Consider the following 124,878-nt stretch of genomic DNA (forward strand, 5'->3'; position numbering starts at 1 on the left):
TATGTTTGTCACTTTTTGTACTTTACATATTCATTTTCACTGTATTACTATGATTACTGTGATATTTTCTATCTCAGTAATCATAGTTCAGTGACAGAGACCAAATTGGTCTCTGTCACTTTAAATTTTCAGAGTTGGCTGGTTGTGAAGCGCATGCGCACTTCATAACCAGCCAGGACGTCGAGGAGGAAGGAGCTCCGTCGATCCGGTGAGTATATGGGGAAGGGGGGGGTGACTGGGGGACGGGGGTGACAGTGGGGGTGGGGGGCGACTTGGGGGGTGGGGGGACATCACTTTTTATCCCCTGTCACCAATCATTCATGGTGACAGGGGATAAAAAGTGCCGGGAGCACATGGCACAAGCGATCAGCGGTATATAGTATATACCGCTGATCGCTTGTACCGGGACCCCACAGGGGGGTCCCCGATGACTGCCCCATGCTCTCCGCTACCTCCGGTGGCGGAGAGCATGGGGCTTTCATTCATTTTAACCTTTTAATCGCTGTGAACCGACGTTAGTCGGTTCACAGCGATAGCGGCGGCCATCTTGGAAATGATGGCCGCCGGGGGAGGGGGGTTAGTTATCGGGGCACTAGGGGGGTCTGATCTGAGGTCTGGGGGATACTTATTTCATCTCCCCCCGCCGTAGATTCACGGCGGGGGGAGATGAAAGGTGGCGGCGGCACCGGTACTCTCATTTACCGAAGGTCGCCGCTATAACGTTAATAGCGGCGATCGTCGGTAAGGGGGGGGGGCCGGGACGGACCTCACACACTGCCCCAACCCCTCAGCTACCTCCGGTAGCCGGGGGGATGGGGTGGGGGCCGGCCCCGCAGCCTTATTCTCTGCCATCGCCGTAAAAAGCTGATGGCAGCAGAATAAGGCCCATTAGTGACCGCCGTAGAAAGCCGTATCGGCGGTCACTAAGGGGTTAAAAGTCACCATGGGAAAGTAACTGTCAGGATTCAAAGCCGCCGGCGTCCCGGGTGATGCGCAGGGTCGGTTGCTGGGGGCGCGCCAACGGCGTCCCTAGCAGCCGGCCTGCTGCTATGACGCTGCGGCTGAGCTGCGCTCCTGGTTCTGAGTCATCAGGAGCGCGCGACCGGGCTGGAGAGACGCCTGCGGCGTCCCTGGTGCAGGACTGGTTGCTAGGGGAGCGCCAACGGCGTCCCTAGCAGCCGGCCTATTGTGAGTGCGCCGTGGCGCTTTGATAGCCGCAGCTGGGCTCACTCTGCCCCAGCTGAGCGGCATAAATCATTAGGTGACTGATGGCTAATCGCCCCAGTCATAACTCCTCTGTGCACTGGGCCTGGAGTTGCAGCTCCAATCAGGGAAGGGGGCTGGAACTCCAGGCTGTATAAGTATTGTTCCCTGTCCTCATTTGAGCACCTGCGATAGAGCCTAGTACTCCTAGTGTCCTCTTGACCTCGCGTTCTTTCCTGACTTTGCTATTCTCGTTTACCCGACTATTTTGGCTTGTACCTTGACTATCCCTTGGATCTCGATTTTGTACCTTGTTTACCGGCTGTTACCGACGCGGACCTCTGACCTCCCCTTTTTGTCTGTACGTCTTGTCTTCGTTTCTGTGTTTTCACTTACACCAGGCTAGGGCACGGCTCCAAGTTGTCCTCAGTCGTTTAGGGCTGTAGAGGCAAGCAGGTAGGGCCAGTGGGGACGGGTGTCAGGGCTGCACTCGTCTGTTGTCGTTCCAGAGCCCCTTCCTGACAGTAACCATCAGTTCATACAGAGTAAAGAAAACCGACAGCTATTGAGTACGTCCATAAAAATAATTAACATGCTCGTTATTTCCATTTTATTATTTTTAATTCTTTATTTTTTTTGTTACCTATGCACGCATTGTTTTTTTTTGCTGGCCATAAAATGTAAAAATAAAACCATTTTTCTATTAGATCAGAGGTGTCAAACTTAGGCCCTCCAGCTGTTGCAAAGCTGCAATTCCTATCATGCCTGGACAGCGAAAGCTTTAAAGGGGTTATCCAGCACTACAAAAACATGGCTTCTTTTGCCTCACTCTTCTCTCCAGTTCAGGTGTGGTTTGCAATCAAGCTCCATTTACTTCAATGGAACTGAGTTTCAAACCCCACCCAATCTGGAGAGAAGAGAGGTGCAAAGTGGCCATGTTTTTGTAGCTGGATAACCCCTTTAACTTTAGTTTTGGCTGTGCAGGCATGATGGGAATTGTAGTTTTGTGACCACTGGAGGGCCTGAGTTTGACAAAGGAGTTATAGATCAATTTAAAAAATGAATTGCCTATCCCAATAAATCACTGGAGTGCTATATTCAGACATAGTATTTTCTTCAGTTGTTTGGTTGTTTTTTCAACCAAAACCAGGAGTGGAACTCACAGGGTGTAATAATAATAATGGAAATATTTTGTGTTTTCAACCTACCCCTGGTTGAAAAACATTGACCAAAAGACTGACAGAAATACTATGTGTGATCATAGCGATGAGTGACAAACTAAAAAAAATGAAGCAAAAATACAATTGTAATTTAAAATTGCCCATATAAATAAATAAAAAAAATAATTGAAATGTATTGTTGTTACAAGACCTATAACTTTTTTGCTTTTTGTCTGACAGAGTTATGTGTGGGCTTTTTTTTCACAAGAAAACTTGTAATTTTCATTGGTTCCATTTTAAAATACATATTTCAGCTTTTTTATTTAAAATATTTTTACAGTAGTCATGGGAGTTTATAAAAAAAAAAAATGAAACTATGTTATTGTATGGGTCGTGACATGTGGTAATAAATATGTGAACTTTTATGTTTTGTTGAGAGAGGGAATGTATTTTAGATATTTAGGGGAGTGGGTTAGCAGATATTTCTTTACATTTTATCTACAGTACATTGTATTTTTGTACATTTCTACTAGTAGATCACTACTATAATATACACTGCGCTAGCTGTCATGAAAAATATCCCCCTTTTTTTTGCTTGGTCCCTTTCTCCTCTGTGAGTTACGCAAGACCTCTGTGCCCACTCCTTCTTTAAAGCATAACTATAAAATATTTTGACTATTCGGTTTTAGTTAGCTTAGGTCATGATAAAAATGTTGCAATATACAGTAATATGCTAAAATGAACAGTTTTTTTAAATACATGAAGCTGAAGTTCCTGTCAGCTCTTTGTCTGCTCCTGTGTTATTTCTGCAATCCTGCTGGACACGCCCCTCCCTGGAAGTCTGTCCTTAGTGTACGGACTCTGACAGCAGCATCAGATAACAGCCCTGACACAGACAGAACAAAACCTCCTCCCCCACCTCCTAGCAGCACATCCCCCCCCCCTCACAGAGGTCACTAAGCAGAGCTGATGTCCCAGTTGTTGTGTGAGGAGCAGCGCAGGGGAGGAGATGGATGGAGGGATAAGAACCCAGTGCTTCAACCAGGAGGGACATGCCAGCCATGACTACAATGTACTGCATGAGGGAGAGTGGGTGAGTCCCTGAGAGGAGGACTACAAGTCCCAGCACAACACAGCTGTAGTCCTTCCATAGTACATATAACATTCACTATCAGATGTCTGCAGCAGGTGACCCACCTCCATGGCTGACATTATCCTACAGTGTAATGAGAGCAGATGACTGTATCTAATCCCACTGTGTGTGATACCATCTGCTGGGGCTCTGTATCTAATCTTACATTGTCATACTGTATACTGGGGCTCTGTATCTGATCCCACTGTGTGTGATACATCTGCTAAGGTTCAGACTGCAGTTCAGCTCAGATACTGGGGCTCACCAGCTAATGCTCTGACATCTGTGTTGTGTTGCAAGATCCTCCCAAGAACTTAGGACACATGTTCAGGATTCCTGGGCAAACATATTATTTATCTGTGTGTGCGCCTTTAGGTCGTGCACATAGATGAAGGGAGGGGGCAGAGGGAATGCTCAGACATAGTTTCTGTGTTTTGGGCAGAGGGGAGCACAGTAAGATTTTTGAGGAGACTGATAAGGTAATAACGGGTACTAAAAAGACTAAGTCTCCAGGAGGGGGGATTATTGAACATCTGTTATACTTAACTGGTTTACCCCTCTATTTGTATGTAACCTAGAGAACACATGGAATAATGGGGCGCCATCTAATGTTAGTTGGGGCAGGAACAGACACGATGTCAGGAAATATTTTACTGAAAGAGTAATGGATGCAACGCACTTCTGGCAGATGTGATCGGAAAAACAACATTAGGGTACAAACCCACTTGACGTATTTGCTGCGTGAATCAGTCTTAAAAATAAGCAGGCAAAACGCAGGTTGGCTTTATACAATTGTTCTGCGTTAAAATACGCAATTGCGTATTTTTGAAGCGTGAAGCTACATGCGTTTTTCGCACAGGTTGTTAACAACTGATGCTTTGCTAACAACAAGCTTCACGCTTCAAAAATACGCAATTGCGTATTTTAACGCAAAACAATTGTATAAAGCCAACCTGCGTTTTGCCTGCTTATTTTTAAGACTGATTCACGCAGCAAATACGTCAAGTGGGTTTGTACCCTTAAGCAAATTTTCACAGGCCTAGGATAAACATATGTATACTAAGATGTAAAAAAGGATTTTGATATGCGACACCGTTTCCTATATAAAATTATAATCTTTCAAGGGATGTCCAGTCTGGGGTCTCTAGTAAGAAGAATCTGGTCTAGAGTATGTATTAAGAGGGAGTTTCAAGTCGCTGTAGTGTCTGGTTTAGGGTCTTTATTAAGGGGTCAGGTCTGGGATCCGTATTTCAAATCTGTATTTCAGTTTTCACGTGATTTGTCCTTATTTAGCGGATGTGAAGGTATCTGATTTTTGGAGGTTTGCATTTTTTCTGGAGTCTGACAAGCTTTATATTTGCTCGGGGTGGGGGTAAATTTATTTTTGAGGCTATAAGTCTAGGGTGGGGGCACAGTTTGAACAGCACAGAGCTTATGGTTAAATTCCTCTGACACTGGCTATTTTGTAAAAGAGTTTTGTTGTTTTTTTTTGTTTGTTTTGTTAGTTTGTTTTGTTTATACAGGTGTCAGTGGTTCACTTTAATAAAGGTGTTGTTGACCAACAACTATACAGCTATCATTTCTGAATCAAGTCTGTATCCTTAATTGCTGCTGTCAAGGCTTGCTGCTTCTAAGGTCTTCTGTTTCTGTCCTCTGCACTCATGATTTATCACAAAAAATACACTACATGTTCTCAGTCATTTATCTGTAACTTTATAAAAACACGGAACAATATAGCATTAGTTTTCTCCTCAGTTATATGCTAGGTGAACAAGTCATTGTCAGGTACTTTGACAAATCCACTAGGAAAATGACCCCTATCTGTATGATGGGATTCATGATTCAGTAGACACTGTGCAGAAGTGCAATACTGAATACAGCTAGTCTTTTACACTCTTTATATCATTTGTATGCAGCATTTGCTTGACTTTTTAACTTGGTTTTCCATTAAGACACATAAAGCTGAACGGGCTTTTCAGTTTTTATCCATTATCTCTTAATCTTCCATATACTATGGAAGAAAATCTGTATCCAGGTCTGATAATTACCACAGAAACTTGATAAATAACATTATAATAGCACAATACACATTATTACTCTGATTCATGGCACTTTTGTTAATTATTGCAGTATTTGTCTAAGCCGCTCCAAAGTGAAAACAAAAGGGCATCCATTAAAGACATCCCTTCACACCCTGACTATTCTTATCATTTCGGAAAAAAACACTGTTCTTATGTTGTCTATTGAGGAAGTGGCACAAAACTAATGAGTTATCCTAGCTTAAAGTTATCCTTGTGCTCAAAATTAACAGTTTAAGACCAACTTCAGATGTATTTTATATATAAAAGATTTGCCAAGTTTAAAGGGGTAGTGCGGCGCTAAAAAATTATTCACAGAATAACACACATTACAAAGTTATACAACTTTGTAATGTATGTTATGTCTGTGAAACACCCCCTTCCCGTGTCCCACCACCCCTGCCCGTGTACCCGGAAGTGTGTGGTGCATTATACATTACCTGATCCGTGTAGAGGGCCGCGTCATCAGCTTCTCAGCCATGATTGGCTGAGCATAACTGTGCTCAGCCAATCGCGGCTGAGCACAGTTGTGACGCGGCGGAGGGGGGGCGGCGGCAGGGAATCGGCCGTCTGTCCGAAGATGACGTTTGGCACAAAATGGCGGACGGCCCTCGACACGGATCAGGTAATGTATAATGCACCACACACTTCTAGGTACACGAGCGGGGGGGGGGGGGGGGGGGGACACGGGAAGGGGGCGATTCACAGACATAACATACATTCCAAAGTTGTATAACTTTGTAATGTGTGTTATTCTGTGAATAATTTTTTAGCGCCGCACTACCACTTCAACTTTCATTACTTAGACTTGCATTTTATACTCTGGAGTATTTTTTAAACATGAATATATTATCAACGTAAAAAAGAAAATCGGGGCTCTGTCAGGACTGGTTAGGGTACACATAGAAGACAGACATGTGCAACCCTGACGCTGCGTCACGCCCACTGTCCCTGCCTACCTGCCTCAACTTGCATCGTAAGCAGCACGGGACAGCTTAAGACGTATGAACATTACGCCAGAGGCAGGTGCAGATTCGCCCCTTCTCCCTGGCATATGCCTCCCGTGCGCCTAGCTTGCCCGATGGGCGGGCTGGCGGAGTGTGATGAGGTGGGGAGGAGCCGTGGCCTCCTCCTGCGCCTCATTTATCATGATTTACACCTGCTCGCAGGTGCAAATCATGACGCAAATCAGCAGGTGCAGGTTTAGTACACCGGGCACAGATTTGTGCGTCCAGCCGGCCGGATTCACTAAAAGGCGTACGCCTCTTAGTGTATCCTGCCCGGGGAAAGGGGGCGGGGCTTTATATAAAACAGGCGTTTTAGCTCTTTTCCAAACTCCTGGTCTGAGTCATTTCTTCAGCACGGTGTTAAAAAAAAACATGTTTTTGCTTTGAAACAATGTGTGTTTTTGACACACTCACTACAAACTCACTACAAAAGAGACCTTATAGTCCCACTATTGTAGCTGCAATTGTTTAACTGTTTTGGTGCGGTTGGTTTAAGGTTCAGTTTAGACAAACCCAAACTATTTGTGAAAGTTTGGTGAACCTTGCCAAATTGAACTTTTAAAAGTTTGCTTATCTTATGTAATAATAATGATAATAAAAATAAAATACATCCTTTAAAATGAATATTTTGTGCAACTTTGTAATTATATGAATGGGTATATACATAGAATACCGTATATTCCTGTAAAACACAGTTTACTTATTGTAATAAGGCTAGCTTCACATCAGCATAATACAGCTGTTTTATGGCTGCAAATTCTGGCCCGACTGCAAGTATAATGAGCCAAATTTACAACATCATAAGGATCTATGATAGTCTAAAAGTTTATTTCTATTATGAATGTTTTTACTATTTATCTTTTCTGCACGGAAGTCACAAAAATGCTGCAAGAAATACAACCCTTTTATCTGGAAACAGGGTAAATGCTTAGCATTCCTATTGATTGATTGTTTCAAATAATAAATCATCACAAATGAACTGTTTTGTTCCTGAGATATTCAAACCATTATCAAGAAACAAAGCGACTTTGTCAGCCATCCATAGCAAGAGAATGCTCTCATCTATTAATTATCAGTTGGAGACAAAGATTCGTACTACGGTGACACCAGGAATTAAAAGTCGTCACATCCCTCTGCATTCATTTGGACAGTTAATTTACTGGAAACATATATTAAGGAAAGTCAAATTAAAAATCATTATTTTGTCATATCATTACTGAGAAGTGAGCTAATTAACAATATAAAAGTCCACATATATTTAACAGTACATTTAATGCGTGATATAAAAGGGCACTTCCTTGTAATGAAAATGTTGGATTAGTAGGTTGGTCATAGTAGTTCAATTATCCACAGGTCCGAAAGGCTGGCTGTCTTTGACTCGTAACTTATGTTGTAAATGTCAAGTACTTATCAATTGATGTTCCACAGAAAGTAGTGTGTCCAAAACTTTTTTTTATATGCAACAGAAAAGAAAGCTTAATGTCAAAAGCTCATAACTTATATGTAAATCAATTCCTAGTACAATAAATAACCGATATCTGTGTAAATTTAGCACCCTATAATCTAGAAACCCTCATGTACCTAGAATTATTATTATGGTTGTAATTAGTATTTATTTTACAGCATCGTTGACTTAAATAGCTCTGTACATATGAAAAAGAGGTGTTTAAATATGTAGCTCAAACAAATGGTCAAAAAAAAAATTCCACTAATTTTCCATTTATAGTGATGCCACTATAGCACCAATGACAAAGGTCCTATTTAGGCTTCAGATTGATTGCCCTCTCTTAGCTGTGTAAGAGAATTTTTTTTTTAAAAAAAGATGATAAGTAGATAGGGCCATGGAAGAACAAACTAAAATTGGTTGCCAATATCCTTTCTTGCCAACGTTAACTAATTTTATTTTTGGCATATGTAAAAACATTTTGTGTGACAAGAATGCTTGAGCACCTTATACACAAGCAAAACACTTTTGTGTCATATAGAAAATATGAATTTTTATTATTTGCCTCTACTAAGGTATGTTCTATAACGTCATTAAAGGCACTCTGTACCCACAATCTGCCCCCCCCCCTCCCCCCCAAAAAAACTTCTTGTACCTTTGGAAATCTGCTTTTAATCCAAGATCTGTCCTGGGGTGATGCAGTTATTGTCCTTAAAAAACAACTTTTAAACTTGCAGCCCTGTGTCAAATTGGTGTGGCCTAGAGTGTCTACACCCTAGAATTGCACTGCCCCTGCATCCCTCCTGCCCTCTTCATCATAAGGAATGCCCAAGGCAAGGATTCTCCTATTCATCAACTGTGTAAACACTGCACATGTGCTGGATTGTTAAGGCACCTGTGCAGTGTGCAGACAGATGATGAATAGAAGAAATTCTGCTCCGGGGTGTTCCTTATGATGAAGAGGGTGGGGAGGAGGGATGGAGAGGGGTTACAAGCCTAGGGTACAGACACTCTAGGCCACGCCAATTTGACAGCGCTGCAAGTTTAAAAGTTGTTTTTTAATTAAAAGCAACTACTCTACTGTATCTAAAGGTATCAGCGGTTTGGAGAGGGCACATTGTGGGTACAGAGTCGCTTCAATGGCACCTCAGGCTTCTCTGGCAACCCCCTGAATGCTGAAGCAGAGCTTATGTATTCAGCAGTGCAGCACCTGTTATGTTGAACTTAGACGAGGGTTTCTAATTGGAGCTACATGTTCCATATTCAAGCTCTTCTAAAAGGCCACCAAACTTGTTAGTAGGACAACATCAGCATCACCCTTACCCCCTGATATTTATATTACTGCAAATGCTCACAATTATGTAACAAAAGAGGAAGATCAACTTCCACATCTTGTTCTCCACCTTCAAGTGCACAAGGAAGTGTAGACGGATGAAAAACTAATATTTGATTTGATTTAGTGAATGAGACAGTGTTGTCTTGGAGAATGACACAAACTTTTCTTAGGCATAGCAAGGGAATGTCAGCCATGAAGATGATGATTATGATTCTGGCCATGATCTGCTTGCTACATGTCTGACCAGGAGGCCCCTTTCCATTCTCCAATTAGTCACAGGCCTGCCATCTCTGCTGCTGCAAACACCTGCTGCTGTAAAATGGGCAAACACCACAAACATAAATATTGCTGTCGATAACACCTATTGCTATAACTGTTTGCTATTTAAATCAGCTCCTTAACCCCTTGCCTCCGCAGCCTGTTTTGGCCTTAATGCCCAGGGCCTATTTTTCAAATTTGACCTGTCTCTCTTTATGTAGTTATAACTCTGTGGTGCTTTTAACTATTGCTGTTATTCTGAGATTGTTTTTTCGTGACATATTCCTCTTTATGTTTGGGGTATACTTTGGTTGATACACTCAGTAGTTTTTTGTAAAAAACACATTTGCGCACAAATTAGAAAAATTTACAATTCTTTATATTCAAAATTCATAGTCATGCCACATAAACGTATTATTGCTGCGACATCTACAACATGTGTACCGTCATTTGAACGTCCTTTTACTTTTTAGAATGTTAGAGGGCTTCGAAATTTTGCAGCGATTTTTCAAATTTTCAGGAAAATGTCAAATTCTGATTTTATTAGGGAGCAGTTCAGTTCTGAAGTGAATTTGTGGGGCCTGTATGTTAGTTACCCCCATAAATCCCTCCACTGTAAAAAACTGCAGCCCTCAAAGTATTCAAAGTAACATTTCATAAGTTTATTAACCCTTTAGGTGTTTCGCAGAGATTTAAGCAAGTTGGAGGAGAAATTTAAAATTTTCATTTTTTTTTTTGGAGGATATTCCATTTTAATCCATTTTTCCCTCTAACACAGCAAATACACCGAAAAATGGAACTCACTATTTATTCCCCTTATTTCAATGATTCTATAAATCTCCCATATGTGGCCACAGTGCGTCACCTGACTCAACCACAGTTCTCAGACATGACAGAGACCTGGTGAATTTTGGGGTCTTTTTTTTATTTCAGTTGAAGTTTCTATTGGTACTATTCAGGGGGACATGTGACACCCTGATCAATATTTAATTTTTAATGAGGTGGTAGGAATAAAAAAAACACAATTTAGCAGGTGTTGTTCATCATTTTTTCGTACGCCGTTTACTATACGTCACATATGACATGTTATCCTTATTCGTCAGGTTAGTATGATTACAGTAATATCCATTTTATATAGCTTTTGTTATATTTTATGACATTTATACTATAAATACTGTTTGTGTCTTGTATATTGTAACAGCGGTAAAAGTTTTCTTTTTTCGCAAATGGAGTTACGTGAGGGATTTTTTTTTGTGGCATAAGCTGACATATTTACTGGTACACCTTTTGGGTACATATGTCGGTTTGATAGCTTTTTTCTATATTTTAAAGAAGGCGGGATTAACAAAAAAATTTCATTTTGGTTAGTTTTTTTGTTTCTTTTTTATGGCGTTCATCGGGGTGGGGATAATTGATGTAACGGGTTAATAGATGGGATCATTACGGATGCGGCGATACCAAATGTGTGTATTTATAGGGGATCATTTAAAAAAGCAGGGATGGGGAATGTGTATATTTATTTATGCATTTATTTAGTTATTTAATTTATGTGTTTTAATTAATTTACTTATGTATGTATTTAGTTATTTGTGTGTTTTTTTATTACATTTGCAGGTATATATATAATGCATTACAGCACATGATGTGTGCTGTGATGCATTGTATAGTGAATGAATGAGCTGTCAATGTAACACACTGACAGCTCATTTATTCCAACGAGCAGGTCCCGGTCTCAGTGCAGGGACCTGATCATTGAGCACAGGGAGGGGGGGGGGGGAGGTGCCGGCACTGGGGGGGCAAGAGGAGGTCGAGGTAGCCGGAGAGGGGGCACACAGGGAGGGAGCGAGAGGGATCTGGGAGGGGGGATGACACGGGGGGACGAGGACACGGGGACGGAGAGGAAGCCAAAGCCGGTTCGGGCAGGGGGTGGATGTGGAGCCGGATCACCGAGGAATAGCATGGGAAGGGAGCGGGAGCCAAAGCCAGATCGGCAGGGGGCGGGGGAGCATGAGCACGGAGAGGGAGAGGGAGCCGGATCGTGGTTGGGGGAACAGCAGAGAGCACGGGGAGTACGGACCGGGGGAGACGACCGGGGGAGACAACAAAAGGGGGGCCTGGGGGAGGATAATGGCAGTGGCGGCAGGAGGAGGCAATGTGCTGCAGCCTCCTCCCGCCGCCCGATCCACGGGAGACACCCAATCTCCCTATAGATGCAGCGGTCGCAACGACCACATCGTTTATGGGGTTAACTGTCCAGGGGGAGAACGGCTCCCCTGCGGAATCGGGCAGCAAGAGGAGGCTATGTGACACAGCCTTCTCCTGCTTCCCGATCTCAGCTAGGGACAGCGGGGGGAGGCAGGGAAACCATGACGTCCAGGGATGTCATGATGCGTTCTGGCACTGCTTTCATGACGTCAGTGGACGTCATATTGGGGGAAAGGGTTAAAAAATTATTTACTATTGTTCTGAGCCAAACAAACATTTATAAAGCGCCATTAAATTCAGCCTGTGTTTAAACTTAGCTCTTCTACTTGCCAATAGCACCGTACACTGACTCATCTAGTTGTGTCTCCCTAATTATTTGTATTGTTTTCCATGAAGCAAACATCTATGCAACACCATTACCACAGTGGCTCAGTGGTAGAAGTGTTGCATTGCAGTGTTCAACTCCCTCCATAGACAACAGCTGTAAGGAGTTTGTATGTTCTCCCTGTGGTTTTATATGCTTCTTCCTATACTCCAAAGCATGCAAGTACTTTAATATGGAAGTTAGATTTTTAGATTGTGAACCCCAATGGCAACAGCCAGGGCAGGCCTTAAAGTATATGGCTCCCTGTGCGGAATTTGCTTTCATCATAGACACAAACACACACACACACACACACACACACACACACACACACACACTTTCATCCCGAACGCAGCAGGAGAATCTTAGCAGGACATGAGACCAGATTTTATACAGGTAATGTGTTCATATACTGTGTAGGGAGTTCTCTGCTAATCATTATTAGCCTCCTTTAGAGCTCCACAACACACTGTATAATGCCCTCACAGGTATCAAGTGCCCCAAAACACATAAAATTATCTTTGTAATTTTGTTGCCAAGAAATATAACCACATTGCAGTGATCACATATTACCTCCATACTGCCACTGAACAAAACAGAAAGACATTACCAATATTGCCACTATATTATAGCTAAATAATACCACCACACCATGGCCACTATCAAGAGATCAAGAGAGACCGCTATAAGAGAGTGTAGTTAAATCCAGTTATTCACAGTGGTGTCTTCTCTAAACACAGTCGTTTACTTTTCCTTTTTCTCTCCATTCAGCCTGGTCCATCTTCTCCTGACCATGAATCCTCTCTCCAGAATCTGCAAAAAAAAAGCTGTTAAGGCTCCTTGCTCCAACACATATAGTACTAAAAAAACACCTAAAACCCCTTATGATATTGGACCCCCCTCCTCCAGCCCCTAATTAGTCAGTCCCCCTCTTGCAGTCCTTATTTAATCAGTTCCCCCCATAGCAATCATTTATTATTAGTCCTCAGTTCTCCCATGCAGCATACATTTAGAATAAGTGACGTCACCAAGATAGGTAAGTATTAGGTACGGACTGCAAAGATTGTCTGTACATTTTTCTAATAGGGACACATAAATTTACATGATACAGTAGGTTCTCTTTAAATAATAATTTAACTCTTCTTGCTGGTAGTACAGTGGGCCAACAGTGTTTGACTCCACACAGCAACCCCCATTTTCTGCATTGTCCATCATGTTTCACACTGTACTGTTACTGCTGCTGTCACTGTAACTACTAATACCCTGCTGCTGCTGCTATCACCATCCACATAACCACAATTCCAGCCTTATCCTGTAGTACCAACTCATCTTGTTTCATACTGTACCACTGCTGCTGTTGCTGCCACTGCTAGCTCTACACAAATCTGACAGTAACTTTGACATTGCTAATTATTTATTAATTTTAGGAAGCTTGAAAGGGGTTGGATACAATGCTAGGAGACCTCTGAGTGTCATACACAACTTCACTGAGCAATCGGGACAGTCATGAATCCGAAACGGCCTCCAAATCCAAATGGAAATAAATGGCCTATTAAATAACATCTGATGCAAAATGAACTTCCAAAGCATTGCCCCTTACCAATGATAAATGATGTACTCTTCACACAGGTTCCTTTGTAGGGTTAATTTACCAACACTTCTTTTAGTATTAACACTGATGTATCCGCTACATAAAACTAAATTGGAATGTAATGATTTCTTAATAAAGTGATGTACACATTGATCACAAGGGGAAACACATAACACATTGGCTGTAGAGCAAAGAAAAGGCAATTATTTTGCAAGCTTTTAATTGTACCTTAGTGACTGGTTTTGGAAAGAGTCAGATGTTATATGATAATAGAATATTTGTACATGGAAGAAATATTTTGTTTGTAAGTGACTGTAATAATCAATCGTTACATATATAATTGTTTCTTCATTATGGCTTCTGCTGAAATTCATTATCTACCACTTATTGCCGTTTTCATCTAAATGGGACCATATCTATTATTGACAGAGGATATTGCAGCAATTTTCTCAGTGATTAAAACTGGCAGTTTGTTTTGTTGTTATACTTAGTAAACTGAACTCAGACTTGATGTATTCATTGTCAGGGGGGAATAAGAGAGGTTAACTTGGGGAATATAATTAATACAACAATATCCAACAACAAAAAAAAATCCAGGGGATGAGAACTGTAAGTTTGTTTTGTCTACTTTATGAACATGTACAAGGTGGAAACAGACCTAAGCAAGTGTTCTTTAAATGTCACTGTCGTTATAAATTTCAAAATCTAAATGATGTGAAATAAATCAAGTTTGCAATATACATTCATTATTTTTGTTGTTGTTTTCATGCTGTAAAACAAAGCTGAACTTACCAGAAATCCAGGTCCAGACTCCAGAAGGGAGATTTTCTGACTTGTGCTTGGTTGAACAGACTAAACACAGGAATTCCGGTCAGTACAGAGACTGCCTTCTCTCTGTAAGCATTCAGATGGCCGGGGATACGCAGGACTTCCTGTTTTCTGACGGTTTCCTGTTTCTTTAGAAAAAAAAAAACAGTCAGAAAACAGGAAGTGCCGTGTTTTCCATGATAAAAAAAATAATAAAATAATAAATGTAAATTGCAAACTTGTTTATATCACATCTACTGTTGATTTAGATTTTGAAAGTTATAACAGGGACACTCTAAGAGCAATAGAAGAGACATGTATATAAAAAAGAATGAGTATAGTAGAGGGGAGAGAAGTAAGGATGTACAGAGGCAGGAAAGTCACAGACTGTCACAATACTCACAAGAATAGTGTAAAGGTGAATAGTTAGAGTACAAAAAGGGAAATCAAGAAATGTCTTGAGGTTCTCCAGGATACCCAAATGGCTAGGAAAGCATCATGTGTTCTGTTTGTCCTGATCAAATTGTGCAAACCTTTGGATTTAGCTGGCCTTGGCTATTCCTTCTTATATGGAGGGAGAGTTTGTCTGCATTCATTTAAAGGAGAACTCCAGCAAAAATTTTTATTAAACTATTGTATTGCCCCTAAAAGGTTATACCAATCACCAATATACACTTATTATGATAAATGCTCATAAAGTGCTTTTTTTCCCTGCACTTACTACTGCATCAAGGCTTCTATTCCTGAATAAAATGGTGATGTCATGACCCGACTCCCAGAGCTGTGTGGGCTGTGGCAGCTGGAGAGGATGATGGCAGAGGGATGCTCAGTGTCCCTCCAGTGCCCTGTCTCCTTCAGTGTCCCCCTGCCATTATCCTCTCCAGCAGCCACAGCCCGCACAGCTCTGGGAGTCGGGTCGTGACATAACCATGTTATCCAGAAAGTGAAGCCATGATTCTGCAGTAAGTGCAGGGAAAAAAGCACTTCATAAGCATTTCCCATAAAGTGTATATTAGTGATTTGTATAACTTTTGGCGGACAATACAATACTTTAATAAAAATTTTCACCGGACTTCTCCATTAAGAGGGATCAGCAGGTTGACTGCAAAAACAAGATGAAGAAGAAACTTTCAACTCTTTTAATGAAGAATAAATGGACAAAGAGATAAATTGCTGAATAATAAGCACAATTCGGAACCAGAATGTTGTGATAGGCGGACAATTTCGCCAGATGTGCATGAAGGTACCTAGATGTTGTCAGAGTTTTTTTTCAAAGATAGTTTGTAGGTAAAAACCAATAAAGGTGTCCTACACCATCTGGTCAGCAGCTTATAAGGATTCTCTTGGATCACATTTAGAAGCCATAGGAGCTTTACAGTATTGAGTGTACTTTACTATCTGTGAAAGTCGCATGCAAGTCCTTCCCCCAAGAAGTGATATAGGTTGGTTTGCTTAAAGAATAACTATTGACCAGGTTGTAGTACAGCACTGGAGGTTTTCTTACCCGTAGGACTTAGGAGAATATAGTGGGAATATTGTTAGTATTGTAAAGAGATAGGGTCAAAAGAGGATAGAATATTGCTAAGTGCATTATTGCCTGCTATTTTTTTGCAATGAAATATTGTCAACAGGGGGATGCTTTCTAATAAGTGGGGTAAAAATGGGGGAGATGTTTTTAATAATAAAGAGGATGAGGCTAGCAGGAAGGCAAGACACTGGGACTGGGGCCAGAGTGGGGGATTTAGATCTTCCCACTTTAATTATACTCTTACCATACTGATGACTGGGTCCTCTTCTTGAGTTAGTAGCAGGAAACCATATCCTGTGGATGCTTAACAAAAGTACAAAACAGAGGAATACAGGGCCCAATAATTCTGTAAATATAGTAATAACCTCTAATCTACTCTGTATTATAACATGTTAAAATGCAAATGAGTGTACATTATAAAGTCAAGTCGATTGAGTCATGTCCCCGTAGTAATCATTGCAACCAGAGACTGAACATGACAACAGAAATTAAGGCACAGGAACAATATAAATTTTTAAAGTTATTTATTTTGGAATTATTCAAAAAAAAATAGCATAAGTGGCAACCATTCTAACTACGCAGCACTGCGGAACCTGTAAGAGCTGTGGAATCTGTTGGCACTATACAAATATTATTATTACCATAATGCTTAAGCAGAATGTATGGATATCATTATGTCTTCGAATAATACTTGGTTTAAATATGACATTTATTTAATGAATTCATCCAGAGACAATCATTTACACTGACACTGGATGAATTCCAATTTTCACATCTAATGCAAGGCACAGACGCACATCATACTCCAGGTTACATTAGGTCATACACTACTGTAGTCAACTTGTTATCTGTTAATTGGTGACACTACATAAGAAATATTTTCTATTGTACGATAATAGCTGACAAACAAACTTGACAGAGGTGAAACTTATGTAAAATAGTTGTTATAACAACTGCTATAACAGTACCACGTGTCCTTCCAATGCTCAGGACCTTAATACTAGGTTTTCTAGGGTTACTTCAATACTTTAGCACTATGATAAATATCCTACAGCCATAACCCTATCAAGTATACAATTCTTTCATTTTAATACATTTTCTTCATGGCAACAGGTGCTTAGTGCCTAGAGCCCTAAAGACATGAACATGGCAACCACTGCACTGTATAAATGATGTTATATGTACCACTTTAGTACAAACTGAAGAACAGGGTGATACTCATAACTAAAATGTATAAGTAACTGGTATTTGAAGATATCTACTAATCTCAGCAAAACCATAACATTGCAATATCTATCTATCTATCTATCTATCTACAGTATCTATCTATCTATCTACAGTATCTATCTATCTATCTATCACATCTTTAAATACACATAATTTGGAACAATACACTGTATACAGTATATTGCCAGTATATTACAATTCTGAGTTGTGGCAATGCTTTTCTTAACCCAAATTCAGTTTGCAGTCCTAGTTCTATATGTATATATATACCACCACTAAGGAGTGTTGATGCACAAGCACACATGCTTCCCAGGCACCCCCACCCCCCAAATGGGTACACCAGTAGGAGGGGGGGGGGGATTTAAATCAACCAGTGTCAGAAAGTTATAGAGTTGTAATTGACTTCTATTTAAAAATCTTATCATCTGCTATATGTTGTGCAGGGAGTGGTGTTTTCTTTCCAGTGTTCTCTGCTGCCACCTCTGTCCATGTCAGGAACTGTCCAGAGCAGAACAGTTTTTCTACTGCTCCGGACAGAGGTGGCAGCAGAGAATACATGAGATTTTTTAATAGAATAAAATTGCAAATCTAAATACTTTTCTGACACCAGTTGATTTGAAAGGAAAACAGATGTTCCACTTCCTATTTATGTAGTTGCTCCTTCTCCTTTTAACAGTGTACCCTGCTCTCATGCAGGTGGGGTACTGTAGGGAGGGAAACATGGTTGTCATGGGCTCCAGGGAGTCTGTTTTTACAGCACTCGGATACCCCTGAAATACAATATCCTATGAATGTTGCATCTACTCAGGTACTCATGATTTCCAAATTGTATTTAGGAAAAACTACTTTTACTGGTTTCCAATTGGGATTATCATTCAGACATCTGAGATAAGAACAGGACTGTCATTCCTCTCCCAAAGGGAAAAAAAGATAACACAAAAGAAAACTCCTGTCATTTATCACTAGAAACATCCAAGTAAAAGCACAAATACTATAATAACGTGTAAACATTTCCTCATCTCTTGATATATTCATGGTGCATGTTACATAAGGATGCTGATATCGATTGAATCATTTATTTGCACTATGACACTGTGTGATTCAGCATACCTAGAAGAATCCTATCTATCTCTTTAGAGATAATTACATTTTCTGTACTTATCAAGATATATTAAACTTAAAAAAAAAGCATGCTGTTATACGTGGAGGAGAAATATGTTTCTGGAGAAGACAATGGGTGGCTTACTTTGTAGAAACAAAACTCTATCAAGTCCAGCAGGGAAACTTATGCAGAATCCATAGCAATGAGTTTATGTAATTTATATTGTATTTTCTTTGTTATACTGTAGATCATGCACTGAATACAATGTAAATGCTTTCCACTGTCAAAATCGTGCTTTCTTCAGCTTTTGAAGCAATCTTCTTGGTTTTGATAGACGAGTGTGTTTATCACGCTGGGCATTAAACCAGAGTTGATGTATGATCGCAATGCCACACAGCCAATGAAGTCATGGCTGATATGTAAAAACACAAAAGAGGTTGATTAAGGCCATGTTTATAAAATGTGTTTAAAAAAACTCTAAAAAACTGCTCCTTTTTCATCATTTTATTTTTTTTTTTGCTTAGTATTATTTAGTGGTTGTATTGCATCTTTTTTGGTGGGTTTTAGTGCAGTTTTCCACAAAAAACGGTGTCAACATGTACAAAAATCTCACCAAATAAAGAACAGGGGTTTTTGGGTTCTCCCATTGATTACAGTGTGAATAAGGCCTAACACCAATCTCACATGGCATTATTATTTTTTTTAAGGTGTTTACCATGCAGGATAAATAATGGTATAGTTCTATAGTTTGAGTTGCCTATGCAGGTGGTGATATACCAAATATGTGTTGTTGTTATTATTATTATTATTATTATTATTATATGCTTAAAATAGGGGAATTCATGCATTTTGTTTCTAAACAGTTAACAGTTTGTTAAACTCTTCTTTCCCTTGCATCCCATTGGCATCACAACATATGGGGTATAATCGACCCTGCGAGCCCCTGGAACGAAGGCATTTTAATTAAAGTAATTTCAACAAACTTTAATCCCCTCCACTTCCTCAGTCTTTTTTTTTTTTTTTTACTTTGGAGGCTGTTTCTTGGGCTCTATGGCACATGCAGTACCTCCAGAGAGAAGTCCTGGCAGTATGGAATCGCAGGATAGAAGACCTAAAGACCCTCCATGTCCTGTCCACAGAAACAAGAACGTCCTTAACCTGGTAGAGACAAGTAAAGCACGGAGCATCTATAAAAGAGCCCCAGTGGGTCACCATTAGCATGCATACTTTAGGAACAGGTTGGGGTGCTCATCTGGAGGACAGGACAATCTCGGACACTTAGACGTCTCAAGAAACATCTCTTTCTTCCAATGCAAGAGAGCTCAAGGCTATCTACCTAGTGCTCCTGCATTTTGCTCCTATCATTATACAGAAAGCCGTGAGAATCAGGATTGACAATATGGCTTGTGTGGCTTATGTCAACAAGCAGGGAGGTATCACCTGGTACATCACCTGAAAATTTTCATATGGGCAGGATAGAGAATATCCAGGCTATTGGCCCTACATATCAGAGGCATCCACAACACAATGGCAGATCATTTTAATCAGAGTTTGACAGTTCCAGGGGAATGGTCTATTTCAGAGAGGGTATTCCTTTAGCTGACGCTCAAATGGGGTCTTCCACAAATAGACTTTATGGCGACAGCAAGGAATGCCAAACTGAGGAACTTTTGTTCCCTCTACATTGTTCCCTGGCTTACATTTCAGCTGGTTTCCTCTGTCCTTCAATGTCTCAGCTCCTAGATTTCCTTCAAGAACGCTTTGATAAAGGTCTTGTACCTAATTCAATTAAAGTACAAATTGTGGCCAATTCTGCCCATCTAAACAAAAGACTGTTCCAGATCATAGGAGGTAAAAAAAAAAATTGTAAAGGCCATTATAAGATTAAGACCCAAATAATTTTTTTGCAGTTTTGCATCATATTTTATGGAAAAATGAAAACTGTTATTACTAAGTACAGTACAATTGGTGTTGGGGAAAAAAAACCTCATATGGGTCCATAAGTGAAAAAATTCAGGCAATATAGGTTTGTCAACAAATTTGCCAAAATACTTTGAGCTTACAAGGGAACAAGAAAATAGCTCTGGACTATGATATGTAACTTAAAGAGAACCAATCATGAGCAAAAATGAAAAAAATGGTTTTTTTTCTAATTAGATGTCAATTGTGATTTTATTAATATTTGTAAATATAATTATTTTTATTGCTTCGTTTTTGTACTGTACTCTTTTTCATTTCCTGTCTCGAGCCGGATCTTTTCAAAAGAGCCGGCTCGAGATAGGGAACTCCCGGCATACCGAGCGGCGGGAAGGGCTCCCATGAGCCTTTGTCCGCTGCTCTGTGAATACCCAGCGATCTCGCGCTATACAGCGTGAGATCGCTGTGTATGTCTGTCCTGACTCACTCTGTTAGTGTAACCATGAAGATACAGACTGCCTTTGCAGTCTGTATCTTATACTTTACCTGATCTTCTTGTTCGCTGCAGTAAGGCCGGCGCTGCCATCTTGATTACGTCACTTGCGTTCCAGCGGTGGAACGCAAGTAATGTAATCAAGATGGCGGCGCCGGCCTTACTGCCGCGAACAACAGGATCAGGTAAAGTATAAGATACAGACTGCAAAGGCAGTCTGTATCTTCATAGATATACAAAATGAAGGTACAGACTGCCTTCTGCAGGAAGGCCGACGCCGCCATCTTGTTTACATTACTTGCGTTCCACCGCTGGAACGCAAGTGACGTAATCAAGCCTTACTGCAGCGAACAAGAAGATCAGGTAAAGTATAAGATACAGACTGCAAAGGCAGTCTGTACCTTCATAAATGGACAAAACGAAGATACAGACTGCCTTTGCAGTCTGTATCTTATACTTTACCCAATTCTGGGCGCCGCTATCTTGATTACGTCACTTGCGTTCCACAGCGGTGGAACGCAAGTGACATAATCAAGATGGCGGCGCCGGCCTTGCTGCACCGAAAACCAGGAATTGGGTAAAGTATAAGATACAGACTGCAAAGGCAGTCTGTATCTTCATAGATAGACTTAGGGAGAGATGTACTTTGATAATAGGGAAAGTGATTTTTAGGTGATAGGTTCTCTTTAAGAATAATTGTATTTCAATACTGAGTTCAATAGTAGACACCAGTGTTTAGAAAAAAATATTTTTTTAAGGAACCATCATGGATAAACAATGGAATCTGTCAGGTTATGTTGTAGCTACTATTTTATCTTCAAGTTACTCCATAATTTATGGGAATCGATACATGCATTTGCTCTACTGTTTGTGTGTTATGCTGTTGAATAAATAGGTCATTCCTATCAAAGACCTATACTTATCAAAGGTTTCATACAGAAAATGTACAGAAACAAGTATTGGAAAATCTTCCAGGTTTATCAAAGGAAAGATCACCCGAACTTTCACACAAAGTTGTTCTTTGATACATGTTTTTCCAATCTTAGTGTCAGTTTTCATAGTCACAAATTGTATATATAAATAGATAATGATGGGAATTTAAAAACCCCTTAGATAAAATTGATCAATTCGGTATCAGATTTAGGCACTGTTCACACAGGTCCCAAAGACAGAGTGGGGAAAGGCCATAATGTGGTCATCGTCCAGCTCATTCTACTGATCGGTCAAGGTCTGAGCACTCAGAGCATGACCAGTGCAAACTTTTGATATATGCTTTTTGAAATCCCTAATGTTATGAAACAGGTTGGGATCTGCTAACATACACACCATTATAACCTAGTAGATGCATTAATAAATCTCATATCACATTTTTTAGATCGCATTCAAATCTGGTTTTGTGTGACCTCCTTTTCTGCTGCTAGATGCATTTAATTGAATACATATGTATGACTCACATATATATGACCTTTGTACAATCTTAACCCTCTCCCGCCGGTGCACAGTAAATTAATGTTGCTGCAGACTAATTAGGCTTACATTAAATAATGTACCCTGGATGGCATAGGCACAGAAGCTGTGCCTATGTCAGCTGTGGCGTGTCCCGGCTGTCAGTGATAGCCAGGGATCCACCACAACTGTCAACATCCAAGCCGTGCTCCAGTGCTGACAGTTAATGCTAAAGAGACTGTCGTCAGCATGATCACAGCATCTATAGGGCTTCAGACAGAGAAGTCTCTTTCTACAAAGGGAGAATTCTCTTTCTACAAAAAAGAAAAGAAATGTTAAGGGCACTCATCATTAAAAACGTATTCTTTATTCATTATCTTCTTAAAACCGCCATAGCAGGACAAACAGGAGAGCAGACTCCTAATCCTTCTAATCAGCGTGGCAGCGTGACAGTGGTTTAACGTAACCAAGGGTACACTTCTACAGAAGTGTACCCACATTACGCGAAACAGCTGTCACGCTGATTAGAAGGATTAGGCGTCTGCTCTCCTGGTTGTCCTGCTATGGCGGTTTTAATAAGATAATGGATAAAGAATACATTTTTAATGGTGAGTGCCCTCTACATTTCTTTTTTTTTTTGTGGATATCTACTATGCATCATTGCATATACAGTAGAGGCGAGCACCCCATACTTTTGTGCGAACTCATATTATTGAAAAAACCTTTAATCATAAAATTTACCTATTTTAATTTCACTAGTACCAGTGGCTGTATCTTTTTCATATATTCAAGAATTCTCTTTCTAGTAACCATCAGGGCTCTGCAATGTGATCACAGAGTCCCAATGGTAGCCAAGGACACTGGAAGCCTCAGTATTTTGGTCAGTATTTTTCAACCCCTGGATGCAGGTACTTCATCTCTTAAGCCCCCACAGTTGAGTACCTAAGGGTCCATTTACACAGAGAGATTATCTGACAGATTATCTGCCAAAGATTTGAAGCAAATGCCAGGAATGGATTTAATAAGAGGAAAAACCTCAGGCTTTCCTTCACGACCTGTTCTCTGTTTATACTCTGTTTCTGGCTTTGGCTTAAAATTTTGGCAGATAATCTTTCTGTGTAAATGGACCCTAAAGGCCCTATTCCACGGAACGATTATCGGCCGCATTCAGCCGATATGGGCCGTTTTGGCCGATAATCGTCCCGTGGAATAGGAGGCAACGATCAGCCGACATCGTTCATGCCGGTTGATCGTTGAAGTCGTTTGTCTTTCAACATGTTGAAAGACAAACGACTTATGAAGCAGCGATCTGCTGCTGCCGCTGCTCCACAGCAGCAGACCACCGCTATATCCTATGGGCTGCCCGGATGATCAACGATCACCCGGGCAGCCCCCCTGCAGCTTCCCCCGGCCCTTCCTGGACTCACCCGCTCACTGCAGCTACATGGAATAGCAGCGTCAGCGAGCGGTAAACAAGGAGCAAATGAGCGCTGACAGCGCTCGTTTGCTCCTCATAGTCGGGCCGTTTAATACGGCCTTAGGAGTCTGAATAGGTCGCTCCTCCTCCCTCCCTTGCAGGCAGTTCACTGTCACCACTGACAGTCGAAGCTGTATATCTCAAGTCTCCAGTATAAGTCTGAAGTATACCAGCTTGGAAAACAGTGATTTTTTTTCAAGTCTCCAGCATTCTTCAGTTTACCTGCGTATAGTAGTGATTTACCTAAAGTTTAAAGAGTATTCCAAGTATAAAAGTACTCATCAAGCACCAACCTCACTACAAGGGATCTCAGTCGGTGTTCTCAAACTACCTGTGTTGCACCTCAAAAAGAACTGTTATAATGTGTACCATGCCTATAAGAAGATTTTACAAGTAAAGTTGCACTTGCTTAAGTTCAAGCTGGACTGTAGTTCCTCGCACAACACCTGCACCTACTGTGATCACTGGTAAGTGACCCACAGACTCAAGGACAGATTAAGGCCCTGGTGCTGCTCCCGCCAATCTGTCTCTTCCTTTTGGGGAATCTGACTCCTTAACAGGCCGGCCCTATACTGAAGACTGCAGACTACACTGGTAACCTGGTACGCCATCAGCGCGTCCTCCAGCCCACGGCCGAATAACTAAGGATGCCATCAGCGCGTCCTTGTACTCAGCTGCTGCAGCCGCTGCCGCATGCTTGATTCAGGAGCTAGGAGTGCCGGCTGCCCTGGCTCCTGACACCTACACTGTTCTACGGGTGTGTGTCTGGTACCCAGGGGGGGGTCTATACCACACAGGCCCTGTTACAAGAGCTGAACAGGTACACCACCTGCCCTAGCTAATACCATCTGGCTGCCCTGGCTTACCAGACAAGCACTTATCCATTCATTCTCCACTTTTATGAAATGGTCTGAAAAAACCTAATGAGACAGGATGGGGGTTAGAGATCCCCCCCCTTTTTTTTTAGACATACTGTAGGTATAGGTCCCAGAGGTACTGTAGGAGCTACATCTATCAGATATTTATGGCAGATGCTGTGAATATGCCATAAAAATGCATGATGGAAATAATCTGTTAAATTAACTTTCCAATGCATCCTAATAAATACTGTATAAGGCACAAAATGGATAAAAACAACCATACCTTGACCTGAAGATGTTAATGGTTCTAGAGAATGTACGAATTAGGGACAAAAATGCACCCACACACTTTCTCTAGTGCAAAAAACTGAAAAAAGAATATGATAGGATTACAAGTACTATACAGCTAAAAACAGTACAGCTGTGTAACAACACAAGTAAATAGTTTTCTTACTGCTTTATATGAGAATTATTTATGTTGGGTTTATATCAGCATGATGGCATATTGTTAATAACGTCCAAGAAGCGGTAACACAGTGGGATACCATAACAGTGCAGGAGTTGTGGGAGTGCAGCAATTCGACAGAACGTTCAAAGCACTCTACTATAGTTATTGTATATAACATCTAAGGAAAATACTTTCCACCCACCAGTAATATTGTGGTGTTTCCTATCATAAAATCTAACGCAATTGGTTTTTATAGATTTTACACGCTACTGTTAATGGTTTCAGTCTTTTATGAATTAGAGAGAATTATTAACCAAAGTAGAAAAAAGGTTGTTTACCTGCTGATGTTCTGGCATTTTCTATTCAGTCGTAGCATTTTAGTGAGAACAAAAAGGGCATCCATATTGATTGTCACTTTTGAATTAAACATAAATCTTTTCTTTCTTTCTGAGAGGATGTCACATTGCGGGATCGGTGCACTGATCAGCAATGACATGAAAGAACTCTCTACAATAAAGCTATCTACATTCTGCCCTCCCGGTGGATATTGAATAACACTGGTTACTATGTATGTTATGAAGGAGCTACGAGGTGATAAAAGGTGCAGCAAATTGTAAAGACTAGAGCAGACACAGAGCTGATTACTGGCATTCAATTCAAACATTCAATCGATTGATAATTGGTAAATGTCTGCAATCAACCAAAAAACAGAAAAATTGCCTCAGCTGATCGCATCTTTTGTAAAGCCCTGTTTACCAGCTGCACCATGCCACACAAATGATGCAGGGATCATTTGTGTGGCCCAGCCACTTGATTAACTGTACTGTTTAAAGGCGCTGCAAGTAAGCCCCGATTTTACTAATCGGCGATCATTTGCCCTGTCTAAAAGGACTTAAAGACAACAGAGGGATGTGTCAAGGCTACGCTGGCTAGTGAGTATTGTCCTATTCTCAGCCCTGAGCCCCAACAGGGACAAGAATTGGAATCTCATTCCTTCTCATAACATGTTTGTTAAAAACTTGCTTTTTAATTAATATGTTGCAGAGAAATGCAGATGGTCATAATATAAATAGGTACCAGTCTCTTCTACAATTCTTACATAAGTCTTTGGCCCCGTTAACACAGAGCAAGAGACGCGGAATTCCGTGGCGGAATTGTCCGCCGTGAAATGCCGCAGACCTCCGTGTCATAATAACACTCTATGGGAGGCGTGCGCTGCATCTCTTAGCGCTGAAGAATAAACATGTTCATTCTTCAGCGCAGAGAGACCCTGAGCGATGCGGGGCGCATGCCTCCCATAGAGTGTCATTATCACACAGAGGCTGGCGGCATTCCACGGCGGACACGGAATTCCGCCTCTCTTGCTCTGTGTGAATGGGGCCTTATTGTAAACCTGTGACTTTAGGAACTAACAAATTGGTGATGTCTCTTCTAGGAAAGACTCTCTTCTAGGAAAGACCATATCTAAAAGAGAGGATTCTAGCAACACAGCCTCTTGGTTTTGCAAATAACCAATGGACAAGCGCATAATGGAGATTTGAGGCCCTTTCCTTGCCAGATAGATGATATGGGCAATAAAGACACTAGGCCCAACATTTAAAAGTTCAATGATCGCACCTGATGATTACTTGAACCAGCTTAAATACTGTACACCACAATGTAACTCAAGTAACACATCAAGATTCCACCTACAGTCAGCTCCTGTGCTCACCATTAATGTCCAGATGGTGATTTCTTCAGAGAAGAGTAAACTTCTCACAATTCATTCTCTAGGAATCAAGTCCCCTGGGAAATTCTCATTCACTTTTTTAAAACGACCCAGCTCATAGACCCGAACTTTTCCAGACATTTGGTATGTGGTCCAAAACAAGATGCTTCTTCCCTGTGGCTAAATCCTCTTGGACAAGCCCAATAGTTTAGCAGTTTCAGGCCTGCTCACATCCCTAGTATTCTACTACTGCTCAGGCTCTGCAGGGCAGATGACCTTATTACTCTGCATCTAGTGATTCAGTTCTGCTGACTCAGAGTTTCTCTAATGGCATAGAAGGTGAGGCTTTTTATTAAATGCTGAATATTCTGGCTTTGTAAAACATCTTTCAAACAAATGAAAGTAAATTATTTTAATTAATGTCATATGTATTTCCTGATCAAATAGAAAAAAATTGTGAAATCACCTCGTAATTTGCATTTCTAATTAAAATACCGACAAAAGTCTAAAATTGAAAATAGACTGAAGTTAAAGGGAAAATGCTTCGAAAATTCCCAGAGATGTGGGAGTTAGTAAATTGGAAGAAAACATGGTCAATGTCAATTGAAACAAAGGAAAGAATTATAAAAAGCATTTATGATGGGACAACTTGTCTGAAACGAAAGTCAATGTTTGTGATGAAAAGGAAACAAGGTTACAATGATCTAAAAACCTGGACTATGGATGACTAGAGTCGTAATTACTCTCATAATTTGGAATTCCAAATTATGCCAACCACCTGGCTATGCATAGTAAGACGCCTTTCACACATCTGACTATTCTGTCCACATTTGCCTACAGCATGAAAGCAAACCCATTTATTTCTATGGCCCTATATGCACAGCCATATTTGTTATGAATCTGTGTTGAAACCATGACACATGCCGAGAAAAATGGGAAAGCAATTGTGCGGCCCATATTTATGGCAGAGATCACCTATCTTTAAAGAAGGGTCTTGCTAATGCAGAAAGGTTGTAGACATTTGTAGGTGTACATCTAACACTATTCTAGAAAAATGTTAGGCCTAAATAACACATCTGTAGTCCTGCCTGTAGCTGTTGACTACAAATGTGTAAATGGGGCCTAATTTTTTTTCTAGAATAGTGTTTGAAAAGCAATAACGCATGAGCCACATGGGATGTCATAGCAATACTATATAATAGGTTAACATTATACCAGAGGTAACAAAGACTGGAGTAAAGCCATATCACACGGACATTTATTTCATAGGAGACTTCACCTCCTTTATTTAGTGACTCTTAACATTATCTGTGATATTTTAAAGAAACTTTACCACCTACACAAGGTTGGGACCAGTTCTCTAGAGCCTAAAATTAGACTTGACGGATTTTATTCGCTAAAGAAAAAGTGAAGTGGCAACCTGTCTCGACCAAACTCTTCGATGAGTTAAAAAAAAAAACTAAAGGCTGAAAATTTTTGCATATTTATTCTCCAAAATGATGAATACTTCTTTTCTCAGAAACATTTCCTGTCAGTGAGTTCAGAAATGCTCTTGTAATTTTATGAATTTTTATTCTCTTTTCTGAAAGATTTCATTCCTATCCTATATTTATCCCTATCTAGACAGTTTATCCTGTTCATTGACTTGCAATAGCAAACCACCCCAATTTAATATTATGTATGGTTTAGACTTAAGTAACAGATAGATGGCTGTGTCAGAGTTTCAATATATTACAATTCTAAAACATTCAATTTTGTTATAAAATATGTATATAAATAACCAAACGTGGGCATGCCTTTGGGGGAATTACAAGGGAAAATATTCAAAAATAGTTTAGTCTGCACAGTTATATGGATTTAAATATGTTAAAAAAAGGTCGGCCTACCGCTTTGCTATAATTTGCAGAAGGAATAAGATGACTGGACCTGGAATCACCACTCGCCCTTGTTAATCAGAATATTCAGAAGAGTAGAGGGAGACCAGAAGATCTGGAGATTTTAGATTTAATCCACAGTGGCAGGCAAAAAATCAGGGAACGGCATCTGTAGGGGGGGGGGAGGTATGGGACACTCTCAAGGCATTCTGAAGATGACTGTTAACAGAAAAGGTAATAAGAACTAGGAAGCATAAAAATCGGGAAGAGAAGCAAATGAGAAAAAAAAGGTGGAAAAAACAGATATGTTTCAGCTTGATTAAAGATTTGGGTGATAAAAGTAATTGGGAAATAGCCATAGCTGGGTATCAAGAAATACTGGAAACCAAGTCAAAGGAATTGATAAAGTCCCAGTAGCAGATCTGTTTCTTGGAAGGGGGCAGGGCAGGTAGCTTTTTGGCCTATATGAGAAGAAAAGAATAATCAGAAAACAATTGCCGTAGTTAAAAAAAAATATGGGAGGGAAGGTAGTGAATGATACAAAGAAAGTGGGAAAGTTTTTTTTTCAATTCTACATTTATATAGCTCCCAGCAAAACATACAGTAGAGGAGGAGGTCCTGGGAGAGTATAATGACTTATGTGAATTACCTTAAATATTGCAAGAATCTGTGGGAAGGTCAGCAATATTCATTAAAAGGGAACTCCACATAAGGAATACTGTTTTTCTATTTAAAGTATATTAAAATTTATATAGATGTGTCTATATAATGTATTACCGTATTTGTGCGGTTCTGCCACACTGGTAGCTGATAGACATTCAGAAAGTGAAGAAAACTGGCCTTTGTGCCAATCCACATTGCTTCCTGCTCCTTCTGCTATTCCTCCTTAGGAGACAAAGATCCCATGCCTCTGTCTCACATTGTGTGTGTTTGCTGAGCACAGGCTGATGATACAGACAGGGGGCAGGGCATGATGTCACAGGAGGCTTGGCTGGATCCCCCAATGCCCTGAGTGATTAACCATCTCTGACCAGCCAGAAGCAGCTGTTGCAACTTCACTGTTTGTGCAACACTCTGCAGTGAAATTAGGGCTATGTTCACACATGTTGGAGTGTCATTGCAGTACTACAGCGTATTCACAAAAATGATGCAGTAACACAATTAAATGATGGTAAATGGCACAGAGGATCAGAGCCAGCACTGCCAATCCCACCTGGGCAAAAGATGAGGTATAAATAGTATATCCCATGTAAGATAATATCGGATAAAGTCCTTATTGTGGGGCTCAAGAAAAAGTTAAAATATGCTTAATCATAATATGTTTGTGGAGATGAAAAGAAAAAAAAATAATTCAAAAAGTTCTTTACTTTATTCAAATATCGGCGTTATAGGTAGTAACAGTGCACTGTGTGGCTGGGACCACAATAAAATGATATAGTACAGCAATTAATTCAGTAACACAATGAAACTGCAATGTGTGAACAAGGCCTAGAAGTTCTGAAACAGATTTGGGCGGGGAATGGGCAAAGTGGAGGCCTCTGAACAGCTTAGGGAAATCAATGTATTCTGGAACCTATAGTACTGTGTACAACGGCTCAACCAGGAAGTAAAGCAACACAATACAGAGCAAACCCCCCAAAGCAAATGGATTTTTGGTAGTTTCAGAACTGGGTTAGACAGTTTAGCAATGCTATATGCTTCTGGAGCTGATTTTTTTTTTTACCTCTACCTGGAGTTCCCATTTAATGGAGCACTGACAGAAAGTTTTCAGTTTTCCAGGGGTCCTCTCTCCACCCTCGTCTTTGCCCTGTTTATAGAGCCTATAGCAAAGACACTAAGGAATATAGAGGAGTTTAAAGAGTTTGAATGGGATGGAAGAGAGGAAAAAGTCTGTATGCAGATGATATCTTAGTATATTTGGGTAACACAAATTATTTGTTGGAGAAGATTATGAAGGTCCTTGAGGACTATGGCAGAGTGTCAGGCCTGAGGATTGGACAAAGTCGACTTTATTGCCATTAGATGGAGAGATGGAACATGAAAGGCTAAGGGTGTAAGGATGAAACATTTAAATATCTAGGAATAGTTGTGGCAAAGAAAGTTAGGAGGTACCCTCGGTTAAATGTAATACCTATACTTAAGATTAAGGCGGTAATTTAAATCTGGTTAAACCATCCTATGCCCATATCAGATAGAGTGAGTAATAAATAGCCCGATGTGGTTGGGGGAAAGGATTTTTGGATAGTTCGGAGCCTTGATTAGGAGCCTTACGATATAGAGGTAAAAGAACCAAGAATGCAGATGGATCACTTATATAAAGAATAAGGGGTTATGGCAGTACCAGATATGGAACTATATTTTCTAGCCTCACAACTTGAATTTCTGATTGAGGAGATGGAAAAAAGGGGGGGGGGATTTTAATCGGTTAGATCATGGGTCTCCAAATTGCGGCCCTCCAGCTGCTGCGAAACTACAACTCCCATCATGCCTGGACAGCTAAAGCTTTGGATTTGGCTGTCCAGGTATGATGGGAAATGTAGTTTTGCAACAGCTGGAGGGCCGCAGTTTAGAGACTCATGAGTTAGATTCTGACTGTTCAGACCGCAACCTATCAGGAGAAAAAGCCAGGAGAAATCTGTGCTCAGTGCATTCCTCTCCGACTGTGTCACGTGAGGAGACGGTTGCATAATATAAGTCTTTTCACGCAGCAGCAGCATAATTGTCTCCCCTCTCATTCCTCTGATCAGTCGTGGGTCTGAACACTCGAACCCTGACCTATAAAAACTTTTCACCTGTCTTCCTGAGACATCAGTTTTTGTTTTTTGGTTCATGACATGTACACTTCAAGTTCATTGCCCGTATCACTATTTACCAAAATCTGCAGACAAACTACTGTATAAACCCAGAGAACAGGCGGGCATATCAAGAGAAAAAGGTGTGTAAGCAGGACATCCTAAGTTATTTAACAATCCTCTTGAAATAGGAAGACAGGTTAACCTGAGAGTAATGTTTATTGTGTACACTTATTTTTATATTATAATGTTAGATTTTGTATGGCTGGTATTATTTAATTGCCAGTGTGCATATTTTCAATGTAAGTTCATTTTTTTTTAAATGGTCTAACTTTCTCTAAAAGAACAAGTGGAACGCTATGGAGCCGTGAGTCAGAAGAATATCATATTTGAAAAATATTGGAAAGAAACTAGGAGGCAGGTTAATGATTTGAAGTCGCTGACAAAATTGGATTTGAAATTGGCTCTTGAACAAAATCCTTTTCATGTGTTCCTGTACTTCCATTGCTCGCAGCTGAGAGGGGTCGGAAAGCAGCGAGCTCACGGGGTTCTGTTATAAGGTCAGCATACTGACTCACCATTTATTAAAAAGGGTTATCTGAGTATTCAATTACATTAAAAAAATATAACTTTAGATAAAGCAAAGAGTTTCTATAAATACTTCAACGTATGTTATGAAGAGTGAATTCCCCTATGATAGCTTGTGTATAAAGGTTTGGATGCAAGAAGTTGGACTCCCTAGGGCTGCATTCAATTTTTGCAGCCACTGGTATTTAAATGCCAAATGATTAGGCTCGAGCATGCCGAAGTTGCGCTCAATCTATACTATCTCTGCCTTCTTCCTGACATGCGCCGCTATCCCCGGAAATGATGTCCTGCGCCCCAGCATATTTAAATGGCACATGACAGCCATTCCCCCTGAGGAAGTGCGAAACTTGAAACGTACATTGGGGAGACGCTTTACTGAACCCTTTACTGGCTCTCAGCATGTATGGTTTTTAGGGGGTAGTTTAGTAGGGTTTAAATTCTCCATTGTGGGAAGCCTGGACTTGGACTTAAACCTCCCTGTTTTATATTACTCTATTTACTGCACTTACTATATGTGGTGTAGTTGACTGTTGTAGCCTATGTTACCTGCCCCACCATGTCAGTTCTATTTGGAATGCCATAAAACATCATGTTATGCCATTTTAAATTTGGATTATGTGATTTGTGATTTACAAATAAAGATATTGTGTATTATATTTAGTCCTTTTTTGTATACAAGGTTTTAGTACGGACTAATATATGGTATGATGGACATACAGTCAGTATTTTGCTAGTATAGGTTGGAGATGTCCAGGGGAACTTATGCGTATAATTAAGTACCAATTATGTTTTCATGGTTTTCAGGGGAATAAAAAACTTCCCTCACTGCATCCCCTTGCATAAAAAAAATAACAGACAGCATAAATGTCATGTTATGAAGAGAGCTTTATTAGTAGGAAAAGGGTCTGATCAGGAGGCCAGGAGAGGACATAGCAACTGAGACTCACATTGGAGTCTGTTGCGGTCACATGGCACAGAAGCGGGAGAGAAGACATTTGTGCACACTTCTTCCTGCCCGTTCTGGTGATCGCTCGGGGTCTGAGGGTATTCAGAGACTGATCAAAACTTTTGAAATGTCTGAAATGTCAACATGTCAAAAAAAAATAAAATAAAGTTTTTGACAGTCCATTTAAAATTCACGGCTTTATTGTACATTTATGATGCAAGACGAGACCTTACTGCTATTATGTACAGTACTCTAGTATTTTACAGCAATGACGTCTTCCATCATGGATCTACTATTGTTGTGAATATCTATCTACTAAGTTGTGAATAAGAATAGAATGGAACAAGGTGCTGTACTTTTACCTGTGAAATTCTATATATGTACTTAGTCATAGATTTAGATTATTTACAGTTACATAAATGCAAATATACACTCACAGCTATTATTGCTCTACATTTGCTGTACACATATTAGCAGAACAGCATGTCAACGCTCACTATCAAATCTAAACTGCAATCTTGCAGGACTGGAAAGCACAGACTAAGGCTATGTTCACACTACGTAAAAGTACAGCCGCACTTTAGGCAATGTGGAGCATTGCCTACATTTCTATGGGATCCCGGCAGGAGTGTATACACATCGTATGCTCTCCAGCCGGGATCTGGTGCGGGGCCGCAAATAACTGATATGTCAGTTTTCTGCGGCCGCAATTCAATGAATTGCGGCCGTAGGAAAGCCTGTCAGCCAGAGCGGCAGCCAGCCCTTTCAGCCGGAGCCGCTTGCTTCATTGTGTGCTGTAGAAGGTTCTAATGCGGGCGTGCGCTAAGTACCGGAACGGCCAGTCTCTTACTGTGAACATAGTCTAAAAAGTATATTGTATTTATACACAGGATAGACAATGTAAACAGAGGAACTCTCCTCCCAATAGCATAATGTACATAATTCAGAAACTGGCTCTAAGATTATATAACATGCTATAACCAGGGATCAAAGCAAGTATCACTACTCAGCTGCTGTATGTGCATTGAAGGGGTGTTCATACAGGAAGTTATAGCAGTACAGAGAGTCACGGCTCAATGTGTCCGTCAATCAAATTACTGCCTTCTCTGTGAGCTCAGATTATTGAGACCTCCTGTGTTAAGTCTCCTTTTATTCAAAAAGACTAAACACAGGAAATCCTGTGTTTCCCATGATAACTAAAAAATATATATATATATTATTGTTAACTGCAAACTATGTGAACGCATCCTGAAAGTTATAATGACAGTGACACATTAAATAGCTTTAAAGTGACTCTGTACCCACAATCTTACCCCACAAACCACTTGTAACTTCGGATAGCTGCTTTTAATCTAAGATCTGTCCTGGGGTCCGTTCGGCAGGTGATGCAGTTATTGTCCTAAAAAACAACGTTTAAACTTGCAGCCCTTGCCAATCTGTGCCCTAACTTTAAGACACCTGTGCAGTGTTCAGAATGGAGAAAATGTTCCAGTGGCACTCCTAATGATGACGAGGGTGGGAAGGAGGGATGGAGGGGTGGTGCAAAGTTAGGGCACAGATACTCCTGTTTGGCAAGGGCTGCAAGTTTAAAAGTTGCTTTTTTAGGACAATAACTGCATCACATGCCGAACGGACTTCGGGGGGGGGGGGGGGGGGTGGAGTCAGATTGTGGGTACAGAGTCACTTTAAGTCTTAAAATGGCTTCAAATGCAGTATAGCTCCATGTATTGTTTTATCTATTTAGCTGTAATTGCATTATCCAGATCTTATACACTGAAAACAGGTGCTGACTAACGGTAACAAATAGCTGCAATGATAGTGCTTATCGGGTGCGTCACACTGGTTTCCTCATACCTCGCGCAGCCTAAAAGATATTAATTGTTATTTAAATACATATATTCTAAAAACAAATGCAGTCATACTTTAGTTCCCAAACACCTCAGTGTTCAAACACTTTGGTGTTCAAACTAAATTCCCCCCTGAAGTTTTGTTCGGTACTAGAACAAAATCAGGGGAGATAACTGTTTGCTGAACTATTATTCTAAATGGTTATTTCCTGCAGTGGAGGCACAGAAAGAGATGCAGGAGTGGGCGGCAGTTTGAACTTGCTGCACGTCTGCCCGTTAGAATTTGGCACCAAATTCAAACAGGCAACGGCCGAGTTCTAACAGGACAGACCAGTGGGAGCTGCACCAGCTGTGGGGATTCCTCTTCAGGCTGCTGGTGTCCTGGCTTGAGGACGGACGTCAGTGGCCTCGAGAGGAGTCCCCATAACCCTCCCCCACCGGCTCACCCAGCAGCCGCCAGTTATATCATTCACGAGTCGCCGCTGCTTCTCCCTGCTGCGGGGAACAGCTCCTCTAGCCTGCCCCACTGCACCTGCTCATTTGGCAGCCAATGATGACACATTCCCGGGGCTGCAGCCACTTCTCTCCACCCCGGGAATACCTCTGTCGGGCTGCCCCAGTTACAGCCACCCATTAGGACTGTGAGGACTCTTTTCCAGGCCGACAGTATCCATGCTCGTCCTGAGTCCCCGTAGCTTCTGCAGTTCTTACCACTCTGTCCAGTTAGAACATAGCACGAGCCAGATTGAATTTGGCACCGAGTTCTAACAGGGGCAGGACTATTTACTGCTAGTCTTTACACTCTGTGGTCAAGCGCTCTGCATCTGACCCATGAAGTGCAAACAACATTTAAACATATTTACATTGTTCCCTATGAGGGGACACAGCTCGATTCTTGAGCTACTGGTTCTTGAACAGCCTCCCAGGACTGAATGATTTCGAGAACAGAGGTTTTAATCTATTCTGAAAGGTTGGGCCAATGTCCCATTTGCTGATATGCTCATGAAATAGCTAACTCTTCCACCTAATTCAGCTACGTGGACTTATCTAAATAGCCCCATAGTTATTCCACTCACATAGCAAAAGCTTGGTTGAAATTGGTTCCTTGGTTGAAATATAAACATTATTTTCCAAAATTGTAGGAATGGGTCACTTTAGGAGTTGTTCATCAGTAAAATGCAGCCTAAAATGCCCGAGTTAGTGATTGGTATAATATTTCTGTTAGTAAGGTTTTTTTCTTCTTCTCTCTGTTCCGGTCTTTGGCTGTTCACTCCTTACTCCAGCAATAGCTTTACTTTACTCCTCTATAACCATCTAGTAGTTTCACTCCTATGGTCCCTGGAAAGCACAAGGGTCATGGGTATCCCAGGTACTCGCCACCTCACTCATTATAGTGCAGCATCTTCCTTACTTAAAGAGTTCCTGTCCTTAAAAAAGAAAATTCAAATGTCTTCCTGCTGGTTCTTCTGATCAGTCTAAACACTCAGGGGGGAGATTTATCAAACATGGTGTAAGGGAAACTGGCCCAGTTGCCCCTAGCAACCAATCAGTTTCCACTTTTCATTCCTCACAGACTCTTTGGAAAATGAAAGGTGGAATCTGATTGGTTGATAGGGGCAACTTATGGTGCGTTTACACAGACAGATTTATCTGACAGATCTTTGAAGCCAAAACCAGGAGCAAACTATAAACAGGGATCAGGTCATAAAGGAAAGACTGGGATCTAGCCTCTTTTTAAATCCATTCCTGGCTTTGGCTTCCAAAATCTGTCAGATAAATCTTTCTGTGTAAACGCACCCTTAACCCTTAGACGACCCAGGGCGTATAGTTACGCCATGGAAGTCTGTCCCCAGACGACCTAGGGCGCCCTGGGTGTTTCTCCCGCTATGAAGCGTGCTCCGGAGCGGAGCGCGCTTCATAGCAGGTGGGGGCCGGCTGCAATCAGCAGCCGGGACCTCACCGGTAATGACACGCTGCAGCGATCGCGCTGCCGTGTGTCATTAACTCCTTAAACGACCGCGGCGTTTTAGTGTAAGTGACATGGAGTCCCCTGTCACTTATCGATCGGGACCCCGGCAGTGTGACTGCGGGGGTCCCGATCGGTAAAACGGACTGCCGGAGGTCTCTTACCTGCCTCCCTGCGGTCCGATCGGCGATCTGCTACACTGAGCCTGCACAGGCAGGCTCAATGAGCAGATCGCCGATAACACTGATCAATGCTAGGCCTATGGCATAGCATTCATCAGTGTAGAAATCAAACTAATGTATGTAAAAATCCCCCAAAGGGACTTCAAATGTGTAAAAAAAAAAATTAAAAACACTAACACACTACCCCAAAACCCCTCCCCCAATAAAAGTTGAAATCACCCCCCTTTCCCATTATATAAATAAAACATATAAAAATAAATAAACAAATAAACATATAATATACCGTAGCGTGCGTAATTGTCCGATCTATTAAAATATAACAAGCGTCATTGCGAACGGTAAACAGCGTACACGAAAAGAGGGAAAAAAGTGCGCGGATTACCGATTTTATGTTACATTATATATAAAAAAGAAATTAATAAAAAGTGATCAAAACGTCAGATCTTCACAAATATGGTATTAATAAAAACTAGAGATCATGGCAGAAAAAAATTACACCCCATACAGTCCCGTAGGTGAAAAAATAAAACCGTTATAAGCATCACAATAGTCCCATTTTATTTATAATTAATTGCCAAAAAAAAGGATTTCATTTAAAAAAAAATATACAACATTAGAGAATCTGTGTAACCTGCATATGTTTGTGTTCGGGCTGACCTATAGAGTAATAGTATCATGTCGCTTTTACCATATAGTGCATTATGTAGACACAGGAACCCCCCAAACGTTACCATATTGCATTCTTTTTTACAATTTCACCTATTTATATCTTCATAAATAATATATTTGGAATTCCGTCATACATGTTATGGTAAAATGAATGACGCCATTACACAGTACAACTATTCCTGTAACAAATAAGCCCTTACATGGCCTTGTAGATAAAAAAACTGAAAGTGCTAGAGCTCTTAGAAGGGGAGGAGGGAAAAACGGAAACACTAAGATCAAAATTTGCGCGGTCCACTGGGTCATTTTGGGCCTGGTCCTCAAAGGGTTAAATGGTGCGTTTACACAGACAGATTTAACTGACAGATTTTTGAAGCCAAAGCCAGGAACAGACTATAAACATTGAACGGGTCCGAAAGAAAAGACTGAGATTTCTCATCTTTTTAAATCCATTCCTGGCTTTAGCTTCCAGAATCTGTCAGATAAATCTGCCTGTGTAAACGCACCATCAGCCAGTTTAATTTTACACCATGTTTGATAAATCTCCTCCTCAGACCAATCAAAACTGTTGACATATCTTTGTGACAGATCAAAAGTTGTTTTCTAATTACAAGTTAAGGAACTAGTTATTGTTGACAGCATTACTAAATACCACACAGGTATCACACCACAGCACGATCTCTTCCACTTTGTTTCCCTATCTACTACCTAAAGAAGATTTGTCAACACCTGCATTGGACCCCAGGTGCTGACAGTATAATGTAGGTCTCTGTCCCCTTGTGTGCATATTGCATGTATTAAATCCATCAGTGTTGTAGATTTGATATAGTGTTGCCAAATATATGGCTCGGTGTTATTCGGCATGCCTTACCACTACTTCTGCTGAATATTTACCAGTGTCCGGCCTCCTGCTTCACCCTGGCGTCACCTTCTTCTGCCCATGCACAGTTGCTGGCAAGGGCCGCACACGCCGACTTGCCAGTTTCTGCCCGCACCGCTGAGCTCTCTGTCGCGTCCCCCTGATAACCGCAATTGCACTGTAGGTTGGAGGAGCATCACGCGCACATTATGCATCCTAACTGGGGGCACTGGCTTCAGGGCCTCATCGCATGCGCGCCCCTAACAGCAATAACCCTTTCATCCCTACCAGCTTATATATACATAGATATTTACAATAAATATTTAAAAAAAAAAAAAGAATTTCTTTTTCTGATTACTCCAACTAGCAAAATGCACAGACAGATTATGTTCACACAACGTAAGTTCAGTGGGAATCACGGCTGTTGTTACAAGGGCCGTGATTCCTACGGAACGTACATAGTGCTGACTTCTGAGGGAATCCTGGACGGAGTGTATAGACATAGTATAAACTGACATGTCAGTTTTCTGCGGCCGCTAATCATTGAATAGCAACCACAAAAAACCCTGTCAGTGCAGACAGTGGAGCAAGCGGCTCAGGCTGCTCGCTCCATTTAGTGCAGTGGGGAGTCCTGATGCGGGCGCACACGGATGGGCATCAGTACTGCAGTGCCGGCCAGGATGATCTTTTCAGAGACCGGCCGTTCCATGACGTAGTGTGAACATAGTCACAAGCTGTTTGTAGTTTATCTTTGTTGTTGATTGGATCTATATCCAAATTTTGATTCAAGTGTTTCGCGTCTGATTTATTTTTTAAGACCATGTTAGCAAATGATGAGAGAATGTAAATGCACAATCTACACAGCTGTGGAGTGTTCAGAGCTATTTTTAATAGATTTTCATTAACAGAATACCAAAGTTGTTAAAAAGTCAAAAGATGTGTAAATTACAAATTGGCCCCAAAGGGATTATAGTTGAGAAAATGAATATCTTACTTATTTCTTTACTGTCATCTATACAGCACATTTCTACCTAACTATGGCTCCGAACTGTTAACCATTTATTTTGCATTGTTGGATAAAGAATGGTACATATGGAAGAACTGTCTTTAGGTTTACATTATAAATACATTTCCAAATATGGAGCCATTTTCCTTTCATTTTAATAGCTTTGTTTTGTAGTAGAAATGTAGTACCATACTGCCCCATAAAAAACATTTGACATGACACAGAGAGTTTTGATCGGTCAGGGTCTGAGTGTTCAGACTGCAACTGATCAGGAGATACACCTGCTCTCAGGTTGTATGTGGTATTACTATTCAGCTCCATTTACTTCAATGGAACTGAGCTCAAAACCACACCATTACTGGAAAAGAAGGGGCTGCAGCACTTCTTCAATACTGAGACTCCTGCTCGGTATTTCCCTGCATAGCTGCACCCTGCCACCCACTGGCAGGGAAACTAGAGCACAGCTTCATTGTGCCCATCTGTACACAAATAAAGATAGTGTATGCTGCAGTTTTAACATACTGCAGAAATGTAGTTCACATTTCCATGTGAACAAATGCATAGGTTAAACTGTACCAAGGGCAACATCTGCAATGAGTTTGTATGTTCTTCCAGTGTTTGTAACGATTTCCAACAGGTACTCCGGTTTTTCTCCTAGACCCAAAACATACGGATAGGCAGATTTAGATTGTAAGCCATAATGGGGACAGGGACCAGAGTTGACAAACTATGTAAAGTGCTGAAGAATCAGTTGGTGCTATAAAAATAAAAGCAATATTATTATTGATATTATTATTATTGGTTTAACCATAAAGTGGTACCTCGGTTCTCAAACTTAATTGGTTCAGGAGAGCAGTCTGAGAACCGAGCATTGTCTTTCCATAGGAAATAATGAAAATGTGTTTATTTGGTTCCAACACCAACAAATAATTACCTACAGTACCATATATTACATTGACAAGTGCCCAGTTTAATCACTACAGGACATTACAGAACAGCCCTATACTGTACCGGACATTATACACAAGAAACATTCAACGAAACCAGAAATTATAGTAAAGTAGTCACTAACTCCTCACTCATCCTTTACGGTATAGAGTCCTCCCCCCCCCATCCCAGCTCTGTAACATATATGAGATGGTGGTGCACTGACTGTACTACTACTACTACTACTACTACTGTGCTGTATATGCACTCCAGCAGTATTATACAATACAGGATGGGAGATGGTGGTGAACTGACTGTACTACTATTGTACTGTATATGCACTCCAGCAGTCTTATACAGTACTGTACTGTATGTGAAGCATGGTTTTGTTCCATTAGCCATTCATAGTGGTGAAAGATGAGAGAGAAGCTGTTAAATTACTTTCATTCACAGCATGAACCCTCTGTAGGAGAGTGGAGGAACATAGCCCGGGCTCTCTTCTTCTCTCCTGTGCATAGAACCAGTTAAGTTCAACCCCACTTGCTGTTTTCTGTTCTTGTTTTTATGTTTCTAGAAATTAACTGAGCCTAACAACATGCAGTGGACAGCAGATTTCATGAAAGTGACACACCTAGTCTCACTCCCTGCGGCGGGCCCCTGCTAAGTGACAGCCCGATCAGCCAATCACTGTGCTGTCCAGTGATTTGCTAAGCTTGGTGTCACCGATACATAGGACTGCAGGTAAACATCTGTTCTTTTGGAGAGGGTCTCTGTAAAGTTTTGGGTGCTGGTTATGATGCTGTCACTCTTGTCTCTTCTTTGCTTTGTTCCCAGAAATGTCCTGGAGACTTTGTTGGGGAATAAATGGCTCAAAACTCCTGAACATCTGCTCTGAAAGCATTAAAGGGATTGTCCAGCGAAAATCTTTTTCTTTCAAATCAACTGGTGTCAGAAAGTTATATAGATTTGTAATTTACTTCTGACTAGCAATTCCCATTAAAAACCTCTCCTACTCTGGAAAGTTCCTGTCTCAACCAGAGAAGTCAGCAGAGAGCCATGTGTCTAAATGAAAATAAAACAACACTTCCTGCAGGACATACAGAAGCTGATAAGTATAGGAAGACTTGAGATTTTTAAATAGAAGTAAATTACAAATCTATATAACTTCCTGACACCAGTTGATTTGAATGAAAAAGATTTTCTCTAGACAACCCCTTTAAAGAGTGCCGCTGCTTAGGACATGTGCTTGTGCCAATTTCTGAGAGGAGTTAGACTTCCGAGAGGATTTAGGCTGCTGGATATAATGTCATTATATAGGAAATAATGACTGAAAACTCAGGGTAACAGGGGCCCACAGGAGACCATAGGTCAAGCACGGCCGATCCCCGGTGTCACTGTATTAACCTTGAATTACCCCGCAGGCCATTCGATGATTATGACGATGTCAGGAGCTCCTAAACGCTGTGTCAGTACAGTAGTACAAATATTTAAAAAGGACCCTGAGATGCTCGCTCAACACTAGTAAGGAGTCATTTTAGGTAAATGAAGTAATTTACATATATGTTGTTAGGAATCACATAAGCTAATGGAGGGAAATTATTTAAAATAACAGTGACCATTTCAATAAAAATATGCACATAAAGGGAGATTTATCAAAGGGTGTAAAATTTAGACTGGTGCAAACTACTGACAGCAACCAATCACAGCTCAGCTTTAGGCAGTGCTGAAAGGAAAGCTGAGCTGTGATTGGTTACTGTGGGTAGTTTGCACCAGTCTAAATTTTACACCCTTTGATAAATCTCCCCCTTAAATGTAGGTAAATAGGCATTTCCCCTAATATATATATATATATATATATATATATATATATATATATATATATGTGTGTGTGTGTGTGTGTGTCATTACATTATTAAATTGTTAAAAAAACAGTTGGGTTCACAAACAGTATTGAGCCACTAAGGCTTCCATGCTAATCATTTTTACCGTTCCGAAACAGCAAACCTAACTTATAGTAGCCCATATAAATGTAATAATAGTAATTTTTATTTGGGGTGGAAATTCTTTTGATGCTTCTATTCTGATGTCTATGTCTGATATAACTAAAATAATTCCAAATGTTTAGGATTTGAAATCATTTTCTAGATGTTATTAATTAATTTTAGCAAAACAAATACTTTGGAGTCAATACATTTCTAATATTGCTAACATAAATCTTTTTTATTGTTTGTTACTCTCCTACTGCTCCCTCAATAAAACCAGACATTTTTGTGGCATTGCTATAGACACCTTTCTATTATCTTTATATCTGTAGAATTATGGATTTATCGCCTTCATTTTCTTATACATATGATTCACATCACTGTTAGTTGTTTTTATGAGACCTATGTTGCTTTCCTTTTATATCCTGCAGTGTATGATATAGATAGCATTGCCTGAGGAAAAACACGAAGAGAACCCTAGGAGATTAAAGCACAAGAAACGAGATGAAAGTCATCATAGGTTCACCTTGTAGGGAATTATTTTCAGTTGGATCTGTTTTAATTTCAACTACTCAGCTACTACTTTAACATTTTAATTGTTGTTTTCTTGTTTGTTTTTTTAATTTGCAGGAAATTTAGGTTGTTTTTTGCATCTTTTCCAATCTGTCTTGTTATAATGTTAGTAAATTGGTACTTGGATTAGAAGTAAGAATTTTAGAGTATGCTCACTATTTTGGAACAGACCAACAAAAACCTGAAATCTAAAATGAACTTGTCAAGAAATATGTTAAAGTATATTAAATGTTCTATATGAAATTGTGCATTTGTGACTGTTTAAAACAATCACATTAGGCTTCCATCCCAATAGCGGCAGCTTGAAATAAGACTGTGTAGACAAAGTACTGTACTTTACATTGTCTGCTATGGGTAATTGGACCGCAGGCACACGCTAATGTGCCCCCATTCCAATAAAAAAGAAGTGATGTTAACTGGGCCAATACTGCAGTACCGCCTGGGTTGAATATCTCAGACAGCGGCCGTTCTGTGACAGGGCTGTGTCACAGAACAGCTGCTCAAAAACATAAAACTTTCTCAAGTCTCCTTGAAAATGTCTTGTGACAGACAGAACGCGTGGGGCTTCCCGGACCCCGACATGGACTCCCTTCTCCGGTGATATTGATTCACAGTTTTGGCTCTTGTTTTGCCATTCTTGCTTTGTGTCCATAGGTCACAGGTCTACATACACACATATATTGTTTATGTATTTACCTCTTTTCATTTATTGTGGGCCATCATTATTAGCTGTAGGAGGGGTTGTAATATTTGGACATGTCATTAAGTTCTGGTACCGTGTTTATCTGACACGGTCCTTTGTTTGTTGTGTTTTTAAATTATTTAATTGTGTATGTCTTGCACTTGTAGTTCTATGTTCTAATAAAGCATATTTGTTTAGACTTGAGCTTACGGTCTACTATTAATTAAATCTTTTTCTGTGTGGATGTGCCACCATTTGTGCTTTCTGTTTTCTTTTCTGGGTCACAGAACAGCTGCTGATTTGCCATGTGTGAACATGGCCTCATAGTCCTTTATAGAACCAAACTTCATTGAGATAAAGGCCCTTTCACAAGGACCGCTCATCTCCAATAGCTTAGCCAATAATTGTCCCATGTAAAAAAGTGTCAAAAGTCAGAGGCAAATGCCCACTATTCGGCTGATTTTCTCTTTTGTGCGGTGGTAAAATTTATCTTTACCACCCACACATCTCTTTGTATTAATACGGAATGTGCGGCTGATAACACTGTATGTAAATGGGTGCCTTGTAGAGGCACTGTAAATCTCGCAGATTAGCACTCTCTTGCAGCCATAGATGCAGCAATTTAAAAGGATCTATAGAATGTGGTTGGGGTTCACTGACAGTGAAAATGTTTTTTAGAGGTTCCACCAGGTTAATGAGTAGTTGAAATGAACCTTGCTAATAGTGATGGGCGAATAGCGAAATATTTAAATATTCGATATTCGTACGCATATCTCCTGATATTAGAATATTCAATCGAATATTCAATCCCATTAAATTCTATGGGAACAAGTATTCGATTATTGAATAACATCTATTTGACCACTTAGAGGTCACCAAGTCCACAATGACACCTCAGGAAATGAGGCCAACACCACTGGAATGCAACTGGGACAGCAGGGGAAGCATCTGACACCCCAAAATCGCAGGTAATAAAGTCACAAGTCAATGTTATACAGGTGAATTACCTGGTTATTAGAGATAAGTAAATGGTGAAATATTCAATTCGATTGGATTAGATTCAAATAGCTCCCGATATTCAACTATTCGAACGAATATCGAACCCCATTATAGTCTATTGGAGAAAAATCCTTGGGTCCTGGAAATCAATATTCGACGAATTGGAGGTCACCAAGTGCACAATGAAACCTCAGGAAATGATGCCAACACCTCTCTATGCATATGGGACAAGAGGGGAAGCATGCATAGATGTCTCTGACGCTGCCTAATCGCACCATTTCGCCAAATTCTGGGCAACAGCATGGCACTGTTCACACAGTGAACCATTAAAACAGAGGTGGCATATAAACCATCTCAAAATTGGTGACAGCAAGCAAGGTTACTGTGTGTTTCCATTCATTGACAGTAAACAAGAGTACTGGGTGTTTCCATTCATTGCAGCAAACAAGGACACTGGGTGTTTCCATTCATTGACAGCAAACAAGAGTACTGGGTGTTTCCATTAAGTGATAGCAAACAAGGTCGCTGGGGGTTTTCACTCAGTGACAGCAAACAAGGTCGCTAGGTGTTTCCACTCAGTGACAGCAAACAAGGTCACTGGGTGGTTCCACTCAGTGACAGCAAACAAGGTTACTGGGTGTTTGCATTCAGTGACAGCAAACAAGGTTACTGGGTGTTTGCATTCAGTGACAGCAAACAAGGTTACTGGGTGTTTCCATTTAGTTACAGCAAACAAGGTTACTGGGTGTTTCCACTCAGTGACAACAAACCTGCTGGGTGTTTCCATTCATTGACAGCAAACAAGAGTACTGGCTGTTTCCATTAATTGACAGCAAACAAGAGTACTGGCTGTTTCCATTCATTGACAGTAAACAAGAGTACTGGCTGTTTCCATTCATTGACAGCAAACAAGGCCACTGGGTGTTTCCATTCATTGAAAGCAAACAAGGTTACTGGGTGTTTCCATTCAAATATGTAGTAGCAAATCTACAAAGGGTAGTGCAAGCACTCTGCTCACCAAGTGCTTTGTACTGCTGATACATGCTAGACTGCACAATCTAAAAAAAAAAAAAAAAAAAAAAGTAGTACGTGTGTTCATCCAGTGCTACATGCTGCTACATCATACATAAATACACCGGGTGGTACAAGCAGGCTGCTGTGCTACTATAATAGACTCTGTTTACCAAGTGCTACTTGCTACATAATACAGCCGTCCAGCTGTACCTATAAAATATTCATACACCCTTTAATAACCAGGTAATTCACCTGTATAACATCGACTTGTGACTTTATTACCGGTGATTTTGGGGTGCTAGATGCTTTCCCTGCTGTCTCAGTTGCATTCCAGTGGTGTTGGCATCATTTCCTGAGGTGTCATTGTGGACTTTGTGACCTCCAAGTGGTCGAATAGATGTTTTTCAATAATCGAATACTTGTTCCCATAGACTTTTATGGAGATCGAATATTCGATCAAATATTCGAATATTAGAAGATATGGGTACGAATATCGAATATTCCAGATTCGTTACGAACTTTCTCAAAGTTCGGTTTGGTGACAAACCGAACTTTTTGCGAAGTTCGTAATGAATCTGGTTTGTTACGGTTCGGTTCGCTCATCCCTATTAATGAGTAATGCGCACATCACTGGTACAGTGTAGAGGATACTGTAGTTTGGTTTGAAAGTTGAAAGTTATAAAATATAAAATTACAGAAAATTGTAAATTTAAACCTGCATAGAGTAATATGCCATCTCGATGCACACAGTATATTTAATGATCCATTTATCTGTGACATTGTGTGATTTGTTTGCATCCCCCAAGTTACCTTGTTCTTAACATCATATTTTATGATGTCTTTTTCCTTTTACCTTATTTCATAATCCATTTAGCTTCCCTTCTAATATCCTGACAATGCTAGTACAAATTGCCACAGCAATAAACTTTTATTGAATTGATTTGGAGAAGCTGTTGCATACAGTGTGAGCTAAAAAAAAAAATGCATGAGTTTGTGATCATTTAACTACTCCCACATTTGATTCACAACATTGTCATGTTCTATATATACAGTAAGCACCCTATTACATTGCTTTCTTAGCTGTTCTTTTTTATATAAAGGGTGCAGACAAGATTTTACTGCAGTTAATAACCAATGCAATTTGGTTTTACTAGATGATATTCAATATAGAAAATATTATGGTTAAGTTTCCATCTTACAGGAAAAATATACACAGCACTATGGTCTGTTTAGTCGATGCCGCCGCCAAAGCTTTCAATATAATAACTTAAAAGTAATATGAAGCTTTCATTTTTCCAATCTGAGTTTAGCAATTTGTATTTAGTTTTATGTCCTATGTTCTTCAGATTGTATATTCTATCAGAAAGGGCTTTAATTGCAAGGAAAAGTTTTAGTCAGCAATTGTTTTGAAAACGTTGTCATTTTTGTATGTTGCGTAATTTAACCCCTTTATGACAATCATTAGTGTATACTTTATATGTTCCAACTACCAATGCCCTAACAAACGGAATATATATATTATATATATACACACACACACACACACACACACACACACACTACCGTTCAAAAGTTTGGGGTCACCCAAACAATTTTGTGTTTTCCATGAAAAGTCACACTTATTCACCACCATACGTTGTGAAATGAATAGAAAATAGAGTCAAGACATTGACAAGGTTAGATATAATGATTTGTATTTGAAATAACATTGTTTTTACATCAAACTTTGCTTTCGTCAAAGAATCCGCCTTTTGCAGCAATTCCAGCATTGCACACCTTTGGCATTCTAGCTATTAATCTGTTGAGGTAAGCTGGAGAAATTGCACCCCACCCTTCTAGAAGCAGCTCCCACAAGTTGGATTGGTTGGATGGGCACTTCTGGCGTACCATACGGTCAAGCTGCTCCCACAACAGCTCAATGGGGTTCAGATCTGGTGACTGCGCTGGCCACTCCATTACCGATAGAACCAGCTGCCTGCTTCTGCTGTAAATAGTTCTTGCACAATTTGGAGGTGTGTTTAGGGTCATTGTCCTGTTGTAGGATGAAATTGGCTTCAATCAAGCGCTGTCCACTGGGTATGGCATGGCGTTGCAAAACTGAGTGATAGCCTTCCTTATTCAGAATCCCTTTTACCCTGTACAAATCTCCCACCTTACCAGCACCAAAGCCACCCCAGACCATCACATTACCTCCACCATGCTTAACAGATGGCGTCAGGCATTCTTCCAGCATCTTTTCATTTCTTCTGCGTCTCACAAACGTTCTTCTTTGTGATCCAAACACCTCAGACTTGGATTCATCCGTCCACAACACTTTTTTCCAGTCTTCCTCTGTCCAATGTCTGTGTTCTTTTGCCAATCTTAATCTTTTTCTTTTATTGGCCAGTCTCAGATATGGCTTTTTCTTTGCCACTCTGCCCTGAAGCCCAAAATCCCGCAGCCGCCTCTTCACTGTATATGTTGACACTGGTGTTTTGCGGGTACAATTTAATGAAGATGCCAGTTGGGGACCTGTGAGGTGTCTGGTTCTCAAACTAGAGACTCTAATGTGCTTATCTTCTTGCTTAGTTGTGCAACGCGGCCTCCCACTTCTTTTTCTACTCTGGTTAGAGCCTGTTTGTGCTGTCCTCTGAAGGGAGTAGTACACACCGTTGTAGGAAATCTTCAATTTCTTTGCAATTTCTCGCATGGAATAGCCTTCATTTCTAAGAACAAGAATAGACTGTCGAGTTTCAGATGAAAGTTCTCTTTTTCTGGCCATTTTGAGCGTTTAATTGACCCCACAAATGTGATGCTCCAGAAACACAATCTGCTCAAAGGAAGGTCAGTTTTGTAGCTTCTGTAACGAGCTAGACTGTTTTCAGATGTGTGAACATGATTGCACAAGCCAATGAGCAAACACATTGTACCATTAGAACACTGGAGTGATAGTTGCTGGAAATGGGCCTCTATACACCTATGTAGATATTGCACCAAAAACCAGACATTTGCAGCTAGAATAATCATTTACCACATTAGCAATGTATAGAGTGTATTTGTTTAAAGTTATCTTCATTGAAAAGTACAGTGCTTTTCCTTTAAAAATAAGAACATTTTAATGTGACCCCAAACTTTTGAACGGTATATATATATATATATATATATATATATATATATATATATATATATATATATATATATATATATATATAATATATATATATATATATGTTCCAGACTTTGAGGGGGCTTTAATGTGTGCAGCTCTGCTTCACTGTGGGCCAACCACTTGTTACAGATGTTATCAATTTTTTTGATTGACTTCCATTATTTAAAAAAAAAAGCAATCGAAAAATAGATCCAAGGGGATGCACACATTTTTTGGGTAAAACAGATGAAAATAAAGGATTGCAAAAACACAGTGTGAACCCAGCCTTATAAAAGTACCAGAGGGGGACATAAAAATTTAAACAGATTTTTTATTTATTTTTTTAAATATTACAAAGACACCCCCCCCCCCCCTAATAAAAGATTAAATAACCCACCTTTCCCATTTTACAAATAAAAATAAACATACATATTTGGTGTCATATTGTTCCTGCCTTGGAAAACAGCGTAAATGAAAACAGAATAAAAATGCCAGGATTGCATTTTTTGTCACCATAGATATCAGAAAAAATATTATAAAATGTAATAACAAATTCCCATCTACATCAATATGGTACCAATAAACTTTATAGATCATGGCACAAAAAATTATCCCTCAAACAGGCTAAAGATTATGGCCTATGGCACTGCTTCAGTGTGAACTGGACATATGTACCTTTAGTACATATCAAGGACCTTTTGTCATGAAGGGGTTAAAAGCACTCTGGAAGTTTTTTTTTCTTGTTGATGTAATGCTAATTCACACTATCCCTGTAGAGTAGTTTGTTTCATCCTAGCTCAGTTGCATCCATGCACCCAGTGGCGTAGCTATAGGGGTCGCAGCGGTCGCCATGGCGACCGGGCCCCTACGCTAGGGGGGCCCGCACTACCCCCCTTGCCACTTGTCTTTGAGCATCCCGAGAAGCTGCGGCCGCGCAGCTTTTCGGGATGCACTGATCGCTTTGATGTTCCGCCTGTGAGCGGGCGGAACATTAAAGCGATCAGAATACAGGAGCAGGACCTGTCAGCGTCCTGCTCCTATATTCCCTCCCATAGGCTGCCGGCACTTCATACCAGAAGCCTATGGGACGCCGGGACGTGACCTCTCCGGCAGGCATGATGATGTGACGTCATCACGCCTGCCGGAAGTCCCGTCCCTGCGGCTCGCAAGATGGAGCCCGAAGAGGAGGAAGAGCTGCTGCCTGCAGCCACACAGCGCGAATTAGGTGAGTATGATGTTTGTTTTTTAGGGACACCTCTGGGGGCATTATTAGTTCATGGGGGGCACCTCTGGGGGCATTATTAGCTTATGGGGGCACCTCTGGGGGCATTATTAGCTTATGGGGGCACCTCTGGGGGCATTATTAGCTTATGGGGGCACCTCTGGGGGCATTATTAGCTTATGGGGGCACCTCTGGGGGCATTATTAGATCATGGGGCACCTCTGGGGGCATTATTAGATCATGGGGGCACCTCTGGGGGCATTATTAGATCATGGGGGCACCTCTGGGGGCATTATTAGATCATGGGGGCACCTCTGGGGGAATTAGTAGATCATGGGGGCACCTCTGGGGGAATTAGTAGATCATGGGGGCACCTCTGGGGGAATTAGTAGATCATGGGGGCACCTCTGGGGGCATTATTAGTTCATGGGGTGCAGCTCTGGGGCATTATTAGATCATGGGGGCACCTCTGGGGGCATTATTAGTTCATGGGGGCACCTCTGGGGGCATTATTAGTTCATGGGGGCACCTCTGGGGGAATTATTAGCTCATGGGGGCACCTCTGGGGGCATTATTAGCTCATGGGGGCACCTCTGGGGGCATTATTAGTATATGGGGGCACCTCTGGGGGCATTATTAGTATATGGGGGCACCTCTGGGGGCATTATTAGTATATGGGGGCACCTCTGGGGGCATTATTAGCTCATGGGGGAACCACTGGGGGCATTATTAGCTCATGGGGGAACCACTGGGGGCATTATTAGTTGATAAGGGGCACCTCTGGGGACATTATTAGTTCATGTGGGCACCTCTGGGGGCATTATTAGTATATGGGGGCACTTCTGGGGGCATTATTAGCTCATGGAGGCACCTCTGTGGCATTATTAGTTCATGGGGGCACCTCTGGGGGCATTATTAGTATATGGGGGCACCTCTGGGGGCATTATTAGTTCGTGGGGGCATCTCTGGGGAAATTATTAGCTCATGGGGGCATCTCTGGGGGCATTAATAGCTCATGGGGGCATCTCTGGGGGCATTAATAGCTCATGGGGGCACCTCTGGGGGCATTAATAGCTCATGGGGGCACAGCAGGGAATCTCACATACAGGGGGCACAGCAGGGGATCCTACATACAGGGGGCATCCCACAAAGCGCAGTTACTATGGGAGCCTACAGGAGGGAGAAAGGAAAGGAAGTTGCTAGAAATGTGCGGAGCCTAAATTGTTTGTCTCGCAGGTTCTGAAAAGATAAAACATATCTGGAAGGAATCATCATGGAGGACTGGGCCGGATGGAGAGGAAAAGGGACAGTGACGCCTCAGATCAAAGAAGACGTCACCTGTGAGTCACTGTATGACGGTTTTCTTATTTTCTAGAACATCATTTAGTAGGGGTGCCCCGAGGTGACAGCTACTACATTATCTGTACTCAGAGATATCACTGTGTTATCTGTGGTGTTACATAGGACTGCAGGTGACATCTACTACATGACCTGTACTCAGAGATATCACTGTGTTATGTGGTGTTACATAGGACTGCAGGTGACTACTACATTATCTGTATTCTGTGGGATATCACTGTTATCTGTGGTGTTACATAGGACTGCAGGTGATATCAGGTGACTTCTCCAAGTTGCAGAAGTTCAAAATTCATCGTGCCCTGTTGACAGTTTATTATGGGAGTTGTAGTTTTGCAGCATGTGGCTCTTCAGGTTGCAGCACTACAACCCCCATCGTTTCCAACTGTCAGTTTATGATGAGAGTTGTAGTTTTTCAGCTGGAGAGTCAAAGATTGGAATACAATGATTAGACAATGACGCAGTACAGTCCATTAATTATAGGTGGCAGTAGTGCAGTACATGAGGTGGAGGCAGTGACAGTGCATTAGAACATGGTGGCACATTACAGTAATTGGATATAACGTTAGATATGACTTTGCCTGATCACGTGAGATGGGGGGCCTCAAGCTAACATTTTGCACCAGGGCCCATCAGCCTTTAGCTACGCCCCTGCATGCACCTATACAACTATGTCATACACCACATACCACCGGTCTAGTTCAGTACATGCTTCCTGTTTAATCAGTTGGTCAGTCCCTCCTGTGGGGCTGACTTCCTATGAAATACAGCATTACATCCCCCTCCCCATAAAGCCATGTTCTCTTTGTTCATGTGTAACATGTAAAGCAAAAGTGATTTTCTACTAATATTTTGGTGCCAGATAACACAGGGTACCATCCTTATAAAGCTTATAATGGAGTAGAGGCCCAATGTCACAATGGGTCTTTGTATCTCAATCCAAAGGAGAACATAGATACTCACCAAAAAATGCTTAAAGTGACTGTACCACCAGACCCAGGCTGAAGCATTGGAAGCGGGCCGACCCACCCTTAGTGGGAGCAATATATGTGCAAAAATATGTGCAAAATAGAGACATTGTTAAATTGCAATACTGCTTTGGGAAAAAATTAGGTTCTTGGTAGAGATGATGCTGCCTGGAGCGTCATTGGGCGGGAGAAAGGGATTAACCATAATCCCTAGTGCCCATTCAATCAGCTGCAGGCCCCTCTGTGATGTCAGCACCTCAACCTCTATATAAGGAGGCTCAGTGGCCAGTCGGCTGTGTGAGGAGGAGAGAGCAGGATGGCAGCAGGCAGTTAGAGCAGAGCAGGGAGAGACTAACAGTGCAATATAGGGACAGAGAGAAGAGGAACGGTGGAAATTGGATGATTGACTGACTGATTTTTTTTTTTTTTTAAATTGTGATTTTCCGATTTTTTTTTTACACTTTTACAACATGCTTCAACAAATTTGTCCTTATGTAATAGTCCCAGTATTGTAGCTTCTATAGTTTTGGCTGTTTTAATGAAATTTGTTAAGATTCACGAACCGAATCTTAACAAATTTCATTAAAACAGCTGAAACTATAGAAGTTATGGTGTAACCCTTTCAGGACCTGGAATCATTGATGCTTCAAGGTGTCTTGCCTTGCCTCCTGACCCCTGACGGCCTCCGTAGCTAGAAACCGGCAGCCTGAGGCTTCCGGTTTCTATGGCTATCATCGGGGCTCTGCGATCAGTTCGCAGAGCCCCCATGCACACCGGAGAGACAATTCTCCCTCTGTAGAGGGAGAATTATCTCTCCGGAGCCCTTATAGATGCTGCGGTCTTGCTGACCGCAGTATCTATAGGGTTAACTCTCAGCAGCAGAGCGCGACTCCGGTGCTGAGAGTTCCGGCAGGTCCCTGGCTATCATTGATAGCCGGGACCCTCCACAGATGACACAGGCGTAGCTCCTATGCCTGTGTCATCCTGTGCAGTAAATTAACGTCGCTGCAGCACCAGGCATAGGCTGCAGCGACGTTGATTTACTGTGCAGCTGCGGGAGGAGGTTAACCAATTTGCGAAGCTCACAAAACCAATTTCCAGCTGCTTCACTCATCTCTAGTTCTTGGTATACCATTTGATCAAATAATGTGTACAATCCCACCACGATAACGCACCTCTTCTGTGCAAACATTAAGCCTACACATTTTGAGCTCATAGAATCCAGCTTTCCCCTGCTTAAATCACCCATGGGGGTGGGTGGAGTGCAAGATCCAAGATAGAAGCAGCCACTGCCCATGTCTACAGCAAATCTGCTCTATGTGAATTAACCCATAACATCCTAAGATAGCATAGATAGTCATCCTAATAAGCATAGAAATCATTGCTGTTTTTTCATTATTGACAGGAAATCTGTCTCAAAAGACCTTAGTTATAATTTAATTTAAATTTTTGTTGTATATAATGGCTATACACATTTTGTGTTGGAGCCCACAGTACCATTATGGTTTGATTTCTCTTGCTTTATACTATACACCTTCATCATGTTTCTTGAATCAAAGATTACTATATCTCCCATTGATGTTTGCAGTTGCAATAAATCAGGTTCACTTTATAGTCTTCAAAGACTCCTCACCACAGCACTGTTCTTATGACTTGTCAATTAAACTTGCACCTGGCCACCGAAACCATTAGGTGAAAAAGAACTTATCTGTCCTGGAGTTATAGAGTCTGAAACAGGATTTTAAAAAAAATGTACAATAGAAAGGTTAAATCTATAATTGTCCATTTTTAAACTCCTTTCCACAACAGTAATTTTCGTTTTGTCTTTTATGTATTCCTCCCCTCGTAAGAGCCATAGCATTTCGAGGCTATGATCCCACTTCAAAATTTTATCGGTAAAAGGCAGCCATCTATTAATAATGATGGTGTGTATGGAAGGATTAACTCTCTATGTGTTTCTTATGGTGCATTTACACAGAATGATTACCGTAGAAAATTTCGCGATAATTGCATTTGCGCAATAATTGGCTCGTGTAAACACAGCGACATAAAGCGACGAGCGAGAAATTGTTCATTTTGATCTTTCAACAAGTTCTCAAATCATCGTTGGTCGTTCACTAAAAATTTGCAGATCGCTTTGTGTAAACAGTCTTTCATCGATTCACCATACGTGTCAGATGGGCTTAAGCGATCTTAAAATGATCGCAATGACAATTTTTCCAAATGATATATCGTTCTATCTAAACGCTTATTGTTAAAAAAAAACAGTTACTTCTAAATCGTTAATAGTTCGATTGGGCGAATTATTGCTCTGTGAAAACGCAGCATTATTTACATGCTGGTTCTCTATGTTTTCTTTGTTTCTCATCTTCCCATATAACTCAGATAGCTATCAGCTGAACTCTTTTTCATCTCACTCCACCTCATACACATGTAGGCTTGACACAGCAAGGCATGTATTTTTCAATTTAGGAAAAGACACCAGGCATCTTTTTTTGCCCCAAAATCTGGAAATTCATTGGAAATTTGGCACATTCACATACACATTTGAATGTTGGCCTGTTTTGTTAAGAATTGTCCAAACAACATCAGGTTTGGCCAATGTTTATATACTGTGTATGGGCAATTTTAGGCTCAGTTCAGTTGTAGGCTATTTTCCCACAACTTCTCTTTTAGGCAAAAAAAATTACTATTGTTTGATAATGACGGCCATTATTAACGATCATGATCATTATTTACCTCTGCCATCATAAAATAAAAGCTGTTAATTTAAAAACAACAGTAGTTACTTTATCTAAAAAGATGTGTGAACATAGCCTAAGGTAGCGTTCACACATACAGGATCCACAGGAGATCTGCACCATCAAATCTGTTGTGGATCCTATACGTGTGAATGCATCCTAAGGGCCAGTTCACACTGAGTAAACACGGCGTAATTCCGCAGCGGACCTCTCCCCCGCAGAATTCCGCCGTGCTCAGTGTGCTGCTGTAAGTGAATGAGAGGGCGCGCGCTCGTCCGCTGCCGTCGCTCTCCGCTCCCAGAAGTGACTTCTCACAGAAGTAACATGTTACTACTTTAAGCGGAGAGGAGAGGGAGCAGACGAGCGCGCGCCCTCTCATTTACTTACAGCAGTACACTGAGGATTCCGCGGCGGAGAGGTCCGCCGGGGAATTACGAGGTGTTTACTCAGTGTGAACTGGCCCTAAGGCTTGGTTCTTTACCTTTCATACACAAATACTAACAGAACCTACTATCTTTTTGTGGGTTAGTTAGATTTAGGTATCTTTACTGAAAAACATGCTTTGCTTTTCTGATTGCTAAAGAAAATTCAAACCTGATGAAATGGACCTAGATGCACAAGTCAAATATTTCTATTTGTGAAATATGCAATAACCCAAGTACAACTTTAGTTTGATAACACAGTTTTGCTACATTTAGGCCATGTTCACACACAGGGGCGGATTAACTTTACCCAAGGCCCCGGGCTTTTCACCAAGCCTGGGCCCCCCCACCCCACTGTAACTATGGAAGCACTAGTGTGGTGTTCATAGTACAAGATAGATAATGTCATGATGAATTGATTTGTGGTAAAAAAAAAGCTGCAATCTTTTGCAAATCATTACAGAACTGTAGCCAGGAGACAATACACCACTGAAAGTATAGATCTGTTTGGGCGGCCATGGGCCCCCCAGGAGCTCAGGGCCCCAGGCTACCGCCCGAAAAGGACCTATTATAATCCGCTACTGTTCACACATGGCAAGAACAGTGGCCATTGTGTCACACAGCCATGCCAAACAACGACCACTGTCTCACAAACTGTAGTATCGGCTGGATAAACGTCACTTTATTTGAATTGGAATGCGGGCCCATTCAGATGTGCCCGCACTCCAATTAGCCATAGACCACAATGTAAAGTACAGAAAGCCATACTTTACACTGGGAGTACAGGCTTTCTTGTATGGTCACTTTTCATTGAATAGCGGGCGCACAATAATAGACCTGCATTTTGTCGCCACAGAGAACACTGGCCGTAGTGTATACAGAGTGTATACACTACGGCCGTTGTTCCATACACCCTAATGTAATTTCACACTATTAATAAGCAGCGGCCGTTGTTCCAACCTGCAATAACGTTCATTGTTTATTGCTTGTGTGAACGTGGCCTTATAATGTAACCTAAATGGTATGAAAAGCCGTCCAATCAGTAGTACAATAATCAACAATCTCCACCTAGGGGAGAATTAAATGTTATGCATGAAAAAAAAAAATGTAAGAAAATCTGGCATATGTTGCTCAGTGAGGTGTTTGTACAATTCAACACTTGCATTCAATAGTTGTTGAAACATGGTAACAAATTCCTAGGATTTTATGATTCTTCTACTAATATTTGTGGCTTTAACAAACTAATATACCATGTGCGATAGCTAATCACATATCTAGATAGCATTTGAAATAAACCTTCACTGTACACATAATTTTAATATCGGAAGAATAGTGTCTCCCTTCTTCTATGACCTTGATCTCCAGTGTTTGTTAGGAACAGCAATATGTTCAGTTGACAAGAACAAACTGCAAGTTTCATTGTGCTGAATAGATAAGGATTGTAAGTTATTGTTGAAGTACACGCGAGCCATAAGAAAAGGTCACTATTTCTCAAAGTGTATGCACAGTATTTTAGGTAGCCCGTTAATCACATTTTTACAGCTCAGTTTTAATATGATAACATAAAACAAGTTGTGTTTACTGTTCAAAGTGCTTTCTGGTGGCAAGAATCCAGTACTTATTTTATCTCTATCCAATGTATATAGAGAAATGTTTGGATGGTCTAATATACCAGAGGGGTTATTGAAGATTCAGACATTGCGGCACCAATGCTAACTGTGCTTAGTCATAAGAACATCAAAAAGAATGTTTTAATGTGTTAATGCATGTTAGATTGAGGGTGGTTGACTCTTGAAGTAGAGACGTACTATTCATAATGTAATGTTATGTGGGCTCTTTTAACAGACGTGCTTTCCAGTAATATAAAATTAAACTTTAATTTTATTTACTATGAGTTTAGCCTTTTCAGCTTCTTGAAGTCAGTTGTGAAACTTCCTGATGTGCTTGTTTAGCTGTAATAAGTATGTAGTGCAGTACAATATAAAATCCACACTATAAGTAATGTGATATGGGTATCAGTGCGGCATTAAAGCGAAACAATCAGCAGGTTAAACTAATCTAAACTGCTGATATGTCTCTTTTGTGCACGAGGCACTAAGGATGAAGGTAAGTTTCTTACCTTCATCCTCGGTGCAGTTTTTAGTGTAGTTTGTAATTATGTCCACAGGCATCAACCTGTTCAACCATCAACCTACAATGTAATGTGTATGTGAACACACCAAAAAGAAAATGATGCTAGTTACCAAAAAAAATACTTCCTTTATTTAAAAAACTACACACAGAAAAAAAAAAAAAAAAAACTTTAAAAACTCCACAGAACAAACCAGACTAAAGTGGAGATTCATTTAGCAGCAGTGGCGTCGCTAGGCATAATCATTCGGGGCCTAAGCCCCGAAAGTTACTTGCTGCCGCCTCCCGCCAGCGCGGGTTTAGCAGCAGCCAGGGCCTCGGACCCTGACCCACACGTCGGATTGGCTGGGTAGTGGTGTGCACCACTACCAATGACAGTGACCCTGACAGGAGCCTGTCTGTTTAGCTGCAGTTATTATGAGTGGCGGCAGTAGAGCTGAGCTAATAGAGTGGTCATTGGGGTTACTGGCTTCTGCACTGGGCTCCTTCACTAACCGCTTACGACGGCACTCGAGGGCCCCGAATGTTTTTGGACCCTAGCAACGCCCCTGCTTAGCAGTACATCATCATATCACATAGTATAATTGTCAGGACTGTTTCTCTGCGCAGCTTGATGCATCCCTCGTGCTGTGCGGCTGAGAAGGCGCTGATTTTCTTGAATTTGTTCTGTTTCTGTGTTTTGTACTGCATTAGTCTGAACACTGGTTTATTTTGTCTGCTCACTTGATTATAACAACCCCAGTCTGTATACTCTTTGCTGGTTATTAAGCTTGTCTTGGACTGCTTCTGAATCGGCTATTCTGTGTTTATTCTGACCCTTCTGCTTTGTATTTCTGACCATCCCTGCTTGCTGCCTGCCCCTGACCATATTGCCTATTTTTTACTACGCCTATTGGATCATGATTTTGTACTTTTGCTGCCCGACCGTTGTGACCTGGATTGTTGACTATACTTATTGTGTTTGTTGATCTTGGTTTTTTAGTTTCACATATCCAGGCCAGGGACCGCCGCCCAGTTGCCCACTGCCACTTTAGGGCAGTTAGCGGCAAGTAGGCAGGGACAGAGGGCGGGGCTGAGCTTAGGGTACACTGTCTGTGTCTCTACTGCATCTCTCTGTGACCTGAGTGGTAACAATAATAATTTCCTATATAGAAAGTAAGTGCTCAAACCCTCAATTTCAAATGCACCTATATTCAGTCTATGTATAATGCTGAAGCCTATAGTTGGGCATTACCATAACAGCCATTCCCAACATAGGTGCATGTCCCATTGCATTGCATCACACACTAACCTATAAATTGCTGCTAAGTGATGCCACCACCAGGTTCCCCTCAACACACGTTTCACTTTGTATTACTTCCTCAGGTAGAGTTAAGGTATAATAATATATATCTAATGTGTATGACATAACATTTAGGGTACAGTAGCTTTACATGTACCGGATTCGCAGCGGATTCCCAGCTGCGGGTTTGCAGCGAAATCCCCTTCTAATCCATGTACTGTGAAGATAAATAGGTCACATACCCGCAGCAGAATTTTCATTGCGCTGCCAGTATGTGACCTGGCCCCTTTTATCCCCTGCAGCCCACTGCCCATAGCGCGCAACAGGAGCATACATTACCTGCTCGCCGCCATGGCTGCATATGAGACTCTCAGCTCCTGTCGGTCCCCATCAACCAATCAGTGCTGTCTGTGCACTGATTGGCTGATGGGGACCGACGCAAGTTGGGAGCCTCACATGCAGCCACGCTGCTGAGCAGGTAATGTATGCTCTGGATGCAGGCTGCAGGGGGTTAAAGGGGCTGGGTCACATACTGGCAGCGCAATGAAAATTCCGCTGTGGGTATGTGACCCATTCAACTTCACTGTACCAGAATTCGCAGCGGATTTTGCTGCAAACTCGCAGCATGAAATCCGCTGCAAATCCGGTACGTGAGAAGCTACCCTTATACAAACTTAACCCTGCTTACCCTCTAGACACTGGTGTATTATGAGTCCTATTAATGTCAAAGCCTGGGCCCAAAAGAGGAGCTGATTTACCAATAATTCAGCCCTGTATGCCTACAATGAATGAAGAGAGTTTTCTCCTGCAGTTATAATATAACCATTATAAATAACTGAATAGAGCTTTTTGCGGAGAAAAAAAAAAAGTACAAGGGACTCATTGAGAAAACACCCCACTGAATAATACATAGATTTTCACTAACTCTAAACAGAAAAAATGTAAAGGGCATGGATATGGGCAAAATAATTAACTGTAAACTACTGAATTAATTTAGTCCCCAGCAGAGAAAAAGATTATTGTAAATGGACGTCTCTGCTATAAGCCTTTCAGATAGTGTCCTTGAGGCTTGCACACAGCATGGCCACATGCAATGACATGTTTAGATTAAAAAAAAAACCTGCCTGGGTATAAATCTTTGTAATATCAAGTAGAAAAAAACCTTAGATTTCTGGATAATGATCTGACAATGACATAACATACAGACGTTAAGGAAGCTAGCATGGTGCTGATCATGGTAGAAATAAGTCCATGTACTGAATTCACTGAATTGCGGCTGCAGAAAACTGACATGTCAGTTATTTGCGGGTCCGCATAGGATCCCGGATGGAGCATATACAATGTGTATACGCTCCGGCCGGGATCCCATAGCAGTAAAGGCAGTGTTCACAGGCGTACAAAGTACCGCCGTTGTTGGCAATGGCAATAACGGCCGTACTTTTACGTAGTGTGAACATAGCCTTATACCGTATGACTTAATATCAGCTTTAATTGTTATATTCTCTTTCCCCCCTTTCTTATCAAACAAAACTATAAATAAAGAATTTGAAAAGAAAACTTCTACTTTGAATAGGAAGGTAGGCAAGAAAAAAATATAAATGAGGGAAAATTTTGAGGTTTTCCTAAAGTTAAATTGCCCACTTGTGCCTGAAGTATTACATTTATTTCACAATGGAAGTCCCATGTAGAAAGGCAATTTAAAATGTATTGAGAGTAAAAAAAAAAAAAACTATTGAAAATACTTATCTGTTTCTCAAAGCATGAATGTAAAATGTATACATATTATATAGAATTCACAACCTGGTTGTGTCCTATCATTGGATTGATTGATATTATTTAAATGTTCTCCTACCCATGGAAATGCTGAAAATTGCTACCATTTGTCATCACTTTCTGGGTCTAAAACAGAGCTGTGTTGTAGGTGGTGACCATAGTATTTACCCAAGTAGGCTGGCATAAATCATAGTGGAAATCTACACCAGCATAGATTTTACTGTGCAGCACTAGGGTAAGCTTCTGTACAGCAGCTTAATGGGAAACACAAGAGCTGACAGAGACTGCAGGAAGAAGGAAGGAATGAGCAGGACATATGTGGGCACATACATGCAGCACTCTCTGTCCAGGGAGAGAGGGGTTACAGCTATGAAGAGAATTACCTCCTTAGTCCTGTCCTCTGATGCAAGCCCCAGCTTGAAGTGGATCTGCAATGGTTTGGAGGGTGAGGGAGACTTCCATGGACAGAGTACAGGGCTGTAGATCCCTGTACTATGCAGGCCATGCCCCTCCTCCACTCGCGCTCCCACCCAGGACAGGAAGCTCTTAAACCAAAGCAATGCTCTTAAACCAAGTCACAATTTTGAAAAACTGTGATCTCTTAAAGGGAATCCGTCAGCTCCCGGGCACTACCTAAGGTGTTGACAGCGTGCTGTAGCTGGCAGTCCCCAGTGAGCATGGTGCCTTTTTTGGTAATTTTACATGCAGTGGATTGTGTACAATCTTATGTCTTCTACTGTCACAGAACTGTTGTTCGTGCCACACTTGTCATTCATCCTCCTCCCTCTTAATGAATAATCAATGCTGCCCAGCCTCCTGCACGCTCAGCTGTTAGATTGCAGATCAGTGCTCTGTAGGCAGGTTATGTCTTAAAAAATCTCACTTACCTAATGTGTTGGAGCTGTGGTCTAGGGGTAACGCACCTGTCTAGAGACCTGCCAGCAGTTCATTCTCTGGTTCGAATCTCCTGATGGAAATTAAATAGATCTGTCTTTTTTTTCTCATTTCTCATTATTGTATAATTTTTAAGGCTATGTTCACACACAGTATTTTTGCTCAGTATTGGTCAGTATTTTGCAACCAAAACCAGAAGTGGATTGAAAACACAGAAAGGCTATGTTCTCACACTGTTGAAATTGAGCAGATGGCCGTCATTTAATGGCAAATATCGGACGTTTTTTTTTTTTTTTTAAACAGTAATTATTTGCCATTAAATGACAGCCATCCGCTCAATTTCAACAGTGTGAACATAGCCTTTCAGTGTTTTCAACCCACTTCTGGTTTTGGTTGCAAAATACTGACCAAAATACTGAGCAAAAATACTGTGTGTGTGAACATAGCCTTAAAAATGATACAATAATGAGGAAAAAAAAAAGACATCTATTTAATTTCCATCAGGGCATTCAAACCAGAGACTGATCTGCTGGCAGGTCTCTAGACAAGTGAGTTACCCCTAGACCACAGCTCCAACACATTAGGGAGGCGAGATTCTTTAAAGGGAATGTGTCACAAAGTAAAAAAAAAAAATTAAAATGATAAAAAAAAATTTTTTATTTTTTTTACATGTAAGGAAATATGAAAAATTAACTATCTAATTTTTCATATTTCCCAGTGATGGCCCCTAGGGAGAGCTCCAGCAGGAAAACTGCTGGTAAAAGTAACCTGATATACGGCTGTGCTGAAAAAAGAGGCAGTCTCTGCTCAACTGCTGTGACATCATCACCTCCCTCCTATTTTCACAGGAGAACAAAGAGGGGAAAGGTGATAATATGTGTACTGCTGGGCAGCGCCATTTTGTTGTTGTCTGCACAGAAGTACACCTACAAGAAGTGTGTCCCTATCCTTTCATAATACACCGCAGTGTCACACATTACACAGATAGAGGAGCTATATAATACAGGAGGGTACAGGCTATTGTTCTCTGGTATCAGTAGTGTCACATGTTACAGAGGTAGGATATACAGTGGTGCCCTGGATTACGAGCATAATTCGTTCCAGGATGGCGCTTGTAATCCAAATCCAATCTTATACCAAAGCAAGTTTTCCCATAAGAAATCACTCAAATGCAGACAATCGGTTCCACACCCCAAAAATAATAATAATTTATTATCCTGAATAACATGTAAAACAGATGAAACAAACATTCAGAAACAGCAGAATCTGTGATATTATAAGTTACTGTACAGTAATGGAGAGGATGGGAAACACAAGGACTGACATAGACTGCAGGGAGCATGAAGGAATGAGCAGAGCAGATGTGGTCATATACATGCAGCAGTCTCTGTCTGTCCTGGGAGAGAGGGGTTACAGCTATGGAGAGATTACCTCCACAGTCCTGTCCCCTGATCTAAGCCCCAGCCTGAGGTGGATCTGCTATGATTTGGAAGGTAAGGGAGACTTCCTGGGTCAGAGTACAGGGCGATGTAGCAGAGCTGAGAGGGCGATGTAGCAGAGCTGAGAGGGCTGGGTGAGTTGCAAGTGGGTGCGGATGTCGGGTGGCCCAGCGCTCTACTGGGGGGGGGGGGGGGGCTGTAGTCAACGGTGATCTGCGGGTGGTGCTGGGGGGTTGGAGGGATCGAGCGCGCTGGCGTGGGCTCTAATGAGGGGGGGATGGGGGGGGACTGCACTCACTAGTGTCACACATGGAGAGGGAGGTATATAATACAGGAGAGTACAGGCTATTGTTCTCTGGCATCCGCCATGTTACGCAGGTAGGGGAGATATATACACAGGAGAGTACAGGCTATTGCTCTCTGGTGTCACACATGGAGAGGAGGTATGTTACGCAGGTAGAGGATATAGTGGAATTTTATACTCACCGTAAATTCTCTTTCCTGTAGTCCGAAGCAGCAGCACATAATGGGGAAGATTCTATCTTCCTGCAATGATAGGACAGATGGTAACAAGCAATAAAGAGTTAATTCCCCCGCCTATAAGGCCCTATGCTGACCCAGCCTCCTTGTGTACTTCTAACGATCTAGAAAAACATAACCCAAAACAATCAAGGTATGATGCATAAACTTTTATAGGGAGGGTTAGTTTGTGCTGCTGCTTCGGACTACAGGAAAGAGAATTTACGGTGAGTATAAAATTCCACTTTCCCTTACGTCCTAAGCAGCAGCACATAATGGGGATATAGCAAGATCACATAAAGGGTGGGAGAATCATACAGCAGCCATGAGAACTGGTTTACCAAGATTGGTTGCCCAGAGGTTCTAATGTCCAAAAGTATAAGACCACAATGCAGTTCTGTATATCTGATCAATGGGCATGCACATCTCCTCCACCCAGGATGTAGACATTGCCCTTGTGGTAAGCGCCTTAATGGATTCAGGTACTTGGACTCTCGCCTCTTGGTAACACACAGAGTCTGCCGTATCCATCTGGATAAAGTGGCTTTTGAGGACTTCCAATCACTGTTCCTTCCTGAAAAAGATACAGATAAAATCTTCTGACTTCTCTGGTTCTCACTAAATAAACTCAAGGCTCCGCCCACAACCAGAGAGTGTCGGCACAAGGCTCCGCCCACATCCAGAGTGCTCAGTTGTAACGCTTCCTCATTGGAGGAATTTAGGCAAAAACAGGTGACTCAATCTGCTGAGTAATGTTGGATAAGGAAGGAACCTTAAGGGTAAAAGACAAAGTCCTGAAGGATAACAAGATATGGTTCAGTGGCTCCTAATGTCTGAACATACTCCTGCGTTTAGCAGATGTAATAGCTACTAGAAAGCATACCTTGAGGGTGAGGTATTTTAATTCAACTAAAGATAACTCAAAACGGAGCCGTGCAAGGTGATAAGGACGAGTCCCGGATCCCACCTGGGAGTTGGATCCATTACAGTTGCTTTAATCCTTTGCGTAGCTTTAATAAATCTCTGTATTAGGGATTTATGGGACAGTCAGCTGTCTGGAAGAGCATAAAGAGCAAAGACATGTACTTTGACGGTCACAGCTTCAGCCGATTCTCAAACCCATCCTGGAGAAATCGAAGGATCGCCTTTCTAGCCAGTGATATAAGTCCAATTCTTCACACCAGGATAGACAATGTCCTTAACCCTCAGGGACGTTCTCTTTGTGGGTTCTGCTCTTAATAGCAGAATCATGTTTACCACCAATTCTAAAAAGCCTCAGCTCATCAGGCCTGTCAATCTTCAGGCTGTCAATCATAGGTGGTCCAGACCCAGACACAATCTGCCCTTCTGTGACAGTAAGTGAGGATTCTGGGGAAGTCTCCAAAATGTCCTTTTGGACACATGCATCAGGAGAGAACAACCATGCCTTCCTGAGCTATTAGGAGTAATGAGGCCTGATTTGTCCTTACAAGACTACTACGGGTTGTCGTCCCTAGCAGTTTTAGGGAGTAAAAACCACATATTCTGGCGTTATCTGAAATGGCCATTAGGTCCCGGTTAGGGTCGCCATAATATCTGGTGATTTGCCAGACATAATCCGTCCTCATGGGGCAGTAGGTGAGGAATCTGGGGAAGTCTCCAAAATGTCCTTTTGGACATATTCATCAGGAGAGGACAACAATTACCACAATGACCTCTTGGGCCAATCTGTGGCTATCAGGATTAATGAGACTGATCCTGTATTGTCTTTTTACCAGACTTCTACTTATTGTTGTCCACAGTAGTTTTTAGGAGTTAAAACCACGCATCCTGGTTTTACCCGAAATGGCCATGGGACCAATGGGTCTCTGTAATATCTGGCGACTCAGTAGAACATCTCCTGGTCCAGAGACCATTCTTCTGTCAGGGTTATATAATGGCTTTAGCCTTTTACATTAAGGTATTGTGACTTCCCTTGTTGCTGGATAGATCTCTTGGTCCATGCAAAAACAGCTTCTGCTTTTAACAGCAATGCTACTGATCACATGCAGCTCTAAGATTGATATGCACCACTGTAGATGCATTCTTGAGCTTACTCCGATAGCTTCCCCATAGATGGATATGCACCACTGTAGATGCATTCTTGAGCTTACTCCGATAGCTTCCCCATAGATTGATGTGCTGAAGTGGACTGGAGCTCACTTACCGCACTCATCTCTCACATGTTGGATGACAGCCACTTCTGTTAGGAACAAAGTCTTCTTCGTCTGTCTCACCCTTTGTTAGATAGATCGGTGGTTTCCTCCACCCACTTTGAGGGCGAGATTGGTCTGCCACTGACTGAAGAAAATGCTGAGGCCCTTGTATCTGTGGGTATAAACCATAACCCAATGTAGGCTGTTTATTCTTTGGTCCCATACTGACAGCATCTGCTGCAAGGGGATACATATGCCAACCTGCCTATTCAATTCGTTGCTTGCAGACGTCATGAGACCTGACAATCATCATTGGGTGAAGATACACCAATTGGGGAGTTCTAGGAATCCTGACCCAGGAATGGTTACGGGTAGGTGAAAATATAGTAGTGTAAGTTTTTGACAATTAACAATCACTCGTGCAGGAAGGAGACAATGGTGATCTTGGATTATCTCCAGATGGTGACTACAGCTGACATAAGATAGAAGAGTGTCCCATCTACTTCCCTTCTTATCTTAGGATAGATATATGTCATCCCAGGCCCGGCATGTAACCTTAGTGAATGTAAAGGGAGCGGAGGTGATTTCAGAAAGATGCAAAGGAATATGCAGTCTTCTCTGTAGTCAGGTATATGCAGGTGTATACAGTCTTCTCTGTAGCCAGGTACATGTAGATATGTGTCTCTCACAACTAGCATGGTTAGTCTCCTTTAGGAGGGGGAACACAGAACATATGTTCTCCATATAGAACCTTCTTTGCTTAGAACTGTAGATCTATGGACGTTCACCAACAACTTACCTTCTTTGGATCGGAAACTGTCGAGAATTTGGCATCATAAGGTAAACCCACGGTTGCTGCCAGAGAAGCTTTTGTCACAAGCTTCTTTGTCCACATCCACAAGACCTCTGAGATGGATGATCCCTTTTAGTGACGGATCCATCATTTCTTCCAGTACCTTCCATGCTGGAAACTTCTATAGAATGGGGAACAAGGGAGGATTTCCTTCTCCTTTTCAGACTGGGGCAGAGATTGTACCTTTCTGTAAGGAAGAGTCCTTCCTCAGAGTGTCCCCAATCCATTCAGGTGGATTCTCATGGTACATAGAGTATTATTAGAAAGAACATCCATCTCTGGCAAAGTCTAATGCTCCTCTCCAAGCGTGGAGGGGCCATGGATCGGGAAGCCAACTGTGGAGTTACACGCATACTCAGAAGCAAGCACTATCTGCTTAAGATATAGCATCTTCTGTAATGGTTTACAATGAAGATACAACCTACAAAAAAAAAAAAAAAATTACACTGCCATCTGGATGTGGAATCTTGCAGGATACACATACATAAGTGACTGAGCTTTCCCAAAGGTTTCCTCACCCTGAAACCTTGGACATTACATTCCTGCATTAAGTGAGATAAAATGATAATAAACCTGTGCCAGGTAAAGAGGCAACAGACTGCTGTGTAGTGCAAGAAAACCAGATACCTCAGAGAAGCTGATACACAACTAGCAATTCTAAGGCTGTGTTCACACGATGCAGCCTCATCGTTTCAATGGATCATTGTTTCAATAGCAGAACTAATGTAAGACAGCCACCAGGTGTACACAACTAGAAACTCTAAAGTTGTAATCATACCCTGCAATATCTACGTTTTACTATTTTAAAAATAGCAGTACTATACAACTCTAGGCGTGTGTACACAAAATGCTGTTTCATAGCTTCAATGCAACATTAAATATCAGTAACCGTGCTAGAAAACCCCCAGATGCACTCAATACACAACCAGGAACTTTAGGGTTGTGTTCATACAATGCAGTCTCATAACTGCACTGCATCAAACAAAAAGCAGAGCTATAGATGACATTAAGGTGCAATCAATACACCACTAGCAATCCTAGGGTTGTGTTCACACAATGAAGTTTCATAACTTTACTGCCTCATTCAATAGCAGCACTGAGAGAAACATCAGGTGTAATAAAAAAATAGCAACTTTAGGCTTGTGTTCACACAATGCATCTTTCCACAGCAGAACTAGAGCAAGGAATCAGACATCAGGTCCAATAAATAGCAACTCTAGGCTTGTGTTCACACAATGCATCTTTCCACAGCAGTGCTAGAGCAAGGAATCAGAGGTCAGGTGTAATAAATAGCAACTCTAGGCTTGTGTTCACACAATGCATCTTTCCACAGCAGTGCTAGAGCAAGGAATCAGACATCAGGTGCAATAAATAGCAACTCTAGGCTTGTGTTCACACAATGCATCTTTCCACAGCAGTGCTAGAGCAAGGAATCAGACATCAGGTGCAATAAATAGCAACTCTAGGCTTGTGTTCACACAATTCATCTTTCCACAGCAGTGCTAGAGCAAGGAATCAGAGGTCAGGAGCAATAATAGCAACTCTAGGCTTGTGTTCACACAATGCATCCTTCCACAGCAGAACTGGAGCAAGGAATCAATATTCACCTAGCAACTCTGGGCTTGTGTTCACACACTGCAGTCTCACAGCTTCACTGCATCCTTCAATCGCAGTACTAGAGCCAGGAATCACACTCAGGTGTAATGAATCACGCATCAGGTGTCACCAATACACACCTAGCAAATCTAGGGTTGTGTACACACAATGCAGCTTCATAGCTTCAATGCAACAAGAAAAAGCAGTGCCAGTGTAAGAAAGATACCAGGTGCAATCAATACACAACCAGCAACTAGTGCAAGAAATCAGCAACCAGGTGCACAAACAGCTCAGTGACCGCACAACTACCAGCTCTTATCTAAGGCAGCATTCACATATAGCAGATCCATAGTTTTTACTGTATTATTACATGGCAGGACCCATACCGCATGATCACATAGCGGAACTGTCTCACAGAGCTCGCATAGGCAAAAAAATAAAAATAAATAAATTATAAACTATTATAAATCTCATGAAATTTATATCCATTAGCCTGCACACAGGCCTCCTGCAATACAGGTCAGGCTTCCAGGCAGAGAGCCTGCACAGGCACCATACAATTCCTCACATAAAAGGCAGTATGACTATGACTTACCTCTCTGAAGAGTGAGGACAGACACCAGGAAGCGGCATCCTGTCTGAGCAGCGCCATGGTTAGCAGCCACGTGCAGCCCGGCAGCGGATGGCGCCATAATACTTACTGACCAGAGCATAGAAGCTGAGCGATCACTGAGATGGCGGCTGCTTCCATAAGAAAAATAAAATCTTTGCTCTGTACACAACAGAGCAGGATAGAAAACAAAATACATATACAAAAAAAACTCTCCCTCTCCACATGACCATGTGGAAAAGAAGAATTATTGGAAGGAGAGCAGAGAAACACACATAGGCCTGCTCCCTGCTCTCCTCCTACCACCTGTCCCACAGAAGGACAGAAAAAAACACAAGGAGGCTGGGTCAGCATAGGGCCTTATAGGCGGGGCAATTAACTCTTTATTGCTTGTTACCATCTGTCCTATCATTGCAGGAAGATAGAATCTTCCCCATTATGTGCTGCTGCTTAGGACGTAAGGGAAATATATATATATATATATATATATATAAATATAATATATATATATACAGGAGAGTACAGGCTATTGCTCTCTGGTGTCACACATGGAGAGGAGGTATGTTACGCAGGTAGAGGATATATATATATATATATATATATATATATATATATATATATACACACAGGAGAGTACAGGCTATTGCTCTCTGGTGTCACTAGTGTCACACATGGAGAGGAGGTATATAATACAGGAGAGTACAGGCTATTGTTCTCTGGCGTTCGCAGTGTCACATGTTACGCAGGTAGAGGATATATATATATATATATATATATATATATATATACAGGAGAGTACAGGCTATTTCTCTCTGGTGTCCCTAGTGTCACACATGGAGAGGAGGTATATAATACAGGAGAGTACAGGCTATTGTTCTCTGGCGTCCGCAGTGTCACATGTTACGCAGGTAGGGGAGATATATACACAGGAGAGTACAGGCTATTGCTCTCTGGTGTCACACATGGAGAGGAGGTATGTTACGCAGGTAGAGGATATATATATATATATACAGGAGAGTACAGGCTATTGCTCTCTGGTGTCACTAGTGTCACACATGGAGAGGAGGTATATAATACAGGAGAGTACAGGCTATTGTTCTCTGGCGTCCGCAGTGTCACATGTTACGCAGGTAGGGGAGATATATACACAGGAGAGTACAGGCTATTGCTCAATGGTGTCACACATGAAGAGGAGGTATGTTTCGCAGGTAGAGGATATATATATATATATATATATATATACAGTAGAGTACAGGCTATTGCTCTCTGGTGTCACTAGTGTCACACATGGAGAGGAGGCAGTGGCGTAGCTATCGCGGTCGCAGCGGTCGCCGCCGTGGCCGGGCCCGCCTCAAAGGGGGGGCCCTTAGGGCCCCGCAAGGCCCTCCCGATCAATCACTCTTGTGACCGCAAGCATTGTTTTGCTTGCGGTCACAAGAGTCTGGCTCCGTCTTCCCCCGGCTGTTGCGCGGCTGCTGGGGGTGTCATGTCTTATCCCCGGCAGCGTGCGCATCCCAGAGCTCCCTGCGCGCCGTGGGCCCTGACTTCCGGTTCCGCCGCGCAGGGAGCTCTGGGATGCGCACGCTGCCGGGGATAAGACATGACACCCCCAGCAGCCGCGCAGCAGCCGGGGACAGATCGAAGGAGTGAGGATCAACGTGGGAGCGCGTTGTCAGGTGAGTTAAGTTTTGTTTTTTATCAGCCTGCATGGGTGGGGGGAAAGAGGGGGGCATCTATGAGGGTCGGGGGAAAGAGGGGGGCATCTATGAGGGTGGGGGGAAAGAGGGGGCAATCTATGAGGGTGGGGGGAAAGGGAACCATCTATGAGGGTGGGGGGGAAAGAGGGGGCCATCTATGAGGGTGGGGGGGAAAGAGGGGCCATCTATGAGGGTGGGGGGAAAGGGGACCATCTATAAGAGAGGAGGGGGGGTGAAGGGGACCATATATAAGGGAGGGGGCCATCTATAAGGGAGGGTGGGGGGAGAGGGGGCCATCTATAAAGGAGGGGGGAGAGGGGGCCATCCATAAGGGAGGGTGGGGGGAGAGGGGGCCATCTATAAAGGAGGGGGGAGAGGGGCCATCCATAAGGGAGGGTGAGGAGAGAGGGGGCCATCTATAAGGGAGGGGGTAGAGGGGGCCAACTATAAGGAGGGGGGAGAGGAGGCCATCTATAAGGGAGGGGGTAGAGGGGGCCAACTATAAGGAGGGGGGAGAGGAGGCCATCTATAAGGGAGGGTGGGGGGAGAGGGGGCCATCTATAAGGAGGGCAACATGGGGGGAGAGGGCCATCTATTTGGGGGGGCAACATAGGGGGAGAGGGAATACACAGAGGGGGGCATATATTATTAGGGGGTTACATAGAGTCAGGGCTACCCACTAAATGAGGGTGTAAAGGGGCCAATACAGATGTGCAGTGTGTATAGAGATGAGGATGGTGCCGGAGTGAGGAGCCTAATATGTCTGTCTGGCAGATTCTGTGCATTTGTGGCTCGGAGAAGTTTTTATAACGGCCCAGGACAGATGGAGAAGATGAAAAGGAAAGAACTCCGATCAAAGAAGACTTCTCCTGTGAGTCACCTGATATAACTGCACTGTAATGTATATGGTGTATAGAGCCTGTGTAGAGCTGGGGCTGGATGCGGGGATTTAGTATACTGGATTTGGTCAGTAACAATATGGTGGTGATGGTAGTGGTTGTGGTGTGGCGGTAATGTTTCCTTCCTATATACTGGTATTACTGGTAATATTGGTCTCAGTATACAGGATTTGGTCAGTAACAGTATGGCGGTAATATGTACGGTGATAATACTTTCTCTTCCAATATGCTGGTGTTATTGGTAATATCTGTCTTGGTGTGTGTATATATATATATATATATATATATATATATATATATATATATATATATACACACATACACCAATAGCATCACTTGGTTGTGAAAGGAGGGGAGGGGGGGCCCAAGTTGGCCTCTCGCACCAGGGCCCAGGAGACATTAGCTACGCCCCTGAGAGGAGGTATATAATACAGGAGAGTACAGGCTATGGTTCTCTGGTGTCCGCAGTGTCACATGTTACGCAGGTAGGGGAGATATATACACAGCAGAGTACAGCATATTGCTCTCTTGTGTCACACATGGAGAGGAGGTATATAATACAGGAGAGTACAGGCTATGGTGAGTGTGTATAGGGGCTAATTGTACCAATTCCGAGATTTGGAGAAAGGCCTGTGCTCTGCTATGTACAGCCACCTCAGTGAGACAGCCGCAGCTGATGGTGATAAGTGACTGGGGCTCCTATGCTGGGGTCAGTGACTGGGGCTCCTATGCTGGGTCAGTGACTGGGGCTCCTATGCTGGGTCAGTGACTGGGGCTCCTATGCTGGGGTCAGTGACTGGGGCTCCTATGCTGGGTCAGTGACTGGGGCTCCTATGCTGGGGTCAGTGATTGGGGCTCCTATGCTGGGTCAGTGACTGGGGCTCCTATGCTGAGTCAGGGACTGGTTACATTAGGAGCCCCTACAGCTGTATGAGTTGCTCCTGTCCTGGGAGCTAATACATTATATATAATTATTATATATATTTCTCTATAGCTATAATCACTGTGGAGGATAATGCATGTATCTGATGTATGTACTGGTAGTTATTGTGGGGTCCCAGCCAGATAAGCTGAAAGTACATGCACTATCCTCCACAGTGATTATAGCACCTCTCCTGTCAGCTCCTGGAGCTCCCCTGCTAACAGCCGCCCCTCCCCCCCTGATACAGCAGGGCAAGGCAGCGGGACAGATAAGAGGCCGGGCTGCAGTACAGAACTCCTTACACACAGTTAGCCCGTCCATCAATCTCCCCAACCCCCGACCTCTCCATCCTCCTGACAGATCCCGGTGCTCCTCTGCTAACCCCCCCCCAGCAGAGAGGGACAGAGAAGAGGCCGGCACACCAGTCCTGTACATGATTCCTTACATTGTGCAGCCGTCTATCTCTTCATCTGCCTGCTGCCCCCGCTGTCTGGCTGCAGGAAAAGAGCCCCGGCACTGGTGTCTCCTCACTGCACCTCCGGCCGCACACAGGACCACTCACAGGACTTTCTGTAATTTGTGCACTTCAGTAAGATGGGGCCCCTACCCTCCCACAGCTGTGTACTGCGCATGTCTTTGGACATGTGCAGTACACAGCTTAGGAAACACAGTGTAAGTGAACGGGACGGACTCCGTCCTGTTCACTTCAATGCTGTGTGTATGCCGTACAGCATCTGTGTAGATGTCGTGAAATGACGTCATACACAGATGCTCCCCAACATGGCAGCCCCCTGTGCAAACATCACAGTGTTTTAAAACACTGATGACACATGCCAAAAAAAAAAAATAAATACTAAACCACTTATCTTTTGTGCTTACATTTTTTTTGTAAAGAAAAAAAAAAGCGACACTATCCCTTTAAGACATAACCTACCTGCAGAGGACTGATCTGCAATCTAACAGCTGAGCGAGCAGGAAGCCGGGCAGCATTGATTATTCATGAAGAGGGAGGGATGCATGACAAGTGTGGCATGAACAGCTGCTCTGTGACAGTAGGAGACATAAGATTGTACACAATCCACTGCACGGAAAATTACCAAAAAGGCACCATGCTTACTGAGGGCTGCCAGCTACAGCACACTGTCAACACCTTAGGTAGTGCCCAGGAGCCGATGGATTAAGCCAAAACGCTCTTAAACCAAGTTACTCTTAAACCAAGGTACCACTGTATATATATATATATATATATATATATATATATATATATGTATATATATATATATATATATATATATATATATGAATAGAGCATTGACCTTGAATACACTCTGCACTCTATTCCTCCAATAGATAATGTTCCTCCATGTTCAATGTTGGTGGGAATGTAATTGTCAGAACAGAGCAGGTAGGAACAAGACACGACAGTGAGCCCTGATGCTGAGCCCACCCACTGTCCCTACCTACTTGCCTCAAACAGCCCTAGGTAGCCGAGGACAGCACAAAGGCGGTCCCTGCTCTAGAATAGGTGTTACACAGAACAAGACAGATAAACAAACACAAAAGAAAGTCGACAAGCCAAAGTCCAAAACCAAATGGGCAACACAGTACAGGAGGTTAGATAACAGGTCAAGCAAGCAGAGGGATTAGGAACGGGGATCACAGGAATAGACAGGGGGAGCTGGGTGTGACCCTTAATAACCAGAGCTGAGAGACTGGCTCAGCTTTCTTTTATGAGAATCAAGAGCCCGGTCCGGATCTCCTATGGACCAGCACTCTCATCCTTCAAGCTCCGGACAGGCAGAGAAACAAGTCAATTGCTAACCACTCCCCAGTCTGACCGACTCAGTGGTCCCCACCAGAATTTCTAGGGAAAATGCCTGTTCCAGCTAATAGACTGCACGCTCAGCCAATCAGAGACTGCAGCAGTGTCCTACCCTAGTCACTGACTGGCTAAGCAGTCAGTCTATCAGCTAGGTCTTGAAATCGCGCTCTTCTGGATATCCCGGAGCCCAGCGGGGGTCCCAGCACTGAAAAGGCACAAGGAGAGGTGAAATAGTATTGTTTGCCCTGCCTTTTAAAAAAAAATTGCTGTGGCCGGACTCCTTTAAGAACAGTTGGCCCACTGCACTAATTGATACGTCTGGAATTTTTTATTGTCCCAGTATATCTAAAATACAGCAATTTTTTTTAAAGGGTAAATTACCTAATGTTTGAATTCTACAGCTCTTGTGCGGGGAATTTGTCAAACCTTGTGCAAAGAAACTGTATGGTGACTGCCCATTTCAACCAATTAGATTCCTTCTTTTACTTTTAAAAAATGATCTTAGAATAGATAGCTGGTCTTCATGGTAAAAATCATCAAAGTCGGTATATTGTAATCCTACAGTCTTGCAGTCTATGTTTGTCCTTTATTACGTGCTTAAATTTGGTTGGTGTAGAGGTCATATAGACAGTAATTATAAATGGCGGATCAGACCACACAGATTGTTTCTTGTCTGCTAGTATGGAGAATCCTAGTCTGTATAGGAGCTATAGAAAAAAAACTGTATGAAATGTATAATTAAGACCTGTTACAAAGTTGATTGAAAATATATATATATTGTTTGCAAAGGTACAAATAGCTCTTAATTCCCTAATCCATCAAAGCTAATATCTTAATATGGATAATGCAAATGTTTGTTTCACAGACCGTTCAACAGGTATCCAGTAGTTAAACTATTTTAGGCAAATGATCTTATAGCTCTATGAGTGTATTATCTTTAAAGTCACAGAGAAACCTCTTCTGGTCATACTATGAAATTTTAATTAAAACCCATTCCACCTAAGGAATTTTAATTACTTCAGAGAAATGGCACTGTATTTGACGTCTTTCTTCAGAACAAAGACCTTGGTTCTACCACTTCTCATATTTTCATCTCGATAAATGTCCTTTAATACTGTGTTAAGCCAATTTCTAAAAATATTCCCTGATTATCAGCTAACAATGGATCAAATGAAATATAATTAAGACCCTTTGTCATTCTACTATGAATAAGAGCCTTAATATTTATCTTTTATTCTGCTGTTATTTTATTAAACTTCCTTTTTTAAAAAAAGGTTGTGGAACAAAGCATAGGTTACAAGTTCAGAATGAAATGGTATATTTATAAAACTTCTTTGTGTGACTGGAATCTGTGAACATTGGAAAATGATTCTTAATACAGTCTTCATATGAAGAATGCCATAGATATGAAGAATGGCTTAGATTTAAATACAGTTTATAAGGGAGTTCAGGATTAGAAAAATATGAGTGCTTTCTTCTAAAAACAGTGCTACACGTTTCTACAGTTTATGTGAGGTATTGCAGGTCCGCTCTATTCACTTCAAGGGAGTTGAGCTGCAAATGGTCAGATGTGGCACTATTTCTAGAAGAAGGCAGCTATACTGGAAAACCTATTGAACACAGCAATCACTGAGCTCAAGGAGATCAGTGAAAAAAATCCAATGAAATACTCACTCAAGAGTTTCCATTGATACACTGTCCCCTATAAATTTAAATGTGCAAAAAAGGGGTCCATGGAGCCTCAGTTGTGAGTCTCAAAACACGGGACTAGCTTCCAGGGAAGGAAAATCTGTTGCCTAGTGGGGAGGTCACCAAACCACCCTGATACATAGCCCCTTATGTCCCACTCAGTTGCAAGTATTGGAACATAAATAGGGAAATACCAGGGTGACCCCTTTTGCATCAAAGTCTAACTCAGTTGTAAGTATTGCAACATGGCAAGGGATTACCAAAGCCAGGCATTAATTCATGGACAGCTGTTTCAGGGTATTTGCCTCTCGTCAGTGTGGAGCAGTATTCTGACTAAAGGGGCAATGAAAAATAGACAAAAAAAAACGCAGAAATCACTGAGCCGAAGGAGATCAGTGAAAAAAATCCAATGAAGTACTCACTCAAGAGTCTCCATTGATACAAATACAAAATTTAAATATGCAAAAAAACAGTCCACAGAGCCTCAGTTAGGTGTCTCAAAACACGGGAATAGCCAGCTATCCCTTCAGGAAAGGAAAACCTGTTTCCAAGCGGTGCCTCCCAGTGGTGAGATCACAAAACCACCCTTTTACATAGCCCCTTATGTCCCACCCGGTTACAAGTATTGGAAATACCAGGGTGGCCCCTTTTGCTTCAAAGTCTAAATCAGTTGCGAGTATTGCGACATTGCAAGGGTTTTCCTTCCCTGAAAGGATACCTGGCTGTTCCAGTGTTTTGAGACTCACAACTGAGGCTCCATGAACCCCTTTTTTGTCTGTGGAAAACCTATTGGAAAGAGTACATTTTCACATTGCAGGACAAATAAACTTGAGTCAATCTTTATTAATAAAAAAAAAAAACTCACTAGTTCATACCAATGCATTGTTTTTTCAGTGAAGTGGAAAACATACGAAATATCAAGCGGGCAACCATGCAGTGTATAGTCAAAGAGCAGACACTTCTCATAGCTATCACCCTTGCCTTTTCATGCACTATATGCTCTACGCTCTATGATTGCCCGCTAGATAATTTATATGTGAACTAACTTACTGGAGAAAAAAGCATTGGAAGACTCTTGAGTGCTCCAAAGCTTTCTTCAAAGGATTTCTAAGCTCTCTGAGATTTTTTTGCTGTGCACCCCAGTTGCAAATATGATAAGCTGTTGTGTGCTAACTTTATGTATTGTAGCAATGGCTCAGTTGGACCAGGTGAGTAAGTAAGAATGTTCCTCCTATAGGCAAGTGCAGGTGACCAAAGATATCTCAAAGAAAGAAACCGTGCCTATGGGAACCGATGTCACAGAAAACACAGAGCCTCTTCCACACCTGTAAAGGTTTCTATTGTAAAAAAAAAAAAATACATACACAAACAACGCGTTTCACATGGACACAGTTTCATTCTCAGAGATATCTTTGGTCACCTGCACCTAGAGGATGAACACACTTACCTGGTCTGAGTGTGTCAAAGCTACATTGTCCACGATGCAGAATCCTCCAGTGGTGTACCTCAGCGGGCAGCATTTGATACACTTCATGCATATCATAGTGTTGTATTTAGTATACCCATTTAACTTCATGTATTGGAATAACGGCAGTGGCAATCATCTGGGGTGGTATGGCAGATTCATTTAAAATCCTATGGTAGTGGGAGTGAGCATGGGTTGGAGCACATTAAGGGTAGCTTCACACGTACCGTATCGCTGCTGATTTTACGCAAGAAAAACCGCATGGATTGACCTGCGTATTATGTGCGTAATTTACGCTGCATTTTTTATATATACATAATACGCAGGTGTCATGAATGTGCCTGTACCGAACTCCGTGCGCCCCTTGGCTCGGGCTGCGCGCCTGAGATGGCGCTGATATTCAGTGTTTTTGTATGTTTGTGCAGTGTCCTGAACCTTGTCTGAACACTGCTCTATTTCCTTCTGTGTTTGTTCAGCCACACCTACTTTGCCTGAGATACTCCTGGCCACTCCGGAGTTAACTCTGATGCTGGTTAGCTAGTCTGATAGACTGTTCTCTCTGCCAGTCAGCTTGCTCTTGCCCCAGGTGTTCTGAGGAGATTAGGGCTCTGGTCCAATCAGCTCTTGCACTGGACCTCTGGTCTCCTATATAGTGTCTGCCAGCCTGCCTCTCACTGCTGGTTATTGACTTGTCTCTGCCTGCTTGGGTGTTCTGTTTTCTGGTTTCTCCTGACTCCTGCTTAGTATTTTTGACCTCCCTTGTTTGCCGCCTGCCCCTGACCTCATTGCCTGTTTTCTGACTACGCTTTTGGATCTAATTTTGTACTTTTGCTGCCAGATTGTTGTGACCCGGACTGTCGACCATTCTTATTGTGTTTGTTCGTTTTGTCTTGTCTATTGTTTCACGTATCCAGGCTAGGGATCGCCGCCAGGTTGTCCGCTGCCATTTTAGGGCAGATTGCGGCAATTAGGTAGGGACAGTGGGCGGGGCTGAGCTCAGGGCTCACTGTCTCTTTGTGTTTGGTGTGGCTGGTCGTGACAGAATATCTGGCCTCATATATATACCGCTCCCCTCTGGTGCCATGGCTACTGTGGAAGATCTTGCTACCCTTGTTTCTGAGCTGGCCAAACAGGTCCGGCTATTGGCCCAGCAGCTACCAGCTACCACTCCTGCCACCCCAGTGGTCACGCTCAAGTAGCCTGACAAGGGTTCAGGGGACCTGAACACATTTTTTACCTTTAAAGAGGCTTGGCTTAGTCACCCCACCCCTAGCTCCTTTGAACAGGCCATTGCTCTAGCGATTTCTATTGATCGCACGCTCAGGGAACGTAAAAATAAATCAAACCAAGATTCCCCCTGTGTCACTGATGTGCCTTTCTCTGTCCTCTCTAAACCATTGCCTTCTATAACTCGTCCTCTGGTCACTCTGGAAGAACCTTCGAAACTGGACCAAGTTAAAAGCTCCCTGGTACGCAAAGAACACAGAAGAAGGAATGGACTCTGTTTTTACTGCGGTGACAGCGGACATTTTATCAGCTTTTGTACCAAGCGTCCTGCATGGCCAGATCATCAGCGTCCAGATGACTACCAGGAGGGTCATCTGGGCGCGCAGGTGGGTGGAGTTTGTGTGCATTGTCCTGTTGAAGATGCCATCTCTATGAATTCATGTAATGTGGAAGTTGGCTCTGGGTATCCCACTGAGGATACCATGTCTGTGAATTCGTGTAATGTGGAAGTTGGTTCTGTGCATCCCGCTGAGGTTGTCATACTTGTGCCTGATGTGAATGAAAATTGTGATGATAACTCTGTCTGTAACTCTTCTGTCTGTAACTCAGAGTCCTCCGCTGACGAGTGGGAGACGGATAGCGATATTGCTAGTGACATTCAAACCTGTGTGGTGAGAGGTCATTTTCCGCCTACACCTGATTTATCAAGTGAGGGTCCAGAGGCCCCTCATAAAAGGGGGGGTACTGTCATGAATGTGCCTGTACCGAACTCCGTGCGCCCCTTGGCTCGTGCTGCGCGCCTGAGATGGCGCTGATATTCAGTGTTTTTGTATGTTTGTGCAGTGTCCTGAACCTTGTCTGAACACTGCTCTATTTCCTTCTGTGTTTGTTCAGCCACACCCGCTTTGCCTGAGATACTCCTGGCCACTCCGGAGTTAACTCTGATGCTGGTTAGCTAGTCTGATAGACTGTTCTCTCTGCCAGTCAGCTTGCTCTTGCCCCAGGTGTTCTGAGGAGATTAGGGCTCTGGTCCAATCAGCTCCTGCACTGGACCTCTGGTCTCCTATATAGTGTCTGCCAGCCTGCCTCTCACTGCTGGTTATTGACTTGTCTCTGCCTGCTTGTGTGTTCTGTTTTCTGGTTTCTCCTGACTCCTGCTTAGTATTTTTGACCTCCCTTGTTTGCCGCCTGCCCCTGACCTCATTGCCTGTTTTCTGACTACGCTTTTTGATCCGATTTTGTACTTTTGCTGCCAGATTGTTGTGACCCGGACTGTCGACCATTCTTATTGTGTTTGTTCATTTTGTCTTGTCTATTGTTTCACGTATCCAGGCTAGGGATCGCCGCCAGGTTGTCCGCTGCCATTTTAGGGCAGATTGCGGCAATTAGGTAGGGACAGTGGGCGGGGCTGAGCTCAGGGCTCACTGTCTCTTTGTGTTTGGTGTGGCTGGTCGTGACAGCAGGTCAATTCATGCGATTTTTCTGCATCTAAAATCGCAGGGGCGGATCTGCAATTTTCTTGTGTTTTTCATGCGTAAAATCAGCAGCCATATGGTATGCATTTTTTAAATCTTTTAATTTCCTTCTAGCAAAACATTTGAAATAATGTACCATTTTGAAGGACTGATTTTCTAGTTAAATTAATAATGTACCAATGTTTTTTGCAAACCACTTTAACTGTCTCTATACTAGAGAAAGAAGAGAGAATCTTAGTAAATACTGGTCTGCCATTATTATATTGGCACCGCATGGTTTGGTAGTTGGTAGGTATGTTTTTCATGTTATGGCTAGGTTCATACACACACTACAATAAAGGCAAAATTTTAAGTGAAAATAAAACAATCTGTGAATAGATTAAAAAGATGGCCGTATTTTACAAAAGCAGGTCCTAAATAATGAGCATGTTCGTTATTTGGAGGGTCGTAATCAATTAAAGCCTCTATGGTGTGTGTGCACTGCCAGACAATTACCCATTGACTTCAATGGAGTGTATTATTAAAACCTGGTTGAGGGGGTTTAGCATCTACATATTGACAATAGTAGAGGACAAATTCATGCAATACCATTAATAAAATTTAAAAAAAATTAAGAAAGATGTATAACTGGTCACTATAAAAAAAAATTAAGCCAGATGATGTCTTACTCCACCATAACGGCTGGGGCCCCTGGAACGCCCAATGTGTTTTGCTACCCAAAACTTCATCAGAAGCTGATGTCACTACCATACTGGCCCATCTTTATACCCCCCCAACCAATCAGCTACATCCTCTCATTGATATACCTGGGCATCACCGCTAGTCCTGTCTCCTTCTCAGTGCGCTGTTCGTCTGACATTAGGTATCTTTCTGCAAGACAAGTTGTACTTTTATTGGTACCAATTTGGAGTATTCATTACTTTTTGCTTGTTTTTTTTTTTAAGGTTTTTTTTTTTTTTTTTTGCAAAGTCCCATAACAAAATATAGGTATCATAATAGTTTTTATTTTTTTGCAGCATTTACTATGCAGGATAAACCCTATATGTGTATTTTTATTTACTTTTACATTTTATTTAAAGAAAGAGAGGGGAAAGGGGGGAAACCGTGATATGCTGACAGTTACTGTACTCAGCCATAATGAAGACACGGCTGGTTACTGTACACAGCGCCCCCCCAGCTGCCATAGACCCATCTGCCTTGGAGACCTTGTAATCCAGATGCCTATAGGTAAAACAGTACTGTAAACTCTTTACATGTTGTGGTCATGATATGACCATGGCATGTAAAGGGTTGATCATTCTTGGTAGATAAAGCAGGGCCGAAGCAGGGCCAAGTTCCCACAATCCCCACGCGAGGTGCCCGCAATGCCTTATTCTAAGCTAACCGTAAAAAAAGATGTCAGCCTACAATAAGGACCCTTAGTGACCATCGTTAAAAGGTGGACATTAAAAGGTTAAACTGCAGCTTTGAATGAATGACTTGTTGTTTACATCAATCAGCTCATTTACTATTATTCTGCATTTTAATTAAAGTTCCTTATCAACAATAAATGGAAAATAACATTTACAAACAGCATTACCTTCATATAATATTTAGATATGGAAATTCATATAACATCATAATTAACTGCAAACAGTTATACATTCAGATATTGTGCAGATATTTTATTTCAATTATAATTATTCATGCTTCACAATGACTGATAATTACAGGCAGTTGATTTCCTAGTTTGTATTGTAGCATAACATAATTTAAAGTAATGTATGACTCTTACCGACTATATAAAGTGGCTTGAGTTTTGACATTGTTTTTGCAGACTTGAAATGTAACAATACAGTAAATGATACATTTAGGCTTTCATTATAGGCTCTTACCTTGAATCAGTTTTAATTCTTCCTTTAATTGGACCCAAATGAACAATACAAATCAATGTACATTTACATGGATTATTTTTCACATTGTACTGTAAATTTGAATGTCAATATAAATAATTTTTTTTATTGGCATGTAATGATAAATGTTTTAAAGAATTGAAATAGGACATTCAAAGAAATGACTTGTGGTCCTCACCCTTTATGTTTTTATATTCTTCTTTTATTCTTTGTATTTTTTCATTCTTGCAGCTAATGCATCTCTTAAGGAGATTATGTAATGAAGCAAAGTTGGTAAAATCAGATGTGTTTTGCGGACCGCGGCACCGGCTTTCCCGTGCCAGCGCCGTTCGATAGGCGGGTTCAGGTTAAAGAGGATGTACCGGGTGGTACATCCTCTTTAAAGGAGAAGTCCGGCAATTTTTTTAATAACATTTTTATATAAATGATGGCAGGGGGACACTGAGGGACACAGGGCACTGGAGGGACACTGAGCATCCCTCTGCCATCATCCTCTCCAGCAGCCACAGCCCGCACAGCTCTGGGAGTTGAGTCGTGACATCACCATTTTATCAAGGAAGTGAAGCCTTGATGCAGTAGTAAGTGCAGGAAAAAAAGTACTTTACAGCATTTACCATAATAAGTGGTATTTCCCATAATATTGGTAATTTGTATAACTTTTAAGGGGCAATACAATACTTAAATAAAAATTTACGCTGGGCTTCTCCTTTAAAGGCTTTTTTGGTTGAGTCGTTACAGTCGCAAACAACTTGCATTAGGGACCACAATAACAAAGTCACATTGGACTTTGGTATTTTTGGTATTGGTATTTTTTTAATTTTCAATGACTTACACTGAAGTCTGTGGAAACAGTAGCCGCGAGTTCATACAACGCATAGAATAATGGCCGTGTAAAAAAAAATTAAGTTTACAAAAAATAAAAATGTAAAAAAAATAAATAAGTAAATCTATTAGGGGGGTTTAGGAAGCCTTAAATTAGGCCACTCTCTCTTTTCACCGTCTGAATTAACTAAGGGGCGCTCACCGCAAGCTTTGTAAATGTCCCCATTATACAGTGGGGAAAAAAAGTATTTAGTCAGTCACCAATAGTGCAAGTTCCACCACTTAAAAAGATGAGAGAGGCCTGTAATTGACACCATATGTAGACCTCAACTATGGGAGACAAAATGAGAAAACTAATCCAGAAAATCACATTGTCTGATTTTATAAGAATTTATTTGCAAATTATGGTGGAAAATAAGTATTTGGTCAGTAACAAAATTTTATCTCAATACATTGTTATATATCCTTTGTTGGCAATGACAGAGGTCAAATGTTTTCTGTAAGTTTTCACAAGGTTGGCACACACTGTTGTTGGTATGTTGGCCCATTCCTCCATGCAGATCTCCTCTAGAGCAGTGATGTTTTGGGGCTGTCGCTTGGCAACACGGACTTTCAACTCCCTCCAAAGGTTTTCTATAGGGTTGAGATCTGGAGACTAGCTAGGCCACTCCAGGACCTTGAAATGCTTCTTACGAAGCCACTCCTTCGTTGCCCTGGTGGTGTGCTTTGGATCATTGTCATGTTGAAAGACCCAGCTACGTTTCATCTTCAATGCCCTTGCTGATGGAAGAAGGTTTGCACTCAAAATCTCACGATACATGGCCCCATTCATTCTTTCATGTACCCGAATCAGTCGCCCTGGCCCCTTTGCAGAGAAACAACCCCAAAGCATGATGTTTTACAGTAGGTATGGTGTTTGATGGATGCAACTCATTCTTTTTCCTCCAAACACGACAAGTTGTGTTTCTACCAAACGGTTCCACTTTGGTTTCACCAGACCATAGGACATTCTCCCAATACTCTTCTGGATCATCCAAATGCTCTCTAGCAAACTTCAGACGGGCCCGGACATGTACTGGCTTAAGCAGTGGGACACGTCTGACACTGCAGGATCTGAGTCCCTGGCGGCATAGTGTGTTACTGATGGTAGGCTTTGTTACATTGGTCCTAGCTCTCTGCAGTTCATTCACTAGGTCCTCCCACGTGGTTCTGGGATTTTTGCTCACCGTTCTTGTGATCATTTTGACCCCACCGGGTGAGATTTTGCGTGGAGCCCCAGATGGAGGGAGATTATCAGTGGTCTTGTATGTCATCCATTTTCTAATTATTGCTCCCACATTTGATTTCTTTTCTCCAAGCTGGTTGCCTATTGCAGATTCAGTCTTCCCAGCTTGGTGCAGGGCTACAATTTTGTTTCTGGTGTCCTTTGACAGCTCTTTGGTCTTCACCATAGTGGAGTTTGGAGTCTGACTGTTTGAGGGTGTGCACAGGTGTCTTTTTATACTGATAACAAGTTTAAACAGGTGCCATTACTACAGGTAATGAGTGAAGGAAAGAGGAGACTCTTAAAGAAGAAGTTACAGGTCTGTGAGAGCCAGAAATCTTGATTGTTTGTAGGTGACCAAATACTTATTTTCCATAATTTGCAAATAAATTCTTACAAAATCAGACAATGTGATTTTCGGCGTATTTTTTTCTCATTTTGTCTCTCATAGTTGAGGTCTACCTATGATGTAAATTACAGACGCCTCTCATCTTTTTAAGTGGGAGAACTTGCACTATTGGTGAATAACTAAATACTTTTTTTCCCCACTGTATATTGTAGAGCGCAGAATTGTCCAATCTATTAAAATATAACAATGTTGTTCCTACACAGTGAACGACATAAACAAAAAAAGGGGAAAAAAAACACCAGGATTGCTTTTTTTAAAAAAAATTGTATATTAGAAAAAAAATAATAAAAAGCGATCCAAATTTTTGTTCTACATCATTATGATACCAGTAAAAACTAAAGACCATGCTGCAAAAAATGACACCACAACCAGCCTTGTAGGTGGAAAAATAAAAACATTTTGTCTCCCAGAAGGAGAGGAGGAGAGCGCTGCTTCATTGTGACCTGGACATCCGCGCATCAATGACCTTGGGTCATGTAGTGGTTAAATTAATCAGGCTGTGGAATATCATACAATAGAAGAGTGGGGCATGTGATCTGGGTGCTGGGTGCCAAAATACCTCAGTATTTGAAAACAGAGTTGGGACAGCAAACCTATTCTTTGCCCCAGGTAATGAAGCATAGCAACACCAATACATAAACTAGCTCACCAGGTGTGGGGTATGGATAAGAATTTGCACCAGTTCTGGGCATAATGGATGATATACCTATTTGAGACAACTCAACATTGACACAGTTGTGCCAGGGGCTTGATACAAATTTCTTGAAAACTCATGGTATCACAGTATTGAGGGATCTGTATGTATTTAAAACCTTCAATCAATTGCAGGAGGAGTTTCATCTGCCTAGAGCAGTGCTTCTCAATTCCAGTCCTCAGGCCTCACCAACAGGTCATGTTTTGAGGATATCCCATACAAAGATCACCTGTGATAATACCTGATGCACTGACTATAATTATATCACCTGTGAAATACTAAGGAAATCCTCAAAACATGACCTGTTGGTGAGGCCTGAGGACTGGAATTGAGAAGCACTGGCCTAAAGGGTCTTTTTTCTACTACCTTCAAATTCGACATGCCTTGGCCAGCCAGTTCCCTACCCCTAGGCTGGCAATTTCGGGGACCTGGGGGGGGGGGAATCTGCATTATACACGCACCTTATCTCCCTTATGGCTACTAGTTCTCCCCACCCGGCGAAGGCCTACTGAAACGATCATATCCCATGATTGACTGAGGAAGATTGGCATGAAGGTCTTAGCTCGCGCTCTTTAGTATACCCTTCTGCCAACCACAAAATGACGCAACTCTATATATAGTTACCTTACACCAGTAAGATTATTCAGGATGAGTAAGCTTCCTACTGACGAGTGTCACAAATGTAATAGCCCCAGGGCAGATTTCTGGCATTAGATCTAGCAGTGCCCACACGTCGCCTCATTCCTGTCTCCTGACGGAAATCGTCTCCAGGACAATCCCCTTAGAACCCCTGGTAAGTTGGTTTGGCCTGTTTTCAGAAAAACTGTGGACTCACCATGAGCAAATCTTTTTGGAGGGATGTATAATTCCTTACAGTATCCCACAGGATGATTATCGTTCAAAAAAATTGTTAGATCGTTCGTAATCATTTCATGTAATAGCAGACCGATCAAACGACCAAAAAGAAATTGTTGGTCATTTGATAGAATTTGGACCTATTTTTATTGTTGATCGTTTGCGAATCGTTCGCGCATCATTCAGTGTAATAAGATGTCATTTGGTCGTATGCAGTAGCGACGAATGCAGTAGCGACAACAGGACAACCACAAAAACGTTCATAAGTAACGATCATCGTTCCGTGTAATTGGGTGAACGATTTCAGGTTGTTCGCCATAGCGGTTGTTTGAGATCGTTAATCGTTAATTGTCGAACAATTGTTTCCAGTGGTGGTAATATGTGATTGCTTCTGGGAATCCAATGTGGGGCGCATTTGTAAAAGAAGGAGACAGGTGGCCACAGGCAGTTGTTATGCAGTCTAACAAAACACCAATCTACTTAAACTGTTTTTCAATAAGTGTTCACCTTCAGAAGTCAAGGTTTGTCTAGCACATACTTATTCTAGCGTATTTCATTTTCTATAATTAAAACTCTATTTCATACTCTTCTATATTGAATTCAGGCTCTGATGTACTGAAAACTCAGTGTCACAGAGAGACCTTCGACCTTCAATCATTCCATCTAAGACAGCTATTAATAACTTCTAAATCTCTTTAATTTCATTGCACATATTACCATATCTTCTACCCAGAAATGTATACAATTTTATATGAGTAAAAATGATATGCAATTTTTTTTTTTTTTTTGGAGACCTAAGAAGCACTATATCAGAATCTTCAATATATGAAATTGTGGTCAAAGACAATATATAAAACATTAAATATAGCTCACAAAAATGTAATAATACTACTAACAATGACAGTCTTATCGATTCCCTCAGCTTTATATCTGTATGGGGGAAAGACTATAATTTATTAGGTTACCTCTAGATTTTAAGTACCGTATATGTTACATAGTCAAGTATTTCCTGGAATTTTTTCAATGTATGGAAACTATCCCTAAGCACTTTATTCCGGTGAGTGACAGGCACAACCATAAACTAATATTTTTAGTTCAATAGGAAAAAAAGGAAATACAAGTCATCTGCCCATTATGGTGCTTTGAACTTTAAGACATTCATTGATTTATAAAAGTCTATGACTGACAGGATATTTTATATAATACTACAGCACAATGTCAACAAATAAAAAGTTTGATCTTTTAAATGTATATAAACCATGTGCCCTTTTTCATGGGTCTCTTTGCCAGATCCCTCAAAGTATACAACTACATTTAAAAATACACCAATGTGATATGAAGCAAGTTTAAAGAGAACCAGAAATTGATCATTGTATTCTTCAATGTAATTGTATATACAACAATTAAATAATCACTAAATATAATGAATTCAAAATATGTGCTGACTTCATTAAAACAGCACATCATATACTTGTGCACGCAACATACTTTTAAGAAAAAGTCGACGCAGGGCAGCCTCACCGGAAGTTCCCAGCATGCCCTGCTGCATTAGTCATCCTCCCTAAGTTCTCAGTGACAGCATCCTGTATTGACCATAGCAGTGATGCTGGTTTTACCTGTGACAGTGTTCAGACATGGATGGGAAACACGCAGGGGCGGGCTGGCTGGCAAATTTTAGCCTGGGGGGCAAGCACACAGCAGTGGCCCATGAGAAGCCGCCCAACGGCCCATCCTTCAAGGACCACTCTGGCCCTCACTTATTATTACGCTCCCCACATCAGTGCAGGGTAGGTAGATGGCAGCCACTCCAATACTTCCTCCAGCGGCAATGTTCTGACACTTCGGATAACACATTCGGCCCTTCCAGTCATTTGTAAACAGGGAATTCCTACTGCTCGCTGTGAAGGGGTCGGAGATCTCTTTCCTGTATAAGTCTATGGGACGGCTCAGCGCTGTCACAGAACCATAGTCCCATAGACTTACATTGACAAAGTGACTTCTGGCTGCTTCACATCGAGCAGTAGGAGTTCCCTGGTCACAAATGACCGGAAGGGCTGGAGACATTATCTGAACTGTTGGAACATCGCCGCTGGCAGAAGTACAGGTCCAGAGTGCCATCTACTGTCCCTGCACTGATGTGGGGAGGGTAATAAGGGCTGGAGTGCTCCTTAAAGGGAACCAATTTGCACAATTGTGCTGATATGGTTTTCAGCTGCACAGTATAGATTTAATAAACAGCTCCCTGAGGCTACCAACCACTGAGTATAACATGCTGGGAAAGCTGGGTGACCACATCACACTGAGTATAACATGCTGGGAAAGCTGGGTGGCCACATCATAACGAGTATAGGATTGGTAGAAAGCTGGGTGACCTACATCATACTGAGTATAAGATAGTGGAAAAGCTGGATGACCACCATCATACTGAGTATAAGATTGGTAAAAAGCTGGGTGACCTATATCATACTGACTACAAGATGCTGGGAAAGCTGGGTGACCACATCATACTAAATATAAGATAGTGGGAAATCTGGGTAACATCCATCATACTGACTACAATACAATATGTGGGGAAACTGGGGTTTCTGTATTTTCACTATAGTTTTTAGCACTTTTGCTGGAAGTCTAAAATTATATTATTACTGGAGTTCTCCTTTAAATGGGCAATATCACCAGAAAAAAAATGTTTCATATGTCATAAAAACATATAAACATTTTTTATTGGTCAGAGTGTAAATGTTCAGACAGCAACCAATCAGAACAAACTGGGAGAAGTTCATGCTATGTATGTTCCCTCAGCTCTGTGTCACATGACAGTCACATAATGAATGTCTTTGGGGACATCTTGCTAAAATGGACAGAGTGGGGAGTGAGGCTTTGGCAGTTCATGACCAAAATACCTAACAAAATAGCACAGTATACAGTACCTATTGTTATTTGTTCAAATTATACCATTCCAGAAAAAAGATGTGCCTAATATCAATGAGGCCCATATAGTTCTGTATGAGTGTGTATTGTACTGTATGGTTCTGTATGGGTATATATTGCACTGTATAGTTCTGTATGAGTGTATATTGCACTGTATGGTTCTGTATGGGTGTATACTGTACTGTATGGTTCTGTATGGGTATATACTGTACTGTATGGTTCTGTATGGTGTATACTGTACTGTATGGTTCTGTATGGGTGTATATTGCACTGTATGGTTCTGTATGGTGTATATTGCACTGTATGGTTCTGTATGGTGTATATTGCATTGTATGGTTCTGTATGGGTGTATATTGTACTGTATGGTTCTGTATGGGTGTGTATTGTACTGTATGGTTCTGTATGAGTGCATACTGTACTGTATGGGTGTATATTGCACTGTATGGTTCTGTATGGTGTATATTGCACTGTATGGTTCTGTATGGGTGTATACTGTACTGTATGGTTCTGTATGGTGTATACTGTACTGTATGGTTCTGTATGGTGTATACTGTACTGTATGGTTCTGTATGGTGTATATTGCACTGTATGGTTCTGTATGGGTGTATATTGCACTGTATGGTTCTGTATGGTGTATATTGCACTGTATGGTTCTGTATGGGTGTATATTGCACTGTATGGTTCTGTATGGTGTGTATTGTACTGTATGGTTCTGTATGAGTGCATACTGTACTGTATGGGTGTATATTGCACTGTATGGTTCTGTATGGTGTATATTGCGCTGTATGGCTCTGTATGGGTGTATATTGTACTGTATGGTTCTGAATGGGTCTATATTGCACTGTATTGTTCTGTATGGGTGTATATTGCTCTGTATGGGTATATATTGTACTGTATGGTTCTGTATGGGTGTATATTGCACTGTATGGTTCTGTATGGGTGTATACTGTACTGTATGGTTCTGAATGGGTGTATATTGCACTGTATGGTTCTCTATGGGTGTATATTGCACAGCTTGGTTCTCTATGGGTGTACATTGCACTGTATGGTTCTGTATGGGTGTATATTGCACTGTAGGGTTCTGTATGGGTGTATATTGCACTGTATGGTTCTGTATGGGTGTATACTGTTCTGTGTGGGTGTATATTGTACTGTATTGTTCTGTATGGGTGTATATTGCACTGTATCGTTCTGTATGGGTGTATATTGCACTGTATGGCTCTGTATGGGTGTATGTTGCACTGTATGGTTCTGTATGGGTGTACGTTGCACTGTATGGTTCTGTATGGGTGTATATTGTACTGTATGGCTCTGTATGGGTGTACGTTGCACTGTATGGTTCTGTATGGGTGTGCATCGTTCTGTATGGATGCATATTGTTCTGTATGAGTGTGTATCGTTCTATCTGGAGCAGTTTTGCAGCATCTGCAGGTTTTTTTTTTTCCATTCTTCTCCTTCAATGATCAGGAGCAGAAAAAAAAAACACACAAATGGAAACCAGGCCTAATATGTATAAAGACTATACATTATATATATATATATATATATATATATATATATATATATATATATATATATATACACACTGTATATACTGTATATATATATATATATATATATATATATATATATATATATATACACACACACACACACATACATACACGTGTGGATATTACTCACATAGGCCAGGTTCACTCTGTGTAAAAACAGCCGTGTTTCATAACGTCCGTAGTTGTGCAAAAGAAAATGGCCGTTATTTCACAAAATAACAGCCGTTGTTTCACAAAATAACGGCCGTTGTTTTACAGAGTGTAAACCTGGCCATACATGCAAATACACATACATGTTACAGACACGTATACATAGTTCAGTCATACATACACAGTCACACTTACTTTTGTGCAGTATAAATGGACGTCTTCTAGTACAATTAGGGATCCTAATCAGGGATGGTACGAACCGAGTTCGGTTCGAGTTCTTACAAACCCGAGCCCTCGGTAATGATTCCCACTGTCTACCCGCTCCGTGGAGTGGGCGGATCCAGCGGGAGGACCGCCTGAAAAACTGAAATACAGCCATAGCCATAGGCTGTATCCCAGTTTTCCAGGCGTTCCTCCCGCTGTATCCGCCCACTCCACGGGTACAGCAGGCTCAAGTGTGTGGGGGCACAGCAGCCTGAAGGGGAGAACACAGCAGTCTGGGGGGGGGGGGGGTACACATTGCAGCTTAGGAGGTACAGATCAGCTACAGGTGGACAGGGGCAAAGCAGCCTGGGGGAGAGGGGGCAGCTATAGGGGGAACAGGGCAGCAGCTACAGGGGGTTGGAAGAACAGGTGTGTGTGTGTGTGTGTGCTTCTCTCAGCCCAGCTCTGCAGACCCCCCCCCCCCCCCCCCCCCTCTTCTCTGTCCCGATCTCCCTGCTATCTACAGCCCCAGGTACCTGACATTTCCAGCAGCGGAGCCCAGGACAGGAGGGGGGATGGTCAGGAAGCCCTGTAGCTGGAGGCCACTGTGTAGCTGGAGGTTAGCAGCCAGCCTCCTGCTTTCCACACTGCTGATCTCCTGCTATGGCAGCACAGGCTGCGAGGCTGTGCAGCTGCTGTGAGGCCCCACATATAACCATCCCAAGGCCTGCTGGGGGCAGGAAGGGCCAGGAGGAACATGGGACCAGCCCACAGGGGCGGGGCTTAACGGGGGGGGGGGGGCTTCAGCCACCCATATCACAGGCCGGCCCTGCAGCTTATTTATGTGAGGAGAGGAGAGCACTGGGGCAGTGAGCAGTGTCAGTGCGGCCCTGTAATTTACTGAGGAAGACCGGGGGGCAGATGCCACCCTGCCCCCGGCCCAGCCAAGCCCGCCCAAGGAAACACGGGTGGTAATAAAACACATTTCACCTACTGTGCAAGGCAAGCACCACTAGCTCCCCTGCACTTGCACTTGTGTTAGTAAATGAACATACCTCCCAACCGTCCCGGATTTCGCGGGACAGTCCCGTTTTCGGGGTGCTGTCCCGCGGTCCCGGAACGGCCCCCCGTGTCCCGCAATATATGTGGCCCCAGCGAAAAAAACAATAAACCAGTAACTCACCTGTCCTCCGGTCCCAGCAGCTCCTCTCCCGGCAGAGCGCGCACTCCCGTCATCCTCCGGGGCGGGCAGCGGAGTACAGAGTCACTGACAGTACCGGAAGTAATTCATATAGAGGCTGCAGGTCACTTCCGGCACAGTCAGTGTCTCTGTACTCCGCTGCCCGCCCCGGAGGATGACGGGAGTGCGCGCTCTGCCGGGAGAGGAGCTGCTGGGACCGGAGGACAGGTGAGTTACTGTTTTTTTGTTTTTTCCGCTGGGGCCACACTAATGGGGGGTATTGGCTACTCTGTGGGGCGCTATCTGGGGGCATTGGCTACTATATGGGGGGATTGGATAATATGTGGGGCACTATATGGGTTATTGGCTACTATGTGGGGCATATATGGGGGCATTGGCTACTATGTGGGGCACTATATGGGGGATTGGCTACTATGTGGGGCACTATATGGGGGATTGGCTACTATGGGGCATATATGGGGGATTGGCTACTATGTGGGGCATATATGGGGGCATTGGCTACTATGTGGGGCATATATGCGGGATTGGCTACTATGTGGGGCATATATGGGGGATTGGCTACTATGTGGGGCATATATGGGGGCATTGGCTACTATGTGGGGCATATTTGGGGGCATTGGCTACTATGTGGGCACTCTATGGGGGTTTGGCTACTATGTGGGGCACTCTATGGCGGATTGGCTACTATGTAGGGCACTATATGGAGGGATTGGCTACTATGTGGGGCACTATATGGGGATTGGCTACTATGTGGGGCACTATATGGGGATTGGCTACTATGTGGGGCACTATATGGGGGGATTGGCTACTATGTGGGCATATATGGGGGATTGGCTACTATGTGGGGCACTATATGGGGGCATTGGCTACTATGTGGGGCACTATATGGGGGATTGGATAATATGTGGGGCACTATATGGGGGCATTAGCTACTATGTGGGGCACTATGTGGGGATTGGCTACAATGTGGGGCACTATGTGGGGATTGGCTACTATGTGGGCACTATATGGGGGGATTGGCTACTATGTGGGGAACTATATGGGGGGATTGGCTACTACGTGGGGTACTATATGGGGGCATTGGCTACTATGTGGGGCTCTATATGGGGGCATTGGCTACTATGTGGGGCACTATATGGGGACATTGGATACTATGTGGGGCACTATATGGGGGATTGGATTCTATGTGGGGGATTGGACACTATGTGGGGGATTGGACACTATGTGGGGCACTATGTGGGGGATTGGACACTATGTGGGGCACTATGTGGGGGATTGGATACTATGTGGGGCATATATGGGTGCATTGGATACTATGTGGGGCATATATGGGGGCATTGGATACTATGTGGGGCACTATAATGGGGGATTGGATACTATATAGGGCATTTTTGGGGGGATTGGATACTATATAAGGCACTATTCAGTCAGCAGCATGTGGTGACTGTAGGGGAGTGGCTATGGAGGGTTGCTATGGAGGGTTGCTATGGGGGCGTGGCTATGGAGGGTCACTATGGGGGTGTGGCTATGGAGGGTCGCTATGGGGGCGTGGCTATGGGGACCGCGGCACACATGTCCCTCTTTGCTCTTTGCAAAAGTTGGGAGGTATGAATGAATGTGCCCTGGCTGCAGTAGTCTAAGCACCTCCTGACTGCAGGCTTCCCTGTACACACCATACTCTGGACTATTGTACTGTATAAGTAAGAGTTATTAAGCCTTGCTTACACAGTAGTAATAGTGCAGTGAGTATGGGGAAACTTGCGCTCAGGTACACTCACTAAGGACTACACACACATAGAAGATCCTGTGTTCTTCCCCCACCCGTCCCAGCAGCACCCAGTATAAGCCTGGGGTTCCTATGAGAGGCCTGTACTGCTGCCTGATCAATGAGGATGAGGGGGAGGAGCCGCTGCTGTCCTCTCCTTGTATCACATTAATAATTTGTCTGTCTGCATGCATGTGTGTATCATGTATGGGTATAGAACTATAAGTGTTCATATGCATGTGATTCTGTGTCCCTTTGTTTGTATGTGCATTAATGTATATGTAATGAAAATGCAGTATACCAGTATGTGTGTATTTGTGTGTATACCACTGTGTGTGTCTGTGTGTATATATACACGTGTGTGTGTGTGTGTGTGTGTGTGTGTGTGTGTGTGCAAATATGCATGCATGCTTGTATGTGTAGGTATATACCTGTATGTGTGTATATACATGTGTACGTGTGTGTGTCTCTCCAGTGACTCATACATAGCTGGTGCAGCTGGCACAAGAGTCGGCTCAGCTGGGGCACAGAGAATATTGAGGAACTGGCACTGTAGTTTTGGTTTTTCTGAGCCATAGCCCAGGATCCAGCAGAAAGAAGTAAAAGTGTAGAAAAGCAAGAGACGTAGTTCCCAGCTCACCTAGCACGTGCAGGGCCAGTGGACATCTCAAACCTTGGAGATCATAGAATCAACAGGAGAGGTCAGTGATTCCAATAAAACTTCTCATTTATTTTCAGTGTATTAAAACGTAGGTAAATGGAAACATCACACAAATGTGATGCTTTTCTGGCCGACTGGTCAGATCCATGTGTGTTTAGTTTTTTGTATTTACCTTGGACAATTATAACCTACAGTTAGCTAATTTTCAATGTCCCAAGGACATGGCTGGGATGGCACTACCTGATCTATATTTATATTACTTGGCTAGCCAGCTTAAGTACGTGGGACCGTGAACAATGGCGGAAGACCCTATTAACTCTGAAAGACATTTACTAGGTTGTGTACCTTTATAATTTCTGTGGTCCGCCCTCAGTCACATTCCATATTGGTAATTCCCATATAAAGGGTACTGGGGTTACCCATATAAAGGGTCATACAACCAATATGGTCAGCTGTATGTAAACTCCCTAACTATGCAGATACACCTGAAGAGGCCCCCTATTTGGCATACGGCCGCTTTACACATCTAACATCCCTACCTGATTCCCAATACCGGTCACAGTATGGTATCTTTCTGACGTATCCTTGAATAGTAGAGTTTTGGTCAGATATTTTTATTCAAAACCTTATAGTTTGAGTTATTCTAACCATTACAGATATTTTTAAAATGACTGTAGTTTTGACCCCATTTACAAAAACATGGCTGCTTTCTCCCTAAAACAGCACCCTTCCTGTTCTTAGTTTGGGTGTGGTTTAGCAGCTCACTTACATTGAAGTGAATGGAGTTGATTAGTAATAATCAAGTGGAGGACAAACACAGACACAAGCGCAGTACAAGAAGCAAGAGACAAAAGCCAAGGCCAGGAATACAAGCCAGGGTTCGGTGTACTAAGGAGTCACAATAGGAGAAAACCTAGACATTCTAATGATGCAGTATGAACTAACAATCACTGGTGTGTTCCTGGTTGACCAGCTTCAGCATCACTGGGGCCGGCCAAGAAGGTACTCACCCGTCTGTTCATATGTCACTTGCCTGCGGCATCAGCAGAATGGGTTGGCACCAGGACACTGCTCTACCTCCATTGGTGCCATGGGGAAGATGCAGCCGGGGTTGGAATGTAACCAGGTAAGATCCTAACAACATAATTTTATCCTTGCTATATGGAAAATAATCTGATTTGGTGTAGCCTGAGCAAATAATGAGGGTTGTTTACCCCCCCAAAAATTCTTTCAAATCAACTGGTGCCAGAAAAGCTCGAGTTTTCCAGTACTTATCAGCTGCTGTATGTCCTACAGGAAGTGGTGTATTATTTCCCATGTGGAGAACAGGAGAGGTTTTCTATGGGGATTTGCTACTGCTCTGAACAGTTCCTGACACAGACAGGCAGCAGAGAGCACTGTGTCAGACTAGAAAGAATACACCACTTCCTGCAGGACATACAGTAGCTGATAAGTACTCGACATTTGTGATTTTTTTTAACCCTTTAAGGACATGGCCCATTTTCGTTTTTACGTTTTCGGTTTTTCCTCCTTGTGTTTAAAAGGTCATAGCACTTGCATTTTTCCACCTAGAAACCCCCATGACCCCTTATTTTTTGCGTCACTAATTGTACTTTGCAATTACAGGCTGAATTTTTGCATAAAGTACACTGCGAAACCAGAAAAAAATTCGAAGTGTGGTGAAATTGAAAAAAAAAACGCATTTCTTTTATTTGGGGGAAATGTGTTTTTACGCCATTCACCCTGGGGTAAAACTGACTTGTTATGCATGTTCCTCAAGTCGTTACGATTAAAACGATATATAACATGTATAACTTATATTGTATCTGATGGCCTGTAAAAATTCAAACCGTTGTTAACCAATATACGTTCCTTAAAATCGCTCCATTCCCAGGCTTATAGCGCTTTTATCCTTTGGTCTATGGGGCTGTGCGAGGTGTCATTTTTTTGCGCCATGATTTGATCTTTCTATCGGTACCTTGATTGCCCATATACGTCTTTTTGATCGCTTTTTATTACATTTTTTCTGGATTTGATGCGACCAAAAATGCGCAATTTTGCACTTTGGGATTTTTTTGCGCTGACGCCGTTTACCGTACGAGATCAGGAATGTGATTAATTAATAGTTCGGGCGATTACGCACGCGGCGATAGCAAACATGTTTATTTATTTATTTATTTGTTTACTTTTATTTAAAACCTGGGAAAAGGGGGGTGATTCAGACTTTTATTAGGGGAGGGGGCTTTTTACTATTAACAACACTTTTTTTTTTTTTTTTTTTACACATATACTAGAAGCCCCCCTGGGGGACTTCTAGTATATACACTGTGATCTCTCATTGAGATCTCTGCAGCATAGATATGCTGCAGAGATCCATGAGATCGGCACTCGTTTGCTTTCGGCTGCTGCAGCCGGAAGTAAACGAGTGCCGAGCCGAGGACGGCGCCATCTTGGACGCGTCCCCGGCCGGCATCAGTAACGGAGATCGCTCCTCCGGGACAAGGTCCCGGAGGAGCGATCTCCCCCACTAGACACCAGGGAAACGTTGCCTCCGGTAATCGGAGGCAGCTGTCAACTTTGACAGCTGCCTCCGATTAGCTAATTAGCGGGCACGGCGATCAGACCGTGCCCGCTAATAGCGGCGGTCCCGGGCTACACGCGGCACCCGGGATCGCGGCGGCCCCGCTTTGAAGTGCAAGTGAGGACATAGGACGTACCGGTACGTCCTATGTCCTTAAGAGGTTAAATAGAAGTAAATTACAAATCTCTGGCACTTTCTGGCTCCAATTGATTTAAAAGAAAAATAAATTGGGCGAACAACCCCTTTAAAGTAGATTTAAGACTCAAAATTCCCTAGGCGGCTTAGGCTATCATGCAACTACAGTGCAGTAACTGATAATAGCCGTGTCCTAATGGAACAGTGGTAAAAACCAGCCAACACTGCGGAAAATAAGTAAGCAGGTAACAATTACCCTTGGGTAATGGCTTAAATATAATTTTTTTAGACCTCAATTGGAATTGTGCTGTAATTTAATGATCATTTTATGATCATTTGTAGCATGGTACAATATTGGATCTCAGTGCTTACCTAAGCTGCATTTCCACACTTAGGTCATTACTTTAATTACCTCATCTTCTACATCAGGTTTATGTTGTCACATTAGTTTACTCCAGACACACCGTTTCCTTTTCCAATCAAAAAAACCACTGTCAGGCTAATTGATTTCCAAGAAAACTGGTATTAGTTTGTTAACGTGATTGTGAGGCTGGCATCTTACATGCAGTTTTGAATCAATTTTTGCTCCATTTGTTTAAGCCAAAAACACAGAACTGGATACAAAAAGTAACCATGTACAGTAAGTCTCCGCCGGTCTCCCTTTCTGATCCAATCCTGGCCTAATAATGAAAAACAAAATAACTTTATCAGAACTGCCCTTCTATATCCAACTGCGGGTTCACACATACCGTCTTCTGCAGCGGATTTCACGCTGCAAGCTTGCAGCGAAATCTGCTGCAGAAACCTTCTCAGTCACTTCAATAAGATGACATACTCGCAGCAGGATTGTTATCCCGCTGCGTGTATTGAAAAGTCAGCCCCTAACACACCCGGGTACATACATTACAGGGTCCCCGCTTCGGGAGCTCCCGGCACTCGGCAAATCAATGCACTGCCCCGCCGCAGCACACTGATTGGAGACCCGGTAATATATGTACCCAAGCAGCGGCGAGTTAAGAGGGCTGACTTTTCAATACTATGTATCTCATTGAAGTGACTGGGAAGGTGTTAGCAGCAGATTTTGCTGTAAACTCACAGCATGAAATCCGCTGCAGATACAGTACGTGTGAATCCACCATCATATGCTGCAACGTGTGTGTTAATGTAGCATTTTTCCATTCTTCTTTATAAGCCACAGCCATTTTGTTCCATTGATTTTAATAAAGTTTGAAGTTACAGAAACACTGATACAAAAGAAAAAAAAAATAACTAGAAAACAGTTATTATTGACACAATGCCCCGGTTCTTGCACATCAATGCTGCCATCCAGACAAAGAACTGCTCATCACGTGGGCTTTTGCTGACCAATAAAGTTCAGTGAAGAATAAAATGGAGGAATAATTAGGTGATGCCAATGTAAATGCAGTGTTATTAGCAGAAGGCGGAGGAATCCATAGTGAATATCTGTATACAAAATACGGGGGAGGGGCCTCTAAGTCAGGGTTTCTCCTTTAATGATCGCTCTTCTATGTACTTAATACGTCTCTGCAATGCCGTCAGCTTCTCGTTTAATGAAGCCAGGTGTGAGCGGCAGGACACGTCAAAGGAGTTGAGGAAATCAGCAATCTTCTTGATGCTGCTGGTAATCACCTCAATGTACTCTTGGTTGGCCCACTTCTGATGGATCTCCCTCTGCACAGGTCCTTCTGGTTGGACATGTCCCCTTTTCCTCCGTGAACTCCAGGAGTGGATTTAAAAGGATTTTTTTTTTTTTTGTGCATAGACTTTACAAATGCTCCAATATCTGGAAACTGCTATTACACACTTGTTATTGCATCTCTGGATGTTTTATTAATTGTTTTATTAATCCCTTTTAGATGGTCCACCTAGTTTTGGTGGACACTCATGCTTAGTATCTCACTGCCATCACGTAGATCCTCTTGTGTAAGAGTAAAGGGATTGCTGTTGGTTTACAAGCCAACCAATAAGAATCCGAGCACTAGAAGCTACCTCTGCCCACAAGAACTGAACACATCAGAAAAGAAAATTGTTAAGAATAGCAGGAATGTAACAGCAACATATAAACATATAGACACAGGAGCATTTTTAAAATCCAAACTGAGAAGTTTAACATTTTTAGCCACCAAGCTTGCAGCTGTGTTCTAGAAAGTTTTTTTTAGAGAATTCAGTTACGTGGCTATCTAACAGAAAAGTCAGCACTATGAAATAAAATGAAAAAATTTAAAAAAGGTATAAATTTGTATCATGATTTACTCCTCATGTAATCATAATAAATCAGGAGCGTGAGGAGGCCACACCTCCTCCCCACTTCCCGCCCCTAAGGCAGGAGGGGGATACGGCTGGTGTATGCCTTGGAGAAGGGGTCAGGGGAGCAAATTGATAAATGTCCCCCTTAGGCTGGTTTCACACGCTGTAACTGTGCGGCTGTATTTTTTATGCGGCTGTAAATGTGCGGGTGAAACTCCGGCCGTGGGAAAAAATAGACATGCGGCTCAAAACATACGGTCATTTACTTGGAAATCTGGTTCAACTAAAAATAACAAATAAAATGTTAAGAAAGTGATGCAAACACCTCTGGATGCATCTGGGAAAGCAGGGAACACAGTTTACATGAATCGCTATTACCGGGGTTTGCGATCCTCTGCACTATAGCCGATGTCTCTCATGGTTAATATATTGAATTAATAAAACACATTTTCTGTCTAATAAAGTCCCTTTTATTGTTCAATAATTAAATGTAAACGATTCCATCATTTTGCAATTAAATATACTGTTAAAATAAATATATATATAAATAAATGTATATTTATATATATATTTATTTTTTGACAGTATATTTAATTGCACAATGATGGATTCGTTAGAATTAAATTATTGAACAAAGAAACTGTATTTATTTAAACGAAAATGTGTTTTATTCATGAAATATTAATTAGTACAGAAAGCTCTATTAGCCGGTAATTCATATGCCGGCAATAGAGCATTCTGTACTAATCATCACTTTACTTTAATGAAAACATCAAATGTTTCTTCTAATTATGTTATCACAATAACATTATTAGAAGAAACATTTAGAATTATATGTGCGCTCAGCTGATTGGCTGTTCGGCTGAGCGCACATATAATGAGCCGGTCCGCAGCACAGTGACTTCATTGTGCTGCGCACCAGCGAAGAGGACACATCGGGGTGAGTATAGAGCTCTCCACACCCCCTCCCCGGCACTGCACCCCTCCCAGCAAGGAAGGGGGGGTCAGTTAACCCCTTCCTTGCTGGGATGGGTGCAGTCTGACATCAGTCTGGCCCCCAGGGGGTTAAGGGGGATGCAATACATCCTCCCTTAACCCCTTGGGGGCCAGACTGTAAGCAGCGATCTGTAAAGATGCTGCATACTGTAAGGTGCACAACACCGCTCACAATGATGGGTGTTGTGCTCCTGTTTGTGTGTTTTTTGTGTGTTTCTCCCTTTTTGTTTTTCAGATATCGGTATCCTGTGGATTACGTCGGATTCCGTGGACTACGTCGATGACCAGCGGTTGTTCTTTGAATTTTTTAAATAAAATGGTCAATGAGGGGTGTGGGGGTGTTTTTATTTGAATAAAAAAATTTGTAAACTTGTGTCTTGTCTTTATTTCTTTACTTTTTAGACTTAGTAGTGGAAGCCGTCTAATAGACGGAATCCATTACTAAGTTGGGGCCTAGTGTTAGCCGGTATAAAATGGCTAACACTAACCCCCTATTATTACCCCAGTACCCAATGCCACCAGGGGTACTGGGAAGAGCCGGGTGCCAGTGGTCCCGGAGCGTCAATATTGGCGCTCCTGGACCGGGCGGCAGCAGGCTGGTAAGATTTAGGCTGGGGAGGGCCTAAACCAATGGCTCTTCCCACCCTGGTGTTACCAGGCTGCTGTCGTTTGGTTTTTAACCCGGCTGGTTATAAAAATAGGGGGGACCCTATGCGAATTTTTTTTTAAATAAATAAATAATTAAAAAAAAACGCATAGGGTCCCCCCTATTTTTATAACCAGCCGGGTTAAAAACCAAGCGACAGCAGCCTGGTAACACCAGGGTGGGAAGAGCCATTGGTTTAGGCCCTCCCCAGCCTAAATCTTACCAGCCTGCTGCCGCCCGGTCCAGGAGCGCCAATTTTGACGCTCCGGGACCACTGGCACCCGGCTCTTCCCAGTACCCCTGGTGGCATTGGGTACTGGGGTAATAATAGGGGGTTAGTGTTAGCCATTTTATACCGGCTAACACTAGGCCCCAACTTAGTAATGGATTCCATCTATTAGACGGCTTCCACTACTAAGTCTAAAAAGTAAAGAAATAAAGACAAGACACAAGTTTACAAATTTTTTTATTCAAATAAAAACACCCCCACACCCCTCATTGACCATTTTATTTAAAAAATTCAAAGAACAACCGCTGGTCATCGACGTAGTCCACGGAATCCGACGTAATCCACAGGATACCGATATCTGAAAAACAAAAAGGGAGAAACACACAAAAAACACACAAACAGGAGCACAACACCCATCATTGTGAGCGGTGTTGTGCACCTTACAGTATGCAGCATCTTTACAGATCGCTGCTTACAGTCTGGCCCCCAAGGGGTTAAGGGAGGATGTATTGCATCCCCCTTAACCCCCTGGGGGCCAGACTGATGTCAGACTGCACCCATCCCAGCAAGGAAGGGGTTAACTGACCCCCCCTTCCTTGCTGGGAGGGGTGCAGTGCCGGGGAGGGGGTGGGGAGAGCTCTATACTCACCCCGATGTGTCCTCTTCGCTGGTCCGCAGCACAATGAAGTCACTGTACTGCGGACCGGCTCATTATATGTGCGCTCAGCCGAACAGCCAATCAGCTGAGCGCACATATAATTCTAAATGTTTCTTCTAATAATGTTATTGTCATAACATAATTAGAAGAAACATTTGATGTTTTCATTAAAGTAAAGTGATGATTAGTACAGAATGCTCTATTGCCGGCATATGAATTACCGGCTTATAGAGCTTCCTGTACTAATTAATATTTAATGAATAAAACACATTTTCTTGGAAATAAATTCAGTTTCGTTTGTCAATAATTTAATTCTAACGAATCCATCATTGTGCAATTAAATATACTGTCAAAAAATAAATATATAGATAAATATACATTTATTTATATATCTATTTTTTTTAACAGTATATTTAATTGCAAAATGATGGATTCGTTAGAAATAAATTATTGATCAACGAAAGTGTCTTGATTACAAATAAAATGTCTTTGATTAATTTAATATAGTAACTATTAGAGGCATCGGCATTCGGCATCATTGCCGGCTATTTTTGAAGTACTCCGTACGGACCGCCTGTCAATCCTCGGCCGCATGTCCAGCCGCAAATAATGGTCTTGTTCATTTTTTACGGGTCCGTTTACGATAGGGCCGTAGATTCATACATAGTGTGCACTGTGCAGCCGCATATCCTATACTTCCCAGCATACACACGAACCACCAAAAATACCGCCGCACAATTACAGCCGCAAATACAGCCGCACTCTTACAACGTGTGAATCGAGGGTTAGGCTGCATTTACACTCAGATAATTAACCAATTTATCTGACAGATTTTCGATGCCAAAACCAGAAACAGACAATAAGCAGTGAATATTTTGAGCAGAACTGAATAGCTATTGTGTGCTTTAGTCCTAATGTACATGGTACAGTGGTGTTCATCACACATTGATCAGCTGTTCAGCTGTTCAAATATTGGCGCAATAATGTAATAGATACACCAGGGATATATCATAGACTGGATATATTACCCACCAGATACTATATGAATAATTTATATGGCTATGTTCACACAACGTCAAAAATAGAGAAAAGGCGGCCGATTTTGATATTTAAAATTACATCCATTTTTGCTGCGATTTAGCTGACAGCAATGGCAATGCATTGAAGTCAATGGAAAGGCGAATGTCCAATGCACACAATGTATTGAATAATGGACGTTTTTGCCGCCGGCGTCAAAATAATTAACATGATCATTATTTTCAGACGTCTTTTGCAAACAGCGGATGTATTTTATTAGTTGTTCACACACAGTTTTTCTTTTGTCACCATTCTTTCTCCATTTTTACTATTAAATTCAATGGACTTTTCAATTAAGCCGCACCCAAAGGCCAATTAGTAACCCAAACTAGAATAGTGTACAAACACCAGTCATAGCATTAAGGGGAGGCCAGGCTGCTAAATGATGTCCGTTATTTTAGACTCAAAATGACGGACGTAATTTTAAACAGTGCTGAATAAACGTTGTGTGAACATAGCCTATGTTTGGAGCCAGCAGTTTACTTGATTGTGATTCATACACTGTGATTAATTTATTTAGTGTATGTATGGCTAAATTGTTTTTCATAAATCATTTGTTATTAAAGGGGTACTCCAGAGCAAATAATGAATGTACCGGCACGTCCTGCGGGGGGCGGGGAGGTTCAGAGAGGGGACGTGCCACGGGGCCGCAGCTATTAGCGGGTGCTGCCGATCGGCCACACCAACTAATTAGGACAGTTAGATGCAGCTGTCAAACATGACAGCTGCCTCTAACTGTCTTGTGTGCCCCTCTCCCTGGTGTCTAGTGGGGGATCCGGTGTACTGATCCGGCCGAGGCTCTGCGTCAGAATGACGCTGATCCCGGAGCACCGATCTGATGGTCAGTGCTGTGTATATAGAAGTCCCCCAAGGGGCTTCTAATTATTGTTAGTAAAAACTATTTTTAAAAAAGTGTTTTTAATAATAAAAAATCCCCTCCCCTAATAAAAGTTTAAATCACCCCCTTTTCCCATTTTATAAATAAAATAAATAAATAAATAAACAAACATATTTGACATCGCTGCGTGCTTAATTGCCTAAAATATAAATTTATCACATTCCTGATCTCGCACAGTACACGGTGTAAGCGTAAAAAAAAAAATCCAAAGTGCTAAATTGCGCATTTTTGGTTGCATCAAATTCTGAAAAATTGTGATAAAAAGCGATCAAAAAGTCGCATATATGCAAGTAAGGTACTGATAGAAAGTACATATCATGGCGCAAAAAATAACACCTCACACAGCCCCATAGACCAAAGGATAACAGCGCTATAAGCCTGGGAATGGAGCGATTTTATAGAACATTTAGTTTTTTTGAAAGGTTTTGATTTCTTATAAGCCATCAAATAATATAACAGTTATACATGTCACATATCGTTGTAATCGTAACAACCTGAGGAACATGCGTAACAAGTCAGTTTTACCATACTGTATGGCGCAAAAAACCACCCCACATAAAAAATATTGCAATTTATTTCCAATTTCACTGGGTTCACACTATGTATATTTGAGGCTGTATTTGGTCCTCATGTCAGGTCCTCATAGCAACCAAAACCAGGAGTGGATTGAAAACACAGAAAGGATCTGTTCACACAATGTTGAAATTGAGTGGATGGCCGCCATATAACGGTAAATAACTTCCATTATTTTAATACAACAGCCGTTGTTTTAAAATAACAGCAAATATTTGCCATTAAATGACGGCCATTCACTCAATTACAACATTATGTGAACAGAGCCTTTCTGTGTTTTCAATCCACTCCTTGTTTTGTTTGCTATACAGCCTCAAATATACGTAGTGTGAACATAGCCTCCCTGTGCATATAATATATTTTATGCAAAAATTAAGTCTGCCATTGCAAAGTACAATTAGTTGCACAAAAAAATAAGGGCTCATGTGGGTCTGTAGGTGAGAAAATGCAAGTGCTATGGCCTTTTAAAAAAAAACAAAAATTAGCCCGGTCCTGAAGGGGTAAGATCTCTTAAGCCCATCTTTCATACAAGGTGAATCTTTGAAAGACTGTTTACACAAAGCAATCTGCGAATTTTTAGCGAACAATGAACAACGATTTGAGAACATGTTGAAAGATCAAAATGAACGATTTCTCGCTCGTCGCTTGATCGTTTGCTGTTTTTACATTTAACAATTATCGCTCAAATGCGAACGTTATTGTGAAAATTCAAACAATAATCGTTCCGTGCAAAAGCAGCAGTACACTGCTTGACACAGATTTTGTCCCTAACGATAAAAATTACACAATTATCCATTCTCTGTAGTTTGGGAAACTTGCAAAATCAACAGCATATCAAATACTTATTTTTCGCATTATATATTATTTCAATATAGACTATACAATTTTTATTGAATTTTTTTTTTAACCCGTGCACTTGTTTTTCCACTTCTCAGCCTCTGTATCTTGTTAGATAAGAGGAGTAGGCTGCTGCTGGCACTGGTCACTGCTTTGGACAAGAGTTATTGTAACATGGCGGGAGGACCACACCAATGGATGTGTTTTCCCACCTCTAAGCTCTACCATATTCAAGGAGCTACCTGAGAAACTGTGAGCACAGCCATTTACAGCCAGGGAGAAAGACACAAGACTAATAATAAGGCCTCTGTCTAAGCTAGGAGGGGCATTGTAATACTCAGTATTTCAGTGTGAATGTGTTAATTTATGGGCTATTCTGGGACTTGTAGTGCCTCTATGTTTTTCTGTGCATCATCCCTGCTTCCAACATTCACTTAAAGTTTAACCTTGCACTGCCCATTGTCTTTTGATGGCAAGCTGTAGGGTTCCCCAGTATGCAGCCATTGCAGCTCACAGTCTATTCCTACACTAATGGTGCATTTACACAGAGAGATTTATCTGACAGATTTTCGAAGCCAAAGCCAGGAACAAACTATAAACAGAGAACAGGCCATAAAGTAAAGACTGTAATTTCTCCTCTTTTCAAATCCATTCCTGGCTTTGGCTTCCAAAATCAGAGTTAGATAAATCTGTCTGTGTAAACGCACCCTAAGAAGTGGAACTATTACTTACAGATCCAGATCTTAAAAGTAGCCTCCGCAGCACTCTTGGGATCAGAGGAAGCTCTTATCCACTTAATCCTTTGATTTTCATGCTCTACAAACCCCTCTGCAGTCCATTCACTTCCCCTGCTCTTAGAGCACACCAAGGGGGAGATTTATCAAACACGGTGTAAAGTAGAACTGGCTAAGTTGCCCCTAGCAACCAATCAGATTCCACCTTTCAATTTCCAAACACTATGTGGGAAATGAAAGGTGGGACCTGATTGGTTGCTAGGAGTAACTAAGGCAATTCTACTTTACACCAGTTTGAGAAATCTCCCCCCAAGTGTTGTCCAAACAGCCGAACGTGTCAGTTTTACCGTTTTAGCTGTTGAATTGAATTGCAGGCAAACACTGAAACATTTACATTGGGATTAAGGACTTTTCAGGCCAAGTCTAATGTATCCACCCTTTGACCTATGTCATTATCACAACATAATCAATATCACTATGTATATGTATATACTGATTATACCCTGTATATACCTATACACATTATATTCTAATTACACACACATGTCATGACATCACACTTGCAGTGATGTGACAATAGCCGTGATGTCACAATGTGGAGTCAAGGTAAAATGTTCCGAGATCTGCTTCTGGCCTCATCCTCTGAAGATTGTTGGAGTGAGTGGAGTGAGGATATTGCTGTTCCTTTTTGGATATGTGAAAATGCCTAAAAGGAAGCTGAAATTTAATAATGAGTCTGACACAGACAACAGCGGCACCGGTGACCAGGTAAGTGATGGCTTCAGGGGCAGATTAACTTTAGCATAGGCCCCGGGCTGTTCACCAATCCTGGCCCCCCCTAACCCACTGTTACTATAGCAGCATTAGCGTGGTGTTCAAAGTACAGGACAGATAATGTCATGATGCCCTGATTTGTCGAAATCTAAGTAAAAAAGCAGCGATGGTTTGGAAATCATGGCAGAATTGTAGCCAGGAGACAGTACACCACTGAAAGTATAAGCCTGTTTGGGTAGCCATGGGCCCCCCAGGAGCTCTGGGCCCCAGGCTACTGCCCAAAACGGACCTATTGTGATCTGCTACTGGGTGGCTTTTATGTATGGCACATATCTTCTTCTCAGGAAAATCAGAACAATATTCTAGTGGGGTAATATCACCAAAGGAACCGATTGACTGTAGAAGCCTCCCTTAACCTCTATAAAAATGTCTCATGTAACGTTTTAGTTCCAAGGTGTCACAGCCCCCCATATATCTGTGCCCATACTGTAACATATTTACTAGTAGTGCTCATATATCTGTACCAGCTGTATCCTATTCTCCATGCAGTAGTCAATAGAAATGGCCTATAAATCAGTGTATAATCTTCATAGTTACAGGTCAAGAGAAAGTGCCCTAAAGTTGTAGAGTCCAATGCAGTGGACAAAGGATGCGATGAGATTGTACATCAGGTGGGTGGTCACTACTCTACACTTCTTATAGTTACAGTATACTCTCTCTTTTGCTACATTTTAAATGTTTGGGTCTTATATTTCTTTATTCCAGTCTTATCCATTTATACCGAGGTCTCCATGCAGCGGTGAAGAGTCTAGTGTCAAGGATCTTCCATGCAGAATTGTGCAGGAGACAAGGTAGAGTATTTTGTTACCAGAAGTAAACAGATAAATGCAAACCGTGTTCAATCTGTTTATAGTCACTCGAGAGATGTGTGTCTGTTTCCTTGTTATGTCCGTTCTTAAACTATATATGAAAGTGATATGTGAAGTTTTATTTTTGTTACCAGGAGACAGGGGCGTCCCATTAAGAATTGCTTCTTGATGGACTTAACGTCAGAGGCCAAATATGTGGACAATTTCAAGCAGTCCAAGCAGGAGCTGACAAGACGCCTCTACAGGTTTTACAATCAGACCGTCTTTGAGAATCAGGTATACAATCATAAAACATCCGTATCTCAATTATTTAAAGGCTTATCTTTGTCACAGTTTTATATATTCCTATCTTTATTCTGTAGCTTCCTGCTGAAATGAGCATAAGTTGGAATAAAAGACTTACAAAAACCACTGGCCGCACTGGATTCCGAGAAAACAATGGGGATCGATATGCAGTCATCCAACTATCTGACAAAATCTGTGATTGTGCAGGTATAATTCACATTGAGTACAATTCATAGATTTGCTGCTTTGAAGTCTGCTGTGTGAATTTATCTGACTGTTCTTATATAATCTTCTGTCTTCAGAACGCCTGAGAGACACCATAATCCATGAAATGTGCCATGCTGCCTGTTGGATTCTAGATGGGCAAGCGGATGACCTACATGGCTGGTTATGGAAGTCATATTGTGAAGATGCTGAACTAATTCACCCTGACCTGCCACCAATTACTGAACAGAATACTTATGAAATCCATTATTCTGTGGTTTATGAATGCTCAGGGTGCAAAAAGAGGTAAGTTGCAGATAGTTATAAAAGTCTAGCAGTGTGTCACATGCATAATCCAGGGAAAATCCATCTCTGAGCATGCATGATGTGCTAGTCACCCCACTGCTGGCTTCACTGCTGTCTGGTGACTAGTCAAATATTTAAGGGGTTCTATCAATTAATTTGGGTGTTTGTGGTTCTATATCTCTCTTTGATATATGCTTTTTTTCCACCCTAGACTTGGACGTTGGAGAGAATCTGTTGATATTGAGAAATCTATGTGTGGCATCTGCCACAACAAGATGGTTCTACTCAAAAGCACTTGAGATCACCAGTAACCATTATCTGTCTGTTGTGGTAACATGTCCGTAATTAAAACATCTTTTAAAACCAAATATTTTGTTGTTAAAGTTTATGGTGTCAGAAACAGAGTTCAGTATTAAAGGCCCATACAACTAAACGCTAAGCTGGAACACTGGTTCTGCAGCATCTGCGCCGCAAAATTTTCCCCAAAAAAATATAATGCAGACAACACTGTTCTGAAACTTTAGAGTTAAATACACACCAGTATGACGTTTTAGGATACAATGTTGCCTTTTTCAAGCAGTGATACAATATAGTGTTCAGACTCAGTATAATATACAAGTGCATGATCACAATCAATCTGTGATTATTCAATAATGTATAAAAATGTACAAAATTCATGTGATGAGAACAATATATGTGCATAAATATAGAAATACAAGAGAAGTCAGCATCAGGTACTCCTGTTCCACAAGTAGACAAAAAATGGGGGACCTCGCCCTATAAATTAATCCAAAGTGCAAAAAGTCAACAGCGTAGCCAGGAGGTTACAGATAAGCAAAGGATTTGTTTTATTCCACCATCTAGGAATAGTGGAATAAAATAGATCCTTTGCTTATTTGTGATTTCCTAGATACGCTGAGACTTTTTGCACTTTTCATTAGAAAGTTTCCTTATGATCAGGTGATATATAATAAGGGTACGCTTACACATAGCAAGTTTGCAGCGGATTTCACACTGTGATTGTTGCAGCAAATCTGCTGCGACACTCTGTAACATTACAGGTTATGACTCTGCATTTACACAGCAGATTTTCATTTTGCTGCAAGATCAAAGTGACAGACATGTTTAGCTAATTAGCTGCCGATAAATAAACAGGCCATGCTTATCTGCCCACAATCCTCTGGTGCGCTCCTACTTGAGTCTCTGGGTCCCAGCTTACAAACGGCACGTTCAGCGAATCACTGGCTGCAGCAGAACAGCTCAGTGGTTGGTTTAGTGGGACATAAGTGTGCCGGAACCCAGAGACTCAAGCAGAAGTGCGGCGTGGGAGCACAGGCAAGAAAGCATGGGCAGTTTATTATTTTATTGGCAGCTAATTAGTTAAACATGGCTGTCACTACATTCTCACAGTGGAATGAAAATCTGCTGCAAGAATGTAGGGCCATCGACTATAATGTTACCGAGTAATGCATCGGATTTACCATCTCCAGGTTTTATTTGAACAACTGTGTTCTTTTGCTATTAATAGAGTTAAATCTTGTGCGAAGGCAGAAAAAACTAATGATTTTGATTTTCTATGCTCCAATTCTTCTCCCACCTTATCTCTTTCACAAATATACTGTAGGATAAGTGTTGATTCCTTACACAAATCTCCTCCGCCTTTTCTTCGGAAATGGTCTGCAGAAACACAAACAGATAATTTGGAACAAAAATTGCTAAATAGCATCCGATATGTTACTGCAGCCACTCCCAGTGTAAAATTGAGGGAAATCCACTTCCGGCTACTCCATAAGGCAATTTATGCTTTTAACTTTTCTTACTTCACCATGCCAGATGATTTCTTGACATATTGTCCAAAATGTAAAGAACCAAGCGCAGATTTATTACACTGTGTTTGGTCTTGTTCTCAAATTCAGATATACTGGCAATTAGTACAAACCTTTATTCAGAATACATGGAATGAATCCATACCTCTAACTCTACTCAGTTATGTTTTTCATGTTGTGGTGGCCGGGGATGGAGATCCCTCTGAAAAACCTATAGCCTCAAAATGTATTCATCTTACTCTGTTATTGGCCTTAAAAGGCTTACTAAACCACTGGATCTCTGACACACTTCCCACTATTTCTGAGCTAACAACCTCGCTTAAAGAAACTCTTCATTGGGAAATGCTGGATGCAATCCGCAACAAAGATGTTTCCACAAAAAATTTCATCAAAAAATGGAATTTTTTTCTCATAAAGGTTATGTCGCAGGAGGAGAGGGAAGCTGTTATGAAACACTTTTGTACTACTGTTTGGTATCAGACGGCAGAGGCAAAGGGCACCCTAGGAGTACTCAGAGTTCCTTAATTATATTAAAGATAGAGATTCTTTATCTACATTTCTTTCGATCCTGTAGAGCATTAATTTTTGTTCTTTAGATTCTATTGTTTTTTTTATAGCAAAATTGTTTTCAAACTTACTATATTGTATCCTATTCCTTTGATATGTAACTGTATTGTTATAGATAAAATTTGAAAAATCTAATAAAAATATTTGAAAAAAAACATTCCATAAGATTCTATGTGTATAATCATCAATACATTACTAGATCCATAATTGGTGCTGAACAAAATCAGGTGACAAGCATACATAATAATTACTTAAACAATGCCCAGAGGGGTATACATTTATCAACCCTTTAGGACCAGGCTAATTTTGGCCTTAAAGAGAACCAATCACATTGGGAACCAATGCACAGTATAAAACTATTGTGCAGCCCGTAGCAGGTACCATCCGCGGCTGCAGCAGAAGCTTCATGCCAGAGAAAATGATGTTTTGACACCCTCTGCCTGTCAATCATCCCCGCCAAGAGTGCTGACAGGGAGAGATCAGTGACTAGACATTGGCGGGGAGCTGCCCAGATGACTACCTGCCCACAGATTAAAACTTCATTTTCTCTGGTACAAAGCTTCTGCTGCAGTCTCGGCCAGCACCAGCTGCGGGCTGCACAGGAGCTTTATACTATGCATCAGGGAACCAACTCAGCCCAAGTGGGCTGATTGGTTCCCTTTAAGGACAGCTGGGATATGTGCATGCACCCTGTTTCCATCACATATTGCCATCTTAAAGCGTAACTGTCATGTTTTTTTTTTTTATTGCAGAAATCAGTAGTATAAGCGATTTTAAGAAACTCTGTAATAGGTTTCATCAGCCAAAAAAGCCTCCTTCTGTACTCAAGAAGCAATCTCCCAGCCTCCCCTCCTGACTTCTTATCTGTGCATTATCAGGCAAACACGCCTTCATTACAGAGAAGCCAGTGAAGACGGGTTCTGCTCTCTCCATTGTAAGCCTATGAAGGGGGGAGGGGCTGAGGGAGATGAGGGAGCAGGAAGAGGTGACATGAAGGTCAGCTGTTTGTAGACTCTCTGGGCACCTAAAACGCTAAATTCAGGTGACAGAAAGGTCAGTGCTTATCTATGAACTTACTGAGAGAAGATTTCAGGGTGTTGTGCTTTGCAGAAATCCTCCGTGCTCAGTCACTCCTAACAGCCCCTCCCCTCTCCATAGCCACATAATGGAGACAGAAATCCTGCTTCATCTGATGTGAGGGGGGAGGCTGGGAGATTGCTTTTTCAGTCCAGAAGGAAACTATTTTGGTTTATAAAACCTATTACAGAGTTTCTTAAAATCGCTTGAACTGTTGATATTTAATGTTTTCAGAAAAATGGCCCTGAAATGACAGTTACGCTTTAAATTAGTTGCACATTTTCCAGAAAGGAATATGAGAGTTATATGTAACCATAATGTACTGTACATTGGTTAAATAATAAATGGGTTTGGGCAATGCAGGGCAAGAAATAATGACATGGTTAGTAACCATATGTGCAAAAAATATGCTCATTATTAGAGTTGAACAAACAGAAGTTGTATGGAACCCTGGGGAGTCCTAGAAAACATAGATACAGCCATAGGCCTATGATGATATCCATGTTTTCTAGGACTCCCTAGAGTTCCATCCAACTTGCTGCTACCAGTAATGAAATGCTGCATGCTCGGGTTTAGACAAACCCCAGCGTGCTCGAAGTTCGCTCAGCTCCATTAATGATATAATGAAATAAGATTATATACAGAATACAGGTATCATCATGACAGATGACATAACATTATCATCAGTAGGGGTGGTATCATAGTGATGAACTAGAGGTCAGGCTGTCACAGTATACAGGATTGTAAGGAGAGGGATTTTAAGGCCATATAACATGCAGTGTAAATACCAATCAACGGGCATAATCCAGGTTGTAAACCATTGCGCCATGTGTGCAGACGACTTCACGGCATCCCCACGCCGGCCCCGGTCTATTCTGGAAAAAAACAAAAAAGTGATGTAGTACATTCCCTTTAGACACTTTTTAATTTTTTTTTTAAAGCAGTAAAACGAAATTATTTTACTGCTACTGTTATTATTAAAGTTATATACATTGCCTATTGTTGTAATCATATTGACTTGAGTAGCATAGATAACATGTTTTGTAGCATAATTCATGGAAAAATTGGAGGGAACCAATCAGAACGATTGTGCTGATATGGTTACCAGCACCAGAGTACAATCTATAGCTACTGTGCAGCTCGCGGAACACACAGTAGCTCTCTGTCGGGATTGACAGGCAGAAAGACTCATTGGTGGCAGAGAGCCGTGACTAGATGACTAGTTGCCACCCCTCTCCCAGCCTCGCACGGCAAAAAAAGCTTTTTTTTCTGCTATGTACAGCTACTGTCAAAGCTCCTGGTACGCTCCTCAAGCTGCAAAGTAGCTATATATTGTACTGTGCTGCTGGGAACCATATCAGCACAATTGTGCTGATTGGTTCCCTTTAAGTCTGTCATTGCAAACTACAATTGGTGTTGCAAAAAATAAGACCCCATGTGGGTCTGTAGGTGAAAAAATGCAAGCGCTATGGCTTTTAAAGGGGTTATCCAGTGCTACAAAAAGATGGACACTTTCTTTCAGAGACAGCCCCACTCTTGTCTCCAGTTTAGGTGCTGTTTGCAATTAAGCTCCATTCACTTCAATAGAACTGAGCAGCAAAACCCCACCCAAGCTGGAGACAAGAGTGGGGCTGTCTCTGGAAGAAAGTGGCCATTTTTTTGTAGCGCTGGATAACCACTTTAAACACGGATAAGAAAAAACAAAGTGAAAAAAAACAAAGTTGGACTGGCCCTTAAAGGGTTAAGGCCTTTAATGTTTAAGGCCGTGTAGCTGTATGTAGCAACAGACTGGATTAGTTTTTGCATTAAAGGGGTTATCCAGCGCTACAAAAACATGACCACTTTTCCCTCTACTGTTGTCTCCAGTTCAGGTGCAGTTTGCAATTAAGCTCCATTTACTTCAATGGAACTGAGTTTCAAAACCCCACCCTATCTGGAAACAACAGTAGGGGGAAAGTGGACATGTTTTTGTAGCGCTGGATAACCCCTTTAATATTCAGCGCAAACTCTGTGCCTTTCATTTCATGTCCACTCAATTGAATTTACCATAGGTGGACTCCACACAAGTTATGGAAGTATCTCAAGTATGATCATTGAAGACAGGATGCACCTACAGAAAAAAAAAATGCACAAATTAGAACAAATCTGATCCTGTATTGTTATTACGAGGGTGTGTAGATTAATGGGGGGGGAAGATATATCAACTGTATTGAAATGAGGCTGTAACATATTTTCAGGATCAATATTATTCAGATGTTCTGTGTATATCTGTATAAAACATATCTATAAATATAAATACATATACACACAAACTCACTGCATGGACAAAGTAAGCAGGGTAAAAGCAGAAGTCCCATAGAGAAATAATGATTTTTGTGTTGCTTTGGTATCACACAAAAGAGTCTTTAAAGGTGTTTTTAATTTTCTTTGCTTGTTTTGATCAATAAATCACATTTATTCTCAAAGTGCATTTGCAGTAAAAACGATTTCTTAGATGCATTGATTCATTTTACTATGTGTGTGTTCTTTCGCTGTTCTCATTAAAAGTTGTAAAGGGTAAAATAACAATTTCAAAATAAAGTCAATGCCTGCAGCTCCCAAAAAGATTAGATCAAGGTAGATGGCTTAGTGGGACCTACACTATCTCCTTCAAGCAATCAATAAATTAATGTTTAATAAAAATAGCATACAGTGACATTATCCATTTAGATTTTTTTTCAATCTCTACTTGAAATAAAAGAAAATACGCTCTATCAACAAAATGCTTCATCTAAAATAATGTTGGTCAACTATTGAATCTCTTCCAGTTGGTCAACTATTGAATCTCTTCCAGTATGACACTTTACATGTTCACACAATGTATAACACCAGCCTTTCTGTGACCGGGCCGAGTCACAGAACGGCCGGTGTTACTGAAGATCACCCAGCCGGTACTGCAGTACCAGCCAGATGATCTTCACTTCTGCTAAATTCAGTTGCGGGCGCATCAGTGTGCATGCTTGTCACCTGATTTTGTTGGGCACCAAATTTGGATCTAGTAATGTATTGGTGAGTGTTCACATAGAACCTTATGAAATGTTTCATAGAGTGCCTTCACACATAGCGAGTTTCAAAGTAAGGCTATGTTCACACTGCGTATGAATCCGTCCGTAGATTGTACGCCGCCGTACATGTGCGGCTGAAACTATGAGCGTGGGAAAAATAGACATGCAGCCGGATGCGTACCCACCGCGAACATACGCCCGTAGTACAGTTATGCTTCCCTAGCTTGTTTCGAAGCGATCTAAAACAGGTCTACAGGTTTACTTGGAAATCTTCGCCCAGCCCCGTAAACCACACAGAACCTTTTGGATCGAAAAATCAAGTTCAATTTGGCTGAAATAAGTACTTTGTACGGGACCGCATGGAAATCCACGGCCGTGAGTTAGAACATTTCCGTCCTCAAACAATTGTCTTGTTAATTTTTCACGCCGCTCATACGTAGTGTGCACTATCGTATACTTTCAAGCGAACGCATCAACCTCAAAACTACGTGCCTATATTCGCGGTTCGCACTACGGACGGATTCATACGCAGAGTGAACATAGCCTAAATCTGCTGCAATACTCAGTAACATTATAGTTTATGGCCCTGCATTCTTGCAGCAGATTATCATTCCTCTGTGAGAATGTAGTAGCAGCCATGTTTAAAGCGACTCTGTGCCCACAATCTGCCCCCTCCCCTAAACCACTTGTACTTTCAGATAGCTGTTTTTTTTTTTTTTTTAATTTGTTTTATTGAATTTATGCAGAGATCAATTAACAAACATTTTCATGCGGAGAAATTTTAAGAATGTTTCTTTAACCCCTTAAGGTCAATGCCAATTTTCATTTTTGAGCTTTTGCTTTTTCCACTTTATGTTTAAAAGGCCATAGCACTTGCATTTTTTTCACCTAGAAACCCATATGAGCCCTTATTTTTTGGTTCACTAATTGTACTTTGCAATGACAGGCTGAATTTTTGCATAAAGTACACTGCGAAACCAGAAAAAAATTCAATGTGTGGTGAAATAAAAAAAAAAACTTGTTTCTTTTATTTGGAGGGTATTTGTTTTTACGCCCTATGCCCTGGGGTAAAACTGATATGTTATACATGTTCCTCATATATATATATAACATGTATAACTTTTCTTGTATCTGATGGCTTGCAAAAAATTCAAACCATTGTTAACAAATATATGTTCCTTAAAATCGCTCCATTCCCAGGCTTATAGCGCTTTTATCCTTTGGTCTATGGGGCTGTGTGAGGTGTCATTTTTTGCGCCATGATGTTTACTTTCTATTGGGACCTTGATTGCGCATATACGGCTTTTTGGTCACTTTTTATTAAATTTTTTCTGGATTTGATGCGACCAAAAATGCGCAATTTTGCAATTTGGAATTTTTTCGCGCTGACGCCGTTTACCATGAAAGATCAGAAATGTGATAAATTAATAGTTCAGGCGATTACGCATGCGGCGATACCAAACATGTTTATTTATTTGTTTATTTATTTATATTTATAAAATGGGAAAAGGGGGGTGATTTGGACTTTTATTAGGGGAGGGGATTTTTTATTATTATTTATTATTATTTTACATTAACTAGAAGTCCCCCTGGGGGACTTGTATATAGACAGCATCTCTCATAGAGATCAATGCTGTGTATATACACAGCAAAGATCATTGCAATCGGTGATAGATTGCTATGGCCTGCTGCAGGCCACAGCAATCTATTGCCGAGCCGGGAACAGCGTCATCGTGACGCTGAGCCCCGGCACGGGCAGAAGAACAGATCTCCCAACCCACGATCGCATCGCGCGGGGGAGATCCGACCAACTAGACACCAGGGAGATTATGAATAAAGCACTTTAATGCAGCTGTCAGGTTTGACAGCTGCATTGAAGTGCTTAATTAGCCAGTGCGGCAACGGGACCCGCGCCGGCTAATAGAGGCACTGCCCGGCTGCAGATTGCAGCCGGGAGTGGTGCTGTTCAAAACGGGGTCCCGGCGGGACCCCTCTATGAACAACCCCCGCGGCACCATGACGTACCAGGTACTCCGAAGAGGCAAATGAGAGGGTCCATTTGTATGGACTTCTTGCCAGTATGAGGATAGGTATGGGCAAGACCACATAAGATGGCAAAAGTTTGCACGAGGTGTATGGCATCTATGTGTTAGTACACAGTCATCTATCCATTACATCCCCTCGAGATAGTACACCCAGAGCTGTAAAAGGAACTGCACCCTGTGGTCATTGCTCGTTTTGCAAATTTATCCCCAAAAGGACTGAATTTAAAAATCCATCCACTGGTAGAATATTTAAATTATTTGACCAAATCAATTGCAAAACAAGGGGTGTTGTGTATGCCATGATTTGCCCCTGCCCCAAAATATATGTGGGGAAAACTGTCCAAGAATTTAAGGCAAGAATTTGCCAACATATTAGTAATGTGAGAACAGGTACGGATACTGCCATTGTCCGACACTTACGTAAATTCCACAATAATGAAGTACATGCGCTTTCTTTCTTTGGCCTCAGAAAGCCCACACTTGGCCCTAGAGGGGGCAATCTGGATAATCTTTTGTTACAGGAGGAGGCAAGATGGATTTATCGCTTAGATAGTTTATTTCCTAAAGGCCTTAATGAGGGGTTTACATATACCCCGTTTATTTAATTTAATTTAATTTATGTCTCTCTCTAGTCTTAATGACAGATATTCCACCTGAACATTTGATTCAGGAAGTTTAAATAAATGTATATAACAAGTAGTAGTGAAATTATCTCATTGTCTATAATGATGATTTTGTAGGGCAACTGGTATGGCCCGTAATCAATACTTTGTATCATAGTGGACATTACAGTGGGAGTGAAACATTTCAATAATACAATCATACTTACTGATTTTGGAGAGGATGTATACGTATTGTGTGTTTGCTTATGTAGCTGTACAATTATGATTATTGTAGGAAACAAATAAATGTGATCAATGTTGATACATCTATATTCATAATAATATACTTTTCATTACTCTAATTGGTACTGATAACTTTGCATTACAGATGGGAGTTCTGTTCCTTCCCTCTTATGAGTTTGGTAACATCAAATGAATATCTAAGCAATCAGTCAGATACAAATTGAAACATGAGTGAACTTACCTAAGTCCGCAGACATGCGTGGTCCGGATGACAATGCCAGATAGGCACTAAGTCAGGGATTCTGCGCTGAGCACGACTAGCAGCAGTGCCGATCTAAATGCAGAATCATGCGCAATGGATTCACCTTGTATAATGATAATACCGCGCGGATACTAAGTCAGTGAGTCTGCGCACTGTATGATGTACTGCTGCTCTAAGTGCAAAATCATGCGCAATGACAATGTTCATTCTGACTTATTTTAACCTAAGTGCGGTGTCATGCGCAGTGTCTGCCTTTCTTAACTATAGCTATACTGACATGCGTAGCTGCTGTCTGTATATGGTTTGACGCATAAGTTGGATCGCATGCGCGAGAATGATGAGACTCTGCGCAAACTCACGTCCGATCCACCCAGAGATTTGATTTGTTGATTCATAAATAAACAGTCGTCAGGATAGGTTCCTGAACTGATTGATCCACTCCCACTGATTTGCAATGACACAGTCTTTTTTGCCCTATAAATAGGTCCGCTACTAGCAATCCTATCATCATTGATTTTTCCCCTTGATAAAGCCACTGCATGTGGTGAAACGTCGTCGGGGTGCTGGTGGGATTTGGGTGTGTTTTAATTGATGGAGGTGAATATTAGGGATAGCTAACAGGAATACTCACTGTGGTTCGGAGTCTTACATCGCGACAGAGCCTTAGCCAACTCTGCCGGGCAACATTTCGTTGCAGGTTGCTACCACTACGAGATATACATAGGAGTCGGTTAGGCTACCTCATTCATCTGGTCGCACTGCCTTGGTGCTAACAGTTCGATTGATATAGTGAGAATATGAACTGTGAGCTATGTTGTGACTAATAGGCTAATCTGGTCATAGCACATTGGGAGATTCTTTTCAAAAAAAGAAGTGCTACAGTGAATAATAGATTACCAGCTGCACCTGGTGTAAAACAAAGGAATTATCATGCCCTAGTGGCATAAGCAGTGTTTGTGATCAATCTGAGCCATACCGGATCTCTCTTTTAACTATCACTATTTTTGGCATTGAGGTCTCATACCCAATAGGACAATGATTGTCCAGTATTATTACCTTTAAACCTCTATTGCCATTTAGTGGTTTATTGTATACTGTCACTAACAGGCATATTTACTCTACTTACTGACTCCTGTGTTACGCAATAAGTGAATATAATATCCGAACCACATATACTACTTCCTTCACCTCCAGTCATTTTAACTCACTTGGTGTTCACACTTTTATTAAAATTAATTACGTTACGTTTTATATTATTGGATCTTCACAGCAATTAAGGTTATAATTTACGTTGTATTAGTTGGTCCCTTGCGTGATGATCTGGGGCAACCCTGGTTGTATATGTGTATAGCATCTATGGCACTCATCTGTTCCCACACGTCCCATGCGATAAAGCGTGGGCGTGAGATAACTATGATGAATAATATATAATTGAATAATCTTGTGGTTGGCTGCTGGTGAAACCGACCGGTGTGAGGCCATAATCTCCTGCCAGTCCTCTGCAGTCATAGAGGGGATGCAAGATCTCCAATAAGCCTCCGCCCTTAGGGGCATGTCCGATATCTTATACGCCAGTAAATGAGTATAGAGGATGGAGACAAGTCCTTTAGGCCCTTGAGTCTTAAGGACTCCAATCAGGGGGTAATCAGATACAAGCTCCCTAGGGCTAGGGAACTTACTGGCAATTGCATGATGTAGCTGTAAGAACTTAAAGAAGGAGTCCCTAAGCAGATTGTACTCCATCTGTAGTTGAAGGAAGGATTTAAATACATCTTGACTAAATAATTGGCCAACTGTTAATATCCCATGGGCTTTCCAGAACTCGGGATCCAATGCGGAAGTCATATGTGGTAATCCTGGGTTCCCCCACAGTGGTAGATCCGACATAATATCTTGGAATTTATGAATGTTTAGGGCATTTATGAATGGGGAGCAACGGTTTATTCCGACCATAAGCAGATTCTAATAGGGGCCTGAGAGTGGACCATCCCAGATAGTGAGCAAGAAAGAATTCACAAAGTGGTAGTTCATCAGTAAGAAGCCAGGGCTTTAGGTGTTTCAATTGACCAGCTAAATAGTATATATGCATGTCCGGCAGCGCATATCCCGACTCATCCTTAGGGCGTTGAAGGGTAGTGAGTTTTAGCTTAGAGCGTGAGGAGCCCCAGATAAAGGAAGGAAGTAATGAGGAGATATTTCAGAAGAAGGTAATGGGTACCGGCACTGAGGAGTGCTGTAAGGCATATAAGCACTTGGGAAGAACAATTAATTTAACTAGATTAATTCGTCCAGGGACATTTAAGGGGAGTGTACTTCAGTGGCGTCCTGATGGAGAAGAAGCGCGTCCCTCTACCCAGGCTGAAGAGCCCAGAACACAGGACATTCACCAATACCTGTGCCCTCGGGGCAGCATACAGTATGTGAACCCATTTGATGAAATTAGGTCCAAACCCGAACCTGCGGAGAGTTTCTAATAGAAATGGCCACTCTATGGAGTCAAAGGCCTTGGCCGCGTCTAGCGAGGCCAAGGCCCAGGCCCCCCCAAGCGCAACTCCTACTTGCAGCGTGGTCTGAACACGTCTGAAGTTCAACAGAGAAATGGGGCGATATGACCCACATTCCTCTGGGTTTTTCCCAGGCTTGAGGATGACGACCAACGTGGCCTCATACATAGTAGGGGGAAGTGTACCTATCTGGAAGGCCGCCTTGTATGTATTTGTCAGGGGAGTCGTCAATGTGTCAGAGTATTTGGTATATACCTCCAGGGGGAGGCCATCAGGCCCTGAGGCCTTACCCCTGGCAAGGTCCCCAAGTGCAGCTGCTACCTCCTCTGGTGTTATTTCCGCATCTAGTAGTCGTATTTCTTCTTCAGACAGCATAGGGAAAACTATGGTATCTAGATAGGCGTCTAGTTGCTGATCAGTATAGTCCACCTGGGATGTATAAAGATCCCTATAAAAAACAGAAAAACGTTCAGCTATCTGGGATGGATCCGTTTGCAGATTGTATTTTAAGTATGGGAGGGGCTGTGGTATTCTGATGTACCAGATGAGCCAATAGTTGGCTGGACTGGTTACCCTGTTCAAAGTAAAATTGTTTATAGAAAAACATTTTCCTATGTGTTTTTTCATTTAGATGATACATATACTCCCTTCCCTCCCTTAGTCAAATTTGCCTATTGTTATCTGAGGGGTCCCCCACATATGTTTCCTCCAGATGTTTACATTCCTGGGCCAATTCCTTTTCCCTAAGGGACGTGTCTCTCTTAATAAAGGAGATGGAGGACCTAAGGCATCCTCGGAGGTATGACTTCAAAGTAACCCATATTAGAATTACATTGTCACAATCTTTGTGGGCTGTCAGGAATTCCCCCAACTGATCTGGAATAAGGTCCTCCTGGCCTATCAACTGTAGCTAGAATGGATGAATTTTCCACCTACGGGGTTGTAATTGGACGGCATGGGCGAGGATGATCATCACAGGGGAATGATCAGATACTGCCCGCACCTGATAGCAGATAGCTGCTTTTAATCCAACATCTGTCCTGCGGTCCGTTTGGCAGGTGATGCAGTTATTGTCCTAAAAAATTACTTTTGCAGCTCCGTGCCCTACGGGCGTATCTATGCCGTGACTTTGCACCACCCCTCCGTCCCTCCTCCCCACCCTCCTCATTATTAGGAATGCTCCAGGCAGATTGCCTATTATTCACTACCTGTATTACCACAGCACATGGGTTGGATCATTAAGACACCTGTGCAATGTTCAAACAGGAGTAAATGTTCCAGTGGCATTCCTAATGATGAAGAGGGTGGGGAGGAGGGACGGAGGGGGTGGTGAAAAGTTAGGGCACAGATACGCCCGTAGGGCACGGGGCAATTTTAAAAGGACAATAACTGCATCACCTGCCAAACGGACCACAGGACAGATCTTGGATTAAAAGCAGCTATCCGAAGGTAAAAGTGGTTTGGGGGGGTCAGATTGTGGGTACAGGGTCGCTTTAACTAATTAGCTGCTGATATAAATAATAAACTGCCAATGCTTACCTGCCCGTCCCCTCACGTCGCGCTCCTGCTTGAGTCTCTGGGTCCAGAAACACTTACAGCCCACTGAACCAACCACTGAGCTGTTCTGCTGCAGACAGTGATTGGCTGAGCGGGCGCCGTTGGTAAGCTGGGATTTAGAGACTCAAGCAGCAGTGCACTGGAGTATTGTGGGCAGGTAAGTATGGCCTGTTTATTATTTATATCAGCAGCTAATTAGTTTAACATGGCTGTCACTACGATCTTGCAGCAAAATGAAAATCTGCTGTGACAATGCAAGGTCATAAACTGTAATCTTACCAAGTATCGCAGCGGATTTGCTGCAACAATCGCAGTGTGAAATCTGCTTCAAACTCGCTACGTGTAAGCGTACCCTTATTATATATCACCTGATCCTGATGAAACTCTGATTTCTTAAGAAAATTGCAAAAAGTCTCAGCATGTCTAGGAAATCACAGATAAGCAAAGGATCTATTTTATTCCACCATCCACAGATCCCAGATGCTGGAATAAAATAGATCCTTCACTTATCTGCGACCTCCTGGCTACGCTGTTGACTTTAATGTTTGTGTGGCAAAGTCCCCCGCTTTTTGTCTACATGTGGAACAGGAGTGCCTGATGCTGACTTCTCTTGCATTTCTATATTTGATTTACTATGCACATATATTGTTCTCATCACATGAATTTTGTTCCATTTTTTACATTATCGAATTATCACAGATTAATTAAATGTGATCATGCCAGAGGTGTAGCCAGCTTTTCCTGCACCCGGGGCAAAGATTCAGTTTAGCGCCCATCAGACCATCATGGCCCAGCCTCCACCAATAACTGAAGGTGGCTGGAGGTCATGTGATGGTCAGCAACCAATCAGTAACTTGGGTCTCCTGGCACGAGAAGTTTGAGCAGCCCGCCACCAGGAGCCCTCAGAGACTGACCCAGCTGGAAGTTACCCCAGGAAGCAGCTCCAGCAGCCTGACCGGGACCCTAGAGTCACCCAGGTCCGAGCTGGTGGTAAGTTACCCCCTTCTGCCACTGCTGCTCTGTTAATAAACGTCACTGCAGCATATGCCCTGATGCTGCAGCGACGTTAATTACCATTCTCAGATGACACAAGCGCAAGAAAGCTGTGTGTCTGACAGCTCAGGCCATCAGTAAATGCTGGGAGTTGTAGTGTTGGCAGCTGTTATAGTTAGAGGGTCCTAGGTGCATTGTACACTGACTACATTATGGAAGTTTATCATTTATGGCACTGACATACACCAGGGAGAAGGTGTTGGTCCCGACAGACTTACTAAGAGGCATGCACCTCCTACCGAATCCAACAGTGTGCATAGGGATGGGGCTATTTCTAGGACCAGTGTACAGGTACACTAGTCTTGATAAATTCCCCTGAGATGTTCTGTAAAGGCTCAGTGTGTGGACGTGACCCCAAAACCCCAGGGGATAGAACAAAATAAAATATTAACATATTATCACCACATATATCACCATACATATCACCACACATATCACCATAGATATCCGCATACATAGCCAAAGCTGCACTTAGACTTATAATGTATAAATGCTTCAGGTGTCACTGTCACCATAAGAAAACTTTTGACACGTCATAAAGACATGTCAAAATGTTGATCAGTCTGGGTCTGAGTGTTCCCACCACGTATAATTCAGTCAGTATTGTGGTCCTCATATTGCAACCAAAACCAGGAGTGGATTAAAAACACAGAAAGGATCTGTTCACACAATGTTGAAATTGAGTGGATGGCCGCCATTTAATGGCAAATATTTGCTGTTATTTTCAAACGACGGCTGTTATATTGAAATAATGGCAGTTATTTACTGTTATATGGCGGCCATCTACTCAATTTCAACATTGTGTGAACAGATCCTTTCTGTGTTTTTAATCCACTCCTGGTTTTGGTTGCAATATGAGGACCACAATACTGACTGAAATATACGTAGTGTGAACCCAGCCTTACCGATCGGGAGAACAAGATGGGAGAACACTGTACTCGGTGCGGTCTGCTTTCCACTCTGTGTCAGTAAAATCAGTCGGCTTGCCGTCCCGATCGGCACGGATGTGAACACTCAGACCCTGTCCGATCAAAACTTTTGAAATATCTTCAATCAGCTGGCAAGATCTTTTGACAATGGGCCATGTAAAAGGTCCCTTACTATAGGTATATGGGCCTGTACTGTGAGTTATAATCACTTCTCTGGCTCCTAGTTTCTTCTTATCCGAGACCTTTTTTACTGCAGCAGACAGGTTCAACCCTTAGGGCCCTTACACCAACATATTATTTGACAGATCTTTTTAAGCCAAAGCCAGGAATGGATTTGAAAGGAGGAGAAATCTCAGTCTTTCCATTGTTACCTGTTCTCTGTTTATAGTCTGTTCCTGGCTTTGGCTCAGAAAAATCTGTCAGATAAATCTGTTGGTGTAATAAGGCCCTTACAGTGCCTGCAAAGATAACTTGTTCATGAGCTGCAGGAAGGCAATGTAAAGGTTAAACTGTCAGCAATAAATAAATACAACTTACTGATAGGGTACAAACACACTTGCCATATCCGCAGCGAGTTTCTGGCTGCAAATACGCAGCGAGACTCGCTGCGGATCCCGGCCCTATGCTCTCAATGGCAGACAAACTCGCAGCAGCCCGCCCCTTTAACCCCCTGGATGCTGGAGACTATACATCACCGGGTCCCCG

The 124,878-nt window shown here is 41.9% G+C and overlaps 1 protein-coding gene and 1 long non-coding RNA gene across 2 annotated transcripts; one reads left to right on the top strand and one right to left on the bottom strand.

The window, feature by feature from the left end:
* Window positions 1-12,834: 12,834 nt before the first annotated feature.
* On the bottom strand, window positions 12,835-106,168 carry LOC138784487 (uncharacterized). The gene is made up of 3 exons (XR_011361858.1): window positions 106,025-106,168; window positions 80,803-80,866; window positions 12,835-13,000 (listed from the first exon to the last, which is right to left on the bottom strand). It is a non-coding gene; the product is annotated as an uncharacterized lncRNA (long non-coding RNA).
* Window positions 106,169-106,484: 316 nt separating this feature from the next.
* LOC138784488 (germ cell nuclear acidic protein-like) lies at window positions 106,485-108,804 on the top strand. Its single transcript, XM_069960068.1, has 7 exons — window positions 106,485-106,794; window positions 107,394-107,471; window positions 107,566-107,651; window positions 107,804-107,945; window positions 108,032-108,161; window positions 108,257-108,464; window positions 108,676-108,804. The coding sequence occupies exons 1-7, from the start codon at window positions 106,612-106,614 to the stop codon at window positions 108,761-108,763; spliced, it is 915 nt and encodes a 304-aa protein (XP_069816169.1). The 5' UTR covers window positions 106,485-106,611; the 3' UTR covers window positions 108,764-108,804.
* The last annotated feature ends 16,074 nt before the right edge of the window (window positions 108,805-124,878 follow it).

The sequence above is a fragment of the Dendropsophus ebraccatus genome, chromosome 2 (genome assembly GCF_027789765.1).
Source record: "Dendropsophus ebraccatus isolate aDenEbr1 chromosome 2, aDenEbr1.pat, whole genome shotgun sequence".
In the NCBI taxonomy this organism is placed as follows: Eukaryota; Metazoa; Chordata; class Amphibia; order Anura; family Hylidae; genus Dendropsophus; species Dendropsophus ebraccatus.

Coding starts and splice junctions, on each gene's coding strand:
- LOC138784488 (XM_069960068.1), top strand. CDS start 106,612: ATGTCACAATGTGGAGTCAAGGTAAAATGTTCCGAGATCTGCTTCTGG. Junction 107,472..107,565: donor GCGATGAGATTGTACATCAG/GTGGGTGGTCAC, acceptor TCTTTATTCCAG/TCTTATCCATTTATACCGAG. Junction 108,465..108,675: donor TGCTCAGGGTGCAAAAAGAG/GTAAGTTGCAGA, acceptor TTTCCACCCTAG/ACTTGGACGTTGGAGAGAAT.